The sequence below is a fragment of the Melitaea cinxia genome, chromosome 24, assembly GCF_905220565.1.
Source record: "Melitaea cinxia chromosome 24, ilMelCinx1.1, whole genome shotgun sequence".
NCBI lineage: Eukaryota > Metazoa > Arthropoda > Insecta > Lepidoptera > Nymphalidae > Melitaea > Melitaea cinxia.
This window is the reverse complement of record NC_059417.1, coordinates 8,186,774-8,294,546: the sequence shown is the minus strand read 5'-3', so window position 1 is coordinate 8,294,546 and position 107,773 is coordinate 8,186,774. Positions and strand designations below refer to the sequence as shown.

At 34.1% G+C, this 107,773-nt stretch overlaps 5 protein-coding genes and 1 long non-coding RNA gene across 7 annotated transcripts; 2 read left to right on the top strand and 4 right to left on the bottom strand.

Moving 5' to 3' along the window:
* Positions 1–6,683: 6,683 nt before the first annotated feature.
* LOC123665418 (GMP reductase 1-like) lies at positions 6,684–46,127 on the top strand. Of its 2 annotated transcripts, XM_045599729.1 has the most exons (9): positions 6,684–6,861; positions 26,243–26,362; positions 27,043–27,133; positions 28,184–28,350; positions 29,487–29,552; positions 30,771–30,893; positions 33,019–33,235; positions 33,657–33,853; positions 46,043–46,127. In XM_045599729.1, exons 1-8 carry the CDS (start codon positions 6,775–6,777, stop codon positions 33,824–33,826), a joined length of 1,041 nt encoding a protein of 346 aa, XP_045455685.1. In that variant the 5' UTR covers positions 6,684–6,774; the 3' UTR covers positions 33,827–33,853; positions 46,043–46,127. The 2 variants fall into 2 exon arrangements, with proteins under 2 accessions (XP_045455685.1, XP_045455684.1); XM_045599728.1 differs by lacking the exon at positions 46,043–46,127 and having other exon boundaries at positions 33,657–34,385.
* LOC123665369 lies at positions 39,025–42,261 on the bottom strand. Its single transcript, XM_045599682.1, has 3 exons — positions 41,811–42,261; positions 41,015–41,161; positions 39,025–40,325 (listed from the first exon to the last, which is right to left on the bottom strand). The coding sequence occupies exons 1-3, from the start codon at positions 42,259–42,261 to the stop codon at positions 39,025–39,027; spliced, it is 1,899 nt and encodes a 632-aa protein (XP_045455638.1).
* On the bottom strand, positions 42,978–43,709 carry LOC123665419. The gene is made up of 2 exons (XR_006745031.1): positions 43,620–43,709; positions 42,978–43,322 (listed from the first exon to the last, which is right to left on the bottom strand). It is a non-coding gene; the product is annotated as an uncharacterized LOC123665419 (long non-coding RNA).
* A 643-nt stretch (positions 46,128–46,770) lies between the features above and the next one.
* LOC123665368 lies at positions 46,771–49,076 on the bottom strand. The gene is made up of 4 exons (XM_045599681.1): positions 48,746–49,076; positions 47,905–48,120; positions 47,562–47,751; positions 46,771–46,974 (listed from the first exon to the last, which is right to left on the bottom strand). Exons 1-4 carry the CDS (start codon positions 49,074–49,076, stop codon positions 46,845–46,847), a joined length of 867 nt encoding a protein of 288 aa, XP_045455637.1. The 3' UTR covers positions 46,771–46,844.
* A 2,920-nt stretch (positions 49,077–51,996) lies between these two features.
* On the bottom strand, positions 51,997–82,629 carry LOC123665367. Its single transcript, XM_045599680.1, has 13 exons — positions 82,479–82,629; positions 63,673–63,732; positions 63,245–63,400; positions 62,410–62,517; positions 61,847–61,899; positions 60,553–60,735; positions 59,535–59,702; positions 59,085–59,249; positions 58,710–58,835; positions 58,247–58,285; positions 55,846–55,996; positions 53,677–53,829; positions 51,997–53,105 (listed from the first exon to the last, which is right to left on the bottom strand). Exons 1-13 carry the CDS (start codon positions 82,537–82,539, stop codon positions 52,969–52,971), a joined length of 1,560 nt encoding a protein of 519 aa, XP_045455636.1. The 5' UTR covers positions 82,540–82,629; the 3' UTR covers positions 51,997–52,968.
* A 12,457-nt stretch (positions 82,630–95,086) lies between these two features.
* LOC123665454 (EARP and GARP complex-interacting protein 1) lies at positions 95,087–101,106 on the top strand. The gene is made up of 9 exons (XM_045599758.1): positions 95,087–95,180; positions 95,461–95,595; positions 96,257–96,403; positions 97,099–97,185; positions 97,595–97,783; positions 98,221–98,345; positions 99,063–99,164; positions 100,120–100,251; positions 100,918–101,106. The coding sequence occupies exons 1-9, from the start codon at positions 95,139–95,141 to the stop codon at positions 101,075–101,077; spliced, it is 1,119 nt and encodes a 372-aa protein (XP_045455714.1). The 5' UTR covers positions 95,087–95,138; the 3' UTR covers positions 101,078–101,106.
* Positions 101,107–107,773: the final 6,667 nt, after the last annotated feature.

The window sequence follows — 107,773 nt, the reverse complement described above, 5'->3', positions numbered from 1 at the left end:
AAGTTAAAGTGATAACAACTCCAGAAATATTGGATTTTAAATCCTTGCTTTGAATTATATTAATTACACTGGACACATATGAAATATGTAACAGTTATGACACAGTTTTGACAGAATTTAATATGAATATAATTTTTAGGACGCATTTAAGAGACTAATCCCCAATTTATATATTTTATATATTTAATTATTAGAATTCTATAATGTATCGGAAGGAATCTTCTTGGATGAAGAAGACTGATTTTCATTGATTAATCTAAAACATATTAATATAAGTCTTAGATTTAACCAAATCTTTGATTACTACCCAAGTGTCTTATTAAATCTAGATAATTATTATAGAAGATTTTGTGTTTTGTTTAGTAGATTTTAGTTATGCCACCAATTGTTGATTGTCAATAAGAAGATTGATTTGATTTAGTTAATCTGAATATTACTTTTAAAAAAAAACAAAAGCTGTAATTATTTGTTGAGTTATTTCATCATCTCAGCCGATCACAGTCCATTGCTGGACATAGGCATCCATAAGTTCACGCCAAAAATGGCGTGAACTCATGTGTTTTGCCCATAGTCACCACGCTGGGCAGGGAGTTGGTGACCGCAGGGCTGGCTTTGTCGCACCGAAGACGCTGCTGCCCGTCTTCGGCCTGTGTATTGAAAAGCCAGCAGTTGGATGGTTATCCCGCCATCGGTCGGCTTTGTTAGTTCCAAGGTAGTAGTGGAACTGTGTTATCCCTTAGTCGCCTCTTACGACACCCTCGGGAAGAGGGCTAGGGTGAAAGGGTGGTTGAGTTATTTAAGTCAAAAGAAATATTTTGTATTTATTTTGACGATTTCCTTTATTCAACAAACTTTTCTTTGTTATTTCTCAATAAATATATTCACTTTTTTAAATTTTTGGTGTTTGTTTTTTAGTTATATTTACATACGACATACATTTGTTATAAATACTAACAATGAACAATGACGTAAATGGAACTTCCGACTCACAATCATCAATTTCGTACAAGCAACAATGTCGGTTGTGGTACTTCTGACAAATCAGTATTAGTCTTAACCCGTTAAAAATGTAACAAGTGACTTTTCTCATATTTACACATTAAATACCGGCTAGTAATAATATTATCCAAAATATAAATAGCTTGTACAGCATTACTCTAAAATTTCATGACCCTGCTTAAAATGAGTAAAAAGATACACGCAATTTACACTTTGAATCGCTCTCCTGTAAAGTTGCTGTTTTTCACATCCGACGTTTTTAATAGTCATGGGCGATTTGCTCAAATACTCATTCTAAAATTTATTTAATTGTTATAAACACTATTTGTTTTTCAAATAAATTAAATTGACTACTTTTTGGGTTATTTCTAATAATGCGTATTTGCTCGATTATTTTTTCGTCTACCTACATTGTAATATTTGTCAATTTAAATGAAGTCAGGTTTTTTTTTTTTCGAGCAAACGCAATTTTATTATTGTAATGATAAAGAAATGAGTCTTCGAAGTGGTAGACATCTGTTGTCCGTGATTTCGTTCGCGTAGTAATTTTCATCGCTATTGTTTGAGCCTGTAATATCTCACTGCTGGACATAGGTCTCTTTCCCCACGTAGGAAAAGGATCAGAGCTTAATCCACCACGCTACACGCTGTTCCAATGCGGGTTGGCGGATATATTCCGTACTATGAGTAACGATTACTATCAGGTGTACCTACATGATAACAAACGGGGCCGACGGCTTAACGTGCTCTCCGAGGCACTGTGGGGAGACCCACAAGTACTCCACAAACACCTAGACCACGGCAAACATCTGTATGGCCAATACAAATGTTTATCATATGCGGGGATCCCTAAGCCTCCCGCGCCGTTTTTTATATTTCCGTGCCGTTGTGGTCATATTATATTTTATAGTTTTTTATTCTTCAATAAATGTAGTAAAAACAAAGTAAGTTGTTAAAATATATTCCATTGTAAATTTTCTTTTTCAGCGTCGAGAACAACAACGTTTCAAAGTTTCCAGCCATTACGAACAGGCTACGAAGCGGCACTGCCCACGAAGAGATTATTTTAACATTTTAAAATTCATTGAAATTAATATTTATTTTTTTCTTTGAACTAACTGTAAAAACAAAACTTTTATAGAAAAATGATTATAATTGTTTTATTAAATCACTTGATGGTAATATACAATACCTAACATACCTACAGAACTTTGTCACTTGTTAGAGTATAATCTCTTAATATATTTTAACTGAGCTAAAAGAAAGGAAGGTTCTCAATTCAATCGTTCTCAATTATATTTTTATGTGTTTTTCCTCATAGCTTATTGCTGGGTGTATCGATTTTGATGATTCTTTTTTGAATCGAAAGCTACTTATCATGCGGACGTTCTTTATTTTAATTTATTCGAGATTTATCGAATACGTTTTTTTAGTTATCTCTCATAATGCGTTTTGAAATGATTATTATTTTTCCGACTACATAACTTCGGTTTTATTTCGTTTTGGAACAAACACAATTATTTATTTTGTACATTTTTCTTTCTTTTATTTTTAATCAAATAAATTTCATTAATTTCTTATCTTATTGCTTAAATTTAAGCCGTGTCTTAAGTTATTAAGCTTTCGATCTGAAATCATTTATCTAATACTAGCTTTTAACCACGGCTTCGCCCGCATTGAAAGCTATTAATTAAGTATTAGAGAGAGATTTTATCTTTCGCAATTTTTTTCAATAAAAAGTATCCTATGCTACTTCTAATACCTCCAAGAATATGTGTACAAAGTTTCATGATGATCGGTTGAGTAGTTTTCGCGTGAAAGCGTAACAAACAAACTTACATTCACATTTATAATATTAGTAGGGATATCGCCTGTCAAAGGGTAATGCATGATGTTTAAGCACATCTAATTGAGAGCCCGTGGAACATCCACGTCTACTAAATAAATAAAAAATATATATGTCGAGATCTTGAGAACAGTGGGTTTATTATTTGACTAGCGCCCCGCCCCGGCTTCGCACGGGTGCAATGCTGATACTAAATATACTACAGAATGTCTTTATTTATAGTATGAAGCTAGCTTATAGCATGGTTATTAACATAATAACAACATTCAAATATGCCTCGTTAGATTACATGTTGTTACAGAATGCGTTGAAGAAATAAAGGTTCACTGCTCGTTCCCCGTAGGTGATAGCGTGATAATTTGAAGCCTATATGTTGACCCGACTTCTTAATAATATTCGTGCCAAATTTGAAGTAAATCCATGCAGTACTTTTCGAGTTTATCCCGGACATACATACAAACAAACAAACAAACAGACAAAAATTCTAAAAAGTATATTTTTGACTTCGGTATCGACTGTAGATCACACCCCAAGTATTCTTTTAAAAAAATATTCAATGTACAGTTTTGACTTTCATACCATTTTATTATATGTATAGATTATGATTCAAATTAGTATTACGAGGCGTGATCTCCTGTAAGGTTTAGGAACTTCCCCAGTTGGGCTGCTCTATATTTTAAGGAAGATCTTAACTTAAACTTCCTGTAGCGAGTGTAGCGAGTAAGGAAGCCAGAGGCCGAGGGTAGAACTAGCATCGAGTTTTCAATGATTCTGGTGTAGCAAACGTCCATAGGGTTCAGTATCCGCTTACCATCAGCGGATCGAATCGGACATTTATATGCCAGTTTATAATATTATGTAAAATAAAAATAAAACAACTCGTTTTTGGCGCTGTCTGTAGTTGTAAATTAAAATATAACACTCAAAGAACGTTTTCAGTTCATTCAATGTCATTTTAATTTGTCGTCATTATGTATTATGATTAGAGAGACTACGATACATATGTAACTTATAATTTCCGACCGGAACTGGTTTTCCGCGGTACTTAGTTATTTATTCTAAAGTCTGTCGTTATTGCTAAATATTTCAATTAAGTATTACTATCTACGTTGATAAAATATCTCGCTCAAAATCTGGAGCAGCTCAGCTAATAGAAAATAAGTATGGTGTTCCTGTTATGAGTAAAATACCTAGAACTCCTAGGGATGTATGTGGTTCCTAAGGTAGCAACTTTAGGAAGACACGACCTTTGTTGTAATAAAATTATACAGTTACCACAAATACGCCTGATATAACGGAATATTCCAGAAAATTGGAAGCTATACCTATAAGTATAACTAATAGGATAAAGTAAATAAATAAGTAGGGTTGAACACACTTTCTGTAGGTATTTTATTTCTTTTAAAGAAGTATTAAATACTTTTTCAATTAATAATTTAATATTTAGCACATTTAAAGTTATCTACATTAGAAAAAGACGAGGGTATTTCTATATTAAAAGATTCAGCCTGTAAAATTTCACAACTGAGCACAGTCCCCTTTCTCCATGTAGGAGGAGGATTGGAACTTAATTCACCACGCTACTCTACTGCGGGTTGGTGGATATTTTCTCTATTATGAGTAACGATAGCTATCAGGTATGTATGACAACAACCGGGACCGACAGCTTACATGCTGTTCGAGGCACGCTGGGAGACCCACAACGACTGACAACCAGACCGACTGTCTGTATGTTGCTTAACATAAGCTTCCATTTGACTGATTTCTAGTAAGTACATAGCTAAGAAATAGTATGTACTTACTGTACGTAGTTTTAACTTTTAATTAGGTATTTACAATATAGACATCTAGTATACATAGCTCTTCAAAAAAAGACAAAAAATTATTCCAAATACACATACAAAAATACAGGAGAATTGAGAAACTCGTGCTTTTTTGAAGTCGGTTCAGGAACAAAATGAAAATTGGGCTTGCAGTAAGTGCGTTAAATTGATTTGGTAAAAATAAAGTAATTGAATTGGTAGGGGCGACAAATTTTCGGTGGGTACCTCCCCTACCCCTAGTGGTAAAAAACTACGCTACGCCACTGCTTTCACAGACACAAAAGGAAGTTTGTTTGTATAATATGAATTTACATTTTTTTAAATATCCATCAGAAAATTTTATACAGTTCAATTTCTAAATGAAAAAGTGAACTTCTGCATATCAACCCTATTTTCGACGTCCTCCTTATCCCAATATTGATATCAAAGTGGCTATTGTTTTCAGAGCCATCAAGTAGATTATTTTTGTCGACTAGTACAAAACAGGAGAATTTTGTATCATCATAAATAACATCAAAAATTTATTTTTCCAATTTGATGAAACCTTTTTACGATAATAATAATAGTACAAAATTCATCTTCATTGAGATAGGGCAAGGCAGGAAAAAATTTGCTCGAAATTGAGCAACCTCATTACTTCTCACCTTAAAACCTCAGCTAAAAGATCTCAGCCAAATAATAGTGCTATCATGAGTTCATGGGGAGAGTCGAGGTTAGAGTCAGCAAAGCGCTTGCAATGTTCCTAGAGTTAAAGGCGTCAATACGAACGATAGTCGCTTATCATCAGGTGAACCATACCCTAATTGCCAACCTATTGCAATGTAAAAATAGATTGAACTAATACGAAAAGCAAAGGTAATTATAGTGATGATTAAGCAAAGGAAGACTTTTTATTACTATGACAAAAATCAATTTTAGTGCAAATAACCAAAACTTAATCAGCTGTAATGTCCCGCTCTGAGAAAAGGCCTTGGCTTAATCCACTATGGATTAGCGGATATATTCCCTAGTGTGAGGAACAATTGCTATCAGATGTCTATGATAACGACCACGATCGTAGATTTTACGCGTTTTCTTAAACACTGTGAGGCACCACAAGGACATACAACAAGACCAGAAACAAATACTTGTACACATACAAATATTTATATGACTTGAACAAATCGAACCTGTCATGGCTAGCATTATGGCGACTACTCGCTCTACAAATCTAAAATGTTTATTATAGTATAAAATAATCAAATTTTCGAATTACCGGTTATAACATTTTTCGTATCCATTCAAACTTTTTTTAATTTCCTACCTAAACGATATCTTTCAAAGTTGTCTAGTTGTGTAGCCTTCAATTGACGCATGCGCGTTACCAACAGCTGATTGTTAATTCAATAAGAAAAAATATATAAAAACTTGAATAAATAAACATTTTTTTTATTATCTGTTACGTGATACGAAGGAGAAAATTTTCGTTTTCTCTAATAACCTTCACCTAGCGACTGAAGCGAGTATTTCTGTGCGCACTTGTGACGTCACTGTCACGTTACGGTAAAGTCTGTGTTGTCATGTGTTAAATTATTACCGTAATCAGTGGGAAAATATATTTTCATTTCGACGTATAAATTTTAAAATTACATATTGTTTTTAAAGGTAATTGCTTTTGCACTGTTTTTTTTTAATTGAAACATTTTATGTAATCCAAATTTATATTAATTTTTAACACATTAAAGTGTATATTCTTTTTATGTTTCAATATATTATAGTTATAATCAAAGTAAGATATAAGTCTAATCAACAATCAAGCGTAATCAGCCTAGTAAATTAGCAAGGATTCCGTTTCGAATTGTGAAATATTGCTAAAAATTTACATTCGAAGCCATTGTTTAAACAATAAAATAATATATTATAATATTTCTGAAACACTTGATTTGTCGAATATTTAGTATTTTCACTAAGCTATCTATAATTATAATATCAACAGCGCAAGGGAAATATAAAAATAGAACTTGGCAAACAGTTTACATAGCGAGCAGTTGAGTCGATACCGCGCGCGGGAAGGCGCGTCGTCCATTAGGATTTTTAATTTACAAATAAACTTGAGTGACAGTGATAATGCCTAATATTATAAATGAGGTTAAATTAGATTTTAAGGATGTATTATTACGACCTAAAAGAAGTACTTTGAAAAGCAGAAGCGATGTAAGTCTCGATTTAATTTATTTTTCAATGAAAATGCTGAAAGATCAAGGTTCAGCGAAAAACTGTCTTGCGTTTTGCGGGATCTAATTTTAAAGTTTTATTGTCTGGAGCCCAAGGATTGTTTTAGACAAATTAAAAAAATACCACTTTCTTCTTTTTTTCTCATTTTTCAACACAAATGTTAAATTAAAAAAAAATACCTTAAAGTAAAACCTTATTCGTTAAAAAACCCTGCTTTATCAACAAAATAATTATTTATTCTTTATAATAAGTATTTTTATGTCGCCTTTTAAGAAATTATCAATGTTAAGGCTTAGATTAAAACCGTCGAATTATCTAAGCTCAAAATTTGACCGTTTATCGGCATGATTTCGTTACAAAAAAAAAATAATAACCCTTACCTATCTAACTTAAATTAGACCGTTTATCGACATAATTTCGTTACAAAAAAAAATAAGCCTAACCTTCTAACTTCAAAATGACGGTTCGTAATCTATAAAACCTAGCTACTATCAATTGTAGTGGTATATAAATGAACAATTACTTATTGAAACTAATGTCTACGCTTCTTCGTAATCCGATTATTATCAATTGAAGAATGCAAGTAAAGAAATACATATAATTGTTTTCTATTTGTCTTAATCATCTACGACTGAAAAATATACTGTCGCATATCGACAAAAAATATTAAAACATGAAAATTTGGGTAAAATGACCTTTCTTGCCAAGACTGCTTCTGGTGAAATTCTGTAAGATAAAAAGGGAAATAATTTTTTTGTACTTTTAAAATTATTATATAATAATATTTGCTCAAAATCAAAAATGCTAAGCTAAATATCAAAAACGAATTTTCGTTTAAAATGTTTTACTTAATGGTTTAATCTTATAGGTTAATTGTGAAAATTCCAAGCTACTTTAGAATCCACATTAAAAACTATAGGACTTTTTAAAAATTTGTACAAATTAAGGGAATTTTAAATAGATGGTAACCTTCATATAGACATTAAAACGATTCACTGATTTCCACTATAATCACTAAATATATTATCAAAAATTTTCCATATTTTATTTAACAAGAACATGACCTTTTTTATTAAAATTTCACATAATTATGATTAAATTTTAGATATGGCAACATTAATTATTTGCGTTTGCTGTTTAATGTCAATTAAGTAGTTCGAGCGTAAAGTATACGAGAGTTTAGACGATGCAATTAAAGAACTGCATTTAATTTTCCTCTACTTGTCTAAATAGTCTATATTAAGCTATACTTATAATTATTGAGGTATACTAATAATTATTAGGAGGTTAAGCTCCAGGAAAGAGTTGAGGGTAGGGTCAGCTATGCGATTGCGATGCTTCTTGTGTTGCAGGTATAGGCTACGGTAACCGCATGAGTAAGCATTTTTGCCATCTTTGAATTAGTTTTAACAAAAAATAAATAATTGTGTTTGCTCGCAAAAGAGAAAAATCATCTTCCTATTCAGTCTGTAATGTCTCACTGTTGGGCATAGTCCTCTTTCTCTTGTAGGAGAAGGAAGTAATACTAATAATAATAATAATAAGGTAGTTGAAAAAATAGTCAATTAAATACGTATTATTAGGTATAACTCAAAAAGTATTCGTCAAGTCTCGATCACACACACACACACACACACACATCATAATTATACAGAACCACATAACAAGCACCAACTTCGATTAAAAAAAGAATCATCAAAATTGCTTCACCCAGTAAAAAGTTATCATATATTAACAAAATACAGTCGAATTAAGAATCTTCTCCTTTTTTGCAGTCGAATAATGCATTCAGTCTGTATCATCCCACTTTTAGGCATAGGCCTTTTTTCTCCACGTAGGAGGAGGATAGGAGCTTAATCCACCACGTTGCTCCACTGCGGGTTGGTAAATATGTTCCTATACTATGAGTACCGATCGCTATCAGGTATTTATGATAACAACCACGACCGATGGCTTAACGAGCTCGCCCAGGCACGGTGGAGAGACCCACAAGGACAGACATCCAAACCGGAAAGGAATATTTGTACACCGCAACCCGTAGGTGTTTTACCAGAGCGGTTGTCCAGAGCCTCCCGGAGCGGTCCAGAACGGAATTCGAGTAGCAAATAGTATAAATTTCTTTTATCTAAATCGTAATTTTGAGCTATACGAATGAATAAAAACCCCTCCATCATCCAAAAACTACATGCATATATATACACCTATTTTCTTGCAATTTGCCCCATGTGAGTAATGTTCTACCAACGTAATTTGTAAGCTATTTTCCCCTCTGCAATACATTACCGCGTCAACGCTCAGTTCGATGTCTGGCTTCGAAGTTGCTTTGATAAATTAACGATGGTAAATGTGTTGTGTTTATTTTTCGTTACCAAGCAACAAATGAGCAATTTGGTAAAAATGACGTTGTTAGTCGTATTTTTGGTCTTCATTAGGCCCTGCTTATGACGCAAAATTAATAAAGATAATTGAAACATTAAAAATTTAAAAAATAAAAAAATATCAGTTCCTAATTGACGTTATCGCTCCTGCTATAAAATGAATTAATTCATTTAAATCAATGGATTTCTATAACTTCAAAACCGTACAGATAATTTTGACAATGTCACGTAAAATGGAGAAGATACTAAGGATTTTGGTAGCCGCAGAATCAATAAATATATTTTATAATTATAGAAAACTCTATAGTTCGTGGAAAGCCCATTAATCGAAAAAGGCTAAAAAGGCTATAAAATTACATCCATTGACTGCCATTGCGACATATAAAGGGAGCATTATTATTATTATTTTTTTTTTAAACCGAGGCTAGACCGGTTTGGTTTAGATGAAGCTTGACGGAGCTAGCAATATTGTGTCATCGTTAGTCACGATAATGAACGTTATGTGACGTTCTGACGTTCTAAGTATTGTCAGTCACTGTTTATAAACATGCCTAGCTGAAATTGTATAAATAATATTTGTAAGACAAATATTTATTTTTGACTAACTATAAACATCCGTTCGACGAGAACATTGAATAAGAACTTTATTTAAGTAGATCTGTGATATAAATGTTCACACATATAATTGTGGTATGAATAAAGTGATTAACCAACTAGTAAAATCATATTTAAAAATTACTATATTCAAGAACACACACCTTGAACATAACAAACGTGGAACTACTTACACATTTTCTTTTTTTTTATTACAACGTAATTGTAGAGTCTAAGATAGCGTTATCAGCAGCCAATGAAACAGGTCTTAAACCTTTTTGAAGTTTGCTATAGGATAACCAAATAAATATAGTACTGTTCGGTACTAGCACGGTTTCGCAGCGTGTAGTGATCCTGCTTTATGGTCAAGAGCTTGTGGGTTAGATCCTCGCCTCGAGTATATTTGTAATCTATGTATTTATTTTTATACGTATCATTTACGTTTTTATCAAAAAAAAAAAACTTATATTTTACTAGTATAATCTAAAATTTAATAACGCGTACGTTTATAACTACAAATATTTAAGAAATAACTCTCAACGAATTTGTCCTATTTGTAATTCTGTATTAATAATATTATGAAAACAAAATGTTTCACTTTTTATTTGTTTGACGTGAATACTCTGAAAAACTGCTGGAACGGATTCATAAATAATGTCACCAGCAGAATGCCACGTTATCGCCGAGCAAAATACCTAAGCTATATCTTAACGGGATATAATGGAACAGCCAAAGTCATGTAGTCCATAAAGATGAAACCGCAGGCGGAATAATAGTTATATTTAAAGAAGAAATGTCGAAGTTAATAAATAGAGCATATAAGAGCATTTATTGTGAGCTTAGACGTAAAATACGGCTTAGCATTTGTAGGCTTCTAACTGTCTGTAAAATATAAAGTGATTTTCCGTTGTAGTAAGTTAATAGAGTATTAAAGCCTGCAAGTCTTAGTTACAGATGGCATTAGAAGTAACTGAATACATTTTTATTATACATTAATTTCTATCTGTACGTAAGAATAGATGAAGAGAAGATATCTTGTCCAATATTTTGAGCATTTCGACTAAGATAAGTCCTCAACCTTATAGAAGATCACAGCCAAATAAAATTGATCATAAGTAGTGTTGTTTCTGTTGTGAGAGAGATAGTCAGACCTTCTGGGGAGGGTAGCGTGTGGAGTCGCCAACGTTAGGTGTTGCTAAAATTAGTATGATAACTTCTTATCATCAGGGGACAGTATCCTTATTAGTCAACCTAGTGATATCTATAATAAAAACTGCATTCTACTCTCCTTCAATCATTCCTTCATTATGGATATTTGTAGTTCTTCTATTCCTGCAGATGTGTCTGGGCGGTAATGATCGCTTAATGTTAGCTTAATCGCTTCAATTGCTGGCCGTAAAAATGCAGCTTTTATCTGCTGCACAAACATCCACATATTTCTTTTACTGACGACTCATCGTAAAAACAATGACGTCAATGATTCAGAATTCAATCAAGCTTTTCTCTGATACTTTTTGTTTGTTATCTTCTTCCCTTACATAATACTCATATCAAAATCAAACATAACTTTATTGAAAAAGGCTTCAAGACACCTTTGAAACGAGTTTATATTTTACACATTAAATTATTAATTACACAGGGATCACAAAAAACTGCTCTGTACCTTTGATCAGATCCATAATAAAACCCGTAAATACATTAAAATACACGAGAAACATAGTTGTTCTAGTTAAAAAAATATATAATTTATGTAAATCCGTTTTTTTTGCAATTTTCAACCATTTTTGGCGGTATTTCATGTGTTTGTTCATATGGTGTGTTTTCAATATTTATAAATATAATAATAAATATTTATACTTTAATTATGTCAGTCCGACAGACAAGTTGCAAAAAAAACCGAAATTATTACAACTAATTTATTTATTACAATTACAATTTATAAAAATTAATATTACATGACAATCGTGTTCGATGTGAGAACAGAAAGTGAGGTAAAAATGCCGTGAACTTGATTCCGTTGTTTGTCGCAACTGCAGGTCACGTTGAGCCGATTCAGCGTTCCCATACTCGTCGCCAGGCTGATGCAATATTTATGAATAATGTAATCATTTCCCTTATCTTGCGTAATCCATGGAGTCAGGATACTTAACATCTCCCTCCCAAAGATCAGCGACTATTCGCAGATTGATTTGAGAATAGCGCTGATAATCCAGGTAGAGTCGAATTCGTATTGGTAGCAATCTCTGCATAAACGTTGCCTCGTTCCATCTCGCCATTCGCACGTTCAATTGTAACTTCTGATGAGCGCTGCTTCGCGTACTTTCGTAATATGAAGGCGATACCCAGTACACTTGCACCTAATAGTACTAAGTATAGCGGCGTTATAGTATAGTATACGCTATGCAGATCGACGTTGTTTAGAGTCAGCGGTGCTTCCATAGATATTTCTTTAGCAGCGACATGGAGGCTGTGAAGATCTGCGGAGTTGAGTGTCAGTCTTCGAGTTTCGAAGTTTTCGATGGTTCTGTTTGCAAAGGGGATGTTCATTATTTTCAAAACTTGCCCTTTCAGTCGGTCGTCCTTGTTCGTTAGTGTTAGATCCGGCGTTTGTACGATACATCCTTTTGGAATTATAATGAGGTAACTGCCTTTTATAGTATTATATTGAGTTTCAGTACAGGACATGCGGATCTTCGTGGGTACAGGGAAGCTTGCTACGTAGTGGCGGTCGTCGAGTACTTCTACAGCTTCAGTCTTCAGCTCGGTAGTAGTGTATTGGCATGATTCGTCGATTTGTTGCGTAGTTATTAGACGATGGATACAGTCGCCTTGGCTCTTGTAGTGTCGATTGATGCTATCCTCGCAAAGATAGTACTGGCCGGACTTCGGGCATTCTGCCTCTATGTACATAAAATCTTTATCGTGAATTGCTAGGAAGGGATAGGATGGGATTAATGTTTTATTATTTTTATTCGGGACTATGGATAGTTTGTAGAGGTTATAAGTAGTAGGAAACACGACTGGGAGCTTAAATACTAACACCAAATTTTGATTGTTATAATAGTAACCTAACTTAACGATATCGAAATATTCTCTAAAACTAATATTCAGTGTTTGTTCTCTGCTATAGAGTGCATTTAATTGTTCTATCATTCTATGAAATACTTCTAACTTAAACATAAGAAAATGTGTGCTTTTGGCACGTATAAATGCTAATAAATTTTCTAATCTTAGTAATTCATTTGATAGGGAGTCAATGTTATCTGCTAGCATTATAAGATATTGAGCTAAGTGGGCATATTTAACTAAATCTTTCTCGCTTTTTACATTATTTAACATAATTTCATCGACAACTTCTCTAATTTTATTTTGATTTTGAGTCAATTTATTTAAAATTTCTGAATTTTCTGACATCCAATGTTTATTTAAACTAACACGATTATTTAATTCCGTAACAATTTTATTCTCGTTTTCTTGTAAAGACCTAATAGCATTATCATAGCGAATCGCGTCGGTATAATCTAAATTTCCAGATATGCTTTTTATTACCGAACCTAACCCATCGATTAGGGCTCGTTTAGCGCGATGAGATTGAAACAGTTCTACTTGATCGGATAACTCTTTAACCTTACTATACAGATATTCGATGTGAGGCTGATATAAAGAAAGAGTTTTATTATGAAACTGAGGCGAAATATTATCTAACTGGTTCTTTACTAAATTAACATTACTACGAATAATATCTAGGTTAACGGGTTGAATGAAAGAATGATAATGAGAAATGATTTTTGTTTTTCCTAACAAGAAGGGTAAGATTCCGGGTCCGCTATCCAAATTATTCAGAGTTATGTCTTCCGCTCGTACTGGGCTCAGGATCAGAAGGACAATCCTGTAACAACCGACTACTATTAGGGACTCGCTTCAACCGAGACTTAGCAACTGGCCCCCGTCTCTTTTTAGTATAAATGTGTATTGGCAGGTCAGCTAAGACTGTGTCACTTGTATATCTCGGGGCTAATTTTTGACGGTTGGCCATTGGGTTCCGTACAAATATACGTTGATCTGGGGAGTACTCTTCTTCGGGTTCCCTGTCTTTATTTATATTTTCCGTTATACGAGTACGGTCATGAAGAGAAAATTCATTGATCATTTCGAAGACTTTTTGCATTTTATTGCGGTGTTCTTGTGTATATAACTGTAATATATTTTCCGATAAGTTTATATCTAAAGGATTGCGAGGATCTAGATGACCAGTAATTATATCTAAGGGTCGGCACTTCGTGAAACTATGAATAGAGCTATTATATCCTAAAATTGCATAAGGCATTAAGTTTATAACAGATTCACCGTGATTTTCTAATTTTAAAATGCGTAGGTGTTCCAATAGTGTTGAATGTAATCTTTCCACCATACCGTTCTCATTGGGTGTAGATGCTAATATTTTATGATGTTGAATTTTGTGTATTTTAATAAACTCCAAGAAAAGTTGATTCGTAAATTCAGGACCTCTGTCCGTCACAATAGTCATGGGGAGCCCGTGATGCGTGCTAAAATTTAAAAGAGCCTGTATGACACTGATGGCTGTCGAATCTTTTAAAAAGTATGCTTGAGCATATTTTGAAAAAGCGTCTATAATTGTAAGATATTTTTGTGACTCAACACTTAGTAAATCGAGATGTACGATTTCAAAAGGTCTAGTTGGTGGTGGCACGATGTGAAATCTTTGTTTTATGGGATTTCTGTCATATTTAGCCTGGCCACAAATATTACATTCATTTATGTATTTTGCTATGTGCTCTTTCATTTTAGGCCAATAGTATTTGTTGGATAAGGATAAGTAGCACTCGTTAATTCCACGGTGGTTTGTTTTTCCCTCGTGGTAATTACGAATTATTTCCTGTTGCTTAAGGTAATCTTTAATATTTTCTAATTCTACTTTTGTTAAAACTAAATCCATAGAGGCACTTTTAAATTTATTTTGGATTACGGGGACAATATCATACATGGCTAAAGGGGGGTTTATGAGGATACCTGTCTTTACTTTCGGGTTGACATATTCTTTTATTGCGTTTACGACATCTTCTTCAAGGTTACTTTTAGAAATTTGAATATGTGTCCTTATATGTGACTCAAAAGGCTTGGAAAATGAAGGACGACTTTTTATATCGTCAACTACCGTTAGAACTATTTGTTTATGATATTTATTAAGTGGAAAGTCAGATATAGGTATTTCTAATATAGGATTTTCAGAGTCTGTATGAACTGTATCAGTATCTGAGTTAACCATTAGCGAAGGTGATTTTTCAGTGGGGTTAGCTATTACGGAGCTAACCTCTTCGTTATGTAGTTCGATACGGGATAGTGCATCAGCATTAGTGTTACACTTTCCTTGCTTATAGACTACTGAAAAATCAAATTCACTTAATTTAAGTCGCCATCGAGTAAGACGCGAATTGGGCTCTTTAATGTTCATTACCCATTGTAAGGGTCTATGGTCAGTTACAATTTTAAATTTTCTACCGAAGAGATAAGGTCTAAAATATTTTGTAGCCCATACGATCGCAAGGAGTTCCTTTTCGATGGTGCTATAATTGATTTCGCTACTATTCAAAGTCCTAGAGGCATAAGCGATAGGCTTATCCGCACCTATAGTTCCCTGTGACAATACGGCTCCTATAGCTAGGTTAGACGCGTCCGTAGTTAATATGAATTCTTTGGTGAAGTCGGGATATTTTAATATAGGATCATTAGTTAAGAGCATCTTACATTTTTCGAAACATTGAATATAATCTTGATCCATTGTAATTTTGGATCCTTTCTTTAGACATTGTGTCATGGGTTTTGTTACCTTAGCGAAATCTGGGATGAACTTCCTATAGTAACCAAGAAGGCCTAAAAATCTTTTAATTTCAGTAGGGGTTTTCGGAAGTGGGTAATTTTTAATAGCAAATATTTTGTCTGGATTTGGCTTGATACCGTCTTCACTAATAACATGTCCTAAATAAGAAGAAGAAGAAGAAGAAGAAGAAATATACTTTATTGTGCATATTACATAACATACATCTTTAAAAATAAAATTTGCAAAACAATACTATGCACAAAGGCGGTCTTATCGCTAGGTAAGCGATTTCTTCCAGACAACCTTGGGGTAGAGGAGATTTTAAAATAAAAAGAGTAGGGTTATCAAAAGGCAAAACAAAAAAAATTAAAAACAAAGTAGATCCTACATTCTAATAATAATACAATAATATATATATATATAGATAGTATATATTATAAACATATAAAGAATTAAATACACAAATAAATACATACCCATTACATTATAAATATAATATATAAATAAATAGTATATATTATAAATATATAAACAGTTAAATACACAAATAAATACATACCCATTACATTATGCTTTATCGTAAAATATATACACAAATAAATACATACCTATTACATTAATTATGAAGTAGATAGTAGTTAATCATAAATATAATATTGAATAATTATCGACAGCACATTTACGAATAACTACGAGTAAACTTACTAACACAGACCAGCTTTTCACTAACAATTTAGGTAAAAATCTTTTAGTAGCTTCTTAAATGATGTAAGAGTTTTAGCCTCCCTAATAGTTTTAGGCAAAGCATTCCACAGAACTATTGACTGCACTGTAAAAGAGCAATTGTAGAAAGCAGTATGATGGATAGGAATATACAGCGTAGTTGTATCATTCGAGCGCAGTGCCTTGTCAGATTCACGCACTACAAACTTTTCTCTTAGATACTCAGGGGCCCGGGGACTTTTAAGCACATAGTAAAGCAGCGCCAGCATTCTAGTATTCCGGCGAAAGCGGATTGGCAACCACTTGAGCTTTTTACGAAAATCGGATATGTGATCGTATTTTCGCAAAGAAAATACGAATCTAATAGCTAAATTTTGGAGCCTCTCAAGTTTTGTCAGTTGTTGTTCAGTAAGGTCAGGATAGCACGCATCGGCATAGTCGAGATAAGACAGGAAAAGAGATTCCGCGAGTGCAATTTTAGTAGAAGTCGGTAGCATGTATTGTAAGCGTCTTAACGAATGCCAAGTTGAAAACATTTTTCTACTCACTTCTTTAATCTGCGTTGTCCAGTTCATATTCTCGTCCATGTAAACGCCAAGATTTTTAACACACTTACTATATGGTATGGAAGTGTTATTGATGAGCACCGGAGGTAAAGCAGCCCAGTCAATCCTCGAAATAAAAGCCCGACTACCCAATACTATAACTTGCGATTTCACTGGATTTAATTTAAGACCATAACAGCGACTCCATTCAGCCACAGCAGCAAGATCTTTATTAATTATAGTAATAGCCCCAGGCAAGTTTTCGAGGTCAGACTGAGCATAGATCTGCAAATCATCTGCATACAAATGGTAGAGAGAAGAAATGTTATTCGTGATGTTGTTAATGAAAATGGCAAATAGAAGAGGTGATAAGACGCCACCTTGAGGCACACCGACAGGTAAATTAGACCAAGAGGAAAGATCTATTGCCATCTTTACTCTCTGCCGGCGCCTCTGTAGATAACTACGAAACCAGTCAATCACTGATGGAGATATGTTAAGTGAACACATGGTACTAAGAAGTACGTCATGATCTACCGTATTAAAAGCATTACTGAAGTCTAATAAAGTCAGAACAGTAAGCTTTTTGTTATCCATGCCATATCTGATGTCCTCGGTGACTTTGACAAGAGCAGTAGTCGTGCTGTGTCCTATTCTAAACCCTGATTGAAGTAATAAGCTGTTTCGAGTTTAAGAAATTCTGATTTATCCATTTGAATTTTGAAGTTTGATTCGCGTAATCGCTTAAATACTTTTTCTAAATTTACCATGTGTTCTTGTAATGACGTAGAAAATACGATGACGTCATCAAGATACACTAAACATATCGTGTTCTGTAAATCTCTGAGGACGTTGTCCATGACACGTTGGAATGTGGACGGACTATTTTTCAAACCCATGGGCATTCTTAAGAATTCGAAATGGCCATGTTCTACTGTAAAAGCTGTTTTTGGTATATCTGAGGGGTTCATCTCGACCTGATAAAAACCACTCGCTAGATCTAGAGTCGAAAAATAATGACAATTACCTAATTTATCTAAAATATCTGCAATGTTTGGTATGGGATACTTATCGTCCAAGGTTTTCTCATTTAACTTCCGAAAATCTACTACTAGTCGCCATTTAGTCTTGCCTGAGGCATCCACCTTTTTAGGGACAACCCAAATAGGGGAGCTCCATGCCGATTCTGAGGGTCTAATGATTCCTTGTTCTAACATTTTGCTAATTTGATCTCGAACTTCTTGTCTATGTACAAAGGGATACCGGTAACTTTTTGTATATATAGGGGTTTCGTCAGTGGTCTTAATCGAATGTTTTATTTTATTAGTAAAGGTTAAGTTTTCCCCTTCTAAATAAAATACATCTGCATAACGCTCGCATAGCAATTCTAGGTTAACGCGCTCTTCTTCATTCAAATGATTAGTACGTAATCGCGATAATACTTCTTTAACGCGCTGAGACGCATGTTCGGTACGCATGCACTCAACATTATAAAGCTGCGCACATACGGGGCGGTTCATGGAGAAAATAACATCGCTGCGACTAGGATTATGAATTTCCAATATACCTCTTTGATTTTTTACGGTAGTTAAACATTCACTTATGTGGCAATTAGATATAACCTGTTCGGGAATAATGACTTCGCCGTCTTGGGTATTAATCGGTAACCTGACTAATTTAGAGGAACTAGCGGGTATGATATCTTCATACAAGTTAGCGTTTCGCGAGTCGTAAATTCGTATGTTATTCGACGCGTTTTTCGTTATTAACGATTTAGTCTTAAAATCAATGGTAGCTTCCCACTTATCTAACAAATCGGATCCTATCAACCCATCAAAATAATCATGAAAATTATAGACAAAGAGTGTAATGTAGTCGCTATCGTTTAATTCTGAGAAACAAGGTAAGGTTATTGAATAATCACTATGTGATACTGCGTGTACGTTACAGACTTCAAAAGGATCGTAGTTTAATTTTACGTTACTAAAATAAGTTTCGACTGCTTTAGGACTGATAAAAGATTGATTAGCGCCTGTGTCTATCAGCAACTTTAAAGGAGGATTTTTAATTTGCAAGTATGGTAGTTGGCGCTGTGTTTGAAGATTTACTTCTATTTTGGTTTTTCTAACTTTTGAACATCCCGAAAATCCTCTTTTATAGTGGCTGGTCCGTCGTTATTAGATGGAATACTATCCATTTCGAGTTGCGGGTGATAGCTTTGATCATATTCAATATCATTATAATTGTCAATATAATATTCGCTAGGTTCGTAGTAAGAGTAATAATCAGAGTAATAATCGCTATAATCATAATAGTTAGTGCAATCATTAAAATTAAGTTGATTATTTTTGATATAATTGCTATGAGAAGGGTTACCCGATTTATTCCAGTCATCTCTTAGCGCACTACTAGGTGGTAATTGTTTCGGTACAAAATGACTAACACCACTCATAGGCTTTGGATGTTGATAACCAAATTGGGGTGCAGCGTTACGCGGTGTAAATCTAAATGCATTATTCGGATTATAATTAGGAGGAGGAGCGCGAAATATTTGTTGAGTACGTGTGGGACCCGCCGGATTTTGATTATTAAAATTAGGTCGCCATTGTGGGGGTCCTTGCGGAACTATTGGTTGTACGAACGAGTTCTTAGATGGCCCGGGCATATTAAAACTGAATGGCTTAAACTGCGGTATGCTATAACTTTGTACGGGTTTTTGAGGCGTCATTTGAGGTATCGGTGCTGTTTTCTTATCTGGTAATTGGCTATTACGTTGCTGTAAATATACGACGTTTTGTTCCTCGTGGACGAACTCTAAGGCTTTTTCGATACTCTCCGGTCGCATACATCTAATTCGTGAACCTAGTGGGTCTCTAAGACCACGTACAAAAGCTTGTAAGGTTAATTTTTTATAAAGTTCCCTTTTTGCCTGTACTGTAGTTTCTACATTTTCATGCAGTGAAACGTAGGTCATTATCGTACTATATAAATTTTGGCATTTTTCGTAGAATTCCTGAGGGCCGTCAGACCCCTGTGATAGTAAAGCTAAATCATTATATAACGCGGTTTCGTCGCGTTGATCAGAGAAGTTATTGACGAGAGATTTTCGTATGCCCGCCCAATTTGATGGGATTCCGTTCGAATTGATCAATCGGGCCGCGGCGCCAGTTACTTTATTTAATATTCCATTAATAAGAGCAATCTCGGAAAGTCTATTGGGTGGATCTTGGTTTGTAACGAATTCTGCTACTAGTTGATCACATAAATGTATGAACCTAGTTAGCACATTGACATTCCCATCAAACTCGGGTACTAATCTAAGAGCGTTAAAAATGCGATCTAAGTCAGCCATTTCCCCTTTTGAATTATTTAAACTAATTTTCCTATTTAAATCTTGAACGCTATTCCTATTACTAACCCTATTCTCTAACCTAACGCTCCGTGATTCTCGCGGATGGAAAATCTTGGAAGGATATTATATAACACAGGACTTAAAATTAGGAGTGAGCAATCCACTAAAAAGATTTTAATGTACTCACATGAATTTCATTTCGGCTTCCTCGCTGTATCAATGGCTGGATACGCTTGCTGAAGGTCACGACGTGTAGATTCGGGTCCTCGAACGGGCTTGATAACCACTAGGATAACTCGAGGATCCTACCGACTGCGCCAATTATGTCAGTCCGACAGACAAGTTGCAAAAAAAACCGAAATTATTACAACTAATTTATTTATTACAATTACAATTTATAAAAATTAATATTACATGACAATCGTGTTCGATGTGAGAACAGAAAGTGAGGTAAAAATGCCGTGAACTTGATTCCGTTGTTTGTCGCAACTGCAGGTCACGTTGAGCCGATTCAGCGTTCCCATACTCGTCGCCAGGCTGATGCAATATTTATGAATAATGTAATCATTTCCCTTATCTTGCGTAATCCATGGAGTCAGGATACTTAACACTTTATTATGGCTGTAATATAAATATTTATTTGTATATGTATTATTTGTAGGTGTGTTTATCGAAAAAAAATGTAGATATACCAGTCGGCTGTTACCTTTAAAGTGCTTACTTTAGGAACAACCATGTGTGTATTGTGTAGATATTATATCTTGCATGAAATACTACATAAATAAATCCACACATCTTTAGGATTTATGTAATCATGCGAATAATTAGCTTTAGCTATCAAGTTCTTTTTACCCGACTGCCAAGGAAGGGCTATGTTTTTCGCGCGTATCTTGTATGTATGTATGTATGTATGTTTGTATGTAATATTCTTTACTACCTCATATTTCCAGAACCGCTGAACGGATTTACATAATTGAGGTATCGTTAGGTTCGTCTTAGCTGCCCAAGTGTTCTTAGATAGGTGACATTAAAAAAATCAAACATGGCGGCTGCGCGAAGCCATTGTAGTTAATGAAAAAAAAAATTTTTCTCGAATACTACAATATGGGTATCAAATTGAAGGGCACAATACAAGGATTTTAAAAAGGTATATCATGATTATTATTACCGTTATACTAATAAAGAAATACAATATTAAAGTTTAAAAAATGTGGACTTTGCTCTTTCCCACGCCTATGCCATGCCAAACTCCTCTCCTAGGTGACGATCAACTTCGGGGTGTAGCCTTTCTAATAAAATACAATGGTTAAAAAAAACATATAATTAAAATTACAAATAAAAATTAATAAATGTCACACCAATTTACAATTACATTAATAAAATCAATAACAAATACATAATACCAAATACAAACAAATAATTTTAATAATAATTTCATTATATTAAAACTAATAGTTGTTGACTTAAGCAGTCACCTATTTGCTAAAGGTCAGGCTTACGTTGCTTTGAGCAGAGTGAGATCTTTCTCCGGGCTTGCTATCAGTTCTCTTGACCCTAAAAAATTACTTAATCAACCACATGATGTAAACTGTTTTAATGAATTGAACCGATTACGTAATTTGTCTGACTAAAAAGACATAAATAAAATAATAATTAAAGAAAAAAACAAAAAACCCGCCTGTGTGACGAACAACTAATAGAAAATCAACTGAAAAAGCTGGAACAAGATAAAAATTCAATATGCACACAAAGTCAGCGAAATAAATAGAAACAATATCAAACATTTTGTGCTGTACATTTAAAATATATTAATACGGTAGTCCTTCGAAACTTTATGCAACGTCGTACATAACATGCAATCGGAGACATGCACAAAGAGAGAAAGATTCGACTTATCCTTCAATTTCATGCCTCCGACTGCATGTTATCTACGACGTTGCATAAAGTTTCGAAGGACTACCGTATTAATATATTTTAAATGTACAGCACAAAATGTTTGATATTGTTTCTATTTATTTCGCTGACTTTGTGTGCATATTGAATTTTTATCTTGTTCCAGCTTTTTCAGTTGATTTTCTATTAGTTGTTCTTCACGCAGGCGGGTTTTTTGTTTTTTTTTAAATATTATTTTTTATTATAAACTAGTGATCCGCCCTGGCTTCGCATGTGTGCAATGCTGATACTAAATATAAAATAAATATAATATATGCGCAAAAAAGTGTTCATTTACGACATCACATCAGAAACATCTAAAACTATCAGTGTTCCTCTACTATATAATGCATGTATTATACACATAAACCTTCCTCTGAAATCACTCTATTTACTAAAGAATTCACATCAAAATCTGTTGCGTAGTTTTAAAGATCTAAGCATACAGACAGCGGGAAGACACTTTATTTTATACTATGGTGGGATAGTCATAGATTTCTAGTCAAATATAAACCCCTATAATATCCATATCTACCTGCTGCCTACATCTATCTGTTTTGTTTGTCACTGCTGCTTGTTCCAGGTGTTAATTGGGGTTATACGATATATACTTATGATATAAGTCAGACTTGGTTACTTAATTAATTATATATTTGCAAATATATCTTATGTGTTAGGTAATTTTCCTATAGAAATGAGAAAGAATATTTTATATTCATATCATATCTCTATTTAGGTTGTAAATATGAATGTAACTCTATCTGTTTGTATGTCTGTACCTTTATAGCGAAAAAGACTTGAAGTGGTAGAAATATGAGATGAAAAAAACTATGAAACTTAGTATTGAGGTACTTGATTTGACATATTTGTATTATTTGCAAAATATATAATTTAAAAGTTAAAAACGACACTCAATAGTAACTTTTCTACCCAGACAAAATAGCGTTCAGCTATATACGTATAAATTGTAATTTTTCTAACTTATCCTTCAGTGCCTTCATCAAAGTACGTCACTGACACGCCCCAAAGACGTCATACACAATTTATTTAAGATATTCGACATAAATTAGTTTACAATTTCCAGTAAATAAGGTTTATTAACATTGAAGAGTATTTAATTAGTAGATAAAGCATCTTAGTCGGTTCAAGATAGAGTTATTGATTAGGGTTTTTTTTTTATAAAACAAGATCGTCAAACGAGCTCACGGCTCACCTGATGATAAGCGATTACCGTAGCCTATAGACGTAAACACAGAAGTATAGTGGAGAGATGGCTAAGTTTACAATGGTTGACGTTTTAAAAGACTGCTGAGTTTCTTGTAAATTCTTGGTATATATTGTTTGTTTAAGTATCTATTAATATTACAAAAACTTTGTTTCTCTTTTGTACCAACATATGAAATTTCGCACACTTATAGTTTATATAGAGGAGGAGCGCAGAAAGCTATTTTTTTTAAATTATGCATAAAAATACATTACACACGTTAATACATTGGTATTTCACACACACGCATATACTCTTTGTTTATGATTATTATTGAAGTATAGTCTTTGACAACAGAACCTTAATAATCTTTAAATTTAGGTATAATTTTAATTAACCATGGTCGAATTTCGACCACCGCGCGATCACTGGTATAAAAAACTAAAGTATGAAGAAAATTTATTGTTATGGTCCATTTCTTTTATTTTTCGAAATGAAATCGGCACCGTGACCTACATTTTTCACCCTTGGCAGTGTCATTTAACACTGTATGAAGTATTGGCAAGTCGCCCAGTTGGCAAGGAAGGTGCATTTGAGAAAATTTCGCATTATTTCTTCAATCGCTGTGATACGTATTACGTATTTTGCGTGATTCAAAGCTATCAAATTTAACGTATAATTTGATTTCCTTTTTATGACAGCTGTTTTTATTTCAATTTTCATTACCGCGGAACTTTTTGATATTCGAATTTTAGAGACATCGATTCTAAAAATTGCTGGAATCATACTAATTAGGTACTATATTTATCTGCTATTCGAAACTTATTTTTATTAAGGAGTGCTGATAAAGCTATATAATGTATAACGGTATCCAACAGATTAAAAATTATATCACATTGTTCTTTTTCACCTGTCCATAACATATGAATTTATAAGGTGAAGATTTTGAGTTGAGGTGAAACAGAACCAAAGAACATGCATTAACTTCGTCTGATAAACTATATGTGTCTTATGTGTGAGATAACCTTTATTAGAAACCTGTGAAAAAATACAGATTGGGATACGTCTGAGCGTTTGTTTGATGTTTTGATTTGTATGTGCTTTTGCTCTTGTAATTATACACAAATTTCATCTTACCGAGATCGTATATATTATTATCATCAATACATGTGATCAACTTTTTTCATAATTTATGGGTAAAATAAAATCAGTATTTTTTCGTATCATCATCATCGATATACGTAATAATAAATATAAAGCTTACCCAAAACAAAGCGTTAAATACTGCCAAAAAAGTACAAAAGCTTATGCCAATATCATGTACTAGAAGACGCGAAGGAGATTGATCGGTGGGGTCGAGATTACATAATATATATTATTATGTAATCTCGTATATATAATTTATGATTATCCTATTTTGTATTTCTTTTTTTATTATTTTTTTCGTTTATTTTTAATGAATCTAAGTTGCATTCAAATCAAAATATAATACGACCTTTAAAAATACTTAACTAAACTTAGTGATTCACCTTATACATAGGTATTTTACGAGCGATCTCGTATGCAAATAGTACCGGTTCATGCCAACATTTATGTGTACTGTTTATGTTATGTGATGTCACTACTACGGACCATTCATTACTTAGATTATATAACTTAGATATTTGCATATTATATCTATACCATATAGGTATATAAAATATAAATAGCTGACAGGTGAACTTCGCTGCCGCCATGTTTTTTTTTGTGAAGATGTTGATTTCCCTAAGTTTTTAATAGTAAATTTTGTCTCAACAACAACATAGAATCAATGTATATAAAAATTTCGCATCGCGATGTATGTCGGCGATAAATTCCGAAACTACAGATCGAATTTTTATCAAATTTTGTTAGCATCTGTAATTTGGTTCAACTTGGAAGATAAGGTAGTTTTTATTTCAGTTGGACCCGGTAGATGACGCTGCTATCGGTATGTAACTCCGAAACTACTGAACCAATTTTAATCAAATTTTGTAGGTATCTGTAATTTGGTCCAACTTGGGAGACAGGGTAGTTTTTATCTCACTTAGACCCGGTAAGTGGCGCTGTTGTCGGTATGTAAGCAATCAAATATGGTAGCTGTTTTCTGGGCAGGTCAATGTCTGCTGGATCCACTAATATAGTTTTAACTGAGGTAGGGCACAGCAGGAATTTCCTGCTCAAAATTTGGAGCAGCCCGACTGGGGTAGTACCTCGACCTTACAGAAGATCACAGCAAAATAATACTGTTTTCAAGAAGTATTGTGTTCCTGTTGGTGACTAAGGTGACCAGAGCTCCTGGGGGGATTGGGGATTGGGTCGGCAATGCGCTTGCGATGCTTCTGGTGTTGCAGGTGTCTATAAGCTACGGTAATCGCTTACCATCAGGTGAGCCGTACGCTTCTTTGCCGACCTAGTGACATAAAAAAAAAATTATTTATAAACTTATCTCTATATGAAACACGCAATATTTAAACGTTTATAAAACAGTATTACTATACTTATGTAATATAACTTTGATTAAAAATTTCAGAGCCGATTTAGAAAAGTATATCTTTAGCGCCCTCCCACCCCATTCCAAACCATATAATATGTCCAGTAATTTTTTGTTTTGCGGACCATTTAGTGCCCCTTTGTAGGAAGCGCCCGGGGCATGATGCCTCTCTCGCTATGCCTCCGCAAGTCAGCTAATAAAATATAAACAAAACATTCTTAGAACCACTGCACTTAAGATTAAATATTTAGAATTAATTTTATAAATATTTTTGTTAACAGGTAGATTTGTTCCGAGAAATAACTTTTCGCAATTCCGGTCAAACGTACCGGGGAGTACCCGTGATGGCGAGCAACATGGATACTGTCGGTACTTTTGAAATGGCGAAGGAACTGTCGAAGGTAAATAATAAACTGAATTGATCAGTTATCAAACTGACTTTTGATTGATTTAGTGTTCTGCTAGCCATAGGCCTCTTTCTCCATGTAGTAGAAGATTAGGAGCTTAATAATTTATCAAAAGTAAAATATAAATGAACTCAACTGAACTTAGTTAGCCTGAAAATGTTTCTCTGCTGGCTTTAGACCTTTATATAGAGAAAGAGGACTGGAGTTTCAAACATCACGCCGCCCCAATGTTTTTGGGAGATAATATAACTAATTTGTACAGACTATTATTTGTTATCCCCTGTTTTTGATAACGACTGGAACCCAAGGTTTTACGTGTTTTTCGAGGAATGATAGTGAGATGCATAAGAACATACACTCAAATCTGGAAAAAAAATGTTCTAATACTAATGTTTGCCCTTGTGGGCCACCATCAAACCTGCTATCGACGGTATTAAGAGAATTACTCGAACTATTACACTAGAACAATTGTCCAAATATAGTACACGTGTAGAGTATCCATGTAATGATATTTTAATATAATGATAAAAATAATAGTGTAACTACTTCTTCTACTTGACTGATTTTTCGTATATAACTTAGGAATAGTGTATATGTGGCTTAATTTTATGCCTCTCTTATATTTACCGTGTATGTAAATTCCTTCCTAGCTTTAACTGGAAATTTATTTTCAGCATGGATTGTTCACATGCATCCATAAATACTACTCAATCGAGGAATGGAAAAAATTTGCCGAGGAGAACCCTACGTGCTTGGAACAAATGGGTAACTATTTTGCTATTGATATTTAAATACGTTATGATATTTTTATATTGTTCTGTACATATAATTTGTATAATATATATTAATTATAATGAAAATAATATCAACATTGTCCTTTAGGTCTTCTGTTGCCAGTCTTAAAACTTCCTTACGCATGCTTGACTTGGGGAGTGAACTGGTGAATTTGTGACGAGAGCGTAACGAAATGTATGATCGGGTGTGGCGAATGAAAATTGAAAGGGGAACTCTGTATATCCTCACTAACCTATATAAGTTAGTGAGAATAGAAAGAGAGAGTGTTTCGTTTCATATATTACTGTAGAAGCTAAAGAAGTTTTACTTCAGTCGTGTGGTCTGAAGCACACTCGTTTTTTTGTATTTAGCGATAACACTTAAGATATTCATTTAAATTGTATAGTATAGATTATCATAATGTGTCTATTATGCGGAGGTAACTGACGACTTTAAATTGATAAGGATATATGTACTGTATCCGTCTAAATAGTATTCAAATTATCGCATTGTATGACTAGCCCGTTGGCGCAGTTTGTAGTGACCCTGCATTCTGCTCTGGGGTCGTGGAATCGATTCCCACCCCGAGTCCGGGTGTAACATATATATTTATTTATACATGTATTATTTATAAGTATGTTTATCGAAAAAAAAAAAATAAAGCTATACCAGTCGGCTGTTACCTATAACACAAGTATTAACTTGCTTACTTTAGGGATTGACGACCGTGTGTGTATTGTGTACAACTGTAGATATATATACGTAGATGTTACCAATTTTTTTGATTGCTTGTCAACCTAAAGCTCTTCTATATAAGAATAATAAAACTTAGTATATTATAATTAAAACTTCGTTATCACTGATTGACCAAAAAATATAGATTTAAGCCACCATCCGAACTTCTACTAAAGTAAAAACTTTTGAATTCGCTTATTTTGTTAAAACGTTATCACATGTTAAATTGTAACCACTAAACGACATTTCTGTGTAAGTGAAACCACGTGAATTGGCTTCTTTTGTTATAATATAACATGTTTACAGCGGCAAGTTCTGGCACAGCAGAAGTGGACTTCGAGCGATTGTCAGAAATCTTGAACAACGTTAAGGATCTCAAGTTCATCTGTCTAGATGTAGCTAATGGGTACTCCCAGCACTTTGTTGAGTATTTGAGAAGAGTTCGAGCTGCTTTTCCTACTCATACTATTATTGTAAGTATTTTGATATTTTGAGTTAAATGTTTTATCCCTTTTTTAAAGGACATCGAAATCAGTACAATATCCTCCAAGCCCAAAGTTATCTGTACTGTGCGTAGACCTGGCTTTGGAGGTTCTGGCTAACGAAGAAATTGAGACAATTTTGCTTGTAGTAATTTGTTTCAGTTTAGGTCTAGCCCCATATGCCGCTCCCTCATAACCACCCTTGTTGCATGCTAAATATTAAAATTACGTTAGTAGAATCAGCAGTGGAATAAGTGTGGTTGATTGAGATTTTGATGTCTTTAAAACTGGAACAGACTTTATTAGGTAGGTATTTCAACATTTAAAGTACAATTTATTTAAATAATGTTCCTTTTTGGCTAAACACAGGATCATTAAAAAATAAACACAGAATATTTATAAAAGCAGAGCAGAAAAAGTGAAACAATTTTGATATTTTTAATAAATCCTTATATTCTTTTTGGTCTCCACCACAGTCGAAAAATAGTTAATTATAACATTTTTTTAATTATTGCAAGTCGTTTTTAGTCAATAAAACGATAATATTGTTTGACATTTTATATAAGAATCTTATATTTTGTCATCATCGTATACACTTCTTAAATAATAAAAAAAGTCCACACACATTAGTAGAATTGTTTAAAATCTCTCGCTTGACATAAAACAATTGTGTACTCTACGCTTCTTTAAATAATGAGACGGCTTTTTCACGGTTTTTTCTTTTTAACTTGTAAAGCCTTCGTAACACTGAATACTAACTTGAAACGAAATGGACGTCGAAACATTATGCAGTTCAAGCATAAACGTTTATTCGACTGATTTATACCATTGAAAAATAAGACAAGTATTTTACAAATAACATCAGCAGATACGAAACGTGAGTGCGGTTGTTGAATGCGCGAATTACGTAAGCTGTTTGATAAAGACATTAAATTTTGTAATATTTCGGTCTACCCTCCAAATCTGTTTGGAAATGTATATGAAAAACAACTACCATAATATTTATAAGTTGTTAATTGTTATGTAATTTTAATTTTAATTAACATATTTTCCGTAAAAAATATTTTAGTTTTATTAATGAGGTACTACTTACAAAGAAATAATGGAAATTTCCATTATAATTTCAGGCTGGTAATGTCGTCACCGGTGAAATGGTTGAAGAACTTATATTATCAGGAGCCGATATAATTAAGGTATTTACTTGTTTATGTTCGATTTATGCATAGAGTTAGTTGAGGTTATAACAATTTGGTATTAAAACAAACTAAACCTCTTTGAGCTCATGGTCATCGCTAGAAAGTACTTTTAAAATTTTTCTATTTACTTGGCCAGCGCTTCCAAATAAGCTTTCCATTTTTATATCATTTATACATATTTCATCATATCTGCAATTATTTTGATCTGCAAACAAGTATTTTGAGATGTCAACATTAGATATTTAATTTACATAAGTACTTATACCAAGATTAAAATGTCACCGATGCTTATGATGTTTAAATTTATAAGAAAATAGACGATATCTCGTAGAGAAGGTAGTTCAAAGCTTAACAAGTGGTCCAAATAGTGTAATAATGTTGTCTCACGTCAATGGCGAAAACATAAAAGAGATCGATCAGAACTCTAATAATCACGATTTTGTTGATATTTCATTATAACTTTAGATATTGCTTGTATTAATGAAAAAAATGAAAACTATGATTATTAAGTTTAGGCTCAACAGGAATTATCTTGCAAAAAATCTGGAGCTTATCTTGGAAAATTCTTGAATGTCACAGCCAATTAATACTGTTCTTAATTAGTTTTGTGTGCCTAAGATAAGTAAGATCGCTAGAGCTGTTAATCTGAGTCAGGGACGGGGTCGGCAGCTGGGTTGAGATGCTCCTTATATCGAAGGCGTCTATAGGCTACGGTATCCATCACGCGGATCTTATGCTTAATTGCCATTTTTGTAGAGAAAAAAAATACTTTTTTACATATAACTAGGTCGGCAAACAAGCGTACGGCTCATTTGATGGCAAGCGATTGCCGTAGCTCATAGACGTCTGCAATACCAGAAACATTGAAAATGCGTTGCCGACTGTATGCCCAATTCCCTCCAGGAGCTCTGATCACATACCAGAAACATTGAAAATGCGTTGTCGACTGTATCCCCAATTCCCCCCAGGAGCTCTGTCACCTTACTCACCAGCAGAAAAACAGAGTATAAAAACAACACTGCATGAAAAGAGTATTATTTTCCTGTGTCCTTCTGTAAGATCGAGTTATTAACCCAGTCTGGGTGTTCCATATTTTCGCAGGATATTCTCATTTGTGCTCTACCTATACAGACTGTAGGTATACAGAGAAATATACATAGAACACTAAATTATCTGTGGTGTCTAAGTTTTATTAAAAGTGCGGAACATTTACAGGTAGGAATAGGTCCAGGGTCTGTGTGTACGACTCGAATAAAAACCGGCGTCGGGTATCCGCAGCTGTCGGCTGTGATCGAGTGCGCGGACGCGGCGCACGGACTTAAGGGTCATATTATTTCGGTAAGTTTTTGTTGAAAATCATTGGAATTGTTATTTGGGATTGAAGTTTTACCATTTAAAAAGATAGTAGGTAAGTTTTTCCCATTTAGTAGAAAAGGTAAACGCCTGTTGCAACTAATGCAAGTTTATTATTATTATTATTTTTTTAACCTCATCAAACTTATGTTTCTTTCGTGTTGGTGTGCATAAAGTGTAGATAAATAAATAAATAAGTCAGTATCTTAATATACTACGCTGCTCTACTGGGAGTCGAGTGAACCCATCATGTGTGACGCTATTGGGTAACTCTACTAAAAACCAAGAGCTTTACGTCCAGTACGGTGAAGAGACGTACAATGATATATTCACAGATCAGAAACAAATATTTGTACAAATACAAATATCTGCCCCTGCGCGGAAACCGAACTTACGGCCGCCCCTAACGCAACTATTCGCGTCACTACTCTAAATGATTACTACTTAGCAAAAGGTCTTTTATACATCCAGTAACTTAACTGTTTCTACGCGTATCTTTGATGAAGCAAATCATCATATATATTAAATACGCTAAGATTAAGATATTTGCCTTCCTTTTTAGAAAAAAACCTCACAATTACTCCACGTAAAAATTATTTTATTTTATAGTCAATTGCTTGCTCTACCGGCATTCACAACTAAAAAAATATTATTGCTTTTGTTTTTGTAAATTAATTAATTTATGAAATTATATATATGACGGCTTTAATTTTCAAACAACGTCAACAGATTGACGGTTGAAATTTTTTTTTCTTATTTAATGCGAATTTTTCACAATTATTCACCAAATAAGAAAATAGCTAATTCATAATTATACGTCGCCGTAAAATAGGGTATTATGATCAACTAAATGTAATAGAAAACTAGCAACGCCGTAAAATACCTACTTATTTAAATTCAGAAAACTCTTGAATATTTAAACTTATAAACCAAATTTGTGGTAAAATTTAAAAAATACTCCAATCCAATATCAAAATTACTTCATCCAAGTTGGTTTCAAACTTCTTATCTACTTCATTATCAAAAAATCTTATTGGCAAAGTTTCGAATGTTTGAATAGGTCAAACATGTTTTTATTTACCACTGTAATACGTAATTTAAGAGACAGTATCTACATCGAACCCTCTATGTAACTAACTGCCCAATTAACGTAAAAGGCAAACTTGATCCTGTGTTAGATGGACATTAAATTACTATATATATGTATGTATATACGACTCTAGTTCATTTGTCTCTTACTGTCGAAATGAAGCATGCTCTATGTCTAGGGATTATTTAAGTATGTGAATAAATAATTTACGACGATATTTAGAGAACATTTATAAAATATTTTGAGTGTGCTCCGAAATACACACATGTCTATTAAACACAAATTTTTAAACAAATAAGCAATTTACATGACGACGCGTTGGCGCAACGGTCACAGCACTGGTTTGTGGTGTTGCGCTGGCGGTTGCGGGTTCGATCCCGATTTTACAAACATTTTTATTGACCATACAGATATTTGCCGTGGTCTGGTTGTTTGTGCAGTCCTTGTGGGTCTCCCCACCGTGTCTCGGATAGCACGTCAAGCCGTCGGTCCCGGTTGTTATCATGTTCACCTAATAGTGATCGTTACTCATAGTAGGGAATATATCCGCCAACCTCATTGAAGCAGCGTGGTAGATTAAACTCAGATCCTTCTCCTAAATGGAGAAAGAGACCTATGCCCAGCAGTGGGACATTACAGACTGAAACCTATTTTTTTGTTTTGCACCATGGTGATTGAAAAGTGCTTTTAAAGCCCATTCAAAGTATGGGCTGGCGGATGGCTACTACTATGTTTATGATAACAATCGGGGCCGATAGTTTAACGTACTCTCTAACAGCTGTGGCACAGTGGAGAGACTCACGACAGTAAACAATCAGACCAGAAATAAATGTTGGTATAAACACAAATATCCTCTTAGAAAGGTAATCGAACCTGCGACCGCTGGCGTTTGGGCACCTGCCCGGCACACGTACCATTACACCAGAGTGGTGGTAATTACTGGCATTTTTAAGTTTACAATAAATACTAGAACACAATGAAATATTAGTAAACATAATAGTTAAAATCATTTTGTTGCAGGATGGTGGTTGTACTTGCCCAGGAGATGTAGCGAAGGCTTTTGGAGCTGGAGCTGACTTTGTAATGGCAGGTGGTATGTTTGCTGGTCACGATCAATGTGGAGGAGAAGTTGTGACCAAGCATGATGGGATAAAGGTCAAGCTGTTCTATGGCATGTCCTCATCTACAGCTATGTTGAAACATTCTGGTGGTGTAGCTGACTATCGGTCTTCTGAAGGTATTTAAAGTTTTATATTTAGTATACTTAAGATATTGGAAATTGGTAAGGAAGGTTAATTTTTTAAAGCTAAAATTCAATACCTTAGTATTGAAATGATGGTTAACTATGGGAAAACCAGCAAACTTTATTCCTACGCTTCAATTCACGGAATTGCAACATAAAAGATACTAATCTTAAAGAAAGGCTTAAAAATCTTCGAAGTAAGTTAAGTTACTATTAAAAAGCCACTTGCATAATAACCACTTCTAAAGTCACTTTACAGATTATTAAATTTTAAAGTATTGGTAACCCGTTTCTAAGTTTTGCGTATATTTGTGGATAGAGAATCAATAGTTTAAAAAAGTTTTAAGGGAGCGACTAAAAATTTGTCATGCAAAGACTGGTGTCCAAAGAGTGTTAAACCGTATCTTTCTTTCAGGAAAAACAGTAGAAGTCGTATACCGGGGAGACGTAGAAGCTACAGTCAAAGATATCCTAGGCGGTCTCAGATCGGCCTGTACCTATGTAGGCGCGGCTAGGTTAAGAGAATTACCTAGACGAGCCACCTTTATCAGATGTTGTAGACAAGCTAACGATGTCTTCTCCTAACTTATGATAGCCTTGGATGAGCTAGACGTGAGGAAATTTTATTATTGCATAGATTGAAAAGAAAATTTTCTCAAAATTTAGATAGATACAAAATATATGTTGAAATCATGTTATGTTGAAATCATGTACTATATGAAAAAATAAATGATCTGTAATTATTATTTGAATATTTAGGTTTTTTAAATAAAATAATCTTTTTTTTTAATTTTTTGTATGTGTATAATCTGTTGAACATTGTCATTACTCCTTTTTAAAAATAAAATCTAACTAATACGTAGTAATTTGGTAAATAATCTTACAATTTTCTTCCTAAAATTGTTACTATTAAAAAAAGTAGAATTCTTGCTAAAAATAAAATAAAATTGTTGTGCCTAATCTTAATGTAAGAATAAAAATATTTTAAAGACTACATCTAAGCAATACGTATAAGCAAAAAGGTGTTTCTATAAATATTATTTAATTAGTAAACCTCCGTGGTTGAATTTTTCTGATTATTTAAACTTAGAATACTTCTTTTGTATGACATTTAAACTATTTTAATTACAACTCAATTTGAAAATTGAAATCTTTTTCTTCTGTTGTAAAGTGACTTCAAAAAGGAGAATGTTTTGTTTTTATATAGTAACTATTGATGTAGTTTTTACAATATTTATGCATATAGAATAAAATTTAAAAAAAAGTTTATCGAGGCCTAAAAATGCACTTCTAATTAAAGGAGCTATTCACGAGCCGACTGAGAGTCACAAAGTAGCAGTAGTACAAACATTTTACCTATGGCCTATTAAAATTAATTGTTTTATGTTACCTTTACCTAGCTTTATTTTATTACTAGCTGTGCCCGCGACTTCATCTGTGTAGAATTTAACAAAAAAGTTATTATTCAGTTCGTAGAGTTATAAAATAAATAAATTTCTAGAATAAAAGTAGCCTAAGTTACTCCTTATTACATGAACTATCTGCCAGTGAAAGTCCCATCAAAATCGGCCCAGCCTTTTCAGAGATTAGCCGGAACAAACAGGCAGACAGACAGACACACAAAATGGTAAAAACGTTTATTTTAATATTAAAACCGGACACTCTAATTTTATTTATTTGTATAGATAATAAATATAACTTAAATAGCACTTATTATACTAGCAAATATAGTCGTCACAAAATAAAAGGCCCGCTTGGACATATGTCATCGGGACGTAAATAGCGAAGTAACCATACGACTCGGCATTCGATACTCACGATAAATCGATTCAAGTTTGTATGAGTTTTGTTAGAGATTTGATCGATTTGATTATGTGATGTAAAGTGCATTTGATCAAAATTTTTGATCAGAAACTTAACTCAAACATTAATATTGTAGGTAATTTAAAATAATACAATGGTACAAAAGGTCAATTTGCCTTATTTTATATATTTTTCTATTGTGTAGACGAATTTTAATCATTATAATGAAACGATTCTTTTCGGATTTTATCGCGATTTATTAACCAAATCAAAATTTTGATTACAACTTGAGCGCCAAGCCCTTTTTTTCCGTAAAGATCACGACACAATATTTAATTACGATTAAAATCCAATGAAGCTGGTGAAATTAAGTAATGAATTGGTTACAGCACTAGTGTTTAACTGTTTTTGAGACGTTTCGTAATCATTAGAAATTACATGCTAATATAAAGTAAGCGTGAAATGAATACTCGCAATATATTGGATCATATTATTTAACGCGCCAAAAAATGAACGTGTTTTAAAAACACTTTATGTTATTAATAATTCTTTTACTGTTTCTTACTTTACGACTAGCCCGTTGGCGCAGTTTGTAGAGAACCTGCTTTCTACTCCGAGGTTTGTGGGTTCGATTCCCACCCCCGAGTCTAGGTGTAATATAAATATTTATTTATATATTTATATAGGTATTATTTATAAATATGTTTATCGAAAAAAAATGTAGCTATACCTGTCTTCTGTTACCTATAACACAAGCATTAAGTTGCTGACTTTAGGAACAGACGGCCGTGTGTATATTGTTTATATTTTATTTATTTAATTTTTTTACCTACAGTTTCGTACCAAGTTACGTTCTAGGGTATTTGTCAAATGTACAAACCATGGGCCTCTTATTTTGCGACGACTATAGTTGCTATGTAATACAATGAAGCGTATATACACGTATGTCGTGTTCGAAATTGAATGGTTTATGACCAAAACGAATCGTTTTTTTTAACTTGGAACAACGCTTTATGTACCTTGGCGTCCGTTAATTATAAGTTAATTGCAAAGCTGTAAAGCGCAAAAGTATTAGAAATAAAGACAAATATTAAATTAATAACTATTGCTTAAATTAAGGTAAAATTTTTCCGGTTGCTGGTGAAGCTATCTAACGTATAATACTTGTATTATACGGATAAAAGTTTATGAAATAGTTTTTTGCACCTTCAAACTCAACTTTATTTGTGAGATTGGAAAAATTCTAGTTTGTTACTTAAAGAGGAACGAGCCTTAAGTGTCTATTTTACTTCCTATTGATAAAGCTTATCTGTAACTTATATCCGAGAATAAAATTCTCAGCAGCCGGGAAAAAATATTTGATTCGAAATGTCTTGTAGTTTCAATTATTGCAGTCTTTGAGGCATTTCTGAACCATCATTCTGTCTTGTGCGATCATCTTAGCGTGAATAGTTCCTACACGCACCAACATTTCAATACGATTTTAAGAATTTTCAAATTCTTGCTTAAATGCCTTTGCATATTTTTAATAATTAGATGAACAAAATTTAATACAAATATAAAATCTTGAAAACTTTAACTTAATGAATAAAATTTAAATTCGAACCTAACGGTGATTTAATTTGAATTTGTATTTGACGTTGACGTACTAGAGTTATGTTTAGGTCAACAATAACAAAAATTTGTTGATATTTTCTATCAAAACGTGTATCTAAATCTGTTTAATGTTTTTTTCGTAAACTGCTTTTAGACGAGTCGTTGAGGCAAAAAAATATAGACTAAAAAAATTATAGAATTCCAACCTCTACCCCAAGGTAGGAGATTGCTCTTCAGTGATAAGGGCGCCTTTTGTTTTTTACTATTTTTTTCTTGTTATGTTTCTTATTTTGGTGTACAATAAAAAGTTATATTATTATTATTATAATATGCATATGCATAGCATATATTATCAGTGAAACTGCTTTAAGAAATTCCATAAAAACGTTCGCGTTGTTGAACACTTTAACCATTATTAAAATACTGTAATTAAAAAATAAAATGTCAAAGCTATGGATTTTTTTTTAATTATTATATTACACTTTACTGTTACATGTTTTTTTATTTGTATAATTTTAATGTTGTAATGTTTTAGCACAAACTAGCAAATTTTATTTTTGAAAAACTACATTTTCATTTAATTTTAAGTATTTAATATTAATTATATCAAGAATAAATTCCTTATATGAAAAGACGAATTTCTGTGGAAATGGAAAATGTTATTAAAAATAAATTATTGCTTAATTCAATTACACGTGTTTATTTATTTTTCATTAAATTCCCTTTGTATACGAGTGTCTACTTTTAAAGTTTAAGTAAACATTTTTGTGTTAAATTTAAAAAAGCACAGATTAAATAAAAAATAGTTTATGCTTTTTACTCTCATATGTTGTATTCATAACCAATAATAATTATAATTACTAATATTATGATGTATCCATCTGCACGAATGCCTTTCATTAAAAAGTTATCAAACTAGACTAGATACTAGTTATCAAATCTAAAATAGAACTGAATTGAAACTGGTTGATAACAGAATCGTTAATTTTAAAATAGTACAATTCAAACAAATAAAACATCCCTGAGGTTTTTTGAGGCGGCTACAAACATAAATGGCTTAAATTTGTGAAATTGTTTGAGATTGTTGCCAAAAATTGTCCTATATATTATTTGTAAGTAACACGTTTCATATTTAAATAGAGGCAATGCCTATAGAATAAAAATTATGTTTGCTCGTAAGAAAAATAATTGTATTTGCTCGCAAATGACAAGTAATACGACGTAGGGAGACGAAAATATAGTAAAGTAAATACGCGCTATCAAACATTACTCAAAAAGTTATTATGAGATCTCGATGAAATTTGAATATGACCACACGATAAACATCAGCTTTCGATTAAATTAAAAATCATCAAAATCGGTACACCCAGTAAAAAGTTGTGCGGTATAATACAACGTAGGTCGACGAAAAAATAGTCAAGTAAAAACGCATTATTAGATTTAACTCAAAAAGTTGTTCTTAGATCTCAAATAAATTTAAGTAGGACCAAATCACACACACCACCTTTCGATTTAAAAAGAAATTGTCGAAATCGGTCAACCCAGCCAAAAGTTCTGAAGTAACATACATAAAAAAAATACAGTCGAATTGAGACCCTCCTCCTTTTTTGGAAGTCGGTTAAAAAGCGACTTCAATTACTTCAACAAGTAATACAACTTAGGTAGACGAAAAAATGGTCATGTCGCGTTATTAAAGAGATCTCTAAATAACTAAATAAATCTCGATCAAATTTAAATGACACCACATGACGAGCACCAAATTTTGATTAAAAAAGAATCATCGAAATCGGTCCGCTCTGTATAATATTATGAGGTAACTCACAGTCGAATGAGAACATCCTCTTTTTTTAATCGGTTAAAAAACTTATGACGCCTATCTTCACATGCCATTTACGAAATTAAACTGTTCGTGTGCAAAACTAATCGTTTTTGAGTTTAGGCACCGGGCTTAAACCTATTCAAATAATATATCACCATCATCATCATCATCACTTCAACCTACCACAGTCCACTACTGGACATAGGCCTCCTCAAGTTCACGCCAAAAATGGCGTGAACTCATGTGTTTTGCCCATAGTCACCACGCTGGGCGGGCGAGTTGGTGACCGCAGGCCGGCTTTGTCGCACCGAAGACGTTGCTGCCCGTCTTCGGCCTGTGTATTTCAAAGCCAACAGTTGAATATTTGAATAGCTATCCCGCCATCGGTCGGCTTTTTAAGTTGTAGTACCAAGGTAGTAGTGGAACTGTGTTATTCCTTAGTCGCCTCCTACGACACCCACGGGAAGAAAGGGGGTGGCTACATTCTTTACTACTGTAGCCACACAGCGTCAAATAATATAATTTTAAATAATTTCGAATAATTTCTAAATGACTTTTTATTTATTTATAGTTCAGAACAATCATTAGTTGTACAAATAGCATTACCATTTGACAAACAAAAGCATAAATTACAATCCAATTTGTAAGAATGTCCTTTTGGACAAATTTCGTTATTTTTCATAATCACTGGTACTATATCTACCATCAGATTTTCTGACGATCTTTTTATACAAACTCTTGATCCACACATGAGTGTTTTACCATCGGATAAGCAACGACATATGTTACAATTATTCTTGTACCTATGTAAAGGCTCGCAGTAACCATGTAGTTCGTCGACAGATTGTAATCGGGTTTCCTTTAACGTCTTTTCGCTGTCCACAGGGTTTCTAAAACAGCCTTGTTGTATCTGACATGCCTGGTGCTTTACACCATTTTTTTTGTAACAATAGCAAAGCTTACAATCTAACTCGTAGTACGATTTTTCAAGACAATCTTCTTTTTGATCATCAATTGGATTTCTTTGGGTTTTCTTGCATTTGTTGAGAGTACAGTCAACAACTTTTATATTATTTTTGAGTTTAACACAGACACAAGTGTTACAACCTTTTTGGTATCTAGTACCAGATATGCAGCTTTGGTCGTCGGGTGGTGCTTTGACTTTTTTAAGTTTTCCATTAAATTTTAAACTGTGCCCAGATAGAAAGTTAACATTACTTTGTGGCGTAAGGCATTTCCTTGCTGTACACAGTAAGGATGAATCTTCATCACAATGACACGAATTACAACCGATTTTAAATATTTTATGTGGTTTTTTTCCTCTGCAATAACTTTTAGAATTACCTTTCTTCAAAACGTTAGAAGATAGCTTGCTTTTAGACGTACTATTATCGCAAAGCAGTCTGTTATTACCAATACAAATGCAATTCATGCATCCGATTTTATATTTAGACTGCGGATTACACGTTACATATATTTCTAAGTCCTTCAACTTTGAGGCATCTGTTACTTGCTTATTGTCATCTATCGCTTCCAAAACAGGATCGCCATCATCACAATCTCTCTTAGTACACAAGTTTGGATCTAAAATACCAGTAGATGGACAAAAGCATACGTTGCAACCAACAAGATGCAGTTTATTCGGAGCACATGTATCGTTGTGAGATATTTTTGTTATTTCTGTAAGTTCAACTGAATGAAGCACCCTGAAAAGGTCTCTACAGACTGGATTGGGCCAGTTACCGTCTTCGTCGCAGACACACAGCACACCTCCTCGTCGATAGTGCACTCCTGGTGAGCAAGATGTTGGTCTAGACCGCCACGAACCATGCCCCTCCATTCCAACGTTTATCTCTTGAATGGCATCTGTTAAAAATTAAATAAAATTAGACGCCGATATGACTGTCTGATCTGACATACGTTGTCTTGTCTTGAGCTATAAGAAGCGTTAAGTTGAAACAATCTTTACGTTTTCAGAGACTTTTTAACTTTTTGTACAATTTTCTTAATTTTTTATTCCGTAAAAATGTCTCAAAGTATCAGGAAACTTGAAAAAAATTATTCAATTCAAGTTTTGCACTTATAAGCAAATAAAAAAGCATTTGTATTATAATTTAATGTATCAATTTATATTTATATTAAATTATATATTTTAGGTACATAAGTTAGAACGCACATCCAATATACACCTGAACTAATTTTAAATGAGAGGAATGGTATATTGTCTAATAAGTATTGTTGGAATTTTTATATAAAATCTTTTCTTATTGAAGTAAAATTCTTTACGCTTGCTTGAGTAAGCTGGTGAATGCGTGACGAGAGCACTACGAAAAGTATGATCGAGCGAGGCGAACGGAGCAAGTGAGAGAGGTGAGAGTATACGTTTCGTATATCAAAGTCTCTGTAACTTCTGCACAATAGGCCTGCACTGTGTCTTAACACAGTGCAGGCCTATTGTGCAGAAGTTACAGTTTCTGTCGTGTAAAGAACACTTGTTTTCAATTTTTATATGAGTTACGATATTTTGATCTATTTTAAAAGTTAATAAAATATACCTTTAAAGTGCCCAAACATATCAACTTCTTCACAAACGCGTGCTTTACACTGATACCGCTGATTTTGGTCACACCAACACCAATTACAATCATTTAAAACTACTGAATTCTTCTTACATCTCTCGCTATACAATTTTTCTTTAAGTGCTGCAAAAACAACATTATATTATATTTTCTAAACGAGGAAGGTTATTTAATTATCCAGTAAGATACTAAGGTAATTTTAAAATAGCAATCCAATAAAATTAATAAATTGATAACCAAGTAAGTAAAATTTAACGAACTGTTTTCTGCTTACCTTTTTGATGCATGTACATAAGCACAAAACTTAATTGAAAAAGTAAAAAAAAGAGAATAAAAGTCATTGATGTGGTGTACATTTTAGAGTAACGTCAACCATTCATCTTCATCTAAAATTGTCTTTTTAATTACCAAAACTTTAGATTTTAAAGTACTTTGCTTAAAAAATATTATTAAAATAATAAAATGTGAGCAATATGAAAGCAATTACGTTTTTCATGTACCGTATAAAGTTAATAAAAATTAGTTTAATGTATTTAATTCAATTATTATTTTATTGTTTTTGTTTATCTACGATACTTCAATAAAGAATTTTGATAAAGTTACGGAATTCAATTTCACAAGAAGGTTTTCAAATTATTTCATTTTTGTTCTGCATCTGAAATTTATTTTACTTTTATGTTTGTTCAAGTAGTGCAAATAATTTAAATAAATAAAAGACAAATTGCAGACATGCATCTTTATTTACATTTATTTTTTGTACACAGTAGCTTACCATTTGTTAAACAAAAACAATTATTGCATCCAACTCGCGTCGTGCTTCCTGGTTTGCACTCATTTCCGGAACCTAGTGATACTAATGATTTTCTTAAAACTAGGTTTAGTATATTGTCCAGAATATTCGATGCGTCCATTTTCGATAATTTTTCCTTATCTGAAAAGTCTCTCCAAGTATTTTCTTTGCTACCTTTATGCAATTTTGATTTATTTTTTATTCTGTTTGCAGATTTTGACGTTTTACTATCTTCATATTTCAGTTTATTATTAGTAGTATTATGTCCGTTCACTTTTGGTCTATTATATTTCACAGTAGTTTCTTTGTCAATCTCTAATGTGTTAACATAGGATTCATTACTTGAAGTTTCAACAATCTCTTCCCTATTTTCTTTTTTATTTTCCCTACTTTCTTGCCTTAAAGCATTTCTTCCGAACTTTAATTCATTCATATCTAGTAACAGATCCTTACCACATTCACTCAATTCATAATTTTTAAGACGTATTTTCCGACCTTGATTTACATTATTGCAAATCAATTTATGTTTATGTACACAATAACAAATTCTACAAGGAGCAAATGAATACCATTTTTTAGGTGTACACGAATTGTCTATAGTTCTAGATCTCCTAGATTCTTTTGAAGCCTTACATTTATGTCGTGTACATTGAGATTTATTAATTTTACCATCATAACCGCAACGGCATACGTTGCAATCAATAAAGACAAATTTTTCTTGTTCGCATGTTTGGTCGTAGCTATTTAGTCTCTCGAAATGAAAATAACACTCATCATTCGGCCAATCACCTTTTTCAGTACAAATGCAAGTTACATTTTCTGCTTTGTACGTTTTATTTGCTTCGCAATTTGGTTTTTCATAATCAGGTAGCAATGCATTACTTAAATCTGTTATGAAAAAAGCAAAAGCTTTCGTAACAAAAAAAAAGTTATGTTTATATTATTATTATTGAGGATTTAAAAGTAAATGTTACAAAAAAATTAAATTTTAATGACATTATCATTTAAAACAGAAAATTAATCTTTATTTACTTCGTACTTACCAGCATTGATATTACATAAAAGACATATATATAAAATTATAAAAAAATAAAATTCTCCCATCTCGTTACCAACTAACAGCAAACTGTATCAGTAAATAAAACAAGGTACGGATCACCTAATTTAATATCGTCTCAAGAAACAAATCTATTTTTAATTAAATTTGTAATCTTGTGTACAGTATACACAATATTATCAAAGAATAGTTGAGTTCAGAAGATTAATTTTCAGCTTTATCTCCATTTAAAAACGTTGGCCTTTTGTTGACGCAAGCATCAGCGTCACTTTTAAAGCAATGTTCTTCTATTATTACATTGTTAGTTTCACATTCACATATAAAGCATTCATCAATAATTTGTCCTGGTGTGTTGCATTTATGAATTGTATGATTTAAATGTTTTATTGTGACTTTTAGATTTTTTTCTTCACTATTGTCTTTAAATTCATTACTTGCTGTAATTCGACGAAAAAGAGAATTTTAATGTGCCTAATTATATTATAACAAAACTGAAAGAATTCCGTACGTATAATACTTAAATTAGATAAACAGAACTGGATTTAATGTACAAAACAGAACGTAATAAACTTCTAATTGAAAATTTGTATGAAATGCTTTCAGCAGTATAAGATTAAATTGTGAGGAAGTTAGGTGAAACATAAATTTACCTCCCAATCGACTATAAATCATGTTGGTTGGTTTAACTCAGAATACTAAATTAATAAAGATATATTATACTTTAATTAATATACCATTTTTTGGACTTCTGCGACTCATTGGCATGTAATTGAATCCAGGAAACGCTTGTTCGCAATGAAATGTTTTGGGTAGTGGCCGGCAGAAATTGTTTATGTTACCAACATACGGACAAATGCACTGTCTGCACCTGTTAAATTAACGTTGTTTACATGAGTTCAAATGGTAAACAATACATTTACATACACAAGTAAACAAACAAAAAATCATATTTTGTAGAAGGATATCAATTGTAATTTCATTTTTTTTTTTTTTGTTTGTGATTGATTTTCTAAAACACGATACGTTCTGAAAAAGTGGGTCTCTTTGTAACGAATATAGTATGATGCTCACAAGAAAGTGACCGACCTTAAATATGTTGTGGTGTATAATTTAATGAAAGTTGTCAATAAGTTGGTACCTGATAATATACATAGATCCTGGCGTGCATTCTTTCCTTTCTGCACTTTGTGAGATGTTATATATAAAGCATGTATCGTGTACGTCTCGTCGAATGCGAGATCTAGGACTTTGACTGATTGGCTTTTCTTGTATACTTTTCTGTAAAAAACAATACAGAAAATAGTAATCATAGGATATTAAGTTCAATATAAAAAAAATAGAGAGAGAGGCAAAAACTACCACATTTTCTGGGTTTCCAAAATTAAAGTCTGAGCCATTATTTTCTCCCTCACGTTTGTTTTCACAAAGTATACGCTCACAAGTCGCGTAAGTCTTTAAGCCTAAATCTGGACACACACATAAGTCGCAACCGTTTGCAAATTCCTCGCCAGGAAAACATAACTCTAATTTTCGTGTTGTATCATCATTGACTTCATTTTCTAAGAAACTATACGTTAGTTTGAAGGCGTTCCATGGAACGATACCACATGTATTATTTGTGCACACTTTGTCTTCTTTGTTTCCGTTATGCGGACAAACGCATACATTGCACTCATCACTAAATAATTGACCTGGTATACATACGTCTGTTCTCAAAAAACTCTTTTCACATGAATTTTTTGTACATTTATCTACATTTTTAAATCCGTCGTGTGGACAGTAGCAAATGTTACAATCTACTTCATAATAAGTGAGAGGCTCACACGTAAATTTACCATTTCTTAATTCGATATTATCGAAGCAATTATTTTTAGTGCACGCACGTGCTCCTAAAATTCCGTTTTCAGGGCATATGCAAAAGTTGCATTTAGCTTTAGTTATTGTTCCTGGGGTGCAGAATCCATTGGGATCTTCGATTGAATTCTGTGATGAATTTGATTCGTGCATTTCTAGTATTATTCTTTTAGCCTCGCAGTCATCGTATGTGCACCATTTGGGATCAATCTTTCCATTCTTTGAACAGTAGCATGTATTGCAATCAAAGTCAACTAAAGTATTCGGCTCACAACTTGTATAAGGTGTAATGTTATGTTTATTCCATGTAACTATTGTATTCGGTACTTTCTTAGAATGTTCAGTGACATGTGTACAATATTTGCTTATAGACTCTTGAGCAATATTTTTAGGACATATGCAATATCTGCCATTAACAAAATATATAGTATTTGTTTCACAGTCATCACCTTCTTCAATTTGTTTTACTTTGTGTCTATCTATAAGATTAGGATCGATCAGGCTGTCATTTAAAACTTTTTCTAACATTTTTAACTTGCTGTCATAAGTGCAAGTTCTTGTACAATACGTTTCATTAGTTTGTCCGTTGCTAAAACAAAAACACTCTATGCATATCGGAACTAAGTCACCAGGACTACATATATTTCTTTGATAATTGTTATAATGAAATTTTCTGGAACAATCTAATTCTAGACAAGAATTTTCGTTTACATTTCCATTCGAGAGACATTCACAATAAAGACATCTAGGATTACTGAAAGTTCTAGGAGCACAAAAAGCTGAATCGCTTCTCAAGAATTTTAAAATGGGTTTAGAATTATCATAACAGGTAGCTTCAGTGCAAAGCGTATCATTCCTTATTCCATTTTTCGGACATTGACAGATATTACAGCCATTTTTATATAATTTTCCACTAGCACATGTATGCTTGTTTTCGATTTTTTGCTGACATTTTTCAACACATTCCTCTGCACTGAATGCACCATTTTCAGAACATAGGCACTGGAGACATGGGAATAAGTATATAGCATTTGGAATGCAGTGATTAATTTTAGTAATTCTTTGAATGTCCATTGTTTCTGAATTTGGGTAGCATGATCTGTCGATGGAACATTTAGCATCAGACGATTGACCTGATGCTGGACAGACACAAAAACTGCAATTAACATGATATAATTGAAATGGTATACATCTTTTTCCGTATTCGGACAGGCTGTGACTTAGACTTGAATTTGCTGTTATGTTACAGTATATATTTGTGCAGTATACTTCACTCTTAATACTACAAGTACATTTGTTACAGCCCTGCCAGAAAATACGGCCAGGTTGGCACGTCTGTCTGCGAGCTAATATTCTACAATTTGATTGAGACCACCGGCCTTTATAATCGCAAAAACATAATCGCCCGTTCAGTATAAAGTTTGTATTAGGCACACACACACCTATAAAGCAAAAATGCATTGAGCGTATAAAGATACTCAGAAAAATAGAAAAGGATAAAGAGCAACTTACGATTTGGATTTATTTTACATGGAAGGTGTATAAATATTAAGAAAACAATTATATAGTTAATATCGAACATATTTTGATGTCCTACAGAATAATGTATGTTTTATAATAAATTGATAGTTTTGAAACTAATTTTACACTAAAATGTGACTCGGTTAATAAACGACAGTTTTGTAATTATGATTTTTTATTTTAATTAAAAGTTCGCATAAAAAAACCATAATAATTGCACTTACAGAATGAGTTATAAAGTTACGCAACTTCATTTTACTCAATTTAATTTAACAGCCGATATGTTTTGTATCAAAGAATAATAGATTTTTTTTATTTTTGATTTAAATGTAAATAATACTAATCCAGAATCAGAAGTTCATTATTTTTTGTTGTAATGTTAAAACAATCACACAACGCTGCCAGTAAGAAGTACACTAAATGGGCGACATTTGATTAATTATGGAATACAAAACTAATTTTGGGAATGTGTTGAAACTACAACTTCACTCAACTGAATTAAAAAAAAAACATATAATGCAATTGTTTATTTGTAATACTAATTATTGAATCTTACAAATGTTTTCTAGAATATGATTGCAAATTTAAAGTCCGTGTTTTAGCAAATACTTTTCCGTTTCTTTCAAATTTTTTGCTTGCGAATAGCTAAGGCATACTCTCTGGGTACATCTTAGAGCACCGTCTGACTGACAGTGGCACTCGTTGCAATGAACTCTGGAAATGTGAACTTAGAGAAAGTTATTGAATGACAAGGTAAAAATGTATCGATCACTGAACAGTTAGCTTCATAGTAAAGGATAAGGTAATAGGAGATAAGGATACAGCTATTGGGGTAGGGTACAGTAGAAAATATCTTGCGCAAATTTTAAAGCGATCCTTGAAATAACTCAACTTACAGAAGATTTCAACAAAGAAACAGTCATCTCTGTTAGATCAAGTGGTGGATCGGCAACAATGACTAGCGACGCTTCTAGTGTTTGCAGGTTACGGCACCCACTTACCGGTATAATAATACTTTCACCTTCATTACTAGATGATGTTGTAGCTTTCTAGGGATACTTTTTATTACTACAGAATCGTTTTAGTTTATATGATGATGTTTCTATTTGCTTTTATATAGGTCCCGACAAGTTTCAATTTTTTTTAAACCATTTTTGAAAACATATCGCATTAAATCCCCGACCGGATGATACACCGACAAGAATGATTGGCGAAATCGTCCTTGCTATTTTGGCACTATTAAGAGCCATTAATCAAATTAAAAGAATGAATAAAACTAATTATACAGAATAATAAATTACTTGTAAGTAGAGTTTGGTACACATTTATCTTTCTTCGTATCGAGGGTCAGTTTTATTTTCTGACCCGCTGTGGACAGTAGCTGTTTGGTTGATTCAATTTTGCACGATTCTATTGTTTTACACTCGCTTTTATTTTTCACACATTTACATTTAGTGCAAAGTTCCTTGAAGTCTTTTTCACATGAACGTCCTGAATAAAGAAGACGTACAAAAACATATTAGTTAAGTTGTTAATAATGCCTAAACAATTAATTAAAGGAAAAAAGCTCTAATTATGTGAAGTCGACTGAATGTGTGAAATATAAATTAATTATTTTTTAAAACAAAATAAATCCAAAAATACCATTAAGCATATCGGTATGAGCTTTCTCAAAACTGTCGATTGTCATACACAATACAAATGTACAAGCCAGATCTCCTTTATGCGTGCAGAGGCATCTGTTACAATCGACGTGGTAAGACTTGCCAGGCTCACACTGAGAACCCGTGTGAGGCAGCTCTTCTAATTCCGTCAATGGCCGGGTTTCCATTTGTAATATTTCCTCATCATTGAATTTGTCTATAAGAAGAATGATTACGTAAATATGTATATTGATTCGTATAAAATATAAAATTTACAACTTTCATGGTCAATGAAACTTGCTTTTGATTTTGAGTTCTTGTGGAAACCAAAGTGGGCATTTAATTTTTTTTTAATTTTATGCTCATAAATGAATAAAAATCGACGAAATTTTCAATTAATCAAACATTTTTTGTTTTACACGTGTAAAATTTTACTAGATTGTTTTGTTTTTAATAGAAAATTGGTCCATCTACCACTTCTTGTAGGTGGCGACTTTTTTATTTACTTTTTACTCAATGTTTACGTTAAAATATTCATAAATAACTTGGATGAGCATAGTAATCAAACTGAAATAGATTCGCAAAGAGAATCACATCTATAACTAAGACAAAACAAAGAAAGTTCATAGGATCTTGACACAAATATGTGTCTTTCTTTTCATGTCAGCATTTGCTTTAAATTCGCATACGCAAATCCGCATAGGTTCAGGTTGATGTAAATTAAAATGCATCTAAATCTGTAGGTGCGGATATTTGCAACAACCCTGCTTTAAACCTATGTTTGCAAAGAAATTTCGATGAAGTAACGCTTATATCTATTAAAATTTGTGAATTTTACTCACATGATGAATTTTCGGAGCATGTTTTCGTACAAATGGGGACCTTATTTTCGTTACAAAAACATTTTCGACATCCTTTCCTGTAAATTTTTCCAATAACGCAATCTCCTTTTGGCAAAGTTGGAAAATCCTTTAAAGCATTTTGCGCGTTTTTTCCTTTCTTAGATTCATTTATTTTTTTAGATTCATTTTTATTCTTAGATTTAACATTCTGCCTTCTTTTTGCCATTGATTTAATATATTCGATTTCTTCTAATATTTTATTTTCCAAGCAAGCTATTTTGGTACAAACCAGGGTATTATTGAGTCCACATCTACACGTGTTGCAAGCCATTTTATATAATTTACCAGGTACACAACTCTGTCCCTCTTCGATTTCTGACAGTTCGTTATGATTTATGTCTGTTGATGAAATAATCTTTAGTAACAATAAGAAACGACAATTTGCAACTATTTTATCAGACCTTAAGTTAAAAAAAGAAACTTGTTACTTATATTCGCTAAAGTAATAATCAGTTTTATGCCTAAAGTACTGCGTCTGTTTTACTGATTTTGTGTACCTATATGACTTAGAAACAGTTTTACCAAGCAAGAATAAGAAATTTTTTACCGTAAATCACATTTTTTTCTTTCTTTCATATTCTTGTATACACGAATATAAACCATTTTCAAATATGATAGTGATAGTAGCTAGTGACCGTCATACTGTCGAAGCTGATTATTATTTTTTACGTTTTCATAATGAATTATTGTTATAAAAAAAGTTAAGAAATAAAATAATTTAAAAAGGTATCAACAACGTGTCCAAATAGTAAATTTAAAATTATCGATAGTCGCGTCAATAATTTATTCACAAATAAGATTTTCAAATCGCACCAAAAGAGAAGACAGTGCAATGTTAAATTTCTGGTAAATAAAATAAGTTCAACAATAAATTAGGCAGTTAAGCTGTATTTAAATACATATCATTAAACTCTTAAATGAAAATAACAATTAAAACTTATGAAATTTTAAGTACTTTTTTGCATTAATTTGTAAGAGTTAAAGTAAAATTAATAAGCTAAAAGTTCAATAAAAAGATTTGTCATCAGATATAAAATTATCTAAACAAAGCATTGTCGTACAAGACAGTGTCATTTTGTCGGTACAGATACATGTATTGCATTTAAATCTGTATTTATTTCTGGGTATGCAAGCATCATTCTCGCTTTTAACTTCTGGTAAATCAAAGAAATCATTTTGGCGATTTATAATTTTTAATTCCTTTTCATTACCATGACAAACTTTATTTGTACAGATTAATTCTCCATTATCGTTACAAATGCAATTATTGCAATCAATTGCGTATTTCGTTTGTGGTATGCATGAGTCGCTTACCATACTTTTACGAATCGGATTTATGTTTTCGACTATCTGATTTATTTTAGTTTTGTTTATTTCTTGCACGATATTTCCTACAACTTTCACGCAGAGCCTGTCAATATAATAGTTAATATCACTACAAATACATATTTCTTCGTAAGTTCGAAGAAAATCTCCGAATTTGCAAAAGTCAGCTTTATGTCCTTTTTTACATAGTCTTTTTGTGCATGACGACGACTCAATAGAACCTTGGTCACTGCATTTACAAATATTGCAATCTATTAATATTAAGGTATTGGGCGTACAATTAATTTTGGACCGTAGAGAATCTTTTGTCACAATTCTTTCGGGTCGAAGAAATTGAAAAGTTTCTCTGCAGTTGTAAGACATCCATTTTCGTTTATAATTACAAGTACAAAATAATTCCTCAAATTTATACGTCATATGTGGTTCACACTCGTCTTTGACTGATATTCTTGGATTTACTGAAAACAGTTAAAACATTTCGATCACCAAATGTATATGTAATTAACTATGAAATAATGTATATAGGTATGTCCATTGAAATAAATGTGACAAAACTTACCAGTCTTTAGATTTTCACAAGAAATAGCATGGCAATCGAACAAACCTTCAGCATTACAAACGCAAGTGTGACACGGACCTTTCACTGAAGCAGTAGGTACGCACGGTTTCTGCAAGTTCACTGGTAGATACCATTGAGTATTTTAATCTTTTTTACATTCGAGTACTCTTGTAATAAAACATACCTTTCTCTTTATACTCAATATTTACATATATTTTTTTTGTCATTTTTAAATAAATTGTAAATATATATTGTCTGTGATTACAATGAAGTGAATACTTAGTGTAACAACAAAGACGGAAAATGTGCAGAAAAATATAAATTATAATAAATAGGTGAATGTCAACACCTTCTGAATAATTAAAACATAGCATAAAATATTAAGCGATTACTATAGCTATACAAGTATTACGCTTCAGCTTGTAATATCCCACTACTGGGCATAGGCCTCTTTCCCCATGTAGGAGAAGGATCAGAGCTTAATCCGCCACGCAGCTCCAATGCGGGTTGGTTGATATATTCCCTATTATGAATAACGATCGCTATCAAGTGTACATAATAACAACCGGGACCGACGGCTTAACGTGCTCTCCGAGACTCGGTGGCGAGATCCACAAGGACTGCACAAACACCCAGACCACGGCGAACACCTGTATGGCCAATACAAATGTTTGTCATGTGCGGGGATCGAACCCGCAACCGCCAGCGCAACAGGTACAATCCATGGCAGTAACCGCTCCGCCAACGCGGCAATACAAGTATTAGCTAATTATAACGAAAACTTTCTTTATTTAATTTTTGCTTACCTAACAAACTCTCCACACCAAGTACAATGGTATAGGATAACGAGAGTAATATCAGAAGCTGCTGCATGATTCACATCTAATCGTTAACGATTGATTGCAATTATCAACATAAAAATTATGCTACGATCATTAATTTCATAATCTCAATATAATTACTTGTTACGAGTGCAAAATTCAATGCTTTTGATAAGACTGCTATTTCCAATTTCATAATTAATTACATACTGATTGTAGGACAAAATTAATCATAGCCTTCGGCAAAAATAACACGACCTGTACTAATATTTAAGGCTAATGAGTTTGAGGTTGAATGTTTGAATTGAATTTTTTTTTTTTTGGAAAGCCCATTTGTCAAGGAAGGCTGTACGCAGGTTATACAACATCAGACTTTAACGAATTGGCGCGAAGCATCAATTAAGTCTTGCAAAAGTGCCAGTCGGCAGCATTACATACGATAAATTTTTCTCCTATTTGATGAAGCTTGTAAATAATAAACACAGTTTGAAATCAAACTTTTTATTCATTTCGTGATTAAATTCACACATATAAAGTAAATTGTCTAATACATGAGTAAGTTAAAGTATAAAAACTACTTTAAGACGAAAATGATTCGCTACCTATTCTAAATCACTTAGAACTTAACGCTCATGATTTTAACGTGGATAACTGCATGAAATAATTCATTTATTATATAAACCAGAAAACAATATTAAAAATGTCGTTTTAATTTATTAGAAAAATATGATTTGTAATTTAATAAAATGTTTTACGTGACAAAATATTAGAAAAAAAAATTCAATGTGTCAATGTGTGTTAAAACATAAATCGCAGATAGTAATTTCTAGAGCCGCTTCAATCTTACATACTAAATCCTAATTAAATACAACACTGATAGAATTGATTCGTTTTATTTTACCTAGCAGATCATTAAATTTTCCTTTTTTCAAATTTTGATTGTGTGTCAAGATCTAAATAAACATTTAAATTTGACAAAGGTAACACAAATGTTTAACTCGATACAAAAATTTGTATAATACATTATTACATTTAAAAGATAAGAAATTTTTGCATTTATCTATTTATTGTAATTTAAAAATAACTGAACTTAAAATAAAAGAAACCATACTTATGAAAACTAAGTTAAGTGAACGAATTAAATACTTTAAAACTTTACTGATCATAGTCCTAAGATCACTTTTGATACGTTTCATAACTTCACTGACCCTGTGTTAATCTTAGATATCAAAATTCTTCTAAAACTTCTGATGAAAAAATATATTTTAAACGTAGCAGAAACTAAATATTTGATATTTTAACCAGATTTTTTATTTGAATACTGTAAATGAGATTCGTCTTGCAAATCTCCTGTTTTGTCCAAAATATCAGCCATATCTTCCAATGGCCAAAATTTTACTTGTTCTACTATTGTAGTTGTTGGGTCACTAAGATGTGGATTCGTGTTGTTTTCTTTATTATATTGTCGGTGTTATGTCTTGGTCACAGAAGCGAAGTGTGCAGAAAACGCTTTTCCCATCAGCCGAACAAGAACAGTCGTTACAACCGCGTTTGGTCTGTTCTCCGGGGTTGCAACGAAAACTGGGATCCGATTCTGCAAAAGACATTGAAATTTTATCAAATTCTGTATAGCTGTGTACTTTAACATTAAAAGTTCTAAGCAAGTACTGGTATTATGGTAATTTACTTATATAATCATATATTTCGCGTATGTGAAACTAATTTTCTCCATTAACGCTTCACACACAATGGGCTCGGTAAGATAAAAAAAACCTACGGTTAGGTTCCACTAAAATTACAAAGATTAACACTCAGATAAACAACGATACGATAAACGTCAGTTTAGACAAAACAAACATTTATTAGGTGTGGGGTCAACCTTATGACCTTAAATTTTTAGCTGTCATAAAAATTATACAGGGTTTTATGTATTTTTCAATCATAATAAAATAAAAATGAAAATATTCCCAATAAAAAAAATATAAAATATGTATGTAAATATATATATTTTGGGATGGGCCCTTATAAATTGTTGCTTAAAAATAGTTTACGACCGATTCTTAGTCCTACAAAACTACAAAATTTTAATTAAAATCAAGCCGTTACGAAGGATTTTGGCCCCTAACACTGTGATACAAAAATTACATATACTTATATAGATGTACCTGGTACTAGACTCTCTTCTTGGGTATCCTTTTCAGTGCAACGTTTCAGAGCGCATGTCGCGTGTTTACCGTCCTCTGTGCAGTGGCACAAGTTGCAGCCTTGCTTGAAAACGCTTCCCGGTGCACATTCCAACTGAATTTGGGTTGTAACATCTGTAATATTAAATTAATTTAAGTAAAACTTCTTTACGCGCGCCTTGGGAAGTAGGCTGATGAATGCGTGACAAGAGCGTTACGAAAAGTGTGATCGAGCGAAGCGAACGTAGCAAGAGAGAGAGGTGCGAGTACACATTTTCGTTCCATATTTCTCTTATAGCCAGTTACGTTTCGTATATCTAAGACACAGTGCAGGCCTATTATGCAGGCCTCTTGCCAAAAAATTTTTTACTTCAGTCGTGTGGTCTAAAGCACACTCGTATTTTTTTTGTTTCAAGGTACTTTTAAAATAAGCCTTATCTTGTGTTTTATAATTTTGATTAAGTAAAAGTTATTTTTTATTTCAAATTCATAATAAAACTGAAAGAATAGAATACGTAACGTACGTAATAATAAAAAATTTTACTAAGGTAGGGGGACAGCGATAGTATCTTGGTTAAAAAATAATAAAGACTCTCTAAATAAAATACTAAAAACTCTTTATTCTAAATCAAAAATGACGTTACAAAAAACAGTAAAGTACAATAGTTCTCTCGACTACTGTTGTGACCCTGTGGTGAGTAAGCTAGTATTACGGAAAACGGTGGTTGAAGTATGGCTACCGCTTACGGTACCTTACCAATAGGCAGATCGTACGCTTGTTTGCCATCCTAATATCATAGATGAAGTAAAAAAAATAGATAACGCACTTAGAACAAAAAAGTGAAGCCACTTTTTTAAATATGTGTGAGTGAAGTGTTGACACTTTTTAAAAAAATTCCCTGAAAATTTTATTAAGTGGGATTAAACACAATTAATTTAATATAGGTAAAATGGGTATGCGAAAAAAAAAATCTGTTTAGAGTTTTAAATATATTTACTCCTTTTTTCGCTTCAAATTATTAAATAAATCTATTGCAGCCATGTTTTGATTTAATGAATTATATAAATCTGTGTCAAAGAAAATTGTGTTTTTAAGTAATTGATGATTCCTTTAAAGGGCAAGTTCCTGTTTTAAAGACGTCTAACTCTTTGCTGTAATGATTTAATTTTTTTACATTTTTTTTTAAATAACGTTCCTGTTTTTTTAACTTTTCTCTTAGTTTTGTTTTCTAGGTGTATCAATGATTGAATCTTGGTTAACGACTGATTTTAGACTCATCCGGTAGGTCTTAGAACAAAAAATACAACATTAAAATACGTAGTAGTAAGTAGTAGTATATACGTGATGGTACTCTGCGAAGTCCACGTTTTGTACCGTACATGTCAGCTTTATCAAAATGGTTTGAACAAACATCATTAGATGAGGATGGCTGTCGTTATAGTTAATTTCGGCTCAGTCGTACAGCAGCTACCTATTCTATCTATCTCCTATTAAAATATTCGTTGGAAACCTAAAACCATGATATTTAGTAGTAAAATATGAGTAGTTAATTCACAAATTTAAACAGAAACAAACGAGTTAAAAATTCATATTTAACTTGACTTCAATTTAGGAAAAACATAAAAATCACACGAAAAGAAAAACAATAATGTTGTCCACTTTCTACTTAATTATTTTTCTATGATTGCCTACAATTTACTTACCCGCATTTTGGGCTAATGGAAATAAAAATTACTGGTAACACTCCCTCGGTACGTCATTTCGGGACATCGAAATTATAAGTTCCGAATAACCTCAATATTATTTTGGAATAACAAGAAATATAAAGTTTTGTATGTACTTACGTGTGAAGCGATATTTCTTCAGACTTTTTATTCACTTTGGTATTGTTTTTGCACCATTTAATTACATAAGAACGGCATTTTGAAGGCAAAGTTACTGTACGAGGCCCCGTGAGATACTAACGAAAATGAGCGTAGTTTGATGCATATGTGTGCGTGAGCGCGTGTGTTTACTTGAAGGAGCCGAGTTTTGTGGCTTCAGTAACAACAAAGGCCGCGCATTATCTACTTTTTTTTACTTCATCTATGCCTAATATGAAACACTTAAGTTTAAGCAGAAGCTGAACTACTACACTCCTCTGTTCTCACCTCTCTTAGCCCTAACTCCAACGTTGCCGTTGTTGTTTATTGCAGTACAGTCGATGCGTGTGCAAGAGAAGTCCTGGCCCTCATCGTTACAAAGGCACTTGTTGCAGTCCATTCTGAATTCTTGACCCGGTGTACAAGTCTTCGGCGTCCCCTACTGAACAGCAAACGCGTTATATCTGCTTGTGCGGATTTTGATTCAAAAAAGTGAGGATGTAGTTTTTGATGAAAGTGGTGCCGAGTCGGACCACGTGAGTATCCAACATGATTCAGATGATACCGAGAAAGAAGAGGATGAACACCCTATTGAACCAAATAATAGTGACAGCGATAACAGTGATGTTGAGATGTCTCAGCCATTGAGTAATTTTGCTCGCAGATCAATTTACAAAGGTAAAGATAACACAGTATGGTACCGTAATCCTCCGAGTTCTCGCGTCCGCACAAGAGCAGAAAATATTATAACGGGAATACCTGGAGTAAAACCTCATGCAAAAAATGCCCAACAAGAACTCGATTGCTTCCATCTGTTTGTCACCGAAAGTATGCTAAGTGAAATTCTAGAACATACTAACAGTAAGATTCGCAATGTGAGGAAGGGTATTAACAACACTTCGAATGAATATGCCTATTCAGACACCACATTAAGTGAACTAAAAGCAGTTATTGGATTACTCTTCTTGGCTGGATTATTCAAATCTGGAAGACAAAACCTAAAAGATTTGTGGGCAAATGACGGAACAGGCATCGACATATTTCGAATAACGATGAGTTTGAGACGGTTTGTGTTCATTGTTAATTGTATGAGATTCGATAACTTGGACACGCGTGAAGAAAGATCAGCAATTGATAAGTTGGCACCTATCAGATATTTGTTTGAAGAGTTTGTGAGAATTTGCCAAGACGTCTATGTTCCATACGAAAATTTAACAATTGATGAAGAGCTGGTAGCTTTTCGTGGTAGATGTGGGTTTCGCCAGTACATACCCAGCAAGCCAGCCAAGTATGGAATCAAAATTATAGCCCTTGTTGATGCCCAAACGTACTATTCTCTGAAAATGGAGATATATGCAGGAGAACAGCCAGATGGTCCATATAAGGTAAGCAATAAGCCCCATGATATAGTTGATCGTATAGTACAGCCAATCTCTCAAACAGGAAGAAACGTAACGATGGACAACTGGTTTACGAGCCATCCCACGTTTGAATACCTACTGAAAAATCATAAATTGACGGCTGTGGGAACAATGAAGAGAAACAAAGCTTGTATTCCACCAAAGTTTCAAGAAAAACGTGACGTGAACACCACACTTTTTGGGTTTCAAAAGGATATGACAATTCTATCGTATATTCCAAAACGAAATAAGAATGTTTTCATGCTGTCGTCATACCACCACGATTGCGAGATAGATCTTGAAACAGGTGATCAACAAAAACCTGCAATTATAACCTTCTACAACCAAACAAAAAGTGGCGTAGATAACGTGGACAAACTGATACGTACATACGATGTATCTCGAAACTCGAAAAGATGGCCACTGACAATTTTTTTCTGGATTCTCAACACCGCTGGAATAAACGCGAAAATTGTTCACATGTTGAACAATCCTGGTGCAATTGCAAGTAGAAGACAATTTATAAAAAAATTAGGCATTGCATTGACGGCTCCACATCAGGCTGAACGACTTAATAATATGCGTCTGTCAACTACCCTACGTAAGAGAATTGGCTCTCATATAGGTGAACCCTCCGAGCCAACACCCAAAAGACCTGATTCATACATAAAAAAGCGTTGCTATTTATGTCCGAGCAAAAAAGATCGCAAGTCTAAGTACACTTGTGCCTCTTGCACAAGTCACATTTGCCTGGAACACGCGAATTTTATATGCGAAAATTGTCGCACAAATACTGAGTAGTTAGGAGCAATATTCTTTTTTGTATCCAAAGATAAATAGTCTGTAAGTTGATTAATCTGTGTTAAACTATTTTAATATATTAACCTTTTCAATATTGACCAAAAAAATTTGATATGGTTGATTTAAACTTAAAGAGTTGATTTTTGTTACATAAAATTAGAGGTTTATTCTTTTAGTTAATAAAATTTTGTAAAACAAATTCTGTTTTATTTTTTTTATTTTATCATATAAAGCAATATTCAGAATTAACAAATACTGGTTATTTCACTTTTTCAAATTTTGAATAACATAAAAAACAAAGATATTGTTTACGGGTATGATAGACCCACCAGGCACGCCATGTGATTTTTGCCCACCAGGCACCCCAAGGGTTAAAAAAAAACTAAATCAAAAAAATTCTAAAGTCTAGAAAAATAATGTAAGAAAAAGGTTTTAAAAGTTAATGAAGAAACTGTTAATTTTTTTTAGTAATAGTATGCCGTAAATACCTGCGATGTTGCCCGAATTCTTCTGTTCAATGACACGTTCTGTAATAAAAAGAAAACAATAAAAATTAGTAAACATTAAATATCGATGCCTAACAGCCAAAAAGGGTTAAGCGACATTTTTTGAGAAACTGAGTTATATATATAGTTAGAATCGAATACAACTATATATATAACTCAGTTTCTCAAAAAATGTCGCTTAACCCTTTTTGGCTGTTAGGCATCGATATGAACTATACGAAGAAATCTAAATTACAGTTATTTTTAGAGTAAAATAAATATATATAACATAAAAGCATATTAGACGAACCTATGAAATAATAAAAAACATATTAAAGAGGAAGTACCAACACCAAAATAAGACAACAAAGAAGATAAGACTGTAATTTCATATTCTAAAATAACCTAATTATTAGAAAAGATAGCACAACCATGTCCCAGTCGCAGTTACAGAAATCGGACAAACCTTGCCCTTCTCTTCAGGGATACACGCCTTCCTAGTACAAGAAAACGACATCCCATCTTGTGAGCATCTACACGTATTACAGTCCAACTCGAAAACTTCATCAGGTATACATTTGCGCTTTACTTCCTGCTAATCAAAATATATCGAAACATGTAACATCGACGATTGAAATAGAGCAATATCCCAAAAAATCATTTCAGAATCAAAATAAACTTTATTCAAGTAGTATAGAAAAGCACTTTTGTATTGATTGCAGTCAATATGACTCAACCACTGATTCGAATTAAAGATTCAGCAGAAAAGAATCGACAAGAAATTTCTCATAAACACCTTAACCCATTTCTAATATAGCCTCCTAAGTTTAATTTTAAGTACCTCAACTGCCTCTTCAAGTATGTCAGGTGCATCGGTAACACAAACTTTTCTTGTGCAATAGTAGCTAGTACCATCTTCATTGCACCAACAGGTGTTACAGTCTTTGATGAACATTCGATTAGCGGCACACACTACAGACTTTTTATCCGGTGATGATCTTAGAACCTAGAAAACGACAATATTCCTAAACGAACATTAAAATAACGTACAATTCTAATATAAAAGAGAAAATAAAAAATTATAAAAATGACATCTCATTTATTCACTAAAAAACTTATAATTATTTATTATTCTAGTTGGCGAAGGTAGACAAGCTTCAGGGCACAATCGGTTTCATTTCCTGGAACAAAATTTTATTTATTTAGAACGGTATTAAAATTAATCAACTGTCAAATTTTAAATCAAATTTCCTGTTAAAAATTAATAAATATTAAATCTTTTCCTACTCACCCGTAATTCATGGAACAGTTCCACATCATCAGGCAATGGACATGGCTTGTTGGTACAAGTAAAGGTGGTTCCGTCGAAGTTACAATGACATGTATTACAGCCGATGTGGAAAGTTGCTCGAGGTTTGCAGACCTTGCCGTCCACCTGATCTCCATCATGTTCACTATCCTGGATACCAACAGTTAGTTAATTTATATTATAATTACTTTTTAAGTTACTACGTTGATATTAAAGCGTAAGTTGTTTTCCTTCATCGTCGTGAATAAGACAAATATTCGAACTTGTAAAATTTTGTACTACCAGCAAATGTGAATTAAACAGAATTATGATTTAATGATATTTGACAGCGGGCTAGGTTCAGCAACGCGCTTGTGATACTTCTGGTGCCATAGGGCATCTATAGACTACGGTATCCACTTACCATCAGTGGACCATACAATTGTTTGGCACCATACACAAAAGAAATATATGAATTGTATAAATATATTTCTGTGGTGATTAAAGTATCCAGAGTTCCTGGGGGTAGGAGTACGGTCATCATTATCATCATCATTTCAGCCTATTGCAGTCCACTGTTGGACATAGACCTCCACAAATTTGCGCCAAAAATGGCGTGAACTCATGTGTTTTGCCCATAGTCACCACGCTGGGCAGGAGGGTTGGTGACCGCAGGGCTGGCTTAGTCGCACCGAAGACGCTGCTGCCCGTTTCGGCCTGTTTATTTGAAAGCCAGCAGTTTGATGGTTATCCCGCCATCGGTCTGTTTTTTAAGTTCCAAGGTGGTAGTGGAACAACTGTGTTATCCCTTAGTCGCCTCTTACGACACCCACGGGAAGAGAGAGGGTGATATTCTTTAATGCCGTAGCCACACAGGAGTACGGTCAACAGAGCGCAATTAGCAAGGCTCTTGCTGCTGCTGGCGTCCATGGCCTACGGTATCCGCTAACCATCAGGTGGACTGTACGCTTGTTTGCCACATTTTTAATATAAAAGTGTTCAGAGTGGTAACTTTCCTTACCTCATTCTCCTTAAATACTTCGACGTCATCATTAATATCTGGTTCCTCACACACGTTCAACGTACACGAATAGCTCTGACCATCGGATGCGCATTTGCAAAAGTTACAATCAGTTTTTATCAATGCATTTGGTTTACAGATGGATGATCTTTTCAAAACTTTATGGTCATCAAAATCATAATTCTGAAATAAAAAAAATAATGGGATAAACTACTTCTGAAGCTGTATGATGAAAATTGAAAACTGATATTTTTTTCTTTCTATGACAAAATAAATGTAGCAAAAAAAATATTACATCTGCGACAACACCAAATTTAGTAAAGTAAAATTTTACTTACCACCTATCTTAAATTATAATGTGCGTACCTTCACCATTGTGCTGATTTAATCACAAATGACAGAAATAAATTCAACGACATTTCCACTTCCAAAATTGGGTAAACACTATCAAAGACCCTATGTTTACGAAATATAACACAGCAAACACGAATTTAGACCAAATTTTATTTAAAATCATTGCAACTTTTGTTATACAACTCATAACGTTCATAGATGTAAATCTCTCAAGATAAACTTGCTGCATTATATTTCAATACTTTAATAGTCCATTCAAATGTGCATATTGATGATTGAATATATTAATGTACAATAATTTCAATATCAAAAAAAGGTTTTATGACGCATTTGTAATCATTAAGGAATCTAATTAAATTTATTGTAACGATAATTATTATGGGTTAAAAACATGAAAAATTAGTGTAGCGCCTCAGTGAGGTAGGAAACTTGGTAAAATTCGGCTCACAACATACCGTACCGAGGTTGAGCCCGTCTGTAATGCGAAGGATGCACAATGAACGCATTGGTATTTCGACTCCCAAGAAGACGATCATTTATTATAATAATTTAAATGATAATTATAAAAATTTGGATAAATACTAGATAAGTTATAAGAAATAAATCGTGTATAAACTTATTAGTGTTGATTTCATTCTTCTTTTCCGTTGTGTTGTTAAAAAGCCATGAGATGTTTCCAACCCACAATTGTAAATTTGTCTAGTTTTAACTAGATTTTTCTGGTTACAACAAAAATATCTCGTATAAACTAGTTACATCTAAAAAATCGCGCGCTTTTTAAAAACGCGTTGTGACGATAACATAAAAGTTTTATGAATAAAATGAATTTCCAGTTTTATTTGGTGTTCTTGTAGTGTTGTGAAATTGTGATTATTAATTGTTTTTAAATGTTATGAAATGATAGTGACGTTACTACTCGTATATTGAAAGTAATTCTCACCAGATCCGATTTGTTTTCATCGTGTTTATCACTAATGGGTGTTTTCGAATCCACTGAAAATATAGAAATAAGTATATTTTAATAACTTACGCTGTATTTGAAAAAAAAAAATAAGATCATATTGTTATAACTTATACCTACAATAACTTGGCATAAGTCTTAAAAATATTTTTTATGAAGTATAATATAGTTATACGTATGTTGTATATTACATTTTAAAGTAATATTGTAATTAATAGTTCCCTGCACATGACAAACATTTGTATTGACCTTACAGATATTTGTCGTGGTGTGGGTGTGTAGTCCTCGTGGGTCTTCCCACCGTGCCTTGGAGAGCACGTTAAGACGTCAGTCCCGGTCGTTATTGTGTACACCTGATTGCGATCGTTATGTCGTTCGATATGTCGATAGTAGGGAAAATATCCGTCAACTCACATTAGAGCAGAGTGGTGGATTAAGTTCTGATCCTTCTCCTACATGGGGAAAGAGGCCTATGCCCAGCAGTTGGATGTTTATAAATATAAATGGATGTTAATAATAAAATTTATTTAAAAATATCTAACCTTTTATACAGAGCCGCAGCGTGCATAGCGATTTTCCATTTTCTAAACACATGCACATATTACAATCCCTTAGGAACTTCGTTTGCGGCTTGCATGTTATCGGCTCAGCTGAAAATAATTACGTGAGTAGGCATTAGAACCAATTTATCATAACAATTAATCAGAACACATTTGGTTTTTTTGGTGTTCCAAGTTGGTTGTCTTAAATCAATTTTGTATTTGTAATAAAACAGCCTTCACGTCGTCATTGTTAAGTTTACTATTTATAATTAACAAATAACACAACATCAAGCAAAGTAAACATAAAACAGCAAATCATTTATATATCTTAGAAAAAGAAAAAGACCTAGTAATGATCCCTGTTAAACGCCCATTTTAGCACAGATCCACATGACATTGGTTCGTTGAATGACACGTGTTGAATTCTCGAACATGTTTTCAGAACTCCTGGGGGGAATCGGGGATAGGGTCAGCAACGCGCTTGCGATGCTTCTGGTTTTGCAGTCGTCTATAAGCTACGGTATTCGCTTACCATCATGTGAACCGTACGCTTATTTGCTGACCTAATTAGATTAAAAAAAACTGGAATAAAGTACGCTTAGATCGAATATAAATCGTTCCATATGATTATACTATATTACACGGTCAGTGGGAGATGCAGGTTCGATCCCTGCTGGAACGGTCGATTTTTGATATGATATTAAAAAATGTTTAGAATTTCCTAATGTGAGGGTAACACAAAAAATAAACTCGTAGAAATTAAAAATGGAATAAAGTATTTTTTTATTTTGATTTTGTTCCTGTCCATATTTAAACAGGTAAAAATAAAACTTACCATATCTTCCTTCACAGGATTCCAATCTTGTACACTTTGCCACCCCTTCTTTTGAACACCTACACGAGTGGCAGTTACTCGTCCACTCACTACCGGCGAGGCATTGCGCTTCACTTGTCTCACTTATTTCACTAATTATTGAGGTTTTTCTTAATTCTGAAATCAACGTTAAATATCACCATGACACATAATGAACAAATAACACATTGTAAAAAAAAATCGATAACATTTTATTTTTTTATTCTTTAATTAAACGTCGGTTTCGACAATTTACAGATTATCCTTAATCTTTTCGCTTTTATTGGCAACGTGTATACTTGGTACAATTCAGATGGCCCAGTTTATTAAAACATTACCTAATATCGATTTAAAATTATAAAAAAGCATTATTTATACTAATTACATAATATTTAAAAAAATAATAGTACCTATTGGTTCTTCATCTTTTGGAGGCGCTGCATCTTTTGATTCTGACGTCCCCCTTAAAGCTGTAAGAAAGAAAACTTTTTTTAATAAACTATGAAGTACCTAGTAAGTAGTAGTAACTTTAATAGTATGAACAAAATGATATATTTTATTATGAATAAACCCGATAACAAAAGTACAATTCTCTTTCAATTTTATTAAAATAATTAAAATTTTGCATATATCAAGTATTTTATATTTAAAAAAAAAGAGTGTGGTATAGACCACGTGACTGAAGTAAAACTTATGAAGCGTAACTCTCTTCTATCTCCACTAACAACTTCCATCTGTATCAACTTCCATTCGCCCCGCCCGATCACATTTTTCATCACGCATTCACCAGCTTACTCCCCAAGTCAAGCATGCGTATGGAAGTGATACTTCAAAAAAAATTAAACGTAACCGCAGTCGCAGAGCATCGTTTAACGTTTCTTTTCCCGCCACGATTTCCAATGATGGCTGCCGAAAGTCACGTGACACAATTCGTTGGATTGGCGAATTGCCCTTTAACCCCGCAATTATTGCAGTTCTATTAATAGCCACAACAATTGAGTCGATAATTAACCGTCGACTAAGATAGCTTTGTCGGCGAGAATGTCGAAAATTTTAACCTAAACAATTCGTAACAGACCAATTTAGATCTGTCACTTGTCTGAGAGTTCGAAGATCGTGTATTACCTAACAAATATTGATGGTACTTTATTCAAGATCATTTCAATTTGAAGACATTCGAGTGTGTCAATTGTTATCATTGACTGTGATTTTATTAATAGATTTTCTGTTAAAAAAAACTTTACGTCATAATTTACAATTTTTCCAGACAAAATGATCGTTAAAATTTTGTCCTGATAATATGACCCTTACCGTTTTACTCTTGAAATTGACATTTTAATATCATTATTTTTTTATGACTAGGTCGGCAAACAAGCGTACAGCTCACCTAATAGTTAGCTAATACCGTAGCTGTGCATGCACATTGCTGAGCCTACCCCAAATCCCCTCTTGAAGCTTTGGTCACCTTACTTACCGCAGGAACACAACATTGCTTTTTTTATATTAAAACTTCACTACTTCTGTCAGTTATTTCTATTCCCAAAAGTTGCAATATAATCGTTGAGGGTAAACGGGTCTTAAAGGCCTGTTTTACGTCCTACTTTTAAAGCCTGTCAGTAACTAATATGTGAGACACACTTTATTAACTACCAGAAATAAGCCCTCTATGATAATACCTTAGCCTATGGACCTCTGCAATGCCTTACCCTCCATAATAATGTCTTAAAATCAAAATCAAAAACAAATTATTCAAATGAGTTTTGATTCCAAGAAGTCCATGTCCCCCCCTCCCCCGAGCACTACGTACTCTACAAGGGGCGGCATAAGATGAGCACCAGGGCCGACGGAAGCCGAGCATACGTACTAGGGATATAAACAATTATTGATTTTTAAAACCACCCAGTAAAAAGCTCAGCCGAAAGATGATATTGGAATGGGCGACCCAAATACTGCCGAAAATATATATATAATTAATCGATTATGGATATGGGAATATATAATACGCTCCTTTTGATATGTTCCCTTAATTTATGAGGCGGCAAAATGGCCCTGGTCGCTTAATCTTAAAATACGCCACAGACAATGTGTGCTTAATGGCTTATTTTATCTTTTCCAACCTTAGTACACCATTGAATGCTTAAATCTTTAGACATTACCACTTTCATTTAAACGGGACTTATAAAGGTTATCATTTTGAGATTGCTGATCTGAGATTGGGTCATCAGCGTCACCGCTGCAACCCTGTGCCCCACCGTTTAATTTGAAGAAAAAATATGCGAAAATATTTTTTAAACCGTTAATATGCAACTCGGTATACTGACACTAGCGCGCGGCGCGACGCGGCCTCATTTTATTTGATTTTATATTATCACCAAAATGATGCATCTAAATTAAATGCTACAAATAACAAAGTTTGTCTTTATAAAATTGCCTTGTCGATGAAGTATTTTCCATACGTGAGGATCCATATGCCTGGCTAATAATAATGCAATAAAATTACCTTTTAATTTTTTGTGATCATTAATTTGTTGCAGTTATTTTAAAACTAAGATATTCGTTGAAACCAAATGACGCCAAGGACAATTTTGTTCGAAAATAAATAATTACGATGAATAACATATTTATTTGGATGAGAAATTATATCATATTTACAAAATCACCTTCGCAAATAAATAGTTCATTATTTTTGAACAAATTTGATAACCATAATAAAGGTTATAATGAGTTAACCTCAAAAGATAGACATATGCTGTCGCGGACTTACATATATTTTAGAACTTAATGTTGGCGATCAATTCCGTGTTACATAATTTTGGGTAGCTTTAACCGTTTATGCAGCGCACGTAAACGGAAGCTGTCAACAAAGAATATTTTTCCCATTTTCGTTACATTTCTTATCAATGCCCAGCTCCTATTAGTCGTAGCGTGATTTTATGTAGCCTATTATTCCTCGGTATATGGACTACCCATCATAAAAATAAATTTTCAATTCGAATCAGTGGTTTCTGAGATTAGCGCGTTTACATAAAAAACGAACAACCAAACTATTCAGCTTCGTAATATTAGTACAGATATATCTCAAATTGAAAATCGTAGTAAGTCCCGAGTAAGTTAAATTAGAAAATTTCAAAAACGTAACGTATATTTAATATTATGCTATTTACGTATGTCTGATAGTTAAATAACAATTTTCAAAGAAACACTTATCAATGGGCAGCTAACGGATATAATAACAGGGCACTGTGTGCATTTACTACGAAATAACAAAGAATCATTACCGCTCAACGTAACCTGACCTCAGATAAGGCGGCGGGCGGACATCTATAGGTTTCTTTTACGATAAATTTTTAATTTAGTTTTAAAAGTAATTTAATTTATATTTATAAATTGTTGATATCAGTGTGTTAACGATGACGCGACATTCTCATTATTTAAATATTTTGTACTTGAATACCGCAATCACTTAGTCACGTTACGTTAGTTTTAAGGAGGTTGCACTTCAAAAAGTGTTTGTAGTTTCAAAGTATGAAAAAAAATTAAGATAAAAGTACCTACGTAAACAACTTTAAAATTTAAAAAAAAACTAAATTATTGACATGAATTTTATTTAATCGGTTATGAATATTGTATATGTGTGTGTATTTTGATATAAAAATACACACACATATACAATATTCATAACCGGCGCTTCAGCCTGTAATATCCCACTACTGGGCACAGGCCTCTTTCCCCATCTAGGAGAAGGATCAGAGCTTGGTCGCAGGCGGGTCGGCGGATATATTCCCTACTATGAGTAACGATCGCTATCAGGTATACATGATAACAACCGGGACCGACGGCTTAACGTGCTCTCCGAGGCACGGTGAGGAGACCCACAAGGACTGCACCAACACCCAGACCACGGCAAACAACTGTATGGCCAATACAAATGTTTGTCATATGCGGGGATCGAACCCGCAACCGCCAAGCGCAACAGGTACAATCCATGGCTGTAACCGTTGCGCCAACGCGGCGTCGCACGATGATATAAATATCCTATGTTTTAATATGTACAATTTTATTTTTATTTTTGTGTTACCCACACATTAGGAATTCTAAACATTTTTGAATATCATATCAAAAATTGACCGCTCCAGCGGGGTTCGACCCGCGTCTCCGACTGACCGTGTCGGCGCTCTAGCCAATTAAGCTATGGAACGATGTACCCGCTAGAGCAAAATTTTTGATATGATGATTTTTTATTTTCGGTTTAAGCGAACCGTGGCGCCACGGACGTTGATATGATATTCAAAAATGTTTAGAATCCTATGTTTTATTATTTTCCTATGTTTATTTTTGTTTTTTTTTTTTTTTCTTTGTTTCTTCATTAATTATGTTTGTATAATGCTGTTTGATTGTATGGGCTTTGTCTGAAATATAATTATTACTTTTAATCAAATATTAAAAATAAATTAAATCGCTGGACACAGTGTCAATTGTACGGAATGTTGTTAACAAATTAGTGACGAGACGGGCGACGCCGTTCTATTTGCGATGCGCGAATTCAGAAATATACCCAGACGTTTTAGGCTATAAAAGGAATAACAAACAGGTAGGAACGAAGTTTCTTCGGATAGAATAGAAGCAAAACAATTTGAAAAAAAAAATTGAACTTTATATTTTCTAATTCTTGATTTTTTTTAATTTTGTTGATTGGTTTTTAATTAAGTACATAAAAGTATTTAGGAAATTTAGTATCTTAGAAAATAATAAATACCGTAAAATAAAATAAATCAAACAAAATAATAATAATAATAATAATTCTAACTATTAAGTGAAATAAAAAACATAATAATGGCTTTAATTATTTTTTTCGGCAGTATAAAATTACATGAATAATTTAAAAAAAAAGTTTGCTAGTAATATTTTAGTTTTACAAACGTCATATTATACATTCGTGTGACTAATATTACGTCACTTCCGTTATATATTTTTCTTACGGTTTTAGTATCACATTTTTTTCAGTTCGGTCGCCCAGCCAAATGTCAAGCCTGCCGTAAGGAACTTCCTTCACATAATTATGTGTGTTCACAAACTAAAAAAAAACTTAATTTACACATAATACTACGTAGCGTCTTCGGTGCGACAAAGCCAGCCTTGCGGTCACCAACCCGCCTGCCCAGCGTGGTAACTATGGGCAACACACATGAGTTCACGCATTTTTGGCGTGAACTTGTGGAGACCTATGTCCAGCAGTGGACTGTATAGGCTTTAATGATGACTACGTAGTGAGTCGAAAAATAATCAACTAAACACGCATTATTGGCGATTACTCAAAAAGTAGTCAGATCCCGATCAAATATAAAATGGGACCACACGAAAAGCACTAGCTTTTAAATAAAAAAGAATCATCGGAATCGTTATACCTAGTAAAAAGGTATGAGGAAACACACATAAAAAAAGCAGTTGAATTAACATCCTTCTCCTTTTTTGAACTCTGTTAGTAATTAACAAGCTTTTTAAATTATAACGCGCCAATACCGAGAACGTAAACAATCGCCTAGCAATGACATCATAGCTTATTAGCCATTGAAATTCCTGTAACAATTAGTACGAAAGGGTAAAGGGCATACGATAACGTATTAAATTAATTAAAAACAAATGACCAAAGAATAATATCGCGGAATTAAAACGAACGGAATTTTAAAATAATATGATAAAATATTTTAGGGTAATTGCAATTTTTGCGACAAAATTCCACAAACTGTTTGTGGAATTTGACAAAAATGATCAGGCTTTACAACTGATCTTAAGTAAGCTTACCAGTTTGTGAAATTGTCTCACAAATAGAGCTGAAATTGTTATCTGTTGAATGGCGTCATATACGTCAGATAGTTTTATCCGCATCTGGGGAGACTGTCATTAATTCTCCTAATTTGAATATTTGTTTTGCATGTATAAACTTTATTAAAGTATAATTTCTACTTCCCTTGGTCACGCCATAGCTTAAAAACCATTTTACCGATTTCATTCATCATTGTTAGAAGGTTAAAAGGTTGTACGAAATATAATATTTAAAATATTGCATGGAAAATTGTGAAATTTCAGAAAACGTAACGCTCATTTCTACTTTACACGTTTGATAAATAAATAAATATCTTAAATCATACACACACTTAATGCTTGTGTTATGCATAGGTAACAGCCGACTATTATAAATAGGCCATACTATCCAACTAGGCCGCAACAACTTCGAGAAGGAGGCCGACAGGAGGATTCGATTGGGCTGGGCGGCGTTTGGCAGGCTTCATCGAGTCTTCACTTCGAAGATTCCGCAATGCTTGAAGACAAAAGTCTTCAAGCAATGCGTCCTGTCTGTGTTAACATACGGAGCCGAGACGTGGAAACTGACGAAGGGACTGGTTCACAAGTTTAAAGTCACTCAACGTGCAAAGGAACGGGCTATGCTTGGGGTTTCTCTCAAAGATAGGATTAAAAATGAGACTATCCGCGAGAGAACGAAAGTAACCGACATAGCGCACAGAATTAGCAAGTTGAAGTGGTAGTGGGCTGGTCATCTGTGTCGCAGGACCGATGGCCGTTGGAATGGACGGGTCCTGGAGTGGAGACCGCGTCTAGGCAAACGCAGTGTGGGATGTCCTCCGGCCCGTTGGACCGACGATCTACGTAAGATTGCCGGTGTAGGCTGAATAAGGATTGCGGAAAACCGGGATGTCTGGCGCGAACTTAGGGAGGCCATGTCCAGCAGTGGACTGCCACAGGCTGAAGTGTGACTGTTGTAAATAACTAAACCATTTATTTATTAATATACATATAAATAATAAATATATGTAAAGAATACAGCCAGTATTTATTTAAATTATGTTTGTTATCTATGCCATTAGTCTTTAACTTTTTCGTCTTTAATTTTTTTTTTTAATTAGACGCGAAAATCTTAATTTTGTAATTTAAAAATTGAAATGGTCGAAAAAAATGAGTAAGGAACTGTAAAGGAAGGAATGAAAAACTTTTATTTTCTTCTCTTTGTTTTCAGAGCAACACAGGTTTGTTTTATTTGCTAGCCTTTATACCCACGATATGATCATATCTATACATACAAATAAATAAAATTGGAGTGTCTGTTTGTTATATTTAAATAACTGCTTTTTACTAAATGCATATGGATATATACACGGTACATATAGCAAAATAACATAAAAGTTTTTACAATTTTTTTCTGTCTGTCTGTTTGTTCCGGCTAATCTTTAAAACGGCTGGACCGATTTTGACAGGGCTTTCATTGGCAGATAGCTAATGTAATGAGGAGTAACTAGGCTACTTTTATTTTAGAGACTTATTTATTTTGTAACTGCGTTCCTCGCGAACGAAGTCGCGGGTACAGCTAGTAGGTATGCATAAATACAAATATCACGCACAGACTCAGGCGGGAATCGAACTCGCAAAGCAGAAACCAGGGCCACAACAAACTGCGCCAACGGGCTAGTAAATGATACTTATCAAGCCTGAACACTATCTGCAGGGTAAGCTGGTCAATAGTAATAAGTATATTTTTATGATAAAAGATTAGTCTAAATTTATGTTTATTAGTCTACACGTATATCAGGGTCAATTCTGGACTCATTATCATATTAAAGACACTAAGCTTTAGTTCGTAATTTGAAGCATGCAATGTTGAAATCAATACGCCTCAACGTTTATTAATTAAAATGTAAATAAAAAAAGCGGGGGCACTTAAAAGCCCATGGATGTTTATGTTATGTATAAAAAAAGACTCTATGATTAATTTTTCTTGTTTGCTATTTCTCTCTTAATTTTATATTTCTTGGTGATATAGCATATACGCACAGATTGCTTGATAAATGATAAACCACAACGGATTAACATATCAGAAAACATCATTAAGTACCTAGCATAGTACCTTATTATAACTGGTAGGTCTATATGAAACACGTATGGCATTTCCGATACTGATACTCTATACTACTGGGGTGGTAAACTACTATACGATTGGATGATACGATGGTAAGTGCAACCTACCTACGGACGTCTGCAACACAAGGAATATTCAAAGCTCATTGTCAGACATATGAGCATAGGCCTCTTTCTCCATATAGGATATGAGTTATATAGCCCTATAATATATTAATCTGGGGTTAAATAGGGTATCGAGTTTCAGTGGTCACTATGGGCGCCAAAAATTAAAGAGCCAACTGGGCGTAAATTTGTAAATTCGCCATAGAATTTGCTTTATTCATTAAGTTCACTTTTAGAACCGCGAGTATGTGGTGAGTACAGCGCTGACCCTTCCCGTTTAAGTAAGTTCTTGTTTTAATTCTTGTAAATATTATAGTTTCCCTTGATTGATTACTTTATTTTATGTACTTAAGTCAGTTTTATGACTAGTGCGGTATTAATAATTATTACACTTGTAATATACCTAAGTTGTAATTGGCCATATTTTGTAAATAGCTAAACCAGAGTAGTGTTACATTTTGACAGGAATTTAACGTTAAAATTTGACAGAGAACTGATGGCCAAGTTTATCTTCTGTTCCTTAAGATTAACCAAATCCCTCGCAATCGTTTTAGCTTTAGTAACTTGTGTCTCCTTTCGTACAAGAAGTGTTCAGGGACAATTGTTTCATGACTGGATATTGCCAAAAAAACGCATTTTGATCTTTTTTAATTTAAGAAAATTTTGTGGACATTCGTGTGCCAATATGCCAAATAGTAAAATTGTAGTTTACCCAAATACAGGAGCCTATATTAATAAAAATATTTAATTCAATAACTTAACCACGACATTCACTTATTTCTAATCTAACATAAACTACAGATAATGATTCAAATAAAATATATGTATCTAAATACATAGGTAAATGGAGTCGAAGCAGGTAACGCGACACCTATCGCAGAGGACACCGTCGGCTATTGCCCTCAAACAGGCATCTCATATTCAAAGACTACACCCACTTGCAGGATAAGTGTACACCTGATGTTTTATTATAATATTTACGATATAACAGCACCAAACAGGTTCATATGGAGATGGAGGTAACTTATTTAAATATTATGTAGAATTAGCGGTATAAACGGAATTACTAAGACTGAGATTGTTTGTGTATGTTTAAATAATTCTTTAGTTTATTTTTCATTTAAAAACTATTTGGAATTTTTTAAAAGACTTGTAGATAATACTGTATAGCTTTGTGGCCGCCAGTAAACAAAAATCCATCTCCATTTCTATTAAGTAAATGGAGACACAGATCTCAAAGAAATACTAATAAAAAATTATTGAGATTGAGTGGAGCATTTACGCTTTATATGCTTTGTTCAGTTTTGAAAAAAAATTAAGTGGGCCCACTTGGAAAGTACCTCACTCTTGTAGAAAATAATATACAGCCAAATAACTTTTTGTTGCTGTGGTGAGTAAGGTGGCCATCGAGCTCCTGAAAAATCAGGATACTTTGTTTGCCGCATTAAAAGTTTAATAAATTGTTTGCTCAATTACCCTAGTACATACCTGAATGATATCTGACGATAGTGGTAATAACGCTGTCGATCCGACATATTAAGTTTTAATTACATAAACATTGAATGAACAGTTATAATTTATTAGTATTAAGACGTCATGCTACGTATATTTACATTTACCGTTGTATACAGTTGTAGCAAAATATGTTTGTATTTTACTTTGCAATAACAAGTGAATTGCTATCAAGCCGATGGATGTTTTCTTGTTTTTTTTCGTATGATTTATTTTTACTGGATGTTATACAAACGGATCTTAATCTTTTAAATCTCATTAAAGCTTTTATTACTCAACTAGCGACCCGCACCGGCTTCGCACGGTCACAAAAACTATCAGTTTTCCTCTATTATATTATGCGTGTACCTATTATACATATAAACCTACTTCTGGAATCATTCTATTAACTAAAGAAAACCGCGTCAAAATCTGTTGCATATTTTTAAAGATCTAAGCATACAGACAGCGGAAAGATACTTTGTTTTATTCTATGTAATGATAACTTCAAAATTAACGTGGGTGTCATTCACTCATTTCTGACATGTTTAAATAAAAAAAGTTCGCACTTCAGCCTGTAATATCCCACTACTTTTTACAAATTTCTGGGGAAGAGAGAAATGAGAATGATTTCTCTCTTTCTACTCTACTCTCAATTAAGATTTTTCATTAAATATTAGAAAATTAACTAGGCTTCGTTCAAAAATATATCTCAATTTTTTATTCAACCAAGAGAAACCTAACTTAAATAAACCTATTGGGTCCTAAAATATAAAATAAAATATTATTATTATTATTATATTAGTATTTATTTCATTATTGTACAATTCTTATTTCTTTGCATGTATAAGGTTCAAAAATGATGATGATGATTCATGATGTAAACATAACTATTTTTTATAGACGACGAATAAGCCAAGCATACACACAGTTTTTCTATACATACAAAGAAATAAGAATTGTACAATAATTAAATAAATACTAATAAAATAATAATAATATGTTATATATATTCTTTTGTATATGTGTGATAGAATTTTAATATTAATTCTTTTTTAAATAAAAAAAATATATACACAAAATTTTGGCCAACTTTGTAGGAGATCCTTGTAACATGCAAAGTGTGTGTTAAGTAGTCGACTCAATTCTCGCGATATAACGGTATTCGGCTCAGATTGCTATGCTAATACCACCGGTTCGCTTATCACATTTCCTCGTAACGTGTACCTTTATTAAATCAATACATTTTATATTTTAATGATTCTGTTCGAGATCATTGTATCTTAACCGTGTTTTGTACGCTTGTTTTGAATCTTTATGCAAATTATATTAATTAAGTTCCGTTTCTTAATTAGTTCAATAATTTAGTTTCCAATCAAAATACAACTTTATAATATATCCAAAATAATTTTAAAGTAATCTTTAAGTAATTTTAATTAATGGGGGTTTCTCTTATTTGGAGAAATGGATGTTACAGGCTGAATGCAAATTTTAATACTTGTTTGGACATTTTGTTTCCAGGACCATAAGATGATTGTACGCTTCAGTGTATAATATAGTGGGAACTGCTGGGCGTGGGCCTCTTTCTCATGTAGGAGAAGGATCAGAGCTTAATCAACCACGCTGCACCAATGCGGGTTGGCTGGAAGGATTTAAATTCATTATAAATATGTTATAAATAAAATAAAACAGGAACTTTTGGATTACGTTTGGTAGTAAGACTCCGAATTGGTCGAGCCATTCTCGAGTTATGCGCTTAGCAACATGCATTTTTATTTATATTCCTAATAATGTGTTAAATACACACACACATACACGCACACACATCTTGACTAATTATTTATTTGACTTACTACATTGTCTTACTTACAGATTAAATTTGAAGTCGATTTTTTTTCGTTTGCGATCTAACACAATTAACGTAACATTAAAAACAACACGAGAATCAAACATAGCACAATATATCCTACGCGTATTTCATGGCTTTATTGTTAATAATACATAATTTTATAGTAGGTATCACGTATTTTATTATTTTCCTTGTATCCTAGTCCTACTAATATTATAAATGTGAATGTAAGTTTGTTTGTTACGCTTTCACGCGAAAACTACTAAACCAATCATCATTAAACTTTGTACGCATATTCTTGAAGGTATTAGAAGTAACATAGGATACTTATTAATTAAAAAAAAATTCAATGCGAGCGAAGCCGCGGGTAAAAGCTAGAAATAATACAAATGGGAATGTAAGTTTGTTTGTTACACTTTCACGAGAAAACTACTTAACCGATCATCATGTAACATTGTACACATATTTTTGGAGGTATTGGAAGTAACATAAGATACTTATTAATTCAAAAAAAAAAAAAAATCAATGCGAGCGAAGCCACGAGTAAAAGCTAGTCATTAATAAATATATGGATGCTTTTTCCTGCAAATTCATCAGACTTGTTTCTTGAACACCTTAATGGAATACGGAAAATTTTTATCTTACCTACTGACAAAGAAAGACATATTTATTCCATTGGAATACTGAGCTACATTTTGATGTCTATGACTTGTCGAATTTTGCGGTTTCACCTGATAACTTTCAAAACTACTGTTCTGCCATTAAAAGTACCATAATATTGAGTAGTTTGGGATTGCTAAAATGATTTTCGTGTCGAGTGTAAACGAAGATATCTCTTTATTTTAAAACTAGTCGCGGGCGACTTCGTACGCGTTGAATTTAATAAAAGTAATTTTTCAGTTCGCAAAGTTACAAAATAAATAAATTTCTAAAATAAAAGTAGCTTAAGTTACTCTTTATTACATCAGCTATCTGCCAGTGAAAGTCCCGTCAAAATCGGTCCAGCCGTTTCAGAGATTAGCCGGAACAAACAGACGAACAGACATACAGATATAAATTGTAAAAAAATGTTATTTTGGTATATTGAACGTGTATACGCATTTAGTAAAGAGCGGTTATTTTAAAATTACAAACAGACAATTTATTTATTTATTTTAATATATTTGCAAATTTATAATAATTTTATTTATTTATTTTATGTATATATACCAATTTAATTTATTTGTATAGATGGGATAATTACAAGTAATGGGCTAAAAAATGTGAATAAATAACCAACCTATGACAAAACGACAAAATGGGGTTCGGACAACTCTAACTACTCCGGCAAAAAGACTGAATTTAACAACGAACTTACGGGAATCGAACCAATAAGCCTGGAACGAAAAGCGGAGTCCTTACCAACTGAGTCAACGGACCAGCTATTATAATTAATATTGAATGCTAACCGATAGACCAACCAATAAATTTTATTATATGTTCATCATTCCAGCCTATTGCAGTCCACTGCTGGACATAGGCCTCCACAAGTTCGCGCCAAAAATCCGTGAACTCATGTGTGTTGCCCATAGTCACCACGCTGGGCAGGCGGGTTGGTGACCGCAGGGCTGACTTTTTCGCACCTAAGACGCTGCTGCCCGTCTTCGGCCTGTTGTTTCAAAGCCAGTGGTTAGATGGTTATCCCGCCATCGGTCGGCTTCTTAAGTTCCAAGGTGGTTGTGGAACCTTGTTATCCCTTAGTCGCCTCTTACGACACCCACGGGAAGAGAGGGGGTGGCTATATTCTTTTTGGTGCCGTAGCCACCTAGCACTCGTAGCCACACACGTTATTATATGTTACTGCTAATGCTATTTAATAAGATTTAACGATTCGAATACATAATTAATTAGAATAATCTCCTAAAATAGGATAATCTGCATTAATTTATCTATTAACTTTATATACACAATGTTAACTGAAGCCCACAGTCATAAACGTCACTTAATAACCATTAACACAGATATCATTGATTAAAATATTATTCATCAATCGTTTACATATGAACATGTTTACTGTCGTATTATTCGGTGAATGTTATCGTTGTAAATAAGGGCAGATGGGAATGATTCATGAAGGTCGATGTCGATAACGGGACTGTACTACGAAATAAATTAAAACGCAATTAGGAATTGATAATGATTGTGATACAATAACTGTTTACGAAACGGCCCAGAGGTTTCATGTTTATCGGGTGTAAGCATATCTGTATTTGAAATTTTGTTACATGTTACTGCTACTTATTGTTATTAAAATACTTCTTGTACTTTATACATGTCACTACTACTTAATGCTATATAATACTTCTTCTTCTTTCCGGTAAACTCTTCATTTTCTGAGGGCAAACAGGTACATGTTCCAATCTGTGGTGAAGCGTGGTGATTGAATAAACTAATGGGACATTAGCAGGATTTTAATTCCTTTTTCACGTTGATTTTTTACTTAGCAGCTTTGAAAACTACGGAAGAAAAAAAGAAGGGGAAGAGACGAAGAAACTATAAAAAGTGCATGTACATAATGCTGTCTACATTTAGCTGCCCTGTAAAAAAGTTTTGTCCTTTGTTCTTATTTGCCAAAATTGTTTAAGGTTTAAACGCATTCTTGGAGTCGGTCATGACATCTTTTGCCTAGTGTTTTTTTCCAGTTTGGCAAAAGTTTTGTATCAAATACAAAATTATTGAATTTCGTACCATCTAAACGCTTGTCCCACATCTAAGAATGATACTATTCCTAAAAAAAACCCTTCATTTTCGAAAAAGTCGAGTTGGTTTGCTCACGAAACGTTCAACTTTAATAGTCAACTCATTTTTGAACATAGTGAACGAGCTCTAATCGATGTTATTAGATGATTTTTCAAATAGTTTATTGCCTTACTATAAAAACTTTAAATATAAGTACTTTCCCATTTACTTAAAAAAATTAAACGAAATACAAAGGGTCATCTCCAATTTTTTGGGTTCAAGATAATTGTTCTATTCAAGTTTTGGCTTACAGAAACTTCTTTTTTAATTAGCCAACTAAACAATCAATACAAGAACTTATCATAAAAATTAATGTAAGATATTAAGCACACCAGATATAGGCTTAATTAAATTTAAAGGAGCAAAAAGAAATAAAGAGGATCTCCGTTTTTTTTTTCCTTTCAAAGAAATTGATTCATTCCTGTTATGACCTATAGAAACTTCTTTGTTAATTAACCAACAAAACAAACAAGACAATTACTTATCATAAGATTAAATCCAGGATGTTGAATACGCAAGATATAGTCTTAATATAATTTTGTGACCGCGTGATGTCACGACCGATATCGGCACATGAATGAACGCGACCCCGACCTCCGATAATGACGTCAGCGATAGTGATCGTTAAACTTTAGTATTCGATATTTATTGCACGCAACTGAGGCTTAAAACTCATTTATTACAACAAGGCAGTTCTGACCTATAAGCACAATACACATAGAAGATTAATTTTTTTTACACAACACAGGTGACAAATAAAGGCCACGGTGACGGTAAGCAGAAACCGTAGTCTGATAACGCCTGCAATGCCAGGAGTATTGCAAGCGCTTTGCTGATCCTAGCCCTGATACTCTCCAGGAGCTCTGGCTACAATAGTCATTACAAAAACACAACACTACTTGAGATCATTATTATTTAACTGTGGTATTCTGTATGGTTGAGATTTTTCTTAGAAGACAGAAAATTCAAAGTCAGGCTACTCCAATTTGAGTAAGATATTTCCTATAATGTCCTCTATGGATAAGATTCCTGATATATAAAAGCATATGTAGTGGGTAACTCAGTGGGTAACTCAATCTGAGTTTTCTTTATGTAGAATTTAACAATTTTTTCATTATCCTAATCTGCAGTAGATGATAGTTAAACTCTATCTTGTTGTGAGTCAGTTCAGCCTATTGCAGTCCACTGCTAGACTAAGCCTGCCCAAGTTCGCGATGACATCCCGGTTTTCCGCAATCCTCATCTAGCCTAAACTAGTATAAATGTTACTATCTCAAAGTTAGGGGGTTAATAACATATATGATAAAACAACGTTTGCGGGGTCCGCTAGTAATTTTGTATAATGAAGATTTTTCAAAACTTACTTTTTACAAAACTCTATATTCGATATTGACGCCAAAAATATACTTTTTTGTTACTATGTGGAGACAATTTTTAGATAGTTCCATAAATATTTCAAGATTATAGATTTTTATAATACAGATATCAAAACCTAAATAAATTAGAACTTAGAAAGTAGAGACGCTCATAAAGACGTGCGGTTAAGCTGGTGAATAGAATAAAATTTAACTTTCAATAAAAGAAATGGCAACTACATATACATGTGTAATATAAATGGCTAACTTGTTTGTGCAGATTCTAAATGCTTTCTACTCCTGGATTTATAGGTCGCCGACATCCGACTACATTCCGAACCGGTGGTAGCCTTACTTTTACAAAGATATCTAATATTTTATCAATTTAAAATTTTAATTTGTAAAATGACGATTCGAAAGTGCTTTTGGGGCCTATTGGAATAAAGTTGTTTTTGATTTAAGAACGTGGAAATGTATGTTAACATATTTATTATGATGATTTTAATTTTTTACAATTATTTTAAATGTTTTGATTAATACTTTGCTTTTGAATTTATAATTTTTATAATACCTGTGCTCCGCAGTTTTACCTGCGGTCATTTGCGAAAAAAAGGTACTAAAATGTTACGAATATTTGAAATTTTATTTTTATTTTCATTGTTTTTTTAGTTATTTTTAATAGTTACTCTGCTATTCGGGATGGACACAAATACAACAAACCAAAAACCATGAAAATCGTTTCAGCCGTTCTCGAGTTATAAGTGTTCGAACATGCCCGACTTTTGTTTATGTATTAAGAAGATATGCCTCCTCTATTTTTTTACCTTTTAAAGTTTTATTTGTGATTATAACACTTTTGTTATTCACATAATTTTACCCCTATTTAAAGAAACTTCAATCACTTACATAAGTGTGCGTGCCATTAATTTAACAATTATAGTGCAACACAATGACACAATTAAAGCTATGACTATATTTCCTTGTGACAATAGTTTTAATTGACAATATAATTGTTCATGTCATCGATTTGACGGATGTACTTTCTATGCAATTAAATCTCGCTTATCCTTATTCTATGAATATAATAATTAATGCATTATCTATATAATTACATGAATGATAATATATAATTGAATAGATTGATCGATTAAAATAATGCAGTATTTTTATCTATTTTCTTTTTATTTGTTAATTTAATGCATTTATAACTGAATAGCTGAGCTGAACAACTGGCGTATTTGTATACGTACCACTCAGCAAAGATTCAAACCATATTGGTACAAAAGTACCTCAGAGATAACTGCAAAGGCATTCAACGTTGGGACAGTTGGCAGACACTCTGCATTACGTTAAAGGTAATCGAACCCAAATCGTTTTAAAAGTTTGCTCAGTTACTTTTTATAGAACTGGGAAATCCAACTAATATTTTATAGAAAATAAAACAAACGATTCCTTTACTCATTTATTAGGACTAACAGCTTCCAGCAGCACAGAGAATGCACGATGATGTCCTAAGACTACGAATTTAATCAAAAACTGGATATGATTCAAATTTTCATTACGAGTTAGGACACTGGATAATTTTTATGTTGAAATACAGCTCAGTTTCCTCGAGGCAGTAAAAATAAAAACGCGTTATCGCGAATAAGGCGCGGGTACACCTAGTCCAGAATAAACCTAATGTCCTAATTTTTAGATGTGTCCTAATTTTTAAATTTCTTTGGATTTTTAGGCCAATTATTGATCGCTTGCTGACTAGTGGTCTGGCCGAGTAGTGGTCTGTCGATCTATCTTGTCTTATGAATTGTCAATCGCGTAACACAGAATTTGAAATAGTTAATAAGTTATCTGAAAATTTTCAGTCTTATTCGCAATATTCTTAATTTTTGATTGCCTGATAATAACCAACGAAGTAAAAAACAAAACAAAAAAATATCCGACCGACCAAGGGAAATGGGGATAAAACTGGTGAAATTTTATTTCGAAATTTTAAAATATTATACATATTTACAATTCACAACTTTATTTTCATTGATATTACTTAAATATATACATTATAAAAACATGTAATTATAAATACATTAAAAATCATGTATTATTTTATAACAATGTAATATAATGTAATATTGTAACTTTGGGAATCAGTGTAAGGTCTTCTTGGATACAAAATCCAAACCAAAATCAAAACAACTTTTTGAGTCGGAATTTAATTCGTTTGAGAATACTGAACGATCAAATAATTTATACATTATTAGTTTGGTAAACATTATGGTAAAGGAAAACAACAATTTTCGTCCTCGGAGCAATTTCTAAGACGCGTATAATTAAATCCAGCGGTAAGACGGTTTATGCTTTAATAAGTGTTCTTAGAAGAAGTCGTGTTTACGAACAGCTTTGATTTTGCCGTCGGTTCATCATTTAATATAAATTTATGTAAACGATTATTTAAATGACTTCTACTAAATTATAACAAAATAATAATATTTAAACAAAGTTTGATTAATTGTTTAATGACCATATTAATTAAAATAGAAGAGAAGTGCGAGAAATAAATTGAGAAAATAAACTCAAAATAACACAAAAATATTAATTAATATTGTTGGTAATATAAATATACCTACAGCCTGTAATATCCCACTACTGGGCATAGGTCTCTTTCCCCATGTGGAAGAAGGATCAGAGCTTAATCCACCACGTTGGTCCAATGCGGGTTGGCGGATATATTCCCTACTATGAGTAACGATCGCTATCAGGTGTACATGATAACAACCGGGACCGACAGCTTAACGTGTTCTCCGAGGCACGATAGGGAGACCCACAAGGACTGCACAAACACCCAGATCAGGGCAAATATCTGTATGGCCAATACAAATGTTTGTCATGTGCGGGGATCGAACCCGCAACCACCAGCGCAACAGATACAATCCATTAGTATTATCATAAAACTAAAGAGTCTTTTTGGTCGAAACTACTGACCTCAGGAACTACTTCGTATCGATAAATTGTTTTCCTGTTGGATAGCTTATTAAAAGAAAATCTAAAATTACACAAAGAAAAACTTTATACATCGGAAAGAATTGGAATTTGTCTAGCAATACGCGATTTTATTATTCGACATATCAGTCAATATAGCGTGTATTGTTTATAATTTTTAAGAGTAATTTATATTTATTTATTGCGTAAAAATAGTAAAATACTCAAAACTATGTAGAGATCGTTATAATGAAACAAATTTTTCGGATTTTATCGCGGCTTATTAAGTTTTTTTAGATACCCTACGTTTCGGATACTTTACAGCGACCATGGTCACGGGAGGACGGATCAATTTGTATGGAAACTTATTTTATATTATTTTATACTTTTAATTGCTTGGTTTAATTTATAAAAATATATGTCTCTACCATAAGCTTAACTAACTAATTGTTTTGTTTTAACAAAAAATATTTAAAAAATATTATATTATGTTTATCGAGAAACACGAGTGACAAAAAAAAATATCTGAAGTTGCAATACGTCGATATAAATATAAGTAAATAATTATTTAGATATGAAATAATACGTCTAATTTTCTTAAAACTTATTAATACAGTATGTATGTTTTTGTGTTTTAGATTTGCATACTGGCTATCATAAAACCATTAAGTTTTCACAAAAAAAGTCTGTATTTTTAATGAGTTCACACAATAATTGAAAAAAAAGCGCAACTCACCATTTCCCTTACTAAACGTCGCCAAACACACGATAAAGCTGGCTATCACCACCCAATTCATTTCACAAAGTCCTTAAATTAATCACGACACAAAAAAAAAACTTAAATAATACTACCGGTCGCACGACCACCTTCAAACGCGGCTTGGTCACTACTGAATACTGATCCTGCTTTGCTTATAATTCCCACTGACCAATGCAATGCTATCATACAGCCATATCGTATATTATTAATCGTCCCCTCATTAAAACCTGATTACATGGTCCATAATTAATCTCTCTGATTTACACAGACGTAAAATTAAAGTTGTTTAACTGTCTTTATCTATAATTTTAATAGTTCGAAACGCATAATATGGAATGTAATCAAAAAGTCCGACAGCGGGCGTGGTTATTAATGACCTCATATATGGAACTTTAATTCGGTGCCACCCAAATATTTACAATATTGTGGGAACCTGATAATGAACTAGAATAATGTGCTTAATAGGATTTTTTTTTCTCCTTATAACGGTTCTCGCCTGTTATTTTCACAAAGTTCTAAGTTTACGTTACTTAAAATAAGAGTTTAAAACTCGCATACTTTAGTGCCCAAATGAAATTCGCGGCACGTACGTAATTCTTAGCACGTATTTCTAATTTTTTGCTCATTAAAACTTTTTCAAAGTTTTATTTGCAAAGCCGCAGGCTTCAAAGGCTCGGGGAAAAAACATTAAGCCGCAGCTAGCAACAGACTGGCCAGTTCGTATAAAAAAACAAGAATAAATGCGGGAAAATGCGAATTCTAAATATAAACGGTTACATTCCAAAGAGAACAAGAACTGTCGTAAAAAGCGCAGTAAAGTTAGAGATTTCTTTACACGTAGCGATACAACTGCAATAATAACTTCGTTATATGTGACACTATTCCATCCACTCAAACATTATATTTATTTAGTATTCGTTTTATATTTAAATAACTATTTTATAACACGGGAAACACATACACAATAATAACCGTCCAGACCACAAACACTTGTACCATATTGTGTGTTGACGACGCATTGGCGCAACGGTCACAGAACTGGTTTGTGGCTGTTGCGCTGGCGGGTGCAGGTTCTATCCCCGCACGTGACAAACATTTTTATTGGCCATACAGATGTTTGCCGTGGTCTGAGTGTTTGTGCAGCCCTTGTGGGTCTCCCCACTGTGCCTCGGAGAGTATGTTAAGCCGTCGGTCACAATTGTTATCATGTACACCTGGTAGCGGTCATTACTCATAGTAACGGGCATATATCCGCCAAGCCGCATTGGAGCAGCGTGGTGGATTAAGCTTGATCCTTCTCCTACATGGGGATAAAAGCCTATGCCCAGCAGTGGGATATTACAGGCTAAAGTGAGCGACACGCGAGTCGAAAATGAAAAAAAATATATGATAATACTAAATATGAACATATAAATCAAAAATCGACCGATTTGTACCCTATTATACACATAAGAGTCTATTCATTATAATGAAACGACTTTTTCGGATTTTATTGCGACTTAAAATTTTTAAAAGACCGACGTTTCGGATACTGTATATTCTGTACAGCGACGATGGTCACGGTCACGTCAGGACTGAGATCAGACATCCTAACGTTACAAAGTGGTGCGTTACATTTTGGAGATTTTACGACTGAGGCGCTATTTAGAAACTGCCAGCATTTTTCTTTCAGTTTTATCAGCAGAGAGGTGTAGCATGAGCAGCACTGTGTCTGTACAGAGACCATCTTGAAGCACAACCTAAAAATCCATTCACAAATATTTTGGTCGCAACGGTTGTGCTTGAAATGCTATAGAGTAATTGCAGGATTCTGGTCTTTTACCAAATAGACTTCAGCTATATAAATATAATAGAGAAATGTATGTAACTATAGCAAAATAAGAAATAGTACAAACATTTTCTAAATGTAGAATTCAGAAGTATTTTTATGTGTCAACAATATTTACCTTAAATAAAATAAGTTACTACTGACCGCATCGTTTTACATGTAACGATTTAATAATAGAGATATTATATGAAATTGTGTATGTGAATTTTATCGTATCGTACACGTCTCGTTTATATGTAAAGGTATTAAAAGAGGAACCTTTGACGTGGAGCCGCGTCGTGCGAGCAAGATTTTAGATTAGCAAGATTTAAGATCTAAATTTAGGATTAGTAAACTTTATACCTAATTTTATATTCAAGTCTAGTTCATACACGTGTTTAAACTCTAAAGGACTTATTTGCCAATTTTGACGACGAAATATATAGTATAGAAAAAAGAAATGTGGTGAAAAAATAAAATATCGATCTCATAGCCTCTCCATTCATATCTCGGTTTGAGAATTTGGTCATTGTCTGGGTTTTTATGAGGTTTTTGAGATTTTTGTCCATAGGGACGTTAGCGTAACGGTCACACAGCACTGGCTTATGGCGTTGGCGGCTGCGGATTCGATCCCCGCACGTGGCATACATTCGTATTTACCATACAGATGTTTGCCGTGGTCTGGCCGTTTGTGTTTGTGAATTGTGTGTTTCCGGCCCCCGGTACAGGAGTAAATCCTAGTAGGGACCGTTGAAAAAAAAAATCTAATAGCAGTTTAGTTAGCGCTCCCCCTATATATATTTATTAGCTATACCTCACGGTTTTGTCCGCGTAATTTCTGATCCCATGGGTATAATCTCTAGAATCTCTAGCTATTTACATAAAAAAAAATCAGCCTGTAATATCCCACTGCTAGTCATAGGCTTCTTTCCCCATGTAGGAGATAAATCAGAGCTTAATCCACCACGCTGCTCCAATTCTGGTTGGCGGATATATTCCCTACTATGAGTAACGATCACTATCAGGTGTACATGATAACAAACGGGACCGACAGCTTACGTGCTCTCCGAGGCACGGTGGGGAGACCCACAAGGACCAACAACCAGACTGAAAATAAATATTTGTATAAACACAAATATACACTCCGAGCGAGAATCGAACCCGCGACTGTCTAGTAGAGCGGTCGTATTGACATACTGAGTTTTATTACAATAAGCTCTACAGTTTCTGTAAAGATGAGTAACAAAAATTCATTTATGCATCCACACAATTTTTCGCATTTATAATATTAGTCAGATATATCGTGCTCATATTTTCAATCTATATCTATACATCTACACTATATACAGTATATATATACAAACAAATAAAATTAGATTGTCTGTTTGTAATATTAAAATAACCGCTTTTTACTAAATGCATATGGATGTATACGCGGTACAAATACCAAAATAATATTTTTTACAATTTTTGTCTGTCTGTCTGTATATTTGTTCCTGCTAATCTCTGAAAAGGCTCGACCGATTTTGACTGGACTTTCACTGGCAGATAGCTGATGTAATAAGGAATAACTCAGGCTACTTTTATTTTAGAAATGTAATTATTTTATAACTCTGCGAACTGAACAATAACTTTTTTGTTAAATTTTACGCGGTCGAAGTCGCAGGCATAGCTAATCTTTAATAAGATACGCAAACAAGCAGTCAGCCTGCAAGCTAACGCCTGCAATACGAAGAGCATTGCAAGCGTTATCTATCTCGGTTAGCTATAAGTATTAAATAAATAATGACCTAATTATATTTCACTCATATTTCTAATATCAGTTGATACACACCATAGTCTAGTTTCTTTACACGAAATACAGTTCGTTTTACTGGAGGATCGAAATTTTTTAATTTTTTTTTTTTTTATAACACTAGTTCGGCAAACAAGCGTACGGCTCACCTGATGGGAAGAGATTACCGTAGCTTATAGACGCCTGCAACACCAGAAGCATCGCAAGCGCGTTGCTGACCAAATCCCCAATCCCCACCAGGAGCTCTGGTCACCTTACTCACCAACAGGAACACAATACTGCTTGAAAAAAGTATTATTTAGCTGTGGTCTTCTGTAAGGTCGAGGTACTACCCCAGTCGGGCTGCTCCATATTTTAAGCAGGAAATTCCTGCTGTGCCCTACCTCAGCCAAAATTGTGCTTGTTCGAAATTCTACGGTCGTTTTGGGAATAAAATTATAGGAAATGGGATTATATAGATTTCCACAAAACAAAACACTGAATTTATTTCAAAATATTCTTTTTAATTTTCTAGATAACTCGTTATATGTAATTTACCCTACAAACTTTTTTTGCGTTCGACAAACGAAATCGCGTGAACTTAAGGAGGCCTTTGTCTAACATTGGACTGCAATAGGCTAAACTGAACTGAACTAGACTGACAAAGTGCTTCAAAAAACAAAAAAAAAGTGTTCTAAAAACAAATGCTTCAAACGAACTCTGAACTGTGATAGTACGCCTACTAATATTATAAAGAAGAGATTGTACCTATTTCAAAATATTTACAGTGAATAAACTGAAAAATTATTGAGCCGATATTAAAAATTCTATCACGAAGAGGATGCTACGCTATCACTGACTTACATATGTTATGCTATAATTTAAGGGGAAAACAGAATAACCAAAATTGTGTGGGTAATCCACGCAGATGAAGCCGCGAGCGAAAAATGATTTTTATATAAAGTAATTAATTGACTTCAAGAAGCAACTTTATCAGACTAAGAGTGTATGTATACTTGAGTCTTGCAAATAGTATCTCCACTTGAAAATAATTTATACGAAAGCATCTTAAATTATTTATGAATAATTTATTTTGATAAAAACGTAATAGAAATTAAAATATGAAATAAAACAGGTTCCCTTCTCGTGGCAATGATCTACAATCTTATAGACATGCATCAGTGACCTGTGTTCAAAAATGATTCACTCTTTTGCACTTATGAGCTAAACTTGTACCAGTAACTATTGGCGCTGACGCGTGTCTAGATATACCTACACGACTACCGATTTCAGACATGTTTTTGACTTTTTTAATACTTTTTAGAATAATAATTTCAAAATAATAATTGTATTTGCTCGCAAACGAAAAAAAACCGACTTCAATTACATCGACGAGTAATACAACGTAGATCGACGAAAAAATAGTCAAGTAACTACGCGTTATCAAAGATTACTCAAAAAGTTGTTATCAGATCTCGATAAAATTTATATGTGACCACATGATAAACATCAGCTTTCGATTAAATTAAATATTATCAAAATCGGTACACCCAGTAAAAAGTTATTGCGGATTTTCGAGAGTTTCCCTCGATTTCTCTGAGATCCCATCATCAGATCCTGGTTTCCTTATCATGGTACCAAACTAGGGATATCCCCTTTCCAACAAAAAAAGAATTATCAAAATTGGTACATCCAGTAGAAAGTTATGCGGTATAATACAACGTAGGTCAACGAAAAAAGCGTCAAGTAAAAACGCATTATTAGATATAACTCGAAAAGTAGTTATTAGATCTCAAATAAATTTAAATGTGACCAATTGACACACACCACCTTTCGATTAAAATAAAAATTGTCGAAATCGGTCCACCCGGTCAAAAGTTCTGATGTAACATACATAAAAAAAAAAAATAAAAAAAAATACAGTCAAATTGAGAACCTCCTCCTTTTTTGGAAGTCGGTTAAAAAATAAGGAAATCGCGAGAAAAGCTATCCTTTCCCCATAAAAAAAATACTTAGCCACAGTTCTATTTCGTACTAAATCCGCAGAATACCATATTAGTCGACGGCGCCAATTCGTCACAACCGATAGTGAAACACAATCAACATTTTTCAGGACGTTCCCACGGCTATCTCTGCATGTTCCGGCGTATATATCTGGTATATCCGCTATTGTTTTCAAAGAATCTCTTATGTGGTCGATTAGTAATTTTTCAACTAACTACGACAAGGATGATTAGAATAATAATATTTGTTTATACCATTAGAGTCACAAGCAATAGAAGGGTCCGTCTGACGGAAAGCGATAACTGTAGCTTATGGACGCCTGCAACATCAGGTGCATCACAAACACCTTACCGACCCCACTGTCGACTCTCCCCATGACCTCTGACTGTCTTTCTTACCACAATAACACAGCACAAATTTAAAAACAGTATTGTTTAAAATTGATCTTATGTAAGATTGGGGTACTTCCCCAGTTGGGGTCCTCCTTATTTCCAGCTGGATATTTCCACGACCTTCTCAAACACGGTTAATTTTTAATTAAAATTCGTGTGTTAGGATACTACAATTGCTACATGTCATAGCATGATTATTTACAGTTTTAAGGTTTCTTTAGTAATATATTATCATACTAAAAGATGTCCAAATAGACCTACTACCATACTCTTTGCTGTATTATATTGTTTAAAGAAAATATTTTTATGATATCATGTTTAAATGTTAAATACATCGCGGATACAATTACAAGCTTATCAGTAAATTAGCTTTGTTTATGCAATTCATTTTCTCACAAGAATATGAGCAGTTAAGGACTAAAGGCATGTTTAGAGTACAAAAGGGTGTTAAAGTTATCAAATACTCCACCATTATAAAATTGCGATAACAACCGAACCGTCTTATATGAAAAAAAAATGAATTTCAGTATTAGAACCGGTACTATAATGTGCTCATTAATTAATTATTTGTATAACTAAAAATCTATAGTAAATTATTTATAATTTAATAATTTATGTATATAAAGGATCTACACGACCAATAAAATTGTGTGTGTGGGTGTGTGTGTGTGTGTGTGTGTAACGTGACGTAAGCATTTGCATGTATATGACCATTAAATATACTTGTATTATTTTTTAATTATTAAAAGAAAGCCAAATATCTAAATTAACACCTAAAAACTTAACGCCTAAAACGCTTAAACTTTTAAGACGTCGAAGATTGTTTTTTTGAAACCATGAAGATATTTACACATAAATGTGAAAAATATCGCCATAAATAGGCCTTAATGAAATCTTTTGCGTGTTTAACGGCAAGCAATTTTCTTTAATCACCTTAAAACGCCTATAATCTAGATGCAAATCTAGTAATTGCTGAGTTTTATTAATGCATTTCAGGAAAAACCCTAAATAGCAAAGAAATCAATAATATAACTTAGAGTCGTCTGTTAAATTAATAGTGTAATGTGTATTCGCAATACCAAACTTAAAGAAACATGTCTAATGATTGGTGTATAAAACAAACCCTCATGAAATGATCACAAGAATGCTGACAGAATTTCTAGAGGAATCGCAATTTTAATTGATAAAAAAGCACTTCTATGTTCCGAATATAAGAGACTATGACTTATTTAATTTTTTTTTAAATATTTTTTATAGGTTTGCCAGAGGGTTTAGAGTAGTTAGTTATAGAAGACATACATAGTTAATTAACAGTCCTTAACACATTGAGACTGCAAAATCGTGTACATAGTCTGGGTACTGAGGTAGGGCACAGCAGGAATTTCCTGCTCAAAACATGGAGCAGCCCGACTGGGGTAGTACCTCGACCTTACAGAAGATCACAGCGAAATAATACTGTTTTCAAGCAGTATTGTGTTCCTGTTGGTGAGTAAGGTGACCAGAGCTCCTGGGGGGATTGGGGATTGGGTCGGCAAGGCGCTTGCGATGCTTCTGGTGTTGCAGGCGTCTATAAGCTACGGTAATCGCTTACCATCAGGTGAGCCGTACGCTTGTTTGCCGACCTAGTGACATTAAAAAAAAAAACATCGCAAAGGGAGTCTCCTACCAGACGGGTGTTGTGTCTGGCGGGCTACCGCCCCAACGATTGTTGTCGGGTTCTTGTATCTCAATCACTTTGATAACTTTGATAGCGCGATGTAGGATACGTCAGTTTTCTCTAGTTTATATGCCGCGTGATAGATGTCGCTACAGGATTACGCTTAGTACTAAGTATTTCGTTTAACTATATGCAATCATTGTAATGAAACAACTATTTCGAATTTTATCGTGGTTTATTAAGTTTTTTAGATGCCCAACGTTTCAAATACTTTACAGCAACCATGGTAAACCAAGATGAAATCCGAAAAATTGTTTCATTATAATGAGTGAAATTCGCGTAACCATAAGAAAACAATATATGCAACCAACTAAAATAAATGGAGTCAAATTAATTTTCTAATATAAAACGGAAAAATACCAATATTAATTCACATCACTTCATCATCACTTCAGCCTATCGCAGTCAACTGCTGGACATAGGCCTCCACAAATTAGCGCCAAAAATGGCGTGAACTCATATGTGTTGCTCATTTTCCCCGAATACGATAGATGCCACATGAATCACTTAAGCATATGTTCGAGTCTCAGTAATTACCTGCGGTTTAAATTATTTTGTACTCCAGGGCGCAGTGATTGAATGTAATATGATAAGTAAGGATATTTGTGCCCTTTGATCAATGCAATATTTTTCTCCCGCAGATTCTGCACTTAGGGTCCCCCTAACAGCGGAGCTAGTATATCAACTTTCCATGTCAGCTCTATCTTACACAGTCACACAGCGTTAACACATGATATCTCTCCCTATGATTGCAAATTATGCAAGTACCCTCAATAACAGTAATCATGTCGCTGGCAGCAAGAGCTCATTTCAATAATTTAACCGACTTCAAAAAAGGATGAGGTTACTCAATTCGACCTTATATATATATAATTTTTTTTAATGTATGTTAGGATAACTTCGTCGTTTATGAACCGATTTTGATTTTTTTTTTGTTGGAAAGGAGATATCCTAAGTGTGGTACCGTGATAAGGTAACCAGGATCTGATGATGAGATCCCAGAGAAATCGAGGTAAACTCTCGAAACTCCGCATAACTTTTTACTGGGTCTATCGATTTTATTGATTTTTTTTTAATTTAATCGAAAGCTAATGTTCATCATATGGTCACATATAAATTCCATTGAAATCTAATTACAATTTTTGGAGTAATCTTTGATAACGCGTATTTACTTGACTATTTTTTGTCTACCTACGTTGTATTACTTGTCGAAGTAATTGAAGTCGGTTTTTTTAGTTTGCGACCAAACACAATTATTATTTCATTACGGAAACTGTGGGAAAAAAAGTCCATCAGACAGAACTCATACGCCGAGTTGCACGAAACAAAATTAAAAAAAACAGGGCCAAAGCCAAATACAAGTCCAATACAAGTTCATCTAATTGGGAAAGGTATAAGATAGCTCGTAATCGCTGCAACAGGGCATGTAGAGACGCACAACGACGCCATATTCATAAATCTGTACTCGAAGAAACAGACCCTGCTAAGGTATGGAAATTTTTAAAATCGCTTGGTGTTGGCAAAATCAAAGACACTGTACCTTTTAATTCTTTTGACCTCAATGGTCTTAATAATCATTTCACAAATTCGTGTACTATCGATGGTACCACCAAGTCAAATACTATTGCACACCTTTCAGCCATACAAACTCCATTTGAATTTTCGCCCTTTAATTTTTATCAATTATCCGAGTGTGGTGTTAAAGAGAACGTACTAGCAGTTTGTTCTAGCGCAGTGGGCTGTGACTCCGTTAGTCGTAAAATGATTATCCCTATCATTGATCACATCATTCCTATCATAACACACATATTTAACGAATCCTTCTCTTCCAGTACTTTTCCTTCCTGCTGGAAAAACGCTCTAGTAATTCCCTTACCCAAAAAACCTAATCCATCTGAGTTTTCCGAATTTCGCCATCTCCATCCTACCTTTCTTGTCCAAGGTTTTAGAGCGTCTTGTACATCAACAGCTAACATCATTCCTTTCCTCAAACAACCTCTTAAATCCTTTCCAATCCGGCTTTCGGAGGGGCCATAGCACGGTTACTGCTCTTGTCAAAATTTCTGACGACATTAGACATGCTATGGATAACCGAAGTCTTACAGTTTTGGCATTACTTGACTTCAGTAATGCCTTCAACACTGAGGATTTCGATATTTTGCTTTCTGTCTTGCGTTCCTTTAATATATCTCCACCGGTTATTGATTGGTTTCACAGTTACTTGTATGGGTGCCGGCAACGGTTGCGAGTTCAAGATACTTTCTCTGACTGGGCTAACGTCGTTGCCGGCGTCCCGCAAGGTGGCGTGTTGTCTCCTCTCTTGTTTTCTTTATTTATTAATTCAATCAGCAAAAACATTTCTTCTATCTACCACCTGTATGCAGACGATCTTCAAATTTATACCCATTCTAAGCTGGCTGACTTACCCTCAGGTATCAATCAACTCAATAATGACTTAAATAACATTTACAAATGGAGCAACTCGTTCGGTTTAAAAGTCAATCCTTCAAAGTCCCAGGTCATTATTGTGGGTAGTCCAAAGTTGATTAGTTGTATAGACTGGTCACTTATACCACCTGTAGTATTTAACAATACAACTCTGAACTACAGTAAGAATGTTAAGAATTTGGGAGTAACTCTAGATCAGTTTCTCTCCTGGTCACCTCAATTAACTGAACTTAGTAGAAAGATATTTGCAGCCGTCGGGTCACTTCGTCGTCTTCAGTTCTTTCTTCCTTTACCTACTAAAATTGCACTAGCCCAATCACTCCTTTTGCCGATTCTTGACTATGCAGATGCATGTTTCTTAGATCTTACAGAGGAGCAACTGAATAAGCTTGAGCGACTCCAGAATCTTTGTATAATGTATATATTTGGCCTTCGCAAATACGACCACGTCTCCGATTTCCGCAAGAAACTCAAGTGGCTCCCGATTCGTTTTCGCAGGAATACTCATGTACTTTCCCTACTTTACTGTGTACTTTTCAATCCTGATGCCCCTCAATATCTTAAAGAACGGTTCACGTATCTTTGCAATTCCCATGAACGTTCCCTTAGATCTAATTCCAATTTACTTCTAAAAGTTCCTTCCCATAAATCCTCCTTCTATTCTAATTCCTTCACTGCTAAAGCTGTCCGCCTTTGGAATTCTCTTTCGCTTTCAATAAGACGTGCTTCTACTCCAGCCTGTTTTAAGCAACGTCTAAAGAAGTACTATATGTCCCTTAACATACAATAATATTCAGAATTTTAACATGCATATTTTATATTATCAATATATATTTTACAATTATACACGTATATTAATACTATTTTGATTATTTATGCATGGATATTTGTACTTGTATGTGTATGTGAATGAATTAAGGAATCTATTATACACTATTTTTTTATTCATCCTTAAGGATATTGTACACTTCCTATCCGTCACTACTATATCATGTCCTGTGCCCAAAGGTTATCTGGAAGAAATCGCTCTTCAGCGATAAGATCGCCTTTGTACATCTTTTTGTTGTAATTACTACTGTTTGTTTATATTTTGGTGTACAATAAAGAATATATTATTATTATTATTAAAATTTAAGTAGAGATTAAACTAATTTAATCACTAGAATTTCATACAATTCTTGCGATCAAATTAGTTTAATCACTACTTAAATTTTAATTTCTTTTTGTGCAACTCGGCGTTAGTGCCGAGGTTGTGGTACAAACAAAAATCAACCACCTTTTATCTCACTTATCGTTATCAACAATTAAATTTAATTCAATAGCTTACTGAAAAGCCCCTTACTAGCTTAGGTACAAATGAATACTATTTTTTCATATATTTTTTGCGCTATTGTCCTTCTATATTTAATTCATTTACAAAAAACTATATACATGGAAAAATTTTGGACCATATTATCCATTGATATACATTCAGCCTGTAACATTACACTGCTGGGTATATGCCTCTTTCTCCATGTAGGAGAAGGATTAGAGCTTAGTTCACCACGCTGCTCTACTGCAGGTTGGCGCATATGTTAGCTACTATGAGGACCTGGCGGAGCAGCCGTATGGCACACGCGTAACGGCTGCCTTGCGCCCGGTCCTTGAGCGGTGGATGCGCCGTAAGCGCAAACCCCTCACCTTCCGTCTGACGCAGGTTCTTTTTTTTTTTTTTTTTATGTCACTAGGTAGGCAAACAAGCGTACGGCTCACCTAATGGTAAGCGATTACCGTAGCTTATAGACACCTGCAACACCAGAATCATCGCAAGCGCGTTGCCGACCAATCCCCAATCCCCCCCCCCCCCCAGGAGCTCTGGTCACCTTACTCACCAACAGGAACACAATACTGCTTGAAAACACCCACAACACACCCAAACTACCCCAGTCGGACTGCTCCGGTTTTTTTTTTTTTTTTTTGAACAGGAAATTCTTGCTGTGCCCTACCTCAGTTAATTATTATTAAAAAACTACAACTTTAAGATATATGTACAAATAGAAATAACTCATAAATATAGTAAAATTTGCTTGTAACCAATAATAAGGAATCAAAAGCTCTTAACTATCCGATAGAGTCATCCTTCAAAGTGCATAATTCACGACTTTTGAAACAGACCCTTATACTCTTAAATTAAAGATTTTCAATGGTACATAATAAAAGACTATGGTGGTTTAACTATTAATGCTACGTAGAATGGTGAAATGGAATAAGTCAACTTCAATTTGACAATTTGTCAAGTCAATGACGTTGTCAATTGTCATTCAGAATTCTGATAGTGGCAGAAAACAAAACAACAAAATGTAAATTATAAAAGGATCGTAATTTAATATTGAATTGTATTATACCGAATGTTGTAAATATATATTTTTCTTAACATCAATATTTATCAATTGTGAGGATACCGCTGCTTGTTGCATTAATTTCATAACCGTAAAAGTTACGAAAACTGCTTGCAATGGAAGAAGGAAACTCAATAATTTACGGACTTGAACATCAGGTGTTTATTTATATTTCTATTAACATGACTATTAAATTTTACAAGGCTACCTCCTATAATAAACAAACAAACAAACAAACGTTTCACACTCAACGGCCCTAACTAGGAAACAGAAATTGTAAAAATAAATAATTATTTGAAGTAAACAAAGCAAGTAAAGGTAATCTTGTATCAATCCTATCCCTCACACATTACATCCCGCAAGGACTTTGTTATCGTTGCAAGTTGCACCGTGTAAATCGTTATAAAAACAGCATTGAGTGCTAATGATCAATTTCAGACTAGAGCCTTATCTCCTCAATATGGAGAGAGCGACGCAATTAGATTCCTGATCGGCACACAAAGCTTGAAGCCGAACACGAACCAAGTGCATGTTGTTGAACTCGAGGAAGATACAGGAGCCTTACATACAAAAGTAAGTTTATTTATTGTTTTACTAAATAATCTTCCATGCTTGGTAAAAGGCAGTAAACATTGTATACTTCAGTACATTTGTTGTACTGCTTCTTTAAGTTTTGACATACATTTATTCCAAGAGCCTGTTTCACCAGTTGTGAATAATGCTATTTGAAAGATGATACAAATCATGGTCTTATATACAGGTCAGGAAACTAAGCCGAATTTTAATGGTAAGAGATTTGTACGATAATGTCATAACTTTTCGTTCACGTCAACGCCCCTGTACGTCACTGCTATGTGTGCGGTCACGTGGTGCGGTGAACACCGTGCAGTGTGCACGCCGTTTGAGTGACGCTTCATTGTAATTTGTAATATTTTAAAACATAAATGCGTGACGTGTGATGGAAAAAGAGACAGAATGCTATTCTAGCTTTGTTGCACAGCCACCAAACAATCGTCATGCCTCTGGCAGTTGTAAACAATTAAGCCGATGTACCCACGACTGTAGTTGCCCCGACCTAAATAAAATAAAAAATACCATTTATTTAGTTCAAACTCAAAACTTTGTACTCAATTTTCATAGATATACATTTTTAAAATTTACTGCCTTTTAGCTAAACATGGCAATATAAATAATGGTTGATGCAATATTTTTAATTATTTTGTTGCTTGTTCAGGTATTTAAACATGATATTGGAGAAATCTGGCATCTCCGCTGCTCTCCGCACGACACAGCTACGTTAATGACCACACACAATGCGTATGATCCAGACACTTCTCAATGTACAATGGGTGTGTCAATATTTAAACTACCAACGACTGAGGTGATTTTAAATTTCAATTAAAAGTAACATAACTGATGATAAGGTAGCTTTGGCTAATCTGTAAAATTAAATTTATTTCAATTTGAGGTTTCATTTGCAAAGAAATTTAGCTTTTTTGATGTAACAGTAGTAGCTAAAGACAAACATTTAAAAAAAATTAAAAGAGTAAGATGAGTTTCTTGCGTATTCTTCTAAGCAGAATTTACGTTCAGTATCGGTTGTAGGTTCACATTAATATAATTAATTAATTAATGCCTAGTATAATTATATACCTAGTATAATATATTACGTACTGTGTGGCTACGGTACTAAAGAATACAGCCACCCCCTCTCTTCCCGTGGGTGTTGTAAGAGGCGACTAAGGGATAACACAGTTCCACTACCACTTTGGAACTTAAAAACCGACCGGTGGCGGGATAACCATCTAACTGCTGGCTCTGAAATACACAGGCCGAAGACGGGCTGCAGCGTCTTCGGTACGACAAAGCCAGCCCTGCGGTCACCAACCCGCCTGCCCAGCGTGGTGACTATGGGCAAAACACATGAGCTCACGTTATTTTTGGCGTAAACTTGTGGAGGCCTATGTCCAGCAGTGGACTGTATAGACTGTAATGATGATAATTATATTTTGTAAAACACTGATTTGTGAATGCTTTGAAGCCTAGATGCTAGAAGAAGAAATATTTATATTGAAGGTAATTCCAAAAGATATGGATGACCTCAGTGCAATACAGGGCAGAAATGCAGAGGATATGGAACTCTTGAAAACTATAACACCAGAGGTAAGATATTTGCTATATAACAAACTAGAACTAAAATCTCTTACATATTTTTATTAATAAAACTAATATCTATCATATATCAGAGGCTAAGTTTAAGTTCACTTTTCCGCCAATTCCATGTATGACAACTTCGTTTGTTATAATAGGCTTAGTTTGAATTAGATAAAAACATAAATTATTTTTAAGGAGCTAGCATTGTATTAGAATTGACTTAATATTAATGAGATGGATCCAATCCTTCATAGCGCCAGTTTTTATTTGTAGATAATTTTAATTATGGAGATGGCCACTTGAAAATCATACCTTCAATTATGTTACCAGTGTTTATTTATCTAATATTGTGATTGTGATTCTATGATTGTCTGTGATGTCAGCACTGGCAGCTTAGATAAAAAAAAATTTTTTTCAGAAACCAGAAGAAGAGATACGCTGCGCCGAATGGCATTCAACGGATTCTAATCGTATAGGCATAGTTTTAGATAACTATGTCAGTATTCGTGATGTTAACACGGGGTCTCAGGTGATCAGTGTCGCCCCAGAGGGTCGCGCTAGGCTCAAGTTTACTGGGGGCAAATGGAGCCCACAGGGACATTGTCAAGTAAGAAATTATTTATTACTCATTAGAATAGTGGAACGCGTATTGTTAATGCTGGGGCACAAAAATATAATCGCCCTAGCGAGATGAATCTAATTAAAGTTTACTGGCAGCAAGTGGAGCCCACAGGGCGTTGTCGAGTAAGAAAGTATTTATTACTCTTCAGGATAGTAGAACGTATATAGTTAATGCAAGGGCACAAAGAAATAGAGTTGCCCCAGCGAAATAAACCTGGTTCAAGTTTACTGGGGGCAAGTGGTGTCCGCAGGGCGTATTAAGAAATTATTTATTACTAATGAAAATAGTAGAACGCGTATAGTTAATGGGGCACAAAGAAATAGAGTTGCCCTAACAGGGTTCAACTGGTTCAACTTTACTATTGGCAAGTAGATTCCGTAGGTTAATTTATTAATTATTTATGGTTAATATTTCTTTTGCAGTTTGCAGTATTACAAGATACACATATAAAGTGCTTTGACACAAGAACAGACTGTGTCAAATCTTCTTGGAACATAGACAACGCGCACCGACAGCTAGCAAGAGATATTGACTTCAATCCTAACAGGTAAGTAGACTGGTCGGTTGGCTATGATATTCATCATTATCATCATCATTTCAGCCTATCGCAGTCCACTGCTGGACATAGGCCTCCATAAGTTCGTGCCAAAAATGACATGAACTCGTGTGTTTTGCCAATTGTGGTTATGATATTGATTTGCTTATATTATTTATGATTTTACAGACCTATGAACGAGGAATAACTTTACCACATATTATTTTGCTATATCCCAATGGGATTACAGCGTTTTCGTGATAGCTCCCAGACAGCTTGACAATTACCGTTACATTTCAACGAATTCACACAAAACCTTAGACTCAAACCTTCCTCACGAATATCTATCTATTAGCGAAAGCTGCATGGATAACCGTTCCTTCGTTGTGTTATGTTTATCGCGGACTGACATACAGACAAACACGTAGGTGGTTCTCCCCTCCTCTCTTATGACCGTAATGTAATTAATGAACGCTCCCTAAGCGGATATTGTATGTCTACTTACATACTAACTTGTGACTTTAAAATAATAAATAAAATTAAAAAGTACTGTATTTCTTGCACATTTAAGATAAAAATACATTTTTCAGAATGGATCTCAACTATTACATATTAATAAACTTCATTGCCTTTTACAAACTTAAAAACTTATTCTTTTTTTTAAAATAAAAATAAAATAAAATCAAAAATAATTTTTAAAGGTAAAAATGATGTTTTATTTTTCTGTAGACAGTTCCACTTGGCGAGTGCGGGCGACGACGCCGCGTTGAACATTTGGGATTATAGGAACAGCAAGCAACCGATATTCAGCAGAACTGATCACTCGCATTGGTATGTTATTATGCTATCTCTATCCTACGGTTTACCCCTAAGTAAGTCCTAATATTTTTATCTAGGTCTTTCTGCCATTGTATGGTATTTAAACATCAAGTTTTCATCAATGCTTCAGTAGTTGTGTAAAAGAGTTGACAAAATCTAATCGATTGTTTCGTATAATATTTTATACTTGACTAGCCCGTTGGGGCAGTTTGTAGTGACCCTGCTTTCTGCTCCGAGGGTTTTGGGTTCGATTCCCACCCCGAGTCTGGGTGTAATATAAATATTTATTTATATATTTATATATGTATTATTTATAAGTATGTTTATCGAAAAAAAAATATGTAGCTATATACCAGTCGGCTGTTACCTTATAACACAAGCATTAAGTTGCTTACTTTAGGAACAGACGACCGTGTGTGTATTGTGTAGATATTTATTTATTTATATATACTGGTAGTCTGTCACACAGATTTATATTACCAATAGCGTCAAGCGAAGTTCTGGTCCTCTTCCTTAGGAACACAGGTTGATAATTTTGATAGAGATATTTTATATTTTATCGTGTAATTTTGTAAAATACATATTATTATAATTTTCTGACTGTGATATTCCGTCTCATTCGGAAAGTGCCTTTTCCTTATTAAAGGTACTTTCCCAGTCGATTTGCTCCAAATTTTAAGCAAGATATTGGAATTTGGCAGGATTTCAATAAAAGTCACGTTAGATTTCTGATAGAATGCGATTTATAATTTTACACAACCAGCGCTTGACACATAACGAAAGGAAAAGAAAGGGCGCCACCCGTGTCAGGAAACGGAAACAAATGCTTACATTTATGATGACAATTTTAAGATAACACATTTATAAAGACAGTTACGGTCCATCTTTCAAATTTACATTTATTCAATACAAGATGTTTTCCGACGTACCCTAAAATTGTACAATATATTTTTATTGTAATAAACAGGATATGGACTGTGAGATACAACACTTATCACGAGCAACTCCTACTGACCGGGAGCTCTGACGCTAGAGCCCTATTGACGGCAGCGGCTAGTATATGCGACTTAGATGATGAAGGAAAGCGTTTGAGCCAAGTGTATGTATCTATTTTTATTTTATAGACTTAGTCTTCTCGAGTGGTTTCATCCATATCACATTTGACTATGGTTTCGACGATAGTTGTCAGCTTTAAATGTTCAATAGATATTGACTAGTTTTGTCAATTTCAATTTAATGATGTTTTGTTAGTATAAAGATGTGCTTTACGGGTTCTTGATAAATGTTTAAATATATCTGACGTACAAGGATCCACAACCACCTTGGAACTTAAGAAGCCGACCGATGGCGGGATAACCATCCAACTGCTGGCTTTGAAATACACAGGCCGAAGACGGGCAGCAGCGTCTTCGGTGCGACAAAGCCAGTATTGCGGTCACCAACCCGCCTGCCCAGCGTGGTGACTATGGGCAAAACACATGAGTTCACGTTATTTTTGGCGTAAACCTGTGGAGGCCTATGTCCAGCAGTGGACTGTATAGGCTGTAATGATGATGATGATCTGACGTATAAGAGTATCCAATGATAGATGTTTCTGATACGATATTCGCGACCTATCAATCCAAAAGTTGATGTTTAATAGTTAAAGCGGAAGCGGGTCCTGGTGCTAATTAAAATATAGTGAAAAAAATTGTGTGGGACCAATTTTGTTGGCCTCCCCCCCCCCCCCCTCCGCTAGTCAGTACAGTCCAGCTCACGGCCGTAGGCTGGAGGACGGCGTGCTGCAGTCGTACGAGCAGCACGAGGACTCGGTGTACTGCGCGGAGTGGAGCGCGGAGCCCTGGACCTTCGCCTCGCTGAGCTACGACGCGCGCCTCGTGCTGTCGCGGGTCCCGCGGCACTTCAAGTACAAGATCCTGCTCTGAGCTGGCGGCTAATAAATTATTATCGTGTATTCGGTGCTTTTCATTTCTATCCCTAACTAGTTGACCGTTCCTGCCGCCATGTTTCTTTGGCAAATATAGCGTTTTTTTTTTTCTTTGATATTTTGTATTACTCTTGTCCTGACGAAATTGCAGAGGATTATTCGATTAATAATTGTGTTTTATGTGTTAATGAAGTGTCAAATATTAAAAAAATAATAATAATTTGCTCGCAAACGAAAAAAAAACATATTTGAATTACATTACTTTATAGTAATACAACGTACTACCCTTAGTAATACAACGTAGGTAATAGAAAAAAATAACTCAAGCAACTATGCATTATTAAAGAAAACTCAAAAAACCCTCCTCCTTTTTGATGTCAGTTAAAAAGGATATAATATTAGAAAAAAAAATATTAAAATATTGTTCACCGTGTTGTGGAGTACATAAAGAGTTATTTCTAATAGTTGTAAATGTTTCCATATATTTATCTTTTACTTGAATCATTGATTCATTTTTATAGATGACATCATAGTATTTATAAGGATAAAATCACCAACATTTTTATACATACACTGTAACTTAATTAAGTTATAGTACACCGTACTGTGTGGCTACGGTACTAAAGAATATAGCTACCCCCTCTCTTCCCGTGGGTGTCGTAAGAGGCGACTAAGGGATAACACAGTTCCGCTACCACCTTGGAACTTAAAAAGCCGACCGGTGGCGGGATAACCATCCAACTGCTGGCTTTAAAACACACAAGCCGAAAACGGGCAGCAGCGTCTTCGGTGCGACAAAGCCAGCCCTGCGGTCACCAACCCGCCTGCCCATCGTGGTGACTATGGGCAACACACGCGAGTTCACGTAATTTTTGGCGTAACTTGTGGAGACCTATGTCCAGCAATGGACTGTATAGGCTGTAATGATGATGATAATGATGATTGGTACAGCCTGTGAGAAACATTTACTAAATCAAAAATATATTTATTCAAATAGGCTTCAAAACCTTCAAAGGAATTTTTTTAATTATTTTTAAAAGTGAAGCTACCACCGGTTCGGAATGCAGGTTCTTCAGAGAAAACCAGTCAGTTGCCTTTTTTTAAAAATATTTAATTATTTTTTTGTGCAAAAATCTTGCATGAAATACAGTGACACTAAGTCCACACATATTTTCCAAACACTTCAAGAAAACTTAAAAACAGGTTTTCAATTTATTATAAAATTAAATTACAATGTCGACCAATGCGTCCTGCCTGTGTTAACATACGAAGCCAAGACGTGGACACTGACGAAGGGACTGGTCCGCAAAATTAAAGTCGATCAACGTGCAATGGAATGGGCTATGATGATGAATGAAACTATCCGCGAGAGAACGAAAGTAACCGACATAGCCGAGTATCGCAGGACCGACGGTCGTTAGAGCAGACGGGTCCTGGAGTGGAGACCGCGTCTTGGTAAACGCAGTGTGGGACGTCCTCCGACCCGTTGGACTGACGATCTACGTAAGATTGCCGGTGTAGGCTTGATGAGGATTGCGGAAGACCGGGATGTCTGGCGCGAACTTGGGGAGGCCTATATCCAGCAGTGGACTGCAATAGGCTGAACTGACTGACTGAAATTACATATGTAATTGACTATCTATATTCTAATCTTTAATTGTTATATACAAATCTTTTCGAGTAATCAGTTACAGCCATGGATTGTACCTGTTGCGCTGGCGGTTGCGGGTTCGATCCCCGCACATGACAAACATTTGTATTGGCCATACAGGTGTTTGCCGTGGTCTGGGTGTTTGAGCAGTCCTTGTGGGTCTCCCCACCGTGCCTCGGAGAGCACGTTAAGCCGTCGGTCCCGGTTGTTATCATGTACACCTGATAGCGATCGTTACTCATAGTAGAAAATATATTCGCCAACCCGCATTGGAGCAGCGTGGTGGATTAAGCTCTGATCCTTCTCCTAGAGGAAAGAGGCCTATGCCCAGTAGTGGGATATTACAGGCTAAAGCGTAAATCTACCACCGATTAGCACTTTTGGAATCCTTGATGGTACCTTTTTACTTTTTGAAATCAATTTTAAACAGTTGCTTGATCGAATTAAATATAGATATTCCGAGGTTTAGTAATTGTTATAGTCGCGTGCGACGGCGAGCTGAGCGTGATGCTGTGGGGCGGCATCATCGAACCCGTCGACTGCTCCGACTGGGCCTCGCCACTGGTGCCGGTGAGCAAGGCTGATGTTCCTTAAGAATTTGCGCTGATTATAAGGCAACGGTTAACCCGAATTTACTGATCGACCGCTTTCTTTTACCCAGAATTGAAGACGTCTTAGATTAAGCGGGTCGGCTTATTTTTCAAAAATTGACCTATCACAGGCGTATAATCAAATAGAGCGCGATGAATCGAAGGAGTATACAGTTATAAGCACACATAGGGGGTTATTCAAGTACAATAGATTAGTTATGGCTTAGCATCGAGTCCAGGCATTTTCCAAAGAATTGTGTGTTCACTTTTAGGCAACATACCTAACGTAGAAATTTTCCTAGATGACGTGAAAATGGGGGGGGGTAAAAATAGAGTTGCACATATAAAAGCATTGGAAACAGTTATTGATCGGCTATATAAAAATGGTTTGAAACTTAAAGCTATAATAAGTGAGAATCTAGATTCAAGTGATTATAGAATTGGTTTGAGGCTTGAATAAATTATCTACAATTGTTATCGAGTAATTAGTATTATTTTCCACAATACAGGTGCGCAATTTACACAGCTCGCTCCGAGGCTCGAGAAAGCCTCGCCGTGTCGGCGTCTCTACGTCAGCATAGAGCGCAGCATGGCACTGTACGGTGCCCTACGGTATTGTGCGTTACGAGCGATCTGCCCTGGGTACTCCAAGCGGAGATGCTCGCGAGAGTGCACGCGGCGAGATTGAGCCTCAGAGCTAGAGGACAAGTCGAGAGTGCGGACCGAGCGACGGACATCAGGGCTCAAGCTCAGAAGGCCCTGATGAACAAGTGCGAGGAGAGTCTGGGGTCTCCGGCGGTGGGCTCAGCGACGGTGGACGCTATACGTCCCCACCTAAGTCGCTGGGTCCAAAAGCGGCACGGGGTGCTGACCGTCCACCTGACGCAAAAATTTCCGTCCATGGGTCGTCGTCGGGTGTGGCAGAGAGCGGGATCCCCCCGGTGACCGAGGCGGAGCTCTGTGCAGCCGTCAGTGCCGCTGTTAGCAGAAGGAGAAGATATATATATAAATAGCGCTATCGTTATAAACAGCGCTATCGTTATAACCAGGCATCGTTATAAAAGCGCATCGTTATAACGAATAGCGCATCGTTATAAATAGCGCATCGTTATAAATAGCGCTATCGTTATAAATAGCGCATCGTTATAACGAATAGCGAATCGTTATAAATAGCGCTATCGTTATAAATAGCGCATCGTTATAAATAGCGCTTCGTTATAAATAGCGCATCGTTATAACGAATAGCGCATCGTTATAGATAGCGCTTCGTTATAAATAGCGCCTCGTTATAAATAGTGCATCGTTATAAATAGCGCCTCGTTATAAATAGTGCATCGTTATAACGAATAGCGCATCGTTATAAATAGCGCTATCGTTATAAATAGCGCATCGTTATAAATAGCGCATCGTTATAACGAATAGCGCATCGTTATAAATAGTGCATCGTTATAACGAATAGCGCATCGTTATAAATAGCGCATCGTTATAAATAGCGCATCGCTATAACGAATAGCGCATCGTTATAAATAGCGCTTCGTTATAAATAGCGCATCGTTATAACGAATAGCGCATCGTTATAAATAGCGCCTCGTTATAAATAGTGCATCGTTATAAATAGCGCCTCGTTATAAATAGTGCATCGTTATAACGAATAGCGCATCGTTATAAATAGCGCTATCGTTATAAATAGCGCATCGTTATAAATAGCGCATCGTTATAACGAATAGCGCATCGTTATAAATAGCGCATCGTTATAAATAGCGCATCGTTATAAATAGCGCTATCGTTATAAATAGTGCATCGTTATAACGAATAGCGCATCGTTATAAATAGCGCATCGTTATAAATAGCGCATCGTTATAAATAGCGCATCGTTATAACGAATAGCGCATCGTTATAAATAGCGCTTCGTTATAAATAGCGCATCGTTATTAATAGCGCATCGTTATAACGAATAGCGCATCGTTATAAATAGCGCTTCGTTATAAATAGCGCATCGTTATAAATAGCGCATCGTTATAAATAGCCAATCGTTATAAATAGCGCATCGTTATAGATAGCGCTATCGTTATTTTCACGGCCTCAGGTAGTAATTTATTAAAGTAGGTAGGGTAAGGTTAGTAATTTATTTATCAAATCCCGTGTCCATGTCAATTGCGACGCCATTTTTATTAGATACTTTTTTAAGCGCACAGATTTTTTTAACCTTCCACCTTTTTACAATCAGCCCTTCAGCTTTAATTAAATCTGTTGAACTTTTTCTTGGACTTTTCGGAATCAGCACATCCTACAATGTGCTATCCCTCAAATTATTTTATATTCATATTTTATATTCATTTAACTTCAAATGGAAGCTATTCTTGATCTCTTAAGTCGAAATATACTATTATCAGTATCCATTAGAGTTCTAGCCAGTTGGTTTTCGTGCCGGTCTAATTTATATTTGTACGCTTTACAGGAAATATCAATCTCCTCCTTGATTGTGGGTATTTCCAAGTATCTGTGTATTTCTTTATTTTGGGTAAACCAGGGAGCATTACTTAAAGTTTTGAAGGCTTTGTTTTGAAACCGTTGAAGAATATCAATATTGGAGTTGCTGGCCGATCCTCATAGTTCAATTCCATACATCCATACTGGTTTTATAATACATTTATGGATCAACAGTTTGTTTTCTAAACTGAGTGAAGACTGTCTTCCAATTAGCCAGTACAGGTTTTGTAGCTTAAAGTTTGCCTGATCTCTTTTGGCCTTTATGTGGTGCTTCCAGGTAAGCCTCTTGTCAAGGTGCGTCCCTAGGTATTTGACTGTAGTATTCTGAGATAGGACAGTTCGATCAAGTGTCACTGGTGGACAGTCACCTCTTTTTCATGTAAAAGTAACGTGGGTAGATTTTGCAGCACTTGCTTTAATTCTCCATCTCCTCAACCATGATCCAACCTTTTCTAGGTGCCTTTGGAGGATTTCCGATGCTATGCAGGGATCCCTATAGCAAGATAGTACTGCCGTGGCATCTGCGTAGGTAGCAGTTAAAACGTTATTGGAAGTGGGTAAGTCGGCAGTAAAAACTGTGTACAATACTGGACCGAGTAACCGATCCAAACTAGTGTTCTGGTATAATATTTTGCTCCTCGAGTATCGAATGGAGCCTTAACTAACTTATATGTATGTATGGTATGGAACGCATATTTGAGTGCTGTGTGCTCGCAATATGGCGGCATGATTAAAAACATGCAGTTGTGGAGGTTGTGAGTATTAAACATTTCGCTTCGGTTAGAGTAATATTTAGTTCAACGTGGACTCCCGTGACTTTTTCTTTGCGTTTTCAACAAAACGAATGAGAGATATTAACTTATTAACGGAAAGTTCATCAAGTTCTGATGAAATCCGCAATTTGACATTAACAGTTGTTTTTTCAAATTCCCGGCGCGTTTTGATCTAAGCCAACTCTGACCTATATTTTGTGAGCGAAGTGGGTGCGATGTGGTCGTGAACAGTGACGTCCACTGTCCCGTATTTGTACGATAATTTAAAGGAACGACTTTTTTTAAAAGTCGTATCGATACTTTAAAAAGTGCTTTTTAGTTTCTGCTGTGTGGCTACGGTAGTAAAGAATATAGCCAACCCCTCTCTTCCCAAGGTTGTCGCAAGAGGTGACTAAGGGATAATACAGTTCCACTAGCACCTTGGAACTTATAAAGCCGACCGATGGCGGGATATCCATCCAACAGTTGGATTCCAACTGCTGACTTTGAAATACATAGGCCGAAGACGAGCAGCAGCGTCTTTGATGCGACAAAGCCAGCCCTGCAGTCACCAACCCGCCTGTCCAGCGTGGTGACTATGGGCGAAACACATAAGTTCGCGCCATTTTTGGCTCGAACTTGTGTAGGCCTATGTCCAGCAGTCGACTGCGATAGGCTGCAGTGATGATGATGATGACTTTTAAAAGTACATTTTTTTTCTCGATACTACTCATAAGTATATTATCGATACTTAGTATTCAATTGTCCGTGTCCCTAGACATTTTTTTTTCCAAAAATGTACATACAAATAATACATACCTATATGTATCTGTACAAATAAATAAAATTGGAATGTCTGTTTGTAATATTAAAACAACTGCTTTTTTAAACACATATTAATGTATACAAGGTTTATATACCAAAATACCATTTTTAAACGGTTTTATTTAGCTCACCCCGTTTGCTTTATTTTTTATTCTTGGGTCAAATTTAGTAATTCAAATTTTACCCTCTTCCTGTCAACCGATTAATCTGAAATTTTGTATACACTTTGGATTTTGGTGACAATACAATTATGTTTATTCATTATCATTATAAATTCAAGATGGCCGCCGCTACAAAATGGCGGATAATTTATGTTTTATTAATCCCATCAATATGGGTATCAAATGAAAGGGCTCAACAAGCAGAATACAATATACTATAAAAAA

What these genes read in the sequence shown, in the direction of transcription:
- LOC123665418 (XM_045599729.1), top strand. Translation starts at nt 6,775, where the DNA reads ATGCCTAATATTATAAATGAGGTTAAATTAGATTTTAAGGATGTATTA. An exon ending in TTCCTACTCATACTATTATT is followed by an intron (nt 28,351 to 29,486) that starts GTAAGTATTTTG and finishes TTATAATTTCAG; the next exon opens with GCTGGTAATGTCGTCACCGG. An exon ending in CAGGAGCCGATATAATTAAG is followed by an intron (nt 29,553 to 30,770) that starts GTATTTACTTGT and finishes GAACATTTACAG; the next exon opens with GTAGGAATAGGTCCAGGGTC.
- LOC123665369 (XM_045599682.1), bottom strand. Translation starts at nt 42,261, where the DNA reads ATGAATGAATTAAAGTTCGGAAGAAATGCTTTAAGGCAAGAAAGTAGG. An exon ending in TTGTTTTTGTTTAACAAATG is followed by an intron (nt 41,162 to 41,810) that starts GTAAGCTACTGT and finishes TTGTTTTTGCAG; the next exon opens with CACTTAAAGAAAAATTGTAT. An exon ending in TATGTTTGGGCACTTTAAAG is followed by an intron (nt 40,326 to 41,014) that starts GTATATTTTATT and finishes AATTTTTAACAG; the next exon opens with ATGCCATTCAAGAGATAAAC.
- LOC123665368 (XM_045599681.1), bottom strand. Translation starts at nt 49,076, where the DNA reads ATGGCTTGCAACACGTGTAGATGTGGACTCAATAATACCCTGGTTTGT. An exon ending in ATGCTCCGAAAATTCATCAT is followed by an intron (nt 48,121 to 48,745) that starts GTGAGTAAAATT and finishes TTCTTCTTATAG; the next exon opens with ACAAATTCAATGATGAGGAA. An exon ending in TCATACCGATATGCTTAATG is followed by an intron (nt 47,752 to 47,904) that starts GTATTTTTGGAT and finishes TTCTTTATTCAG; the next exon opens with GACGTTCATGTGAAAAAGAC.
- LOC123665367 (XM_045599680.1), bottom strand. Translation starts at nt 82,539, where the DNA reads ATGAATTGGGTGGTGATAGCCAGCTTTATCGTGTGTTTGGCGACGTTT. An exon ending in AAGTATTTAAGGAGAATGAG is followed by an intron (nt 59,703 to 60,552) that starts GTAAGGAAAGTT and finishes GTTGGTATCCAG; the next exon opens with GATAGTGAACATGATGGAGA. An exon ending in GAATTCGGGCAACATCGCAG is followed by an intron (nt 55,997 to 58,246) that starts GTATTTACGGCA and finishes GCTGTTCAGTAG; the next exon opens with GGGACGCCGAAGACTTGTAC.
- LOC123665454 (XM_045599758.1), top strand. Translation starts at nt 95,139, where the DNA reads ATGGAAGAAGGAAACTCAATAATTTACGGACTTGAACATCAG. An exon ending in TGAAAACTATAACACCAGAG is followed by an intron (nt 97,186 to 97,594) that starts GTAAGATATTTG and finishes AATTTTTTTCAG; the next exon opens with AAACCAGAAGAAGAGATACG. An exon ending in GCCCACAGGGACATTGTCAA is followed by an intron (nt 97,784 to 98,220) that starts GTAAGAAATTAT and finishes TTTCTTTTGCAG; the next exon opens with TTTGCAGTATTACAAGATAC.